This window comes from Antechinus flavipes, chromosome 1, assembly GCF_016432865.1.
Source record: "Antechinus flavipes isolate AdamAnt ecotype Samford, QLD, Australia chromosome 1, AdamAnt_v2, whole genome shotgun sequence".
Lineage (NCBI taxonomy): Eukaryota > Metazoa > Chordata > Mammalia > Dasyuromorphia > Dasyuridae > Antechinus > Antechinus flavipes.
The window spans coordinates 380,681,738-380,825,916 of NC_067398.1; the positions used below are offsets into that span (position 1 = coordinate 380,681,738).

The following is a 144,179-nucleotide window of genomic DNA, read 5'->3' on the forward strand; positions in this document are numbered from 1 at the left end:
AAGTTCAGAGAAAAAAAAAGTGTTCATTTTTTATATACTTTTTAGAAAAGCAAGCTACATGTAGAATTGTTAACATTTATCAAAGTCAAAATAAAATAGAAAATCTTAAAAAGAGTCTCTGAAAGATTAAGAATGAGAATATAAAGAAAAAATTTGACATGGTAAAGAACTTTGGCATATCACCAATAATTAATTAATTGCCTTGAAGGCCACTTAGGGCATCACTATTCCCACAGATTCACTATTGCTGATCAAATTCATTGCTATAAATTCCTTTGACATCAGGTCAGCAAGCATTGGCTCTATGTTTGCTATCTTCCTATCCCGTTACTGGTACCAGAAAAGTATAAAGAATGCAGAGTATATCTTGCCTTTATCATCAATCCGGGCAATTAGTTGATTGCTATCTCTATTTGGGCCTCCTCAAGCTAATTCTTAAGGTTTCTCCATTTTGTTATGGCCTGCATCCTGATGAGTTTTGCCTACTATGACACATGCTATTATCAATAAATCTTATGATTGTATGAAACCAAATTTGAAAAAAAAAACTTTCTTTATTTCAATATTTGACTGGATTCATAACCTCATTAATTCAATTTAACAAGTATTTATTAAAGACTTAAAATGTTCAGGAATTGGGGACAAAAATGAAGATAGTCCCTATACACAAGGAGCTTATTATCATCCTGGAATTACCAATGTGTTTACTTCATTGATACAAATCTCATACTATGCACACTTTTCCAGCCATGTAATTCTTGCATTTTAAAATTCTCAACTGGTATTTCCTTTTTTTTATAACAGCTTTTTATTTTTCAAAATATATGCAAAGATATTTTTCAGCATTCATTCTTGTAAAACTTGTGTTCCAAGTTTTTTCTTCCTCCCTTCCCCCTTCCTCCCTCTATTAGATAGTAAGTAATACAATATAGATTAAAAAATGTACAATTTCTCTATACATATTTCCACATTTATCATGCTGCACAAGAAAAATCAGATCAAACAGGAAAAAAAATGAGAAAGAAAAAAACAAGCAAGCAAATAACAACAACAAAGGTGAAAATACTATGTTGTGATCCACTCAGTCCCTACAGTCCTCTCTCTGGATGCAGACGACTGTTTCCATCACAAGTTCCTTGGAACTGTCCTGAATCACCTCATTGTTAAAAAAACCAAGTCCATCACAGTTGATCATCACATTTTGTTGTTTCTATATACAATGTACTCTTAGTTCTGCTCTCTTCACTTAGCATTAGTTCATGTAAGTCTCTCGAGACCTCTCTGATCATCTTCCTGATCATTTCTTAGAGAACAATAATATCCCATAATGTTCATCTATTATAACTTATCCACCTATTCCACAACTGATGGGAGCATTCACTCAGTTTCTAGTTCCTTGCCATCATGGAAAGGGCTGCCAAAAGCATTTTGGTACATGTGGGTCGCTTTCCCTCCTTTATGATCTCTTTGGGATACAGACCTAGTAGAGACACTGCTGGGGCAAAGGGTATGCACAGTTTGATAGCCCTTTGGGCATATCAACTCTTATTTTCTACCTTCTGCCACCATGCTCACATCTGACTTTAAGTCATCAAGTATCAAAGTGTGTATTCACTTTGTAGAATGATAGATAGCTAGAAAGGTAAAGTGATAGAGATACATAGATAGATGTAAAATGCTCATACACACACATACACACACTGAAAAAGAGGGGGGAGTGGCAGAGGGAGAGAGAAAGAAGAAAGAGAGATATGGATAAAGCTTACTATGTAATAGGCACTATGCTACAAGCATCTGAGATATAAGAAAGCACGATAACCTTTGCCCTCAAGAAACTTACATTCTAATGGGAAAAGACAATACATAAAGGAAAAAGAAGGAAAAAATGAGAGCTACATGGTTTGGATATGTCTGAGAAAAGGGTTGGGAGATCTGGTTCTAAAGAGTAAGGTAAAATTTTACCCATCAAAGTACAGTGTGATTCCAGGGGAGGTGATACAGATGATTAGAGAAGAGGGACAGCCAAGAAGAGTCAAATTTTTGTTGTTTGTAGAATTCCTCTACTTTTTCATTTTCTTCAGTAGACTTTGGCATATGCTTTCGTTTTCATTTTAGACTTTTTGCCTATCTTTTTTTTTTGTCATCATTAGAAATGTAAGATGAAATTAGCCAGTATCCAATAAAATTATATTTCTGGTTGCCCTTTGATATAATATGAATCCAACACCACCAACTCTTTTATTTACCTCAAGGAGAATAGGTGGACTTAATTGTAGTTTCTTTATATCTTCTGATTTAATTTGTAACAAAAAATGAATACATGAAATGTGATTTTTATTGCTCCAAGAATTTCTATTGCATAATAATGGCACATTTAGGGTATCAACAGTGAAATTAATATTTGTTGGTAATCTAAAAACAGTGACCCTTTAGTACCTTTTGCCCCTTTTGGACATTCTGCCATTATCCATAAAAAGTGGAAGGGGGCTGTAAGTCTCAGGGCCATTTTGTATTTCTTATGGCTATTATGGACAAAGAATTTATTACCTATGGTACAACTTAGTGGAAGATTTCGCTTTGATGATAAGTGAAACCTTCAAAGTAAATAATAGTCCTGCCCCTTCCACTGAATCATTGTTTAAGTTTATATAAATCTCCTTAATGATTATAAAACTCTTTACTTATTTTGAAAATTTGTGGCTTGATCTCTACTTTGAGTCCACAGGGTCTAAGATGCAAGATTTATCTGATATCATCAGGGGATTTGGAGAAGGGTTTATCTCTAGAACACAGACAAGGAACTATGGGTCTAATTCAGCCTTCCTTGTTTTTTCAGTTCCGAATCTCAATTACCCTTATACTCTTATAATTAGGATCAACAAATATGAGGTGAAAGAGGTAAACGGTCCAGAGCTTTTCAGGGATGGCCTTGCTACATTCTGAGCTAAGGCTCAGAAGTGGTTTCCTTTTTTCTTTTTACCCTGAGGCAATTGGGGTCAAGTGACTTGTCCAGGGTCACACAGCTAGGCAGTATTAAGTGTCTGAGGACAAATTTGAACTCAGGTCCTCCTCATTTCAGGGCTGTTTTATCCACTGTGCCACCTAGCTGCCCCAATGATGCTTCTTTTAAAGATATATAAGGCCATTTCCTTTTCCAGCTTATTTTACAGATAAGGAAATTAAGGCAAACAGGGTTAGGTGACTTCTTCAGGATCACACAACTATTAAACATCTGAGGTCCAATTTGAACTCAGGAAGATGAGTATTCCTGTCTCTAGGCCCAATGTAACACCTAATTGGCTTATATTTGGACTGGAGATTGACAGTGACCACAGGAGACTTTTCATCCCCAGCACTGGAGGAAGGGAGGACAGAAATCTGTTTGTTTGGTTGGGAGAAGCTTTACCTTTATTGCCCTCTGTAACAGATTTGGGCTTAACACATAGCATCAGAAAATATGTATAGAGTCAAGGTATGAGGAAGGAGGAAGTATAGGGCATGACTTATTTATATAAAATTTTAGAGCTGATTGGCCCAAAGTTCCTCTTTATCTCTGCAGAGGACTTTCATTATGCAAAGGAAAACTTCCACAGTGGAGCCAGCTCTGAAAGTTGTTATCCAATTAGTAGCAGCCTTGAAGCATCAGAATGAGATTGAACATGGTTCTCTTTCTCTCTCCATCCAAGAGAACAGATTTATGAAAAATAACAGTTTTATAGATGTATTTTGTTTGTGATAGGGATGATGAGACTGAGTATGTATGTGTCTCCTTGAATGAATGAATAAAGCATTTCTTAAGCACTTAATATATGCAAGGTTGCATATTAAGCACTAAGGATACCAACAGAAGTAAGACAGTTTGCCCTGCAGGATCTTACACAACATACAGATAAGGCCTATCTTGTGGGCCACATGCTAGCTTCAGCACCTTGTTGAAGAATATTCAGAGTCAGTGGCATCTTGTTAGGCCCACTGGGTCCCAGGAATGGAGGGATGTATCACCCATGCTATGCACTATGTGGGACCAAGACAGATAGGTTTTGGTCTCTTTCAAGGGTTACAGACAATACCCGGTTATTCCCTGAGCTTCTCTCTCTTACCCAGCCATATTTTACTGCATATACAAGTGTTTGTCCACATGAGCCTGAGACTCAGACTTTAGTCCCTTTGCCTTCCTCTTCATAGCCTATGCAAGTACAGCAATTCTTTGAAACTGATATATTTCTAGGCCTGTTGATAACCTTGTGAGTCTGAGAAGTCCTTCTTCAGACTATTTCCACAAGGAGTTCTTGAAGAGAAGATAACCATGTCCAGGAAAATATTGCAGACAAAGAGGCAGCTGGGGGACTTGAGGCATAGAGTCAAGTTCAACTAGGAAAACAGGAGTTTAACCTCTGTTGTCATAGTGTGTACACTTGTCCTTTCTGGGGCAGGAAGGAGAAAAGAAGAGAAATATCTGTGCCCCTTTTGCTGGAAAATTCTGTGAAGAGCTAGTATCAGCTCTGTCTCTTAACAGAAGATAGAAGTTATATCTCTCTTACTCCTTACAACCTCCTTGATAGTCCTTTACATTGATAAAATCCTAGTCCTGGGTCCTTTGCTCCAAAATTGGTGAGCATTTGGTGATGAAATAAATTATAATATTTATCTCAAATTTAAATCAACCCAATTATCTTCCTTTTCTGACTGTAAATAAAGTAATGGAGGCCAAAACTCTTGGAAAGATTTTTTTTTTTAAGAAATTGTTTCTGAATATTTGCTCATATTTTTACTTTTACACTTCATGTTCTTATTCCTTTGTTGAATGTGTGGTGTATGTAGGATTGGAATTGAGAAATAAAATGAAGGGAGTTCAGAATATAAAAAAGCCTTGGAATAGAGCCCCACTTTTAAAAGAGAATACAAGGATTAAATAAGTGTTCTTTTGGAAGAAAAAAAAAAAGTCTTGCAGTCAGTAAATCCTAATGACCTGTTTATGTCAACAGTCAAATGAGGATATATTATCCCAAGGGCTATTGTGGTGCAAAGGATAGAGTGTCAAGAAGGCTCATTTTTCTGAGTTCAAATCTGGCATCAGGACTTACTAACTATGTGAACCTGGGCAAGTCACTTAATTCTGATTCCCTTAGTTTCCTCATCTATAAAATGAGCTGGAGAAGAAAATGGCAAGCCACTCCAGCATCTTTGCTAAGAAAACCCCAAACAGGGTCAAGAAGAGTTGTACACAACTGGAAAAACCACTAAACAACCACACAAAACATAGAGGTAATCCATGTTTTCTACACACAGGAAAAACTCTGCTTGTGTGGATTTTTAAAATGCACTTAATTCAATTCTTCTTTTTGCAGGCTGGAAAAAGGAAAAAAACCTCTTCATTATAACTATATTATTTCTTGGCTCTAAGGTCACTCTGAGAGACTCCATATATACTATACTTAGTGCCTCCAAAAAAAAAAAAAATCTCTTCTTTAGACTCATATGAGTTTGATATTTCTTGCTTATAGGAAAAAAAAAAATGAAGCTTGAAGGGACTTTAGAGATCATCCAGCCTAATTTACTTTAACAAATGAGGAAACCGAAGTCCAGAGAAAGCCCAAAGTAGTAAAAATTTGTGATGGAGGAAAAAAAAAAATGAAGCTTGAAGGGACTTTAGAGATCATCCAGCCTAATTTATTTTAACAAATGCGGAAACCGAAGTCCAGAGAAAGCCCAAAGTCATAAAAATTTGTGATGGAGGAAAAAAAAAGAAAAAAAGAAGGAAGATAGAGAAAAAAGAAGAAAGATTGAAAAAAGAAGGAAGAAAAAAGAGAGAGAGAGAAACAGAACATCACATAGTTTACTGTTCCACAAGTAAAGTTTAGTATTTCCTTTTTTGTGATTAGAAAAGGAAAATGCATTTAGTGCTAGGGAAATTAAAGAAAAGGAAAGAGAACTTAAAGAAACACACACACACACACACACACACACACACACACACACGGGAAAGAGAGAAACTTACAAATTTTAAAGCAGGGAACACTCAAAGAATTTTGGGCTGTCCATGAGAAATGATTGGTCTGCCATCTATTGGACAGTCTTGATCCCAACATTTTTCTAGTGGCCAAAGTCTAAAGGATTATTTTAGGTTCATACAATCCTTGTAAATCAGAGGAGGAACGGTCCTTAAAGACCATCTAGCCTAATCTCCTTATTTTAGAAAGATAAGGAAATTGAGGTCCAAGGAAAAAGCATAATTGCAGAAGTCAGGATTTGAGCCCAGGTTTCTTCAAATTTCATCTAAAGTCTTCACCTTCTGCAAGAATCCTTTCTAAATGTTCCTTAGCCTTAAATTACTTTCTCTCTGAGATTATCTCTACCTTATTCAGTATATGTCTTGTTTGCATGTTGTCTTCCCTAGGAAAAAAGAGCTCCTTTAGATTAGAGGATTAATTGATTGATTTATCTTTGGATTATCCATACTTAGCCCAGTGCCTGGCACACAGTAGTAGATACTTAGTGTTTGCTGATTAACTGATTTTGATTTTATTGTAAAGTGCTATTCTATGACAATATAATAAAGATCTACTTGCTTCAACAGCTAGTACCTAGCTTTGAATTTGTTAAGCAACATGTGAAATGGTTGTTTAAACATTGTTTAAATAGGATTCAATAATATTTTGGGAGAAAATGTAAATCTTGAGGCGATGTTTCTCTCCCAAACCATTTATCTTCAGCAAATCTACTAGGACATCACAGAATTGGATGCTTCTATTCTTCAACCTAGAAAATGAATGAAAAATGTGCCACCAATAAAATTTGGGCTCTTAATGGAAACTGCAATCCATGTGTTTGTTGCCTGCATGCAAATGGGAAAAAAGCATATGTTTGCAAGTCAGAGTAGGAAAAAAAAAAAAAAAAAAGAATGTAAAGAATTTGGTTTGTGGAGCTTAACATTTTTTGTCCTTTTTAAAAATTAGACTATGCATTTTTTTATGAAAAGGAGGTCCATATATTTGTCTTTTACTCTTATTTTGTGCCTCTCAATAATAGATCATCTTCTGAGAATGACTCAGCAAGTAGGAACTTTTTCAAATGACTTCAGTGAGAAAAAAATGTTTTTGGATGTATGTGAGGAAGAATGTTTTATAGATAGTGTGTAGAATATGGGAGTTTAGGAAAAGCAAAAAATTGAGAATAAGTATATTTGGCTCAGGGGTTGAAGAGCAAGGAAATAGTTATTGAATTAGCTCATACCTAACATTTAATATTTTTTATACTAAATAAAAGTGGGTGGGAGATAGTTGAAATAAAGGAGGAAATGGGAGGAGAAAGTACTATATAGCTTTTTCTCTCTACTGCCCCCAGTCAGAGACAAAGTCACTGAATATTATTGTTGCTTCTTTCATTTGGTCAGCCCCGAGAGTAAAAAGTATATTGAATTTTGTTTGGAGATAAAACGTTTGTATTTTGGACATCTTATCTCTTTCAGAATGTAGCTTCTATTGAGCAAAAACTGTCTTGCCTATAGTCACCATGATTAATACCAATTAAGCATATGATTTAGAGATAAGGACATGAAGGTAATAATGATAGCTCTGATCCTTGAGTAAATCTGAAACAAGTTTGTAATAAAGTACAAACACTGTCCTGCCTAGCTTGGATTCAGTTTCTTCTAGCACCAACACTGACCACAGCCACTACCTTGTTTTTGATTGCCCCATTTGTAGAAACATTTACTTGAAGTGGACAGGCCCAAAGAAACCCTATAATAGAGACAGGTAGAAGTATATGAGACTCTCATAATACAAAACACAATGAAAACTTTGGTTATTTATTCTGGAAGAGAGGTGAAATAAGATGATGATGGTGAATGCCTTCCTTTGAACTTTTCTATAGACCAGTACTAAATAAATACCCCAAGCATTAAAATCTTTGTAAGGAAGAGAACAGAAACAGATGCCTCTTTGCTTCTTATCATAACACAACAAAAGGAGTGATAGGATGAATATGTAAAAGCCTGGCACCCTTGTGCCAGCTCCAGGAATTTTCCTTCTCAGAAGTCCTTCCAGTCCTTCGTGCCCATGGGATCTCTCCGAGTCCAATCACAACATGGGCAGTGGTGCGTGTTAAGATCAGTCTGTGAATTTCAATCCTTGGGCTATACTAGGCTTGTTCTTGCTAGATAATGAGGTTGGGAGTGTTCTGTACCACACAGCTGCAAGCCTAAAAGGTTACAGTGGCATGTTTTGGAAACTTGGAGGCACCCCACCCCGTGACTCCATGAGATGGTCATGCAATGATTTTTCCTTTGCATCAGCCTCACCATGGTGCCCCGGGTACTGGGGAATAATTGCAAATTAGAAGTTATAAAGATAGGTGAAAAGGAGAATAACCAAGTTGCTCAGAAGGAAATAATTAATGGTCCTTTTGGCAAGGAAGTTTGTTTTTCCCAGTGAGGGAGGGCTCTCAGCCTACTCAAAGTTCACTGGTCGTGGAGCCAGGAGAGGCAGGGCATTGTGATGGCCCTGGCATTAGCTCGTTAGGGTCAGTTTGACTAAGGTTTGGCATCTCAATCTTTTACTTTGGGATTAGACTTTCATGGTTTTGTAACCTAAGAACAAGTCAGTTATTGTGGAGTCCTGATTGGTAAAAGCCATACTGCTGGGATGAAAGTCATTCCAAGGTGGGGATGAAAGCTATTATCCTATGTGCCTAGCAAATAATTTTCTGTGTATCTGGGAACTTATTCAAACTGAGCAGCACACGGCCTTGTGGGGTCCCTAGATGTAGTCATCAGCTAAGCAAGACATTAGAAGGCCATAATGACCAGAACATAGCCTTTACTGTGTCTACCACATAACTTTAGGTGTCTAGGCACTCACCCAAGGGTGATACCATGTTGTCTGAACCTGCAATCATGGGACTCGGGACCCTTGCTAAACATAATGGAAATCAACAATGACATAAATAATAATGCTTTGCAACTCCTTTATTTGTTTGATTTCTATAATTACCATGGGAATTTGGGGTGTTTTTCTTCTTTCTTTCTTTTCTTTTTTTCTTTTTTTTTTGCAAGGATCCATTGAATTGCCTGGTAGCCACCTCCAGATAGCGCCTATATATAAGTAACCCATTTTATTAAACAACTTATATGACCATAATGGAGCTCCCTACCTTTTTCTTTGGTACAATTAGCTTGTCCCTTGATTGGGGATAGGGAAGAGATTGGGGAATTCTGTACCCCACAGTTATATACCCTAACACTGGTACTTTTGGATTGTAGTTCCTGTCAGACTTTTGCTCCTGAAAGGCTAATGTAAAATAAGCTTTGAAAAATAAGTGTATGTCTTAGAAAAGAAGATTTCTTTCATTTTTAAAAATCCTCTTCTTACCAGCACTATAATTCTAATCAAACTGAGCTTGTTAAAGACTTTATGTTAAAAAGGCCAAGGTGTCCCCATAGCATCCTGGGTCATTATCAGTTGTCTTGATCTATATATTGCCACAAGATCCATAGCTTTGGAGGAGAAAGTGAGACGAGTAACCCTACACAGCTCTCCCTCACTTAAATACAAATTCACTTGCATGTCATGGTCTCAGCAAACAACAATAACAATCACTAGCAATTGGTGCGTGCGTGTGTGTGTGTGTGTGTGTGTGTGTGTGTGTATAAGCAGAGGTTATAGAATATGGTCCACAACCTCTCTAAAGTCATTTGAGTTCCTCAAGAGATGATTATTATATTCTGAATAGCATTCAGTGCATCATCAATGTAATATGTAGAAGAATGAGATAATAGAAATTATATCTAGAAAAGATCTTAAAAGTCTTGTGGTGAGTATGCTTTGATCTCATTTTCTAAGAACAAGTTTTACAAAATCACTCCCTCAGGATTCTGGGGGTAACTGAGAGGTTTGGGTATCTTCTCAGATATAACTGAATTGAACACTGTAGCTGTACTTATCCAGTGTTATATACTGATAGCATTCTAATCCCTTCTCTCCATGTAATATTAATTAGCTTTTATTTAGAAAATATACCAATTAACAAAAGCATGAATATTTCCTCTCCCACTTGGGGCATACTCTCCCCTACTCTGCCGTGCCTCTGGGATGGTGGGCTTCCTCTGAGCACACTTCTGTATAACACTGATCCAATCAAGTTCTGGTCCAGAAGTGGCTCAACTGCCAGAACAGTCCTTATTCCAGCTCTGTTGGAATAGGTTCTAAAGATTACTTCTATTCCTTATTCCTCAGGGGGTCAATGTTTGATAGGCCACAAAATTCAGATGACTCTGTATCTTGTCATTCACTGGATGACATCAGTGAAAGAATCAAACCAAGACAAAGTAGAGAATGAGGCAAAGCATGAATAAGGCCTTTTGGAAGTTGTTTCTAGTTCTGGTTCCACAACTTTGTTGTGGCTGTTATTCAGTCTTTTAAGTCATGTCTAACTTTTCATGACCCCATTTAGGATTTTCTTGGCAGAGATATTGGAATGGTTTGCCATTTTCTTCCCCAGCTCATTTTTATAGATGTGGAAACTGAGGCAGGTAGGGTCACTTGACCTGCCCAGGTTCAAATAGCCAGTAAGTGTCTGAGGCCATATTTGAACCTAGGAAAATAAGTCTTCCAGACTCCCAGGTCTGGCAATCTATGCCACCTAGTGCCCAGTTCTGCAACTGCAGTCAAAGAGGTGATTGCCTATTTTATAGTTAGCAGCCTGAACGAGTAACTGAATGTTATGCACCTTCCAAGATCTCTCCCAGAAACAGCCTCTCTTCCATATGGGGGATTTGCATCAGTTAACCATGCTGCTGCATTTTCAATATGGGTCAGTCCCTGTTAGAGAATGCAATCCCCTCATTTTAGAGATGGGAAACTGCAACCTAGAGGTGCTAATTAAAATGCTCAAAATAATATAGGTTTTAGCAGCAGAGCCAAATTTGAACCTCAGGCCTCCGATAGCAAAGCTAAATTTCTCTTTACTATCCTCACAGTTATGTAGACATGGTTGTATATTAGGGGCTCATTATTCAGAACAGGGCTCCTGTATACTCCTCATGTACACTCATGAGTACACTCATGTACACTTCTCCTCTTCTTCAATCAATAAATATTTATTAAACTTCTATTATGTGCCAGACAGCCTTCTTGAAATTTGATAAGTAATTACAGAAGATTCATTAATAATTACTGTGCCTTAATAATAATGGTTTAGGAATAACATTATACATTCCTAGTTACTTCTTTCTTTTTTTCTAGGATATGAGTGGAAACTCTCTGGTTAATATTGACAATAGCTTGTAATTGGATTTGCTAATAACTTACCTATACATAGGACTTAAATATTTATAAGCACTTTTCTAACTACAATCCCTTATGGTAGGAAATTGATTATTATTCCGTAGCTGTGTGGTATAGTGATCAGTGAGCTAGTCTTTGAATAAGGAAGACCAGGGCTCATTGTTCTCCTTTGACACAGGCTAGCTGTGTCTCTCACCAGTCACTTATAGACATTAGGAAACTCCCTAAGACTATAAATTGCAAAGCAAGTGTTGATCTGTATTTGTAGAAATTTCCTTACCTTATACCAATATAACTACAATTTTAGCTTCAGTGTGCCTGTTATTAGCCCCTACTTTGACTCTACATTTTAGGAAACTGAAGCTGAGATTTTTACATGACTTGCATACACAGCTGGTAAAAGTCAGCTTTTCTGATTTGTTAACCTGGACTTTTTCCCTGGCATATCATGTTTCTCTTTTGAATACTTAGGAAGAGATCTAAAAAGTGATTTTTCTATTTTTGTACAGATGACACCTATTGGGCTTAATGATCAAAAAGGTACTAAATTGGGTGAATTAGAACTGGATTCACGATGTTGTCAACAGAGATATACTATTGCAGTAAAACTGATTATTAAATTTTGGGGTTGTGAGCAATTACATATCTGAAAATGAATTCTACATATTAAATCTTGATTTGTTATTTTGTCACTTGTATCAACTTAAAATGATGGAAGAAATTTTGATAATACAGAATTTATTTTAAATGATTTCATGCATATATTTTTCTTTTTTAGAGAATTGGTTATTAAACATTTACCAGAACACTAATGACTAATAACTAAGTTATTTCCCTTTATTGATAAAGATATCACTACTTCCTACTTAAACATTATGTGCAAAAAACCCCCAAAACCACAACAACAAAAAACCCAAAACCTTCCACAAGGAACCTTTGTACATGATTTTTATTTTTAAAAACCATGTCATGGCTGCCATTGCATCACACCAACATTTTTTTTACATATTGTGTCTCATTATCACTCTGTGGTTTGCCCCCCTCCTTTCTCTTTATAAGAATTCTCAGTTTCTATCTTTTACACCACTTTTCATGTTCAAGCCACTGGTAACAGTATGCAACCATATATCTTTCCAGTGTCGTTTGATGTATTTGTTGTAGTAATCCTTCCGAGATTGTGGCAGTCTATGATTCATGGCCATATATAGCATAGTGTTTAGGAGATGATTTTGCCATCTGCAATGAATTGTAAAGGATCACTGAAAGTAATATCAAAGATCTTATCAGTCAAATATGGGATCTTCTTCCTAGGTCAAACCAAATGCAAATCTACTTCTGAGGCTTCAATTTTGTTTTTATCTGCAGTGGTCTAAATTATACCAAGACACTTGAGGCCACTTTTCAGAAACATTGGGAAGCCGACCAGGTTTGTCTTTAGGACACAGATTATCTATTTAGCAATCTTTCCTTTGTTTAGAAAGTCCAATCCCCACTATAGTCAGTGTCCTCACACACTCTCCCTTCACCCCTATCTGTTACTCATACCAAGATACCAGGTTTGCATATTATATCTCTCAGTGTTATTTTGCATTTTAATAGGGACAAAGCCTATCAATATTAGTTAACCAATTAATATTACTAATGTAATATAATGAAACTCCAACATAGTGGCACTAGCCTCAAGGGAATGTGTTTTGAGAGTAGTAGGCCTAACTAGCATTCTTCAATTCATAGGACACAAATCATTTATTCTTCATTTATAAAGGCAGAATGGATAATGACATAGTGAAGAAAAGACTGGCCTTGGATTTAGAAAAACCTGGGTTTAATATCTGCCTCTGACACATACTGACTACTTAACTTCTTAGTGTCCCAGACAACTCTGTAAGACTATAAACTGCAGAACAAGTGCTCATCTGCTGCCATAGAAGGAATTTCCTCACAAGGAGTTTCCTAGATCAATGAAATCACAGGTCCAATGGGAAAATATATATATAATATACACACACACACACAATTAGGGATAGTGACATAGCTCTGGGAAAAAAAACAAAAACAAAAACAAAACAAAAACATTCCTGGCTTCAGTAACAGAATACAACCAGATAGAATAATGCATGTTTCAATGTATAACTTCCCAGATGTGGATTGTTGTTCCAATGGTATAGATTATAATACAATCATACCTTCTTATCCTGTGTGATTCTTGTACATATATCTTCCCAAAATTCCCCCTCATTTCCCCCCTCAGATCTATCCAACATGCTGAAAATCTTTTGTATTTTGACATTTCATGGTTATCACTGTAGCTATCCCAGTTGTCTACCCTTTCCTTATCTGAAGCAGTGTTCTCCACATTGGATCTAGACCTCTAGGCCTAGAAAATACCCTGTGTTCTTCCGCTTGTTCAATTTTATGGGCCCTGTTAGTTGTTGAATGTTATTGCTTTGTCAGGGTACACATACTGATGCTCTTGGTTGTGGAAGACATTGTATTTAGTTTATGAAGCCTTCAGAATCTTTTCAATAAAATATGCAGCCACACAAAAGAAAACTGTCTAATAATTCACAGAAAAAAAACTAAATGGATGAAAAATGCCTAATGACCAGGCTAAGTAACAGTTAGATGGACAGAACTAAATATAAATATTCATTTAATCTGTTTTTCCTTTTTTTTAATGAGATCATTAGTTTTTGGTTTTGTCTGTGTGCATTTCCTCAGGGGGAATGGATAGGGTCTGAGATGATTATTGAGGGAGGGAAAGAAATCAATTGGAAATCACTTTAGGTCAAGGGAGTGGAGGTGGTAACAAACCTTGGGAAAGAGAAATAAAGTGTCTAATAGGATTGAGAAAAAGAAAGCCATCGAATACTCATATTGAGGAATCTTTTCTTTTATGTAAAGAAAACATCACTAAAGAACTTTAAAAAAATGCTGAACTTAAACCCAATTAAATGGACATTCCATATTCATAGTAGAACATCAAGAAAGCATTGTATGTGAAACAGCGTATCTTTAGTATGCATAGCTTATTTTTCTTTGTAAGCATAAAAAGAATAATAAAACCAACATGTAACTTTAAAAATCAGAACATATGTTTAATATAATTAATAATCAGCAGGAAAGGACCTGCCACCCCCATGGCTTGTAGTGTTCTGGTAAATTAATTATTATTTTATCAAAAATTAACTAATGATTGAGAAAAGAGGGGAGTGGCAAAATAGACCTGCTTCCTTTCTTATCACTCTATTTTAAATCAATTGAACACTAAGTATGGTATAGTAGACAAAGTGCTGCCTCTGGAGTCAGAGAAGTTAGGCTCAAATTTGACCCATGACCTTGGGGAGGTAGCTTATCTCCTTAGACCTCAAATTACTTATCTGTAAACCGAGGGGGCTGGAATAGAAGGTCTCTGGAGTCTGTATGTTCCTAATGGTCTTAAAACAGGAATTCTTATTGTGAGGGCCAGAGAGTTCCCTATGGGTGGATCCCTGGATAGATTTCAAAGGATCTGTAAACTTGCCTGGGGAAAAAATGACATTTTCATTTTCATAAACCTTTAATTGAAATTTGGTATTTCTTTTAATTATAAATTTAAAAACAAATATTATTTTGAGAATAGGTTCATAGGCTTTACTGGAGAGCCAAAGGGGTCCATGACACAAGACAAGGTTAAGAACCCACTGTCTTAGAGTTGGAAAATTGGTTAAGGATCACTTAGTGAAAACTCCACATTTGCAGTGAAGAAGGTGAGAGGCCCAGAGAGGACCCAACTGAGCTAGTGTCAGTGACTTATAGCAGAACTGGGACTAGATCCCAAATCTTTTTACTCCATGATCACAATTCTTCCTCCTGTATCACACCAACAGCCTGACAAGACATATAAGCAGTGTATATCCTCTGGGGATGTCCTAGGACACTCTATTTTTGGAGGTTCTTGGTGGTTGACATTTGGTTTTGTGTGTATTGTAACATAATTATTTAGAAAGGTAATAGAATTCAACATTTCATAGAGATTAATTGTCTGAAATCTTGATTGAACCATTAGATTCTTGAAACAAGTACAACTCTGTAAAAATTTCTTTTGCGTTTACCTAATGTTCAAGATGGTATAACTCTTCACAGCAGGAGGGCTTAATCTTTCATTGTGTTATGGCCCTCTTTGGGACTTTGGGGAGGCCTCTGCTTCCCTTCTCAAAAGAATGTTTTTAAATGCATGAAATAAGATATATAGAGTTATAAAAGAAACCACCTCTATTGAAATAAAAATGTAATTTTTTTTCCATCTAAATTCATGGACCCCCTTATCCTAAATATATGCACAGATTCAAAAACACAAGATTAACATTACAGAGAAGAGTTGCATCAATTAATATGAAATATTATTATAAAGTTACTTTTAAACAAAATGTTCATTCTATCTCTGCTTTCTTTGCCCTAGGTATAAAAAAGAAATGTATTATATGTGTTCTTTGAGATGTTCTGAAATTCTGGTCTTTTTTAAAGACCATTTGCCTTTGAGATTATTGTAGCAATGATTGACCATATCTGTACAATAGATATGATTAAGAAATAAACATTACCAAAGTCCACGAGGCATTTCAGCATCAGGCATAGCATTTTACCCAGAGTTTCTTAGTTATTTGTTCACCTCATTGGATTCAACAATGTAGCACCAATGTTCCTGCTGTATTCCCAGAGCTCTTTGATAAGCACCAGATTGGAAGAGAGAGGAAAGGTGATTCAAAGATAAAGGAAATCTGCCTCCTGCTTTTATTTTAAGGACCTCCTGGAAGATCTTTAACTACTTTGAGGAAGATAGTGCCAAAACTTTTGGTAGGATGTTTTCTTTTTGTCTTGAGCAAGATGGTGGTCATGTATCAAATTTTAAAAATTTAATCTGAAATCAGGAATTTACAAGCCAGTTATTTATACTTGCATTGGAATGTTGTTACACCATAGGCTCTTGGTGAAGCTTATGAGCTGCTTCTCAGAATAATGTTTTGAAGTGCATAAAACATATAAGATAATAGAGAAAAATAACCATAACTTGAATTCATGGATCTCAAGTTAAGGAAGTAAATTGATTCAGGAAGACCTATGTACCAGGATTACCTTTGGGACATACCATTGCCTTTGGATCATGCCTGCTCTGGGACTTAACCTCTTAATCAGGCAACTTTCTAACATTATGCTACCAAAAAGTTATCTGCACGAGGTAGGAATATATATCTGCCATCCCCATGTCCATAAAATTATATAGCTGTACCCTCCCCCAAATCTAGGAATAACTAGATTAATATATATTCAGCACAAATTGCATTAGAGACCCTCTATTAAGGGATATACTTTGTTTGCTGTGTAAAAATAATCAAAATGAACTCACTTATGCAGCTTATTTAAATTCTATTCAAATATAATGTTTAGGATTAGTTAAATTAATTATTCCTCCTGTACCACACCAACAGCCTGACAAGACAAATAAACAGTGTATATCCTCTGGGGATGTCCTAGGACAGTCTATTTTTGGAGGTTCTTGAAGCCAGGATGTAAATATTGGAGGAAAGAAATAAATAGGTAGTTATAGTAAGGTATACCTGAAGGAAAATGGAAAGTCCAGAATCAAATAAGAATCAAACAAACTTAGAGACTGGTTCAGTATAATCAATTAAGGGTCTAGAGTTTTTTAAACTCTAAATTTTAAGAGATGTGACACTTTCAGGAAGTGAAGCTTTTCTCAGCCTTGCTGTTCTCTGAGTGGTTAGTACTATAGGAGTAGAAGCAAAGGTATGTTGAAACCAACCCAGAAAGTGGATCGTTAAATATTCAGTGTGAGCATTAGTACCTAGGAAATCAGTAAATACTATATAAATCCGGGTTTGATATGTTGTTTTGTTGACTGTCCTGACCTGAAAATTGTTAATAATGTTAAAAATATTAAATGTTAATATTAATAATGTTAAAAATGTTAACAATGCAGATTAAACTTAAAAATGTATTTCTCATCACACACAGCTGATTGTTAAACATTTACTATCCAACTCTTGAGAAGTCAGAAAACTAAAATCCTTTTTTAGCTTGAAAATAGCCTCAGATGGAAATTGAGTGAATGACCATCATTTGAGGAATGACTAAATAAGTTATGGTATATGAATGTAATAGAATATTATTGTTCCATAAGAAAGGATGAACAGGTTGAATTCAGAAAAGCCTGGAATATATGAACTGATGCTAAGTGAGGTGAGTAGAACCAAGAGAACATTTTACACAGCAACAACAAGGTTATATGATGATTTATATTGTATTTAGGATACATTGTGACATATTTAATATGTATAGGACTGCTTGTCATCTGGGGGAGGGGGTGAAGGGAGAGAGGGGAAAAGTTGGAACAGAAGTGAGTGCAAGGGATAATGTAAAAAATTACCTAGGCATGGGCTCTGTCAATAAAAAGTTATAATAAAAATTTTTAAAAAAGATTATATGATGATTAATTGTGATGGCTCTTTTCAACAAGAGGTTATTTAAGACAAATCCAATAGTCTTGTGATGGAAAGAGCTATCTGTAACCAAAGAGAAGACTATAGAGATTGTGAATCCCAGCATTGTATTTTCACTTTTTTTGTTGTTGTTTGTATTTTTCTCATTTTTTCCTCTTTTAATCTCATTTCTTTCTCATTTTTTCCTCTTTTAATCTCATTTTTTTCTTGTGCAGCATGATAAACGTGGAAAGAACTTTAGAAGAACTGCACATATTATACTAGATTACTTGCTGTCCAGGAGAAGGAGAATTAGGGAAAGGGGGAATGAGGAAGGGAGGGAGAAAAATTTGGAACACAAAAAAGAGTGAATGACAAAAATTATCTTTGCATGTATAAAAAAATAAAGACTCAGAGACAACCTGTAGCCAGAGATGGAGAGAGAGGCCCCAAATCAGGTTCTGTGGACGTCCAAGTAGAAAAGGCATATGCTGAAAAAAAAATACTATAATTTTTTTTTTTTTTTTTTTTTTTGCGTTCTGATAGGAACTAACAATGGGCTAGTTTTTACAAACTCTGCTGTAGCTCTACAGCTAAATTCAAAAAAAAAAAAAAAAGGTATTACATCTGTAAACTGTTTCACCTACAAGTTCATAGAATTTCCATTGTTCCCCAGGGATCTTTTCACAAATTGGACATTATACTTTATTTTTCTTGACCAGATTCTGATTGCCCAGGAGCTGAATCCTGCTACTTGAGGAAAGAAGACCTCTTTCAATTGGAGAAGACAAAAAATGTGCATCACTAATGTAGAGAGGAAGAACTGAACTCAACAAGATCTAATAAATTCAACTTATATTAGGATTATTGCCAAATCATTTTCTGGTTATACTTTTCTAGGCCTTTGGTTCAGGCTAATTTGCATGAGCTGACAAAAAATGATGCACCTTAGAAACTGTTGGAAAATGTAGTCTTAATAAGCAATATAGTCACTTCCCATGGAATCCTATAGGTGTAATATCAAATATTGTAAATCTCTAGTTCTACAAACATTAATAAAAAAGGTAGTTTTGTTAATGATTTATCCATCGGGTTTTGCTGGTACTGGAGAGATACATAACCATTTTTGCTTCACTTTAGCTTGTCATTGATTGATTAATTCATTGCTACAGTTTTGATTACAATAGAACCCAAAGAACCAGCTTGATCCTAAGATTTCATAAAATCATTAATCTCTTTGAATCAGTTGCATTGTATAAACCCATGATTCTCAATATTTTTCAGTCACAAGGGTTCCATTTAAATGTTAAAAACAAAATCTCAAAGATGCCCAGCATGCATTAGAATTCATAAACCAAACATTTCTCTTAGAAATTTTTCATAGATTTTCTAGAGTTTTTCATAGATTATGTAGACACAAATTTTTAATTTAGTTCCAGTCTTATCAGGAAGAGGAGTTTTCTCTAGATCAGTGATTTTCAGTGTCCTGGGGAATTGGCAGTTTTTTACAAGAAGGTCCATAAATCCTTATGCAGATCCTGAACTAGACTAATTTCCTATAGATTACATCAATAATGTGTATTACATACCTATTATACTGAAAATATACACAATTTTCAAAATGCTTAGATGTACATGTATATATTAAACACAGTGAGATTAACTACAAAATCATTTAAAGGTACTACTTATCACCCAATAACTAATAGACTAATTATTGTTAAGTATCTTCTATTGATTCAGGCAGGTTTCCAAAAGAACCATAGAAAGAAACAAAAAGACCAATTAAATTTCTGAACTTGCACAGAATCAATAAGGCTACATTTTACTTAGAATATTCTCTGAGTTAGATTTGACACTAACTTCAATTCCAACTAGTGTTCTGCTATGACAGTTTAACATTTTGCAATTCCTCTTCCTAAAATCCTTCCTGAGCCTAAATTTGAACATAAAGTACTTAATAGAATCTTGCTGAAGAACTGGAAGTTGAAGGTAAGGAGTATGTTGAGTCATTTCTTTGGTAATCATATACATTATTAAAACATTATGTATGGGAAATTTACAAAATGAAGTAAGAAAGCCCTTGATAACAGCAAATCTAAAGACTGATCCTAGAAAGACAAGAATTTTTGCAATTTAACCACCACAAAGACAGAAATCTCTGGCTAATCTCATTTGCTTACCAATGAGTGCTGTGATGGCCACCAGGATCCAGAAGGTAATGAGAAAAGGAACATGCACCGAGAGCCACTGGAAAGTCAGCACCTGCAGCCTTTGGCTGCTGCTGCTATTGCTGCTGTTGTTATTCCAGGTAGAATTGGGTAGTTCTTGTCCCAAACTGCACCTGATGAATCCCTCCTGACTAATGCTGCCTATTAACCATATGAACAGTGCAAAGGAGCATGCATCAGTCAAGCTTCCCCACATTCTGCAGAGCTGAGGATGTGTGTTTGTTTTTAAAAATTCCTTTCCCCAAGATCTATTTGGCATGTGATTATAAGCATTCAGTTTCCAACTTTATTCCTAGCATGGTTCTATAAACCTAAATTTTGTGTCTTTCCGTGAACCCAGACATCTTACCCAAACTGGCTACAATCCATTTAATTTGACCCGTTGCTCTCCTGCTTCCCCCCTTTCTCTCTTTTTGATCCCTTTCTGATGTTTTAGTTCTTTAGCTTCCAAGGCCTCCTTTTTAAATGTAGAGGTTTGCTGGGACCAGCATATCTGAGTCTAGACAGTTCTCATGGCCAGTCTGATTCCCAGTGGTTAATATTATGTGATGTTTGCAAATCAGTCTCTCAGAGGGAGAGATCTGTTTGATGCTGTATACAATAGTGCCAAATTAGGTCTACAGATAAGCTTACAGGATGTAGAACTGGAATAAAGCTCAGAACTCATATTGTCCAATCCCTGGGAATTTACAGACAAGGAAATGGAAAAGGGGAGTGTCTTGCCTCACATGATGTGGCTACAATTGGGAAAGGAGGGACTCGGGGAAATCCATCCTTCTTCCATCATGTCACTATTTCAATATTTCAAGAGATCTATGCTTTCATCAATGTGGGCACCTCATCCAATAGTACAGATCACAACATATTCTTGTTTTCTCATCTTGAGTGACTATCATCAAAGTGTTCCTGCAATCCATCATCCAAAGAGACCTGCCCTGTTTGCCCGGGTTCTTCTTATGATCTCCTGATTTCATCTGGGTGGTCCTACTATTTCATTATTATTATGTAATGAACCTACTTCTTCTTTCAATTATATATGTCTTTGTTATCTTTTATGGCTTTGGTGAGCTATTCTTTTATGGTTGGCTACTCACTCATCCCTATCATCTGGATAATACAGAGATTTAAGTTTTTGGATACAAATAACACTCTTCTTGTTATTGGACTCCTTGCAAAAGAAAGACAGAATCTCAGAGAAACTGCAATTTGCCTTAATTTCATATTTAATGAGATATAAAACTAAATTTATTCTTTACAGAGGATTATCTATCCCAAAATGTGTTTTAAGAAAGCATCAATGTGAGGGGTCATAAAGCCTCAAACAAATCCTTCATACCTGGGTATATTTCTTTCCATAAGCCCCATACACTCTACTCTCTTATCAATTTCTAAAACTTTGATTCAATGCCATTTGGTATCATTGAGATAATATTGGTTTGAAATATATGGGATTTTGTTTCAAAAAGATTAGATTCACTAAAAGTCCTAGACAATTTCTCAAATACTATCTAATGTGATCTGTTTCTCCCATTCAAATCTGTATTCCAGTTCTTTGTCCATCTATGTGACCAGTTAATGGATGAACTTTGTAGGTTGTCCATCCAATTGCATCAATATTCATGGTATGCATTCTTTGTCCATTTGATTTTTTATAGATTCAAATGTTTGGACTGATTATGGACCTCATTTAGGAGGCTATGAAATGATCTGGATCTTGATGTAATGAGTATAATACTGTCTACAAATAGCAAGATCTAAGAGATTTCACCACCAGTAAGGAATCCTTCTTTCATTTGGACTCTATACTGGGCATCTGTTATAGCTGAGAAAACTATCATTTATGAACACATGATTTCCCTGTTTTTTGCCTCACATGATAATAATTAGAACATTACTCAATAACATTAGTTCTGTCTCATATTTCAAAGGATCTCGTATGATTTTTATATGTTTGGTGGACACTTTGCTGACAGGAATCTTTAAGGAAGCATTTTGCTAGGCCAAGGCAAATGCCTTTGGGGAATCTATACCATATATGCACAATAAGATCTTGTATCTTTGGATCTTTCTCCTAGCTGGGCAACTATGAATAAATATTTTACTGTGGAATATTGTTTGCAAAAGTTTACCTATTTCCTGCTCATTCTGTTATCTATGTGTATAGCTTATTCTCCTAAAGGTTTTGTAAACCTGGAAAAACTGGATTTAATGCATTTTTTTCAATAATAATAATAGCTAATGTTTCTGAGCATCTCCTTTTTTAATCATCTTTTTTTTTCTATTTTAATCATCTTGAGAACCAATCTTGAGAACTACCTTTAAAATGGGGCAAACTTTGACATAGATCTAAGATGTATATAACCAATTCCCTATTTTTGGTTTCTTTAGAGACATTTCTATTTATCATGTAGCAATAAATCTATGAACAAACATTTATTAAGTATTTACTATATGTGAGGTTCTGGAAATACAAATATAAACAATGAAACAATTTGTATCCAAAAGAAGCTTGTAATTCTAATGGAGAAAATGACAAGTACAGAACAAATGCAAATAAAGACAAAGTAATGAAATATAATTTATTTTGGAGATGCTGAGCCTGGCAGTTTAGGATTAGGATCATGTAGAAGGCTCATTTTCATTGACTTTCCTCCATTCTTGGAAAGTCTTTTTCCTCACTTTTATCTCCACTATATAGCTAGAGCCTTCTTTAACTCTCATTAACACTATATCTATCTTGTTTTGTCTTGTTTGTTTTTTTGTTATTTGCATGTTGTCTACTCCATTAAAATGCAGAAGCTGTTTTTACCTTTCTTTGTATCCGTAGTTCATAGTACAATTCCTGGCATATAATAATAAATAATTGTTGACTAACTTTTCAATGAGGCTGGAAAGAGATTTAGGACAGGCTGTGGAGGCCTTTAAAAGCTAAACAGAGGAGGGCAGAGCCAAGGTGGAGGAGAGTAGGCATGTCTTTATCTGAGTTCCTCCTAGTATTCCTCAGATAAACACCAGCTCAAGCCTCTGAACTGCTTTTGAAGTGACAGAACCCACAATTATTTGAGTATAACAAATTTCCAGGAGAAGATACTTTGGAAGAACTTCAGAAAAGATCTGGTTCAATCAGAAAGGGGGAGGTGGGAGGTGGTAGCTGAGCACAGACACAGAACAAGTAGCCAGGGTGCTGCAGTGTCCATACACTGGGAAATCTACTGGGAGGCTTGTCTTAGTTACAAGCCAATAGATCAGCAGATTAGTATGAGACAATTAAAGCAAAAACAAAAGGCAAATAGTAAGCCTCTGAATCCCAGAAAAATGCAGAACCTGGCCACACTTACCCAGCACCGGAAATCAGTCAGCAGCAGCAGACCCATGGCAAACTAAAGCATCTATCACCTCTTTGCCCAAAAAGCAGACCTCAACCTTTAAAAAAAATGAGCAAAAAAGCAAAAAGAATTCTGACTAAAGATAGCTTTTATGGAGAAAGAAAAGAACAGACCTCAAACTATGAGGATCCTAAAAGAAAATGAAGCCCCAAAGGATTATATGAAGTGGTCCCCATTTCACAAAGCTCTTTTGGAAGAATTCAAAAAGGATCTTAGAGTTAGAAGAAAAATGGGGAAAGGAAATGAGAACTTTGCAAGAGTTTAGAAGAGGAAAAACAGAAATTATCTGAAGAAAAATGCACATTTTCTTCTAATTTGATATAAATTTTAATCATTGTTCTAACAACTTGCTGTTCCAACTGTACTAACTTCTGAACAATGGTTAAGTTCTCTATACAGTCAAGATCATGATAGTAGTCAGAAATCTTATCTGTGTTTCTCATTATCTATCTGACCCTTGGAAGTCTCTATAAACTTTCTGACTCTCAAATTTTCCATCTGTAAAATAGATATAACTCAGGGCTCAAAATGAGACTGGAGATTTTAAATATCTATGTCTATAAATATATACATATTTTTGAATCACATACATAGTGATAATAATTAGAGGGCATGATATCAACAAGAAGCTCCATGCTTGCATGAGGGAAAAAGCTGATAAGAGCTTAAGAGAAGAGAGAGATTGTTTTTTTGACTCCCAATATAGAGCTTGGTTTCAGGCATTCTTTAGGAAGGAGAGAAAGACTCTGGGAAGAAGCCTAAATGTAGAGAATCCAGATTCAAGGATGTCCCTATGCCCAGTCTAACACATTAGTCTTCAGGATATTTCTCTCTTGAGTGAGATCCAAGACTTTCTTGGTTGAGAGATATTACTCCAAATGGGAGAGTTCCTTTACTCTGAGTATTGTCTGATATAGCCCAATCCAGTAGTGTCAAACTCAAATAGAAATAGATCCCTGCTAGTCACATTGTATCCTAAAAACACATTTTATTAAACATTTCTCATTTATATTTTAATCTAGTTCTCCCACTCACAGTAGTTTAGTTTCTTTGTTTTAATCTATATAACATCTTTTATTTTTGTTTGTAATCAGTTTGGATGAATGGATATATTTGTTATTCATTATGTATTATTTGTTATATAGTGCTATTCATTGTAGGTGATGATCTTTATTTAATTAGTATGTTATGGAAAATTGTCAAGTGCTCAGATGTCACTTGGGGCACTCATTCTCTATGAAGGTATAGCAACCTGGAGTACAATTTGAACTTAGAACATATTCACTATAGACTAACAACATTTGGGTAATGGGAAGATAGAGATGATTTTATCCCTGCATTCTCTCTTTGAGGAAAACAAAGCGGGGCAGCCTTATGAGCTTGATACCTCCTGGCAAGAATCAAAGTCTCCCTTAGAGAGATGAATAAGATTCTACTGATATCTATTCATGCTTTCCTAAGAGCTGCCTTTAGAGAGATATGGACATAAAAATAATTCACATGGAAAAAACACACACAAACACAAACCCTAAATAGGCCTAAATCATACTTCTATCACATAGTTCACAGAGATGTTATGACATTCAAATTACATAACATCCTAAGTTCTAAAAAGGATAAATTATTATTATCATCATCATTATGGATTTTTTGAACCAGAAGGAATTACTTCTTTTTAATATGGAGAAATTGAAGTCTAGAAATGTTTAGTGATTTGCTCAAAATCACATAGCATACTAGACTGAACTAGAATTGGAACTCAGATTGAATAACTCTCAAATAAATGAATTTCCTAGTTATATGGCTCTTAGAAGATGATAGTATCCAATGGTAAATTGAGTTCAGTATCTTATGTAAAATAAAAAACAGAAGAAGAAACACAGATTTAATTTATTCAGTATCAGAGTGGTTTATATCTTAACAAATGGGTGCTGCCTTTTAATGGAAAAACTATTGAATAGAATTAGGTCTAATGAAATTACCTAGAAACAAAAACCCAAGGCTATCATTTGCATGCTGTATATTATTATATATTGTGTACCTAGTTCAAAACAAAATATTGACTTTTAGATATCTTGTACATATTAGACAAGTAAAAACCTATGCCTGTGGGGTGGATATTTGATAAAGGACATAACCTTACCTCCTGTTACCTTTAAGTATACTATCATAAAGAAAAGACTGAAACCAATGCAAGTCAATATGCCAGAAGAGTCTATGCTAGAAAGTCTCATTACATATATATTCTCAATTATCTTCCTATATGACTAATCACTTTTCACTTGAAAAATTCATCAAAATTTAGTCAGACTATGGCTGCAGATACAAGTGAAAGGACAACTGAAGTTATGTAATTCGGACAATTTAAAGCACAGTGAAATTAATATTAATAAACAGTTAATTTGTAAATCAGTATGGTCTTGGTGGGTGAATTTCTCCCCAGCTCAGCTGCTGAAATCACAGGAAAGGGCAGGTAACAGAGATAACAAGGTTTTAGGATCTTAAAAAAAGGTTAAGATGAGGAAATAAATTACTTAAATAATCCCATTTTAGAAAAAGAAATTGAACAAGCCATTAATGAATTTCCTGAGGAAAAAATCTCTGGGAACAGATAGATTTACAAGTGAACACATATTACAAACATTTAAAGAACAATTAATTTCAATACTATATAAACTATTTGAAAAAACAGACAAAGAAGGAGTTCTGCCAAATTCCTTTTATGACCCAAATGTGGTACTGATACCAAAACCAGGAAAGCCAACACAGGGGGGAAAAAAATTATAGACCAATTTCTGTAATGAATATAGATGAAAAAAATCTTAAATAAAACATTAGGAAAGAGGTTATAGCAACTTATCACCAGGATAATACACCAAGAACAAGAGAGATTTATACTAGAAATGCAAGACTGATTCAATATCAGGAAAACTATGAGTTTAATTGACCTCATCAATAACCAAATTAACAGAAATCATATGATTATCTCAATAGATATAGAAAAAGCATTTGACAAATTCATTCCTATTAAAACCACTAGGGAACATAGGAATAAATGAAGTTTTCTTTAAAATGCTAAGTAGCATCTATCTAAAACCATCAGCAAGTACTGTATGTAATGGGGATAAGCTAAAAGCATTCCCAATAGGATCAAGGGTGAAACAAAGTTGCCTATTATCACCACTATTATTCAATAATGTACTAGAGATATAAGCTTTAGCAATAAGAGAAGAAAAAGAAATTGAAGGAATCAAGAGCAGATAATGAGAAAACAAAACTATCATTCTGTAGATGACATAATGATATAATTAGAGAATCTTAGAGGATCAACTTAAAAACTAGTAGAAACTATAGCAAAATTTCAAGATATAAAATAAACCAATACATCATTGGATTTTCTATATGTTACCAACAAAGTCTTGCAACAATAAATAGAAAGAGAAATCCCATTTAAAATAACTGTAGATAATATAAAATATTTGGGACAATATTTGCCAAGACAAAGCCAGGAACTATATGAACACAATTACAAAATGCTTTTCATACAAAGTTATATCTAAACAATTGGAAAAATATCAAGTGTTCATAGGTAGACTGAGCTGATAAAATAAAAATGATAATTCTACTTAAATTAATTTACTTATTCTATGCCATACCAATCAAACTGCCAAGAAATTATTTTATATAGTTAGAAAAAATAATAACAAAATTCATCTGGAAGAACAAAAAGTCAAGGATTTTAAGGGAACTAATGAAAGATACCAACAAAGGTGGTCTAGCTATACCAGACGTAAAACTATATTATAAAGCAGCAGTCATCAAAACCATTTGGAACTCGCTAAGAAATAGAGAAGTAGATGAGAGGAATAGATAAGTTCACAGCACACAATAGTCAATGACTATAATAATGTAATGTTTGATAAATCCAAAGACTCCAGCTTCTGGGAAAAAACTCAGTATCTGACAAAAATTGCCAGGAAAACTAGAAAATAGTTTGGCAAAAACTAGGTATTGACCAACGCCCGACACTCTATACCAAAATGAGGCTAAAAGAGGCTCATGATTTAGACATAAAGGGTAATATTATATGCAAATCAGGAGAACAATGAATAGTTTACCTCTCAGGTCTCTGGAGAAGGGAGGAATTTATGGCCAAAGAAGTAGAGAACCTTATAAAATGCCAAATGCTTAATTCTGATTACATTAAATTAAAAAAAAAAAGTTTTGCACAAACAAAACCAATGCAGCCAAGATTAAAAGGAAGGCAGAAAGCTGGGGAAAATATTTATCAGGAATACTGGCTGTAAAAAGTGCTCTTTTCTAAAATATATAGAGAATTGACTCAAATTTATAAAAATACAAGCCATTCCCCAACTGAAAAATGGTCAAAGGATAGGAACAGACAATTTTCAGATGAGGAAATTAAATCACTATTGATTAGAGATACAAATTAAGACACCTCTGGAGTACAACTTCACACCTTTCAGATCTACCAAGATGTCATGAAAAGATAATGATGAATATTGGAGAGGATATGGGAAACCTGGGACACTAATGCATTGTTGGTGGATTTGTGAATTTATCCAATCATTCTGGAGAGCAATTTGGAACTATACCTAAAGGACTATAAAACTGCATACCCTTTCACCCAGCAATATCTCTACTGGGCCTACATCCCAAAGAGATCATAAAAGAGGGAAAAGGACCCATATGTGCAAAAATGTTTGTAGTAGCCCTCTTTATAGTAGCAAGGAACTGGATATTGTGGATGCTAAGCTGAGGAATGGTTGAATAACTTATGACAGATAAATGTAATGGAATAGTATTGTTCTGTAAGAAATGATAAGCTGATTTCAGAAAGGCCTGGAAAGATTGACATGAACTGTTGCTAAGTGAAGTGAATAGAACCAAGAGATATTGTATACAGTAACAAGATTATGTGATGATCAACTGGCTCTTTTCAACAATGAAGTGATTCAAGGCAATTCCAATAGATTTTTGATGAAAAGTTCCAGACACATCCAGAGAAAGAATTATGAACACTGAATGTGGATCAAAGCATAATATTTTTTACCTTTGTTGTTGTTGTTCATTTGCTTGTGTTTTCTTCCCTTTCTTGTGTTTCTTCCCCTTCTGATCTGTTTTTCTTTTTTTGCACAGCATGACAAATATGGAATTATGTTTAGAAGAATTGCTCATGCTTAATCTATATTGGATTGCTTGCTGTTTTAAGGAGGGACAGGGGGAGGAGAGAAAGAAAAATTTGAAGTACAAAGTTTTACAAAGGTGAATGTTGAAACTATCTTTGTATGTATTTGAAAAACTAAAAAATATATATTTTAAAACAAAGGCTAAACAAATCAAGTCATTTAAGCTTGATTGAACTGGAATGTAGGAGCCATTGACATGGATCTGTCATGCTTCTGGTAGCCCTTTAAAAAAATAGGGACACTTCCTAAGAAGCAACCAGGACAACGTGGAAGAGCATGATCTATTGAAACAGAGAAACTATCAATGGAATCAAGAGAGAATTAGCCCTGGCAATTTGCAGGCTATGTAGGGAAAAACTTCAGGGAGACCAGCTAAGAAATGTTGGAGGGGAGGGCAGGGAGAGTATTAATTAAATGATTATTAAAGAGAAGCATATTAATGGAGGTCATAAGCTGTGTAGGCACAGAATCTCTTAAACTCTTTTGAACATATATATACATATATACACACACACACACACACACACACACAAACATATATATATAGTGTGTGTGTATTTATATGCATATATCTCTTCCTTGATCTTCTAATCCTCTCTTCTTCTGCTTCTACTTCTTTTTCTTCTTCCACATCATGACAACATTGCTGTTACTATATATAAAATAATGTTTTAGTTCTGCCACTTCAGTTGCATCAATTCATAGAGGTCTTCCCAGGTTGTTCTGAAACTTTCCTTTTGTCATTTCTCATGGCACAATAATACTCTGTTACAATTATATACCACAACTATTTCAGCCATTCCCCAATGGATGGGCAAATTCTCTCAACATCCAATTCTTTGATCTCATACAAAAAGTTGCTATAAATATTTTTGTACATATTGGTTCTTTTCCTTTTTCTTTGATACAGAAGTATTAGTATTAATTAGTTCAAGTGTATGTGGAGTTTTTTTTTTTTTTTTTAGTTCTTTGGGCAGAGTTCCAAATTGTTATCCAGAAAGGTTAGAACAGTTCACAACTCTACCAACATTAACTGGTGCATTAGAATACCTATTTTTTCACATCTTCTCCTGCATTAGTCATTCATCTTCTCTATCATGTTAGCCAATCTAATGGTCATGAGGGGGTACTGAAAAGTTATTTAATTTGCATTTCTCTAATCAATAGTGATTTAGAAAATTTTTTTAAATGACTATTGCTAGTTTTGACTTTTTCTGAAAATTACCTGTTCTTCTTTAATCATATATCAATTGGGAAATGACTATTTAAATTTGACTTAATTCCCTATATCTTTGATAAATGGGACCTTTATTAGATGAAGTTTCTTTCAATTTCTCTCCCTCAGTTTTCTTATTTTTTTTTAAATTTTAGCAGCTAAGCTCTCTCAACATACTCCTCCATACAATTTTAAGATATTGTTTCAAATCAAATTTAGGATCAGCAGAACCAAAAGGTCAGGATGAGATATTTTTCTAGCCTGAGAAAACTTAGGAGGCTGGCAGGGACTTCTTTGATATAGGACAGAGATCTTTTTGAAGCACTTGCCAGAACAACCAGAGTGGTCACAGCAGTAGCTTCGGAAGTCCTTAGCCTAGACATGGTTTATGTGGATTTATTTTGTATCCTGCAACTTTGCTAAAGTTGTGGATTATTTCTAATAGTTTTTTAGTAGAATCTCTGGCATTCTCTAAATATACCATCATATCATCTGCAGAGAGTGATAATTTGGTTTCTTTATTACCTTCTTTAATTCCTTTAATCTCTTTTTCATCTCTTATTGCTGAAGCTAGCATTTCTAATACAATATTGAATAATAATGGTGATAATGGACAATCTTGTTTCACTCCTGATTTTATTGGGAATGGTTCCAGTTTATAACCATTACATATGATGCTTACTGATGGTTTTAAACAGATGCTACTGACTATTTTAAGGAAAAGTCCATTTATTCCTTTATTCTCTAATTTTTTTTTTTAATAGGCATGGGTGTTGGATTTTGTCAAATGCTTTTTCTGCATCTATTGAGATGATCATATGTTTTTTGTTAATTTGGTTATTGATACAATCAATTATGTTAATAGTTTTCCTAATAGTGAACTAGCCCTGCATTCCTTAGCCTAGATATGGTAAAAGGATCAGACAACTAGTCAGAAAGTGATTATGGGAGACCCTCTGCTGGCACAAAGACCCTCTGCTGGTACTGACTAGCAACTCTATTACACATACACAGTTCTGAGTTGTAGTCCCAGAATGGAAATGAGTGCTGGTTGTTGATCACCAGGAAGTAGGGGCCTTGGTCTAATTTTCAAAGCAAATAGGAGAGCTAATATTTGTAGCTACAGGGAACCAGGGCTTTTTCCTGGCAAAGGTCAGAGCATAGAAAAGGAGAGCATTGACCATACCTCTCTGAGCATCACACCATCTTGGGAAGCACTAAAAACTTGCAGACCCTCAGAACTAGATCAGAAAGTAGCAGCACAAAAACAAAACAAACAAACAAACAAACAAAAAGAAAAAATCCAAAAACCTCCTCATCCTTAGGTGAAGAGAGCTTAGCTTTACTTTAATATAATTTCAAAGTCAAGAAGTAGGCTTAGAACTTGAACAAACAACAACAAAGAACTTGATCATAAAAAGCTACTAGAGTGGCAGAGAAGAGCAGAACATACATTCAGAAGATAATAATGGGAAAATAGCCACAAACAAAGCCTAAAAAAAATGCTAGTTGAATCCAAGACCAAACAGAATACCTGGAAATGTTAAAGAAAGAAATGAGCAGTAGAGGAAAAATTGAGGGAAAATAAGAAAATTATAGAAAGACAATTAACATCTTGCTAAAAAGGGCACAAAAAATGCTGAAGAAAATACCTTAAAAACAAAATTAACCTAATGTAAAAGAGGGGAAAAATTGATTGAAGAAAAGAAATCCATAAAAAAGCAGAATTGGCCAAATAGAAAAGGAGGTATAAAAGGTCATTGAAGAAAATCCTTAAAACTTATAATTGGGAAAATGGTAGCTAATAACTCTATGAAATATCAAGAAACAATAAAAGAAAGCCAAAAGAATGAAAAAAAGAGAAGAAAACATGAAATATCACATCAGAAAAAAACAATTATCCTGGAAAACAGATTAAAGAGCGATATGCTAAGAATTATTGGACTTCCTGAAAACCATGATCAAAGAAAAAGCATAGACATTATATGTGTATGTATATATATATATATATACATATTTAAAAATTCATAAAGAAAAACTGCCCCAATATCTTAGATGTAGCAGATAAAATATAAATGGAAAGAATGCACCTTCTGAAAGTGATTCCAAAATGAAAACTCCCAGAAATATTACAGACAAATTCAAACAATCAGAAAGAAACAATTCAGGTATTGTGATTCCATGGTCAGGATCACACAAGATTTAGCAGCTTCCACATTAAAGAAGCAGAAGGCTTGACATATGATATTCTGGAAGGCAAAGGAATTAGAATTACAACCAAAAATAACCTACCCAACAAAATTGATATAATCCTTCAGAGGTAAAAAATATTTAATGAAACTCCTTTAAGCATTCCTAATGAAAAGAGCAGAGTTAAATAGAAAATTTGACATTTAAACATATGAAAGAGAAATCATAAGGGATTTAATATAATTAAACTGTTTGCATTCCTGTATGAGATGAGTCATTTAATTCCAAAGAACTTTATCATTATTAGGTTAGTTAAAAGGAATTTACATAGAAAGAGAGCATAAGTATGTATTATGTTGATATGATCTCCAAAAATAAAAAAAAAATGAAGGGATGAGAAAGAGGGAGAAGAAAGGGAAAGGGTGAGGTAGAATGGGGAAAATTTTTCTCACATTAAAGAGATACAAAGAAAATTTTTACAGTGAAGTAGAAAATAGGGGGTCGGGCAATGCTGTAATCTCAACTCTCAGAATTGATTCTAAGAAGAAAGAATGCATTTATGTGTGTGTGCATGTACTCATGCATGCATACAAACATACAGACTCAGTAGTGTAGAGAAATCTAACACCTAATAGGAAAATACTAGAGAAAGGGGACAAGAGAGAAAAAAGGCAGTATGGTAAAAGCAAGGGAAGATTAAGGGAAGAAATGATTAGAAGCACAATAGACTTTTGAGGAAGTACAGGACAAAAAGAGAAAAAAGAAAAAGAAGAAATTGGGATGGAAGAAAATATACACTTTAATCATAACTGTGAATGTGAGTGCACCCATAAAACAAGAAGTACATAGCAGAATGGATTAGAAACCAGAATTCAAAACTGTCTTGTGTACAGGAGATACACTTGAAACAGAAAGACACACATGGAGGTAAAATAAAGGGCTCAATTGGATACTACTGTGCTTCAGACGAAGTTAAAAAGGTAGGGGTAGTGATCATGACCTCAGATAAAGCAAAAACAAAAATAGATCTAATTAAGAGATTAACTACATTGTGCTAAAAGATACCAGAGTCAATGAAATATCAAAAATTATTATAGTAACTTTATCTGATAAAGGCACTTGTCTCTCTGTATAAAACTGAGTCAAATTTATAAAAATAAAAACTATTCTCCAATTGATAAGTGGTCAAAGGATGTATTGTACAGGCAGTTTTCAGAAGAAGAAATCAAAACTAGCAATAGTCATATGAAAAAGTTCTAAATCACTACTGATTAGAGAAATACAAATTAAAACAATTCTGAGGTACCACCTCCCACATACCAGAAATGACAAACATTGAAGGGAAAATAGTATACAAATGAATATTGAAGTAGTGAACTGGTCTTCTTATTCTGGAGGACAATTTGAATCTATGGGCAAATGGGCATAAAACTGTGCATGTCCTTTAACTCAGCAATATTACTACTAGGTCTGTATCCCAAAGAGATAAAAGGAAAAGGAAAAGCTCCTATATCTACAAAAATATTTATAGCAGCTCTTTTTGTGATGGCAAAGAATTGAAAATCAAGGGTTAACTCATCAACTGGGGAATGATAGAACAAGTCGTTGCATACGATTGTGATAAAGTACTGTTTTGCTATAAGAAATAATAAGTGATTTCAGAAAAAATAGCAAGACTTCTATGAACTGATGTAAAGTAAGAAGAATCCAGAAGGTCATTGTGCAAAGTAGCAGCAAGTAATCAATTGAAAGACTTGGTTATGCTGATCAATATAATGATCCAAATAATTGCAAAAGTCTCATGATAAAAAAAAATGCTATCCACCTCCTGAGAGAACTAATGAACTCTGAGTGCAAATTTATATTTAATTTTATCATTTTCTTTATTCTTCTTGCTTTAAAAATATGACAGTGCTATAAAAAGAGAGACCCCAAATCCTTAAAGATACCTCTAGCACCCTAAGAGGACAAAGTAGCTGGCCTTGCTTTGGGAAAATGAAACTAGGCTTGCTTTTTTTTTTTTTTTTTCTTCTGAGGCACTTGGGGTTAAGAGACTTGTCCAAGGTCACAAAGCTAGGAAATGTTAAGTGTCTGAGGTCAAATTTGAACTCAGGTCCTCCTGACTTCAGGACTGGTGCTCTAGACACTGTACCACCTAGCTGGCCTTTAGACTTTCTTTTAATGTTCTTCAAACTTTTACTCCACTTTTGACTCCCATGAATTCTAGATTTAAAATTATTCTAGTGTTACTGAAGATTCAAATCCTGTTACAATATAAAGAATTGTTTTATAATGTAATGTACTAAGATCTCTCTGTCTCTGCCAGTCCCTCTATCTCTGTTGGTCTATCTTACCAACATTTTTCTCTAAGATAACTAAATGATAATAATTAGCTGAACATTCCAAATTCATTGTTGGGACAAGGCTCCATTTTCTAGAACAATAACTAAATATTATAGGTAACATTTGCTGCAATTAAATTATTTGGGATTTTGCAAAGGCATAGTCCCTGGTGACTGGCTACTTCCTCTCCAGCATTTTGTATGCAATACTAATACCAATCAGTGTAGCACAGACTTCTGCAGTTTCCCTCTTGTCAGGCATGAGAAATAACATAAAATCATATGAGCCAAGATAATTGTTATTTTTCTATTAAAATATTTTCATATTTAAATCAGTATGAATCATATAATTCAAAGTTGATGAGGAGGGAAATTAGCAGTAGCATCATATATTCTGAGTTCAAATCTTGACTGTTAGTTGTACGACCCTGAATGAGCCTTTTAACCTTTGATAGTGCCACTTTCCTTATCTATAAAATAAACAGGCTGGACTAAATAACTGCTAAAGTTTCTCTCAACTCTAAATTATGATCTTATGATAAGTCTAGCATCTATATCCTCACATACAATCTGAAATTAAATAAAAATTCATCAACAATTATTAACTTCCTACTATATTCTCAGAACTCCATATTAAGTGATGTGGAGAGGACTTAGATGCAAATAAAAGGTAACGTCTTTTCTGCTCTTTTGCTTTTCCACCTTGGTGGAGAATATCCAAACTAAAGCATAGATTGAAAGTGAGCCAGAGGAGTAAAACTAAAACATTTCTTGGACAGGCAGAGGAAGAAGGAATTCAAGAATATAAGCAAGATGGTGAACTAGTAAAAAGAGTTCTCTTTATGTGTGGCCTGCCCTTTTCTATGTTCCACAACTCCACACAAAATAAACAAACTGGAGGAATGATCAGTTGGCTAAGCTGATGAACAGCAAGACAGGAAACAAACAGAAAGAGGCAAAGACAGACTAGAAGCTGCTGACTGCAACAAATTTGTAAGGGGAAAAAATTAGCACTTAGCTGGTTCTGGTTCCCAAATTTCCTATTGTGATGTTCTCTTCTTTAAAATATAATGGTTCTCTCTGGGAGCAGGTTTCTTGGGGAGGTTTTCTGGAGGCAGCCTTAGTTTCAGTTAAAAGTAATAATCACCTCAAAACGTAACCAGGTGATAAAAGTTCAGATCTTTTATTGCTTCCTTCAAAATAGCCCGGTTAGTTTTCTTGGTGACCTATCTCTCTGCTTGGTTCCAAGAGCTCTCTCCAAATGTCTCCAAATCCAAAGGTTTGTCCTTCAGCCTCCAGTCAGCACAAAGGTGGAAGATGGAATAGATCTGACTCCTCTAGCTCAACTCCGAATGTCTCCAGACAGCACCAAGGTGAAAGTTGAAATGAATCTGTCTTGCCTCTGAGAGAGGGCTTCTGGCTCTCCCAGAGTAATCCGTGTCTGTCCCAGAATGCCTCTGTATCTGTCCCAGAGTGCACTGGCCCTAAGAGCTTCTTGCTTATATAAGCTCTCTAAAGGTGTGAACACAAGCATTGTTTCTATCAGTTTCACTTAGTACCTTGTTTCTTCTAGCCCATAACATCTCCTTGTAAGATCAGATCAGTGATACTGAACCATGCTAAATTAGATAATTATTGTCTCTATCAACTCTAATGACTTAACACTTTGTAAGGATTCCAACACTTATCTCTAGTGATATAGATTCATATTCAAGGATCAAGTGGGACTTTTGGTAGGTTCAACATTGGAAAAACCTGCACTAGTTTTATTCCTTTCCTTGACATCAGTGTGTCTACTCAGAAATATGTATAACCTATATCAGCTTGTTTATCATCTTGGCAAGAGAGGATGGGAGGGAGATAAAAGAATCTGGAACTCAAAATTAATAAAAATGAACATTGAAAACTATTTTTACATGTGATTGGAAAAAAATACTATTTACAAAAAAAAGGACAGTATATTTTGTTTGAATAATGAACATATTTTATTTTAATATTATTGCTTTTTTTCTAAATTGGCCACTTCTACTCATCTATATTCCTAATTAATTGTTTTCTCATTTGTTTACTTGACAAAACATGTCATTGCGGATTACAGATTTTTTTTGTAATTTGTTCTGACTATTATTTTTGGTTTGCAGCCCATAAACTCAATTCTTATAATTCTCATTTCTCTTTTTTAAAAACATTTATATATTCTACTCAAATTCCAAAGAGTATTGTGGCCAAATATTAGATCATTTTCCTTATTTAAAGTATTTATTCATTGATGCCTAAACTCATTTACTAGATCTGGAGGCTATCTTTGTTAATGTTTTCATCTATCCTGAGAGCCAGTGTGGTTTTGGATAGGATCAAGGAATGGTTGAAATGGTGTTGTTTGACAATTCCAGGAGAAATGCCAGGAGCCACATAGAGGTCTGAATGCAATATTTGCTGCCTTTGATAGGCCTTTGATACTGTCAGTTGTGAAAGCTAGCGGAAAATTATGGCAAAACTTGGTTGCCTGGAGAATCTATTCCGTATTATTCATCAGTTTCATGACAGCATTCTTGCCTGGATTTTGGGTGATGGACAACACTCTTGCACTTTCCTAGCCACCAAATGGAGTGAAGCAGGATTGTGTGCTTGCTTCCAAACTTTTTAGCATGATGTTTTCTATGAAAAAATGGCATTAAGGTCAGCTACCATAATGACCTTGATGCTTAACTTGAAAAGTTACAAGTCAAGACTAAAGTGAAAGGAGACTTGGAGCATGACTTTTTGTTTATAAATTGTGCAAACAATGCAGTCTCTGAGGCTGTGGTGCAACAAAATATGGATGGAATCTCTGTTACAAGGAAACAGGTTCTCCACTAGTCAGCACCACATCATCCATATGTAGAATCACTGGTTACAACAAATGGAGAAGTTTAGAATACCGTGGGCAAATTCACTTACCTTGGCAGTATACTTTCCAGGTGTGATGCATACATTGCCATATCTAACTTAGTTTTGGGGAGATTCTGAAGGAAAGTGTGGAGAGAAGTATTAGATTGCCTATCAAACTGAAGGTCTTAAAGAATCACTGTGCAGACCTCATTATTGTATACCTGTGAAATCTGGACAGTACATTAGTGCCATGCAAGGAAACTGAATCGCTTTCATTTGAATTGTCTTAGGAAGATTCTGATGGATTAACCTGGCAAGGTAAAGTACCAAACATTGAGATCCTTTATTGAACTTAACTCTCAAGCATTAAAAATCCACTGCAAAGAGCACAACTCTGATGAGCTAGTCCCATTGTTCAAATGTCAAAAGTATGCTTCCCTAAAAGACTGCTTTACAGAGAACTCACACAAGGCCAGTGCTTACAGAGAGGTCAGAAGAAGTGATACAAGGACATTTTCAGGGTCTCTCTGAAGAAGTTTAGAATCAGTTGTGAGACATAAGAGACACCGGCACAAGATTGTCCAGCAAGGTGTGCCCATATCAAAGAAGCTGCTGTGCTCTGTGAGCAAAGCAGTATTACAGTAGCTCAAAAGAAACATGAGATACACAAATTTAGAAATATCTCCACTCTAAATGGTCAAAACAATGTCCAGATTTGTGCATGACCTCTAGAAGGGCCTTCTGAACTCATACTGGTCTGATTGATTCTGACCATGATGTCATTTTGGTCCTTTTTGAGGACCAAACCCACAAATCAACTTATGGTTTTTTTTCCTATTGATTTATCTGCTTATGTTCAAGGTCTTTGAATTCTTTTCCTCAGTTCTTTGGCAATTTAAGTCTCTCCCTTCCCTTTTATTTTCCCCTGTTGTTCACTTTCTGACTCTTTCTCCTCTGGGGACAGTTTCCTTGGAGGCTAGCTTTCTTTCAATGTGTCTCAGCCTCCTTCCACACTGGGCAATTCATGATTCACCAGCCCAGGTCTCCGCTATAACGCACTTTGGGAACACAGGACTGGCCCCAGCTGGATGCTTGGCTTTACCTCATACTTAGCTGAGTGCTTCAAAGACCCCTTTTCCCTAATCCCTACATCTACAGGTCCTGTCCTGTACCCTTTGTTCCTCAGTTCTTTGGTTTGCCTCCATGATTAATTTCTGTCATCTGAAGTTTGAGCCTCTGAAAGGAGAGGTGATGTGGAATGCGGAGTTGAGTTCTACTTCAAGCCCAAACATACATCTCTCCCCTTTCCCTCTGTTTTTCTTCTCTCCTGCAGAAATCTTTAGCCTCACATAATGCTATGCCGTGCTGACTACTGAAGTCTCAGCAAACTTCTTTAGTCTAGAGCCCTATCTCCATAGCATTGGAAAGAGGAAGGGGGTACTGAAGTGTGGGGTTGAGTTTCAATGCATATGTAAGGATCAGGTCCTTGTAGCATGGTGAGTGGCAGGGAAGGAGATATGTGAACTTATGTTAGGCATTAATTTATGTCTTTTCCCACCTTTTCTGCATATTCTAGACCATAAAGACAGTTACATTTGCTTTACCTTTTGTATATAATTTCTTTTTTTTTTTTGGAGAGATTTGAAAGGTCATAGGGATTAGAAAAAATATACAGTTCTCTATTATCACCCAGGTGTCCTCTTTCCTGATGATTTAAATATATCCATGTTTCTTCCATTCTTTAAAAAAAACTCAAGTGACTGTTTCATTGCTCTGCTTCCTTTTATTACCAAACTTTCAGAAAAAAAAAAAAAAACAAAATAACTATTAAAACTCCTCGTTTGTTCTTCCTCCCTTCTCATTCTCTTTTCAACACTTGTAATATGGTTTCTGGTATCAGCTGACTGAAATTGCTCTTTCCAAATTACCACTGAGCTCTTGTTGAATCTGAAAATCTTTTCCTGATCCTTATCTTACTTTACTTCTCCATAACATTTGACATTATTAAATTCTCTCTCTTCTTTGGGTTCATGACACAGCCACTAGAGTCTATCTGTTCCTTTTTCACACTTGTTTGCTGGTTTGTCACCCCATGGTACATCTCCTGTGGATTGGGAGATGTGATCAGTACTTCAAAGTTCTGTCCCGGGATCTTTTCTATTTTTGTGCTTTTTCTGTGACTTCATCTTATAGACTTAATTATTCATCTATCTATCTATCTATCTATCCATCCATCCATCTATATATCTCGCTATCTATCTATCATCTATACCCAGATCTAGATATTCAGCTCCTCTAGTTTTGCTCCTGTGCTTTAGCAGCTTATTGGATGTTTCATATTAGATATTTTCTAGCCACCTTATACTCAATATGTCTGAAATGGAAGTCATCATCTTTACTCCAAAACCCTACCTGCCTACAGACTTCTCAATTTCTTTTGAGAGCCTTAGTATCTTTTTTCAGTCTCCCAGATTTAAAACTTTAGCATTATCCTTTATTTTTCACATATACTTCATATATCTGATTAATTATAAGAACAAAAATAACAAATATTTTTAAGTAACATCAATATTTTTAAAGAATGTAAGCTCCTTGCAAGGAACATCTATTTCATTTTTATTTATATCCATAGCATTTAGCACAGTGTCTGGTATTTAGCAAGTACTTTATAAATGCTTATTGATTAATTGATCTTGGCTTCTAGCATTATATCTTTTGCAGATGCTTTAGCTATATTACAGAGAGTTGCCCTGCTACACTCTCCCCAATGTCATGTAAACATGCATAAATATACATATATAATATATATACTCATATGCAGATTGCCCCAAAAGGCTTAGTTTAATTTTAAGCTTTAATAATTTCAAAGGTATAAATGCTATAAAATTCTGAAAAAATCATTTTGATTCTTTAAAATTTTTTAAACACTGATAACTCTTCTTTTTTATAGATTTTTATTTTCAAAACACATGCATAGATAGTTTTCCAACATTCACCCTCACAAAACCTTGTGTTCCAAATTTTTTTCTTCCTCCCTTTGCCCCTTGGAAAGTTTCTTCATAAGATGCAATATGAAGACTGAATCCTAGGCCTTTACTCTTTTGATCCATTTAAATAGTCACCACTGTTAAACAAGATGATAGTAAATTACATTTATTGAAAACTTTGACATTTACTAAATAATTTACATATATAATTTCCTTTCATACCTAGATAAACCTAGATCAGTATGGTTACTGGGGATTACTGTCCTCATTTTGTAGAGTCAGAAACTGAGGTTTGGTAATTTTTGCATGATCAAATAGTGAATATGAAAGGCTAAGTTCAAGTCTAGCTTTCTCCTGCCTAAATCTAATATGTTTCCCTATATATCACACTGCCTCAAAATTACTTAATATTTAATAAATATCACTCAATTTTAGAACTTTAATTTAAAATAAAAGACATTTAAACCTTCCTATGTTGGTTAAGAACTGTTCCTAAGCTCTCTACTCCTTAAATATAGTAGTAGGGGAACTGTGTTCCTATGGGACCTCCCCAAATCTGGTACCAAACCAAGGTATTGCAATAGCAATACCTTTTTATCTGGTCTCTCTGCTTTAAGTCTCCCCACTTCTATCAGTTCAGATATGACAATAATGAACAACAATAAAATCCTTCCTACTCAAAGAATTTAGAGGTGGTCCATTTAGCTCCTTATTTAACAGCTGAGAAAACTAAGGGCCAGAGAGGTTAAATTTGTTTCAGATGACATACAGCATATCAGAGATGTGAATCCAGGTCCCCTCCTTCTGGAACTTATATTATCTACAAGTGCCATGATGGAAGGAATGTGATATATGATTATTCTTTCATTAGTTAAGGAATTCATGTTTCCTTTGCAATGTTTCCATCCTAAAAAATCCAACTAGGGAAATTAGATTAATTTTGATTAAATTCTCTATTTCAGCAGTCCAGAGTAGAAGCACTGGGAATTTTGCAATAAATAAAATGCTGTTCTAATGTTATTTACAAAGTTATAAAAGTGATCCACTTATATCAGAGTTGGTATATATATATTTTTCACTAAAGTCTCAATTTTAGGATTAGCCAGCTTTATTGAAACATGTCTTTATCTGATTCAGGACAAGAGACTTATAATTCATAGCATTTTAACTAAACCAATGAGACAGAAATATTTCAAAATGTACTTTTAATGACTGTGAACTTCAAAAGCATCAGTATGACATGTATTGATTTGTTCATTGACTCTAAAATAGACGTGAAGGAAAATTTGTTTAACTCTTGCATTTTTTGGAAGCACTAGCTCTAAATCAAGATACCTTATCCTGAGGATCATAAACTTAAAAAAAACTGATAACTGTATTTGAATATAACTGATTTCCTTTATCTGTTTTGTGCTATAGATTTTAAAATATTATTCTGACGTGTCCATTGGCTTTCCTAGACTGCCAAAGGGGCCCATGATACAAACAAGGTTAGGAATTACTTCTTTTTAAAAAGTGTCTACTACAATTTCTCTCCTCTCTTTTTAGTACTCCTATGCCAGAAATTCAAGAGGGTCAATAAAACAGATTAGAATTTTGCTATTAAAATAATAATAGTAACTTACAATTGTTCATTATTCATTATATAAGTATAATATGTTTTTCTCAAAACAACTCCAGAGATAGGTAGTGCAATGATTATTATCCTCATTTTACAGATGAAGAAAAAGGCTCAAAGATACATCATCCCTCAACTAATAATAGTGACAACTACAGAATGCAGTGCATTATGCTATTATCAGGGGAGCTACGTGCATGTATGTATGTGCATATGTGTATATGTGTGTTTTATCACTAGTAGACTGCTACCTATTTTACTGCCTCCTTCTCCCCTTCCTTCTCCCCTTGATTTTAATGTTCCCACCATCCTACTGAAGGAAAGAGAAAGAGAGAGAGAAAAAAAGAGAGAGAGAGAGAGAGAGAGAATGAGAATGAATATATAAATTTCCATACTGGGAGTCTCCAGTTTGGATAAATGCAAAAATATGTACATATCATTCCATATAAGAGGTTTCATTATTCAAATCCATGAATGTGTATATATATAATATATATATTATATATATATACATTCACATTTATGGCTGTCTTTCTAAGGTATTTTCAGAGAAGGGCATGAAGAAAGGATAGTTTTTAATTTATTAGCTCTTTCTAGTTCTTCCCTTTCTGAGGGAATTATCTTGGTTTTCATTCTTACTATGGTTACTAAATTGCTATGCCAATAAGGGAGAGTAATTTTTCTATCTACAAAATAGGGATAATCATAGTTGCTGCCATCATTATGGGGTTTATTTTGAGAGCATGATAAGAGATTTCACTTTTGAGTTAACTAAGCAGAACTTACAACAGCCAGAATTTAAAGCAGGGATTCTTAATCCAGGGTCTTAACCTAACTATATTTTAATATAATTTATTTCATCTGTAATCCTGAGTATTTTATTTTATGTGTTTCAAAATATTCTGAGAAGACCATATGCTTCAACCAGAAGTCAATGAAAAAGGGTAACACACACACACACACACACACACACATAATGTTAGAAATCTCTGCTTTAAAGAGTCCTAGTACTCAGAGAAGTTCATATTTGACAGTCATTTGGAGTAGGTATGTTCAGGTTATAGGGCTGCATTACTACAGTGGATACTGAAACATTTTCCCAGTACTGGGAGGAAACCAGCATTTTCAGCCCTTTGGGGTGGAGAAGAAGTGGGAGTATGTGTGGGGAAGAGCAAAGTTGATGGAAGATGAACAGAAATCATTATGGCATTATTGGAATTTCCTTAACTTGCTTTATGAATGAAGTCCAGTCCTGATTTATTTAAGACTACTTCTTTACTATGAAAGAATGTAATTTGTATTGTTAGTTTCCACTGATAACAAGGATAATTTCCAAGCAGAGATGTGCTTCTAAATGTTTAACAATCAGCTATGAGAAAAAAATGGGTGAAGTGGGATGGAAATGCTTGGACATACTTTTAATGTGAATATGAATTTTTTTATTATAGCTTTCTATTGACAAAACACATGCATTGCTAATTTTTCAACATTGATCCTTCAAAAACTTCTGTTCCAACTTTTCCCCTCCTTCCTTCCACCCCCTCCCCTAGATAAATATGTTAAAATATATGTTAAATACTATATATATATATATATATACATATATATGTATATACATATTTATTCAGTTGTCTTGCTACACAAGAAAAATCAGATTTAGAAAGAAGGTAAAAATAACCTGGGAAGAAAAACAAAAATGCAAGCAAACAATAACAGAAAGAATGTAAATGCTATATTGTGGTTCACACTCATTTCCCGGTATTCTTTCGCTGGGTGTAGCTGGTTCTGTTCATTACTGACAATTGGAACTGATCTGGATTCTTTCATTGGTAAAGATAGCCACTTCCATCAGAATTGATCCTCATATAGTATTGTTGTTGAAGTGTATAATGATCTCCTGGTTCTGCTCATTTTACTTAGTATCAGTTCATGTAAGTCTCTCCAAGCCTCTCTATGTTCATCCTGCTGGTCATTTCTTACAGAATAATAATATTCCATAACATTCATATACCACAATTTGCTCAGCCATTCTCCACTTGATGGGCATCCATTCAAATTTCCAGATTCTAGCCACTACAAAAAGGGCTGCCACAAACATTTTTGCACATATAGGTCCCTTTTCCCTCTTTAATATCTCTTTTGGATATAAGCCCAGTAGTAACACTGGTGGATCAAAGGGTATCCACAGTTTGACAACTTTTTAAGTATAGTTCCAAATTGTGCTCCAAGATGTTGGATCTGTTCACAACTCCACCAACAACGCATTAGTGTTCCAGTTTCCCCACATCCCCTCCAACATTTGTCATTATCTTTTCCTGTCATCTTAGTCAATCTGAGAGGTGTGTAATAGTTTCTCAGAGCTATCTTAATTTGCATTTCTCTGCTCAATAATAATTTGGAACCCCTTTTCACATGGGTAGAAATAGTTTTAATTTCATCATCTCAAAATTGTCTGTTCATATCCTTTGATCATTTATCAATTGCAGAATGGCTTGATTTCTTAAAAATTTGAGTCAATTCTCTATATATTTTGGAAATGAGGCCTTTATAAGAACCTTTAACTGTAGAGATGTTTTCCCAGTTTATTGAATATGCATTTTAACTTTTTTTAAACCATTGCTATGTTCTTCAATTCAGCCAATTAATAAAACAATTTATTTCTGAGGTGTAAATGTTCACACTGAAAAATTAACAATCAGTTCTTGCAAACTGAGTCAAGCAGAAAATACAGCTTCACACAGGTAGATAAAGTACCTACCTATTATAGATAGAGTGGTTCACCCTAACTGAAGCTTTAGGAATCAAAAATATCTAAGTTCAATTCTTTAAGTAGAAGAGTTCAGAGCAAGCTTCAGAGAAAGTCTGCTTCTAAGGATCAGGGAACATTTTCATTTAATAGCAATTAAAATATGTATACCACTTTGAAGCTTACAAAGCACTTTGCATATGTAACCTCATTTATTCTTCACAATAACACTCTGGGGACTGAAGGTATTAATTCCATTTTACTAATGAGAAAAACAAACTCAGAGACTGAGTGACTTGCCTATGAATATAAATTTAGTCTGAATGTGATTCTTTCTCACTGTAAATCAGCATTTTATCCACTGTATTATATTTTCTCTGTCCAATTAGATAATTACCCTTCTTAAAGACAATATTTACTTTTTATACACACACATATTGTGCCCCCATTGCTTAATTTATACTGCATATGACAGGCATTCAATACTATTGGACTTGGGTAACAAATCTGTGCTTATATAGTTGGTAAGATCAGGAAGAGCCTCAAATCTTAAGATCATAGTAATAATTGTATAAGGATAATAAGTATCACCTAGGACCTAATCAATAAGGATATATTTTCTAGAATTTTGACTCATTATGCTAAGTCCAACTGCACCTCATTTTCCTTCATCACTCAATGCTAGAAACCCATCTGAAAACAACTTCATCTTCAGTACCACTCTATAATTAAGGAAAATTCATTTCACTGAAAGGATATAGAATAAGGATAAACATGTCTGCTTTTCATGGTTTTAGAGTTTTTGGGATTTTGTAGTTTGTGGTTACTGTTACTTCTAATCATGTATGAGACAGGAAGTATAGAGATCTTATAACTGGGAGCCAAGAAACCTGTTACTAATTTGCTTACTTCCTGGTAGCTTGGCTGCTAACTTATCTTAAAGCTTTGAGATCCCATGCTCACCTCCTCCTCAATTTACAACTCCTTGATTATATCCTCAGCCTTCTCCTTTATTCCAGTCTCTGATGAAGAAGTGGATTTTGTCCTTTTGAAGGCCAACCTCTACATGTACTTATTCTTGATCTCATCTCCTCCATTCTTCTTTAGCAGATTGCCTCATTTATTCTCTATCTCTAGTATTGAATCTCTCCCTATCTATTAGTCCCTTCAAATATCTCATATGTCTCTCATCCTTAAAATCTTGGTGGCATCCTTGATTCTTCTCATTTCTTATGCCGATGTATCCAATTTGTTGCCAAGTTTCATTGTATTTTTTATCTTAATAACATTTTCTATGTCCTCTTCTTTACTCTGACACTCATGCCTAGACCAATTGCTGGATCCTTGGTTCTTGTATATCAAATCCTTGCCTGCTTTCATACATCTATTCACTTAGCCACCAAAGGCATCTTTTTTTAAAAAATTATATCTTTTTATTTACAAAACATATGCATGGGTAATTTTTTCAACATTGACCCTTGTATAAACTTTTGTTCCAAATTTTCCCCTCCTTCCCCCTCTCCCCAGATGACAGGTAGTCCAATACATGTTATTATATGTTAAATCCAATATATATATATACATATTTATACAGTTATTTTGCTGCACAAGAAAAATTAGATCTAGAAAGAAAAAAAAAAACCTGAGAAGGAAAACAAAAATGCAAGCAAACCATAACAGAAAGAGTGAAAATGCTATGTTGTGGTCCATATTAAGTTCTCATAGTCCTCTCACTGGGTGTAGATGGTCTCTTCATTACTGGACAATTGGAACTGGTTTGAATCAATTCATTGTTGAAGAGAGCCATGTCCCTCAGAATTGATCATTGTATAATATTGATGTTGCCGTGTACAATATTCTCCTGGTTCTGCTCATTTCACTTAACATCAGTTCATGTCTCTCCAAGACTCTCTGAAATCATTCTGCTGGTCATTTCTTACAGAACAATAATATTCCATAACATTGTTATACCATAACTTATTCAACCATTCTCCAATTGATGGACATCCAGTCATTTTCCAGTTTCTAGACACTACAAAGAGGGCTGCCAGAAACGTTTTTGTACATGTGGTCCCTTTTCCTCCTTTAAGATTTCTTTGGGATATAATACCAGTAGAAACACTACTGGGTCAAAGGACATGCACAGTTTGGTAACTTTTTGAGCATAGTTCCAAACTGCTCTCCAGAATGGTTGAATCTGTTCAAAGAATGTATCAGTTTTCCCACATCCCTTATAACATTCGTCATTATCAAAAGCATCTTTTTAAAGAGCCTACTGGACCCATTTCATGCCTCTTTTTCATAAACTTTGATGTGTTATTATTTTTAGGGCCAAATTATAATATCTTCTCTTTGACTTTTAAAGCCCTTCCCAACCTGCCCCTTCTGACAGTTTAATTTTCTTCATATCCTATACAATATAGTAACACAGGCCTTCTTGCTGTTCCTTGCAATTTTATCTCCTGATCCCAGACCTTTTCATTTTTTCCTCCCTCCTGGTTCCCTTTAAGACCCAGTTCAAATACCATTTTAAGTAAGAGAGCTTTTATAGCGAGCGCTCCCTTCCTCTTCAGCTGCTAGCAATTTCCCTCTAAGATTACCTCCCATTTACACTATATGGAGAACTTTAAGGTACAGAGTTGTTATCTATTTTTTGTCTTCTTATGAAAGGTTGAAATCCTTCTACTTCACTGAATAACCATTTCCCACCTCCCATCCTCATGAAGTATTATACTTGATTCTTGGTTGTAGTCCTTTGCCTTCCAGAATATCATGTTCCACAATTTCTAATCCTCTCATTGTGCATCTGCTAAATGATTGTAGCTCCCAGATATTTGAATTTCTTTCTGGTCACTTGCAGTATTTTTTCCTTAAAATGATAATTCTGAATTTTGTCTATAATGTTCCTTGGAGTTTTTATTTTGAAATCTCTTTCTGGTGTGATAGGTGGATTCTTCCCTTTCCCCATAATAACTTTCTATGGCCAGATATTTTTTGTTCATCTTTTTTGGCCATTTCCCTTTCTTTTAAATTTGAGCTTTACTTCTGGGGTGGAGGGGCACTGTCTCCAGAATTTTGTGCCAGGAACTGCAGGCTATTTATTCGATGCTGCTGTGCTGTTGCCCTGGGGGCCATGGGGAACCCTTGTGTCTGGTGCTGCACTGAGGTGGTGAGGTGGGGAAGTGCCTGGTGCTAATGGGGCCTATAAAAGGGTCTGGCAGCTTGCTGGTATTGAATCAGGGTTCAAGTCTGGTGTCTGGTGTATTTCTGTATTTCCCTAGGCCTACATGAAGCATATGACCGTCTGGCCACTGGTAGCTATCTGTTTGCCCAGGGGTACGCTGAAGCAAGTGTGTGTGTGTGGGGGGGGATCTGACTTCTAGAAACTGCCCGTTGATTTGAGGTAAAGCAGAAGCATTTGGCAGTTTTCAGAGCTGGAGTCTGTCCATTCCCCCGGCGATGATTAAGTATTTGTTGGGGTCCTGATGTTGGCCTTGCCCTGCTCCACTGCTCAGGCGCTCAGACTCTCCCACTGGTTTGTTAAGGTGGGACTACTGCTGACTTGCTGGGCTTCTCCTGTCCTGGACTGTGTTTACCTATTACTAGAGTGAGACAGACTTTGCCTGTCAATCTTCCAGGGTTCTTGGGCTAAAAGATTGTTTCACCCTGTCTTTTTGCTGGGTTCTGCTGTTCCAGGATTGTTTTAAGGCTATATTTTATGGTTGTTTAGAGGTAAATATGAGAGAGTTGGAATAATTTACAGCTTATTCTGCCTTGTTGGCTCCTGGAAATCCCAAATTAGAGATTTTACTTTTTTTTTTTTTTTTTTTCCTTTTTAAGTCTGAACCTGTGACTTCACTAGTATGGAGAATCTCAAATTTTAGTTACCAAAGAGAGTGATCGAAAGAACATTAGCAATATCTCTTTTCCTATCTGTATGGATTTTTTATGAGAATCATCCATGTATCTATTGAAAGAATCACTGATAAGGATCCTGGAAGCTTTAACAAGCTGCATTCCACAGTGAATTAAATTTTTGCTAATAATTGGAGCCATCTTAACATGAAAAGGACCTGCTAGTCTCTCCCCAAAGCATTCCCTTTAAGAAGTCGGCATCACTTCCATATCTCAATGAGGTACAAGAGGAGAATTTTTGCTGACTCTTTGGTTCTGTTGCTAGTCCTCTTATCTTCTTTTCCATAACCTGTAACAGCATGTTCTTAAGTGAATACTATTTTTAGGTTTTCTTATTCTGAATATTTTCTCTTCCCAGTCTGATAACTATGTTTCCCAGAACATGAAATTAAACCTTTCCAGTTACAGAATATTATTTTCCTTATGCCAGAAATATAAGCCCTTTTAGTTATTTTTTCATCATTTATCTCTGTGGGGGTCATTTATACTTCCCTTTTATTTAATTTTTCTAAATAGTTTCCAATTCCTGTGTCATCAGATTTCTTCTAGCCAATCATAACAAATTCAATGCCTTTTTGTTTAGCTTGTTTTCATTAAATGTTAGAACTCTCTTCTTAAATCCACATATGGTACCTTATGAAATTATCTGCTTTCTTCTTACATTCATTAGACATTGTATCCTATTCACCCACCCTATTTAAAGCGAGAAGCTTTTTGAAAATTTTAAGTGAGATTTGAACATTAGATTTTGAATTTGTAGAAATTGAAAAACAAAAGCAAAATCTATATAAATACCTGGAGTTTCATGTACAAACCTCTTCTTTCATATATAGAAATATTGATTTTATCTAATGAATCAGTTTGGTATTTTATAAAATAATTTTTTTCAAAAAGAAAAATGTTAGTTATATATGATATTTCTTAACATTGCTTGAAAGCCAATATTAAAACATGTGGAAAACTTTTCATAGAAATTTTAGTCAACAACTATACCTGAACAAAAAAAAAAATACTCGAAGACAATGTTCTTCTAGTCTTTTTCTCATATTTTCATTTTCAGACAAAAGTTCATAGAATTATTCAATTAACAGAAATACTCAGGTACCATATATTTGTATAGTAATTGTGATGATGATTTAATATTTATCTAGGATGCCAAATATGAAAAAGTAAGCCATGTTTAAATGATTAAAGACAATAGGTAATAACACTGAATGATAACCACAAGGAATAATAAGGTTTTCATGATTGATATTCTGTAGCAGACTACATATGCAATTATATAGTTGATGAAAAAGTAGAGAATTCAAGGTTTCATTATGTTTATTGTTTGCTAATTGTAAAATAATAATATACAATAGACATAAATTCTGCAAAGCTATTATGCAACAAGAACCTAAAATTTTATGATATAAGGAAGACTTGCTTTACATAAAGCATGAAACTAAAGGAACTTTGGGGAACATGGCAGATTGATCATTTTCAAGAGTCTAGCTTTCTAGTACCTTCCACAAGAACAGACATAGAAATGTCTCCCGAAAGGTGGAAGAAGAAACCAAATCCCTTTAAAGCATTGTCACTATTCAGTAAAGGAAAATGTCAAAGAAATGAACAAGCAGGAAAAAGCATAAACACACTGAATGAATAACATGAACTTTTTTTTTTTTTAACAGAGAAAGGGGACATAAGGAAAAAATGATGAAATAACTCAAACAATTGCCTCAGAAACAAACTAAATCTCTGACAATACCTACAAATTTAATAATAAATATACTATAGGAAAGAAAAAAAGCTGACAACATCAGTAAAAAAGGGTTTGACATAAGTAAAATGGAATCTGACCTCAATAAAGAAGTAATAGGACAAAATGATAAGAAAACTCCATCATAGGGAGATGTCTGTGGAAAATATAAACAAAAATATGAACTCATTGAAAAATAGAATTATTTTAAAGGAAGATAAGAAGTGACAGAACCATTCAAAAGACATTTATATTCAGACTCTGGCTCTGCCACTTTCTATCTTGGCCAAGTCACAGCCTCTTGGAATCTTAGTTTCCTCATCTCTAAAATGAATGGGTTGCATTATATAACTTATAATGTATATTTCAGGTCTAAAAGAGTGCTTCTTGTGTCTAATAAATACTTAATAAATGCTTGTTTACTGATCAACCTTATGACATTCTAACCTGGGGAATACTTAATAAATTTACAAACATTGTATCGTGTTACAAATGTGATAAAATGAGGGTACAGAGTTCAGAAAAACCATATTGAGAGTCACAGGAATCTTTCCCCAAAATGTGAAGAAAGTCTGACAACTTGATATAAGTTTATCAAGAAAGTTTAGGACATTATGAGAAAATGTTTCTGTGATTTAAACAAAGGAAAAACTGCAGAATAATAGAACCATATGATGCTAATAGATATAAATGCCAGATTTGAATCATGTGTTATCATCAGGTTCCAAAAGTACAATAGCCAAAACAAATTTTTAAAAATCCAAAAATATCAAAATCTGAGATTAACATAAAGAGAGAGGGAGGAAAAGGAGAAGGAAAGAAACTGAGAGATGAAAAAGAGAAAGGAAAAAGGAAAAAAAGGAAAAGGAGAGTAGACTTATAAAAAAAAGTAAATATTTAATTTGCTTTTCTTTGAAGTTTCTAATTTAAAGTTTATGTACTATTGATTTAGAAGAAAGTGGCCCCATAATAGCCCAGTGATGGTAATGGTGTGTGTGTGTGTGTGTGTGTGTGTGTGTGTATGTGTGTGTGTGTGTGTGTGTGTGTGTATGTGTGAGAAAGAGAGAGAGAGAGAGAGAGAGAGAGAGAGAGAGAGAGAGAGAGAGAGCGCACTTTGAACCTCTATTCCAGAGCAAACAGGATAGATAAAGTAGAGGGAAGGGCAGGCAACTGAGCTGGGGTACAAGAGTCTGTGCTGACTAGTTATCTCCTCCCTTTGTCACCTGACGCAGTGGCAAACAGCCAGCTATTTTCTCAAGTTAACCTTCTGTCTGACTTGGCACGGAGGAAATCTTTCTACTTACAAATGCCTCTGATGACAGGTGACTTGCTATATCAGAACAAAATATAAAAGGGATATGATGTTCAAGTAGGGGTAGGGACTATTTCTTCTTTAAATAGTTTGGCAGAAATATGTTGGGAAAAAGCATAAGCAAAAAATATTGGGAACAGGATTAAATCTCCTTTCTAGGAGTGCCAAAGGCATGTCTTTTGAGTGGAGGAAATTAGAATGAAATCAGAATTACACAAGTTTAAAAAAGAAATCTGTTTTTTCACTACTCACAATAGCAAGAACTAAGATTAGACACTTTGTATTCATGGTTGAATTCACTTATAATTTATTTGAATTGAAAATATTTCCTTGGACCCTTAATGATTAGATACACATTTCTTCTAGTGTAATTCACCTGAAATTGGTGATGTAGAAAAAGTATTGTATTCGGAGTCAGAAAACTGAGTTCAAATTTTGACTTGCTTAATATCTCTGTGACTTTGGACAAATTATTATATTTTATGGGTTTAATTTTCTTATCTTTAAAATGAGGGGCTTAGATTAGGTGACCTCCAAGGTCCCTGCTAGCTCTAAATCTTTGACCTTATAGGGGTTTTTTTTGGGGGGGGAAGATTTCTTGGGAAAGTAGAGAAAGAAGGAAAGAGAAGGATGTGAAGTGCTAGTCTGTGCTTCTTCAAAAGATACAAATTATAATTAACAGTCCCGTGGGGCTAGAGGAGGCAGTTATGTGGAACAGGAAACTACTAGAAGGTTGTGTGACTGGCCCATGTCACATAGCTATTAGGTAGGATTTGAACCCAGCTCTCATTGACTCCAGAGCAAGCCTTACCATCAGTAAAAATTTTTAAAAAATTTTGAAGAATTTGAAAATTAACAAATGTTAGAACCTGGAGTCATAGAAAACTGGAAGATAGAGATCATTTCATACAAGTTTGCCATTTTACTAATGAAGAAATTGAGGCTCTTTGAAGCCCATAGCATCCTGTGTCAGTTGTAAAGTGGAAACATGAGCTCAGCTTTCCAGACTCGAACTATGAGCTTCTATATCTAGACCTGGCCACTGGATCCAGCCCACACTGGAGGACAGAATGAGGCTGGTGACTTTGCACATTAATTAGAATAAGCTAGAATCAAATGAGAGGAATATCCTGGGGGGTTCAATAAATTCAAAATTCAAGTACTAGAGAAAGCTATACCTTAATCACCACAAACTGTTGATGAAACTGAATAACAATCTGGTGATAAATGGGAGCAGATAACTATCTCACATTATATATTACACATTTCATACATAGGGATCAATGTTATAAATATCTTTAAATTATTTAAAAATAACTAAGTAATAATGTAACATTTTTCACAAAAAAGTTCTTAAATTAGCAAAATTAAAAGAAAATTTTAAGAAACAAAAATGATAAATGTGATTATACATATTTAAGGGGAAAAATTCTGCCCAACAAAAAGTCTTGTGTTCACAACAAAAAAGAAACACACACTGGGAGGAAAATCTTTAAATGTATCATTAAATATTATAATGGAAGGCTAAGTTCCAAAATCTATGAGGAACTAACAACTGTATTCTAAGTAAGAATTATTTTCTTATATGTAAGTGGACACAAGATTTTTATTGCGCAGAATGTTTTGGCATTTCACAGAGAAAAAACACAACCACATGAGAAAGCATTCAAAATCTTTAAAAATAAAAAAGTAAATTAATAACAATTGACCCACTATATTCTACGCTCATTAAATTCTCAAAGAAAATAAAGCATGATAAAATTAAATGCTGGGGTGCCTATGGAAAGATAGGCATACTAATGTTACTGGTTGATACTAATAATAATCATTATTATTTTTTAATAGCTTTTTATTTACAAGTTATATGCATGGGTAATTTTACAGCATTGACAATTGCCAAACCTTTTGTTCTACTTTTTCCCTTCCTTCTCCCCATTCCCTCTCCCAGATGGCAGGTTGACCAATACATGTTAAATATGTTAAAGTATAAATTAAATACAATATAAGTATACATGTCTTAACAGTTATTTTGCGGTACAGAAAGAATCAGACTTTGAAATAGTGTACTATTAGCCTGTGAAGGAAATAAAAAATGCAGGCAGACAAAAATATAGGGATTGGGAATTCTTTAATAATTATTTTCTAAAGCAACATAATATATTATATTAGCAATTTAATTAGCAATAAAGCAAATAAAGCAATAAAAAATAAGAATGACAAAGACATTTATGCTCTTTGAATGTCAAACTTAAAAAGAAACAATTTCCAGGAAAAAAAAATTGCCTGCATAAAAATATTTCTTGGAGCACTATTTATTGTATAGAAACTGAGAATTATTTTTAGCTGAGGAATAGCTGAACAAATTTTGATATGTAAATATAATGTATATTGTTTACCCATAAGAAAGTATATTAATCATTTTATTAATTTTTAAATTAATCATTGATCAAAGATATTTGGAGAGATATATCAAGTGACATGGAACCAAAAGACTAATATACACATACACATTGGCTATAGATCCATTAAGACAACAGTAACAGCAATATATCCACATTAAATACACAGAAAAGAAGTTCAGAAGGAGGTCATAGAAATAAAAGAGGATAATTTTGTGATTACCACATTAAGTTATTATGCATATCTTTTGTTTGTTTTAACAACCAGAAAACCAGAATTTTCTAGTTAAAAATACACTTTTTGTATGTTTTGCTTGTTTATTTTTAAAATTTCCATTTTTTCCTTCTGCTTTATACTTTAATTTTTGAAATCGAAATAATTTCCTTAATTTTTAAAAAAAGCATCACTTTAAAACAATGTCATTTTGTGGCAATAGCATGTAAACCTCACTATCCTCACACTAAGTTGAAGATAATGTGGTTATAATATTCAGACATCTCTGAATGTATGAATGAAAAAAGCATGTGCTTGGACAAGTCACTTAATCCTGTTTGCCTCAGTTTCCTCATCGGTAAAATCAGCTTGAGAAGGAAATCACAAGATCGCTCCAGTGTCTTTGCCAAAATGTCAAGTGGAAAAAAAGAGTTGGACATAATGAAACAGCTAAACCTATCACATGTAAAATAAATCAGGCAAAATAAAGTGCTTTGCAAACTTTGTAGTACTATGCAAATGTTCAATATTAATAACTACACATAAAAGTTTGAGAAGGTACATTTTACAACAAAAGCTTAGATTTCAACAAGTATAAAAAAAATGTGGCAAAGTTTATAGAGGATCATTCTAACTTGTCACTGTGTACCCCAGGACGACGTTATAAACAAAATACTTATCTGCATTGGTAGAAACAACTTCTGCACTTTCAATAACAAAAAAGTTCAACTTTTCTTCAGGCCCTCTGCCTGATTTCTTTTAGGTAGAACATAAGAGAGTCACTATACTTTAATTCTTAATGCCTTATTTAGAAAAGACTTCTTTTTTTTTTTTTTAAATACTAGTCTTTTATTTTCAAAATATATACAAAGATAGTTTTTAACATTCATTCTTGCAAAACCTTGTATTCCAAATTTTTCTTCCTCCCATTCCCCCAGCACCTTCCTCTAGATAGCAAGTCATACAATATAAATTAAACATGTACAATTCTTCTAAACGTATTTATTTTTTAATTTATATTTCTATACCTTAGTTTTATTTTTGAAAAGTTTTTTTTTATTTTCAAAACATATGCATTGATAGTTTTTAACATTTATCTTTGCAAAACCTTATTCCAAATTTTTTTCTCCCTTCTTTTCCCTTATCCCTTCCCCTAGATGGCAAGTAATCCAATATATATTAAAGATATGCAATTCTTCTATACTTATTTCCACAATTATTATGCTGCAAAAGAAAAATCAGATCACAAAGGAGAGAAAATGAGAAACAAAACAAAATGCAAGCAAACAATAAAGAAAAAGGGAAAATACTATGTTATGATCCACACTTGATCCCCACAGTCCTCTCTCTGGGTATAGATGGCTCACTTCATCACTGGCCTGAATCACTTCTCCATTGAAAAGAGCCACATCTATCTGAGTTAATCATCTTATTGTTGATCATTACATAATTTTATTGTTGCTGTGTACAATGTTCTTCTGGTTTTACTTACTTGTCAGCATCAATTTATGTAAATCTTCCCAGGCTTCTCTGAAATCATCCTGCTGATCATTGTATGTAGTTTGCCACTTGGTATCTCTCTGCTTCAATCACAACACAGGTTGTCACCACCCCCTGACTTCTCAGGAAGGCCTGGAGCCCTTCGGGGAGATGGGGAGCTGAACTAGACATAGTCAGCAGTTCCCTCTGGGCTGGAGAGTCTTATACCTTACCCAGAGTTCCCCCCACTGTCTGTGACCCTCTACATAAGCACACTCATTCTAAAAAACAATTTGAAACTATGCTCAGAGGGTTATAAAACTGCATATCCTTTGAACCAGCAGTGTCTATTCTGGGCCTATATCCCAAAAAGATAATAAAAAAAGGAAAAAGACACATATGTGTAAAAATCTTTGTAGCAGCTTTTAGTAGTGGCAAAAAAGTGGAAATTAAGTGGATGCCCATCAGTTGGGGAATGACTGAATAAGTTATGATACATGAAGGTAACTTTTTTTTTATTAAAGCTTTTTATTTTCAAAACCTATTCATGGACAATTTTTCAACATTGACCCTTGCAAAACCATTGTGTTCCAAATTCCCCTCTTCCCCCTACCTCCTTTCCTAGATGGCAAGTAGTCCAATACTTAAACATGGTAGAAATATATGATAAATCAAAAATATGTATGCATGCCCAATTATTTTGCTGCATAAGAAAAATCAGATCAAAAAGGGAAAAAATGAGAAAGAAAACAAAAATGCAAACAAGCAACAACAAAAAATGAAAATACTATGTTGTAATTCAAATTCAGTTCCCACAGTGCTCTCTCTGGATGCAGATTGATCACAAGGTCATTGGAACTGGCCTCAATCATCTCACTGTTGAAAAGAGCCATGTCCATCAGAATTGATCACTATATAATCTTCTTCTTGCCATGTACAATGATCTCCTGGCTCTGCTCATTTCACTCAGCATCAGATGTTCATTTAAGTCTCTCTAGGCCTCTCTGAAATCATCCTGCTGATCATTTCTTATAGAACAATAATATTTCATAAAATTCATATATCATAACTTATTTAGCCATTCTTCAACTGATGGGCAGTTTCTTGTCATTATAGAAAGGGTACCACAAACATTTTAGCACATATAGATTCCTTTCCCTTCTTTAAAATCTCTTTGGAATATAATCCCAGTAGAAACACTGCTGGATCAAAGGATATGTACAGTTTGATGGCTCTTTGGGCACAGTTCCAAATTACTTGCCAGAATGATTGGATCACTTCACAATTCCACCAACAATGTATTAGTATCACAGTTTTCCCACATCCCCTCCAACATTAGTCCTTATCTTTTCCTGTCATCTTAGCCAATCTGAGAAGTGTGTAGTGGTACCTCAGAGTTGTCTTAATTTGCATTTCTTTGATCAATAGTGATTTAGAGCACCTTTTCATATGACTAGAAACAGTTTCAGTTTCTTCATCTCAAAATTGTTCATATCCTTTGACCATTTATCAATTGGAGAATGGCTTGAATTCTTATAAATCTGAGTCAGTTCTCTATATATTTTAGAAATAAGGCCTTTATCAAAACCCTTGAATGTAAAAAAAAAGTTTCCCAGTTTATTGCTTCCCTTCTAATCTTGTCTGCATTGGTTTTGTTTGTACAAAACCTTTTAAATTTAATATAATCAAAATGATCTATTTTGTGTTCATTAATGAACTCCAGTTCTTCTTTGGCCACAAATTCCTTTCTTCTCCACAGATTTGAGAGGTAAATTATCTTTTGTTCTTCTAATTTGCTTATAAATATCACTCTTTATGTTTAAATCATGAATCCATTTTGATCTTATCTCGGTATATGGTGTTAGGTGTGGGTAAATGATTAGTTTCTGCCATACTAACTTCCAGTTTTCCCACTATTTTTGTCAAAGAGTGAGTTCTTATCCCAAAATCTGGGTCTTTGGGTTTGTCAAAAACTAGATTACTATGGTCATTGACTATTTTGTCCTGTGAACCTAACCTATATCACTGATCAACTACTGTATTTCTTATAATACAAAACCTAATGGTTTTTTATAATACTGCTACTTTATAATATGGTTTTAGATCTGGTACAGCTAGGCCAGAAGGTAATTGTTTTCTAAGAAATGATGAGCAGACTGAATTCAGAAAAATCTGGAAAGACCTACATGAACTGATACTGAGCAAAGTGAGTAGAAACAGCAGAACATTGTACACAATAAGAACAAAATTATATAATGATCAACTGTGATGGACTTGCCTCTTCTCAACAATGCAGTGATTAAAGGCAATTCCAATAGATTTCAAATGGAAAGTGCTAATCACATCCAGAGAGAGAACTATGGAGACTGAATGGAGATCAAAGCATAGTATTTTCACCTTAATTTTTTTTCCTTTTTCATAGCTTTTTCCCCTTTGTTCTGATTTTTCTTGCACAACATGACAAATATAGAAATACGTTTAAAAGTACTGCACATATTTAAGCTATATCAGATTGCTTGCTGTCTTATGGAGGGGGGAAGAAAAGTAGGGAGAAAAATTTAGGAAACAAAGTCTTACAAAAATGAATGTTGAAAACTATCTTTACATGTTTTTGGAAAAATAAAATACTACTGGGGAAGAAAGGTGATGTCCTAGATGAATCACCATATCATTTTTGACATAAGGCTTATGGAATGATTTCACTCTGTTACTCCCCTATAAAGAACATTAACCATGGTCTCTAGGATAGAGTAAAAACTATTCAGCCTTAAATTTGAAAATCTCTATAAGTGCCCCTATATATACATATTCAAATGAATCATTTCACAGATTCTCCACTCTAGTCAGACAACTCATTATTGTCTTCTAAACATTCACTGCTCATCATTCTCACATTTCTGCTTTTGTTCATGCTGTTCCTCTTCCTCCATGTTCTCTCACTTCTCTTTTTGCCTATCCAACTATTATCCACACTTCAAATTCCCAGTTTAAGTCCCATCTCCTCTGGACAGCTCTCCTGGGTCCTGACATCCCTCCTCTGGCTTCCCTTCCCAACCTACACAACCTCCATCCTGCCCATTTCCTCTTAGGATTTTCTAACTCTTATCTATCCTCAAAAGATACAATCTCACATAATATTTTGTGGCATTTCTTATTAACATCTTATATCATTATTTAAGTTTTTATGTGTCTTACTGAGCATAATTCTCTATCGACTTAGAAATACAAGGCATATCTCCCCACAGCACCATGTACTGTGCATAATAAGTTTTCAGGAAATTTCCACCCTGATCATGTCCTTCCTCCAATCAATGGATCTTAGGAGATGTCTCTTAAGAGAAAGAAGCACTTGGATGCCTTCATGATCAGTAACAATTATACAGTTCCATCATGTCATTCTTTCTTTTACTCTTAGTTACTATTTGGTACTCCATTCAAAATCATGCATTTGATTTTTCTGAATGTTCCTGTCAATTGCCAGTTTTAAAGAAATAACAATCTTTGAATATAAAACTATATATTAAGAATGACAAAGATAGTCATACCTTGATCAAGCTGTCCAATTTACTTGATTATACCTAAAAAGAGTTTATTTACAGGGGGAAAACTGCTCATACAAAAATATTTCTTGAACCATTATGGATACACCACCCATAATGTTGAAGAACATGAATTCTTTGTCAAAATTCAAACAAAGACTTCAGGATAACGAGACCAGCCATAGGATACTCTTGAGCTAATGCCATAAATCCCATGAGCTTATGAACAAATATTGCATCCTTTTCATGTAATCCTTAGATTAGTGAGCAGAATTTCCTTCTTTGATAACCTCTGCATTGTCTTGTGGTTAATCCATTGTCGTTATGTGGACTTTAAAGGTCTCTTTACATTTATTCTGCTTTGTAAATTGCATTCACATGATACTATTAGTAAGGTGTGCCTTTCCTCACTCCTAATTCTTAAATTTCTTATGACAATTATTTCAATTCACTCCTAAAACTAAAATTGTTATTGAATCAAAATACCTTCACACGGATATCTCACTACCCTAGATCAAATTCAATTGTGTTTCTCTTAGCTATAGAAAAGAGTTAAAAAGAAAGAATAGGAAATGAATACAAGTAATTTATTTAATATGAAAAGCCATGATTCAATGAAGTCCTGTTCTGATGTCTCATTGTTGCATGGAAATGATTCTGACTCCTCAGAAACTATTGCTGCTGAGCAAAATTCTGGGATGTCTTCCACAGAAGAAAAGATTTTGAACAAAGTATCATAGATTTAGAGCCAGAAGTGATTTCTGAAGCCATTTAGTCCAACCTACCATTTTACAGATGTGCAAATGAGAACCAAAGGTTAAGGAGGTTGTGAACCTGGTGATTTAAAACAGGGCTTCTTAAACTTTGTCCAATCATGTCCCCTTTTCACCATTTTTTTTTTTTTTACAGGACCACAGGTATATAGGTATTTAAAATAGGTAGGTACACAAATCAAACATTTACTGATAATAAATCATAATTTTGTGACCTCTATTTTCGGTTGTGCCATAATGGGATTGCAGCCCACAATTTAAGCTTTAATTTAAAGAATGTGATGTTCTCAACAAAAATTGGTAAGTTTGAAAGAAGGACAAGTCTAGGGAGAAAAAGAAAAAGGATTTTAATTTAATGAAATCCTTGCTGACTGGAGCATTTGAAACTCAGTGGAGCAGAGTGAAATGAGGAGATGGAAATAGTGTTTAGCAGGATACTGCAAGAGAGCCATGGGAAATGCATTAAAGTATGAAGAATATAAGACAATGGCTGGGAGGTTTTTGTCCCATAGTAAACTCCAGCCCCAGATCTCAGTAATCTGAGAGGTTGGGGAGAAGAGGGAATGTTGAAAATTAAACTGACCCATTTCCAGACCTTTGATTACAGTGAGATATTCAACTTCCCTCAAAGCACATGTAGAATGCTTGGTATTCAGATACTTAAATGACAAATGTTTTGTGAGGATGCATGAAGGTTACTCACTCTGAAAGGTGGCATTCTCTGTGAGGATTTTCCAACTTGTTCACATGTACAGCTTAATAATCATCAATTAAGGCTGAACTCTGACTTTGAAATTGGGCACATTTTGTTGATCTGAGATCATAACTTTACAGGTCTCAGTGGGCAGAATTCACTTAGAGGCTCCAGTGATAAGAGGCTTAGAGAAAAGTTTCCCTCCCATGTCTGACACCTACAACTAGATTCCAAGACAGAAGGCCTATGGCAAATAAGCAAATGGATCAGGAACAACCAGTGCAGAAAGGAACCTACATTATGGTGAGAGTCCCCAACTTTGAAATTATGGGAGAATGTTGCTTCCTACAGAAATTAGAAGCTGATGCTGTTGGCATGAGCATAGCGCCAGAGGCAATCGTCGCCAAGCATTGTGGCCTTCAAGGCTTTGGATTCTCATTCATTACCAACAAATTGATATTGGACTACCAAATCCAAGAGATATCAAATCATTGTTGTTTGTCTTTCCTTCTCAAAGAGGACCATGACATCAGGAAAGGGATGCTGTGCCATGCTAGTGAATTGGATTTAAATGAGGGAGGGCTGTGCAAGGTCCCTGCCTCACTTTCCCCTCTAGAGCCTTCTGGTTCAGTGGCCAGATATAGATCAGGATGAGTGGAGATGGACCTGGATGCAGTGGGAGACTTTGGCCTTTTTAAGTTAATTTCAATAGGTCTCAATTTGATTGAGGCTAGGTAGCAATTGAGATTAAAAAATCTCTTTCACCTAGTCCAAAAAAATCTAAATAAACAAATAAATGAATCTGGAAGGGGAAAATACTCAGGATTTCTGGCCAAAGCAGAAATGATAGATATTTATATTCAATCTGAGTCAATCAGGACCCAAACAATGACCAAATGGGGCTTGACCTAGGACCTATTGGTGCCAAATAGAATCAGATTGATTTTGGTTTAAGGCCCTGTTTTTAATTAAAGAAATCTAGCCAGAAAACCCCAAGATAGCTCAGGAAGCTTTAGTGAAATCTTCCACTGAGCCTGAAACAAGCAGAACATTTTGTTCATTCTCTGAGAATGGAGCTCTCCTAACTAGATCCCCATTACACAAGTGTTTATTGAGGATCTACTATGTATCCAGAATTGTTTTAGTGCCGGCACTAATAAAAATGTACCATAGAACTGGAAAATATCATAGAGATCATGCAGTCTAATTCTTTAAATATCTGATAGGTGAAATAATTAAAACTTGTAGAAATTGTGACTTTCCCACTATTAAAAAACTCCAGATTATTTCCACAGGAATTGATGTCTAGTCAGTTTTCTTTTGTCCTGTTTCTATATAATTGACTCTTTGAACTCATGCTTGTTCTCATGAACTCAGAGTTTCATGCTTGGGTTAAAAAAATCAGCCTCTTATCTGAGGAGTGTCAATGAGTAAGAAAGTAACAAAGTTAGGTGAGTGAGAAAGAAAATGTAGGAAGCTTTAGTGGAAAAATTATGAAGTAAGGGAGAATGACTTAGAAGTTTTGTAGTTGGGATGACTGAAACAAGGAGAAAATAGAGGGACTGAAGGTTTTATAGTATTCATTGAAATACAATTAATTGCCTTTTTAATAAGTCCTTTTCTTTGAAATAGAAACAGCTTCACTATAAAGATTACTTTCTAGTCTTCAGATGAATTTGTTTTACTTCTTATTAGAAATTATGTACTACTAACTACTGATTGTCTGAAACCTTACATTACAATCCTCTCCTATGGTTCTTCAGTACACGTAAGGGAAATTGGGAGTATCTAGGCTATATGACAGTGGCTCTATCTAGTTTAGCAAGCTAAGAAAAAGTATATAATAAAAATTCTACATATTGGCTTTTTCTCGGTCTTTCTCCCTTCATAACCTTGAAGAGAAGTTGGAATGGTCCATCTTGCTCTTGAAGATGGAAGCCTGAAAAATCTAAAAAGATAATCTCTCTTCTCTTCAAATTTCTCTAATTTCATCCCTCTATGAGATACTGATCTCAATCAATGAGGAAAGCACCATAGCAATAGGCTTAAGGTTTGGATTACATTTATATTTTTTGAACTGCCTCGAATCACATTAAAAAATATATTATTAGAAGGGGCAGATAGGTGGTGCAGTGTTAGAGCACCAGTCCTGAAGTCAGGAGGACCTGAGTTCAAATCTGGCCTTAACTTAACACTTCCTGGCTGTGTGACCCTGGGCAAGTTACTTAACCCCAATTGCCTCAGCAAAGAAAAAAAAAAAAGTAAATATTATTAGAAGCAGCAGTGTGAAGAACTAACTTTACACTAAAGAAGATCTGGCCCATGACACATATTGGCTATGTTTCTTTGGGCAAATTAACCTTGTTTGCCTTAATCCACTGGAGAAGGAAATGGCAAATCAGTCTAATATCTTTATCAAGAAAATCCCATGGACAGGATTGGTGTGATATAGTTATGGGTCACAAAGTCAGGTATAACTCAACAATTGAACAACTATACAAAGTCCTTAAAGTCTTCAAAAACTGTGATGTGAGTAGATGAGAGTGACAAATATATCTTGCTGGACTTCAATTAATCAGTATTTGACCTAAGGACTATTAGTTAAACCATATTCTAAATGATATGATTAGCTAAGAGATTTTACTTATATAAAAGAAATAAAGAGTAAAAGACTGAGTTCTTACCAATCACCATTTCACCATGTTTTATGGGTCTTGTCACTTACCTAAGAATGTTTTGAGAAAGTCAAGTGAAAGGGAGAAGGCAGAAAATTTCCAGATAGTAGAGATAGATGATCCTTGAATAGTAAATCTGGAAGAGATAGCAAATTATCATGGCAGGATATTGACTAAAGGTGAATGTCACTAAAAAGATCAGGAGCACAATAGCTGGTAAAGCTATTTTTTTTAGAACTTTTAGAATTCCACAAAATAAATGAAAAATTAAGATTTGAAGGTTATTAGCTAGACCATACTGAAACAGAGGGGCTTAGGAATAGCAATAGATAGCTAGGTGGAAGAGTAGATAGAGTGCCAGGCCTGAAGTTAGGAAGACTCATCTTCTTGAGTTCAAATCTGGCCTCAGATACTTACTAGCTGTGTGACCCTGGATAAGTCACTTAATCCTATTTATCTTCATTTTTTTTAATCTATAAAATGAGCTGGAGAAGGAAATAGCAAACCACCCCAGTATAATTGTCAAAAAACCCACACATAAATGGGGTCACATTGACTGACTGAAAAATGACTGAATAACAACAAGAAGGGATAGCAAACTCTGGCAAACATGCTTATAGACAGGTGATATCTCCCCAAGGCTTCTCTGCTATGTAAGTGCAGAAGACTCTCAGAATAGTTCTAAGAATCATTTTTCTCTCTTGCTGTTACCAGCTTAGGTGACGTACAAACAGTTCTGGTTCATGAAAGCACTCTGAGCCTGGGGATGGGAGATGGGGGTGATTCCTTTATCTCTGCTATTTTCCTCAGTGGTAAGATTGTTCTGGTTCTTGTTGTATTGTGCAAGTGTAGCAGCCCAGAGCAGACTCAAGCAGTGGACTTCTTAGATGCTTCCCATGTAAACCATAAAACACACTCTGGACATCCAATTAATCTGACCGAAACAGCAAAGAGCAATAAAAGTTGATGTAGGGGGTTAGGATTCAGAGTACTTTCTCAAAAACACCCTAAGTCATTCCTTCTCACTCTGACTTTTATGCTACCTGGTTTGTTCAGAACTTTCTTTAGAAGAATTGTTATTGCTGGGCCATTTTCAACTATTTATGACTATTCGTGACCCTATTGGGGGTTTTCTTGGCAGAGATACTGAAGTGGTTTGCCATTTCCTTTTCCAACTCATTTACAAATGAGAAAACTGAGGCAAACAGGATTAAAGTAACTTGCTTAAGATCACATAGCCAGCAAGTGTCTGAGGCTGGATTTCAATTCAAGAAGATGAATTGATGAAATAATTAATGGATCTTTAAATCACCATTCATCTCCTATTGTTGGAAGCTGCCCTAAAAATGCAGAATATAATTATTATCTTCTGCTGCAGCATTTCTCACAGATGCTCATTGCCTAATGTCAACATCTTTATGCCTGGATGCAGTTCCTTCTAGTTTCTGCATTACCATGGAATGTGATGATCATACATTCCTGCATGCTGCTGACACAGACATTAGATGGGTGGGGAAGTTTGGGAAAAGAGAACTTTAGCATTATGGTTGAGGCCAGTGAGCTTCGAGCTGGATATGAATTCCTGTGAACATGTCTGCCAGCCGTTTGGCAAGAGAAAGAAAGTATTTACTAGCATGATGCAAACCACTTCTTCCAACCACTAGTTCAACTACTTACAGATACACGTGTGTACAAAGCTGACCTGGGCTTTTCCTTCCTGGGTAATCCTTTGGACCACTTTGTTATAGTTCAGTTCACAGAGTTATGTAGTGACAAGAAGTTGGGGTATTAAGAGAATTATCTTGACGAAGGCAAAAATCACGAAGTAGTTGAATTCAAATAAGCCTTTATCAGGCACCAATTATGTATAAGAAACTTTCTTCCAACCCAGAAAAAATACATTTGTCTATTCCAGTCAGAGAAGTGGCTAAAAATATAGTAAAAAAATACACTCAGTTTATATTTGTAGTTGAAACAAAATACTAATTTCATGTTTCTATTTCATGTCTCTGAAACAGAGGAACAGCAATATAATTAAATAAAATAGAACATTTTAAATTAGAGTAAATAAACAAATATGTGACATATCACTTCTGAGAAATTGTTGAATCTAGCTTATGATATGTTGTTCTCACTCATACTCATTGCTCCTTAAAAGTTTCCAATATCAATATGTTTCCCCAAAATTAGTTTGAATGATAAAGGTTCAGAAAAGGGGTGCTATTGTTTTCAATATCTATTGATGGAACTCTTGCTAATTAACCCTTTCATCTCCTCATTCATCAGAGAAAACATGCTTCCAACTGATACACACAGAACGAGAATTAAATACTTCTTTTTCTGAGGAGGATAGGCTTACGTTCATTATTTCCAAGAAAGTCCTGGGTCTGGATAAACATCAAGTAACTCTCCTTCACCTCAAATTTTACCAGAACTACTGCAAACAATAAAGTGGAGTTCATGACTTGTAAACCTGAAGGAAACATCATCATATGACTGCTGACATTTCTATAACACTTTAAAATTTCAAAGGTTCTCACACACCACAGCTCTGAGAATACCACAGGAATTATTATATCCATTTTATAGATAAGGAAGCTGAGTTCCAGGGAGGTTTCAAAAACTTACACATGGCCATGCAGCTAGTTTCAGTGAAGGTGGAATCTAAATCAAGTCTTCCTGATCTAAGTCTGACATTCTATCCAATATAGTTTGTTGCTTCACTAACTTGGGCAGATGAACAGTGTGCCTGCTGAGCTAATTGCTGGCTAAAATCCAAGTAACTACAGCAAAATGTTATCACTTGATTAATCAACAAGCATTTATTAAGTGGCTACTAGGTGCTTTGCGCTATGCTGGGCCCTCGAGATACAAATATAATAAATGAAAAAATCCCTGTTCTCAACCAGATCACTTTCTAATGGGAGAGACAAGTTCATATAAGTACATATAGTATGGATACAATTTCCCCAAAGTCTTAGTACACTTTTGGGACAGTTTTTTTCAAACTTTTCAGACATCCTGGGTAAAGATAAAAAAAAAAAAAGTTAAATACAATTTAGTCAGGAAAGAAAGGCTTTAGCTAATAGGGAAGCCAAGAAAGACTTCATGCTATAAATAAATAAAAGGTGATAGTTGAATCACATTTTTTTCTTGAAAGAAGAAAGATATACTATGAGGAGGAGAGCAGGATGGATTGGATTTCAGGCATGAGGGATGGCCAGTGCAAAAGTATATAGTACATTGAGTGCTGTGTGAGGAACAAAAAGACCAGGATGACTAGATGTCAGAATGAAGGAGATAGATCATTTTATGATGACACTGAAAAGTTAGGTTGGAGTCTAGTTGTGAAAGACTTTAAAAAGGCAAAGAGGTCTTTATATTGTATCCCAGAGGCAACAGGGAGCACTAGAGATTTTTTAGAGTAGGGGAGTCATATAGTTATATTGACTGCTAAATAAAATTTTATTAGTAGCTATATAGAGGATAGATTGAGTTGGAGAGAGACTTAAGACTGGGAGGACAATTAGGAGGCTATTACAATCATCTAAGCAAGGGGTGATAAGGGCCTAGACTTGAATGGTGGCTTTAAGTGGAGAGATACTGTGAGGGATGAGAGAATTAAAAGTCATTGATAATGTCAGGGCCATGAACCTAGTAGTCTGCAAGAACAGTGGGGACTTCAATAGAAACAGGGAAGTTTGGAAAAGAGATGGGTTTGGATAAGTCGGTTCTAGGTCATCCAGTTTGATTTGACTCTCACTCATCCAGTCATTCGACAGTTGCTGATGTAGCATAAAAGTCATTTTTAGAGAGATGGTAATTATTCCCATGGAGCTAATGAGGCTATTGAGAGAGATAATACAGAAGAGGACCAACCAACACTAAGAAATACAGAGCCCTCTCTTACCTGCTAAATAAAGAAGCCCCGGGGAAACTCAAAGTCCCAAGTCATCCTTTTACAATAAGACCTGCAGCGAGGACCCTGAATATCTGCTCTTTGCCAATTCCTCAGGAGTTTTCTCTCTTATTTTTAAGTTGAATCAGCATTATTCTCTAGGTCCAGGCTCCTTACTCCTTTCCCCTATTGCTCAATCCTACTAAACTCAGATAAGAAGCCTATAAAAAAACCCCAGATTGTAATGGGGTGGGAGAGGGTACCCCATTCTGTCTGGGTCCTAGTGGATGATATCCAACTCCACCAAAGTGTCTATGTTCCTTGACTGCCTTTCATACTCTAACTACACTATTACATACATAACTACACTACACTACAAAGCTGGTTTGCTTTATTGATGTGTGTATTACATTTCTTTGTATTCTGAACCTCCTGAAATAAGACAAACACCTACAATTAGAGAATATGATATGGATGAATGAGTAAAGGAGTGGTCAGACAGGTATGAGGAGAACTCAGAACAGTGTCACAAAAAACCTGGATACACTTGTGTAATCAGGACAGGTCGGCTAACAATGACTAAAGTGAAGACTAAAGTGGCCTAATGGTCAGGCATTGCACTAAATGTTTTTTACAAGTATTATCTCATTTGAAGTAGGTTAAGATCTGAGAAAAGACTATCAGATTTGGAAATTAAGAGATCATTGGTAACTCTGGAGAAAGAAATTTTAGTTGAGTGATAGAGTCAGTATGGAATGGTAGTTACAGTGCCAACAGGAAGTGAGTTCAAATCCCAGACACTTATTACTGTATGAGCATGAACAAATCTCAATTTTTCAACTGTAAAATGAATTGGTTGGACTCAATAGCCTTTAAGTTCTCTTCTTGACCTAAATCTATGAACTCATACTTCTGTAGTTGAAGATTAAAGGAGAAGTAAGTATAGACAACAAGTGTGAACAATTTTTTCCCCTAGGAATTTAGCTGGGAAAGAAAAGAGGGACATAGAATGGAAGCTTAAGAAGGTTGGTAGAGTCTAGTGAAAGCTTTTATTTTAAAGGATGAGGAAGACTTGGTAACGTTTAAGGGCAAGAGAGAAGGAACTAGTAGATAGGAAGGAAGGATAGTAGAAGGAAGATATCACCAGGCATGATTTGTGGGGAGAAGATGTAAATCTACTTTATCCAAGAAGACAGGAAAGGGTAGAATTACATATTAAAGGGCTGGCCTTGGAAAGAAGGGGCACCTTATTATCACAGATTTAAGAAAGGAGGAAAGAATGGGAAATGAAGTTAAGGGGTTTTGAGATAAAGAGAAAGGGGAGAAAGAAGAAGTTACAGAACCTCTTTGAGTGGTTCTACAGTATAGGACAATAAGTATACATTTCTAGTTAAAACCTTATCCTCAAGGAAGGGAGATCTAAGTTTTCTTTCCACAACATGATTTTTATGGAAATGTTTTACATAACTTCACTTGTATTTTCCTAATAGGGAATAGAATGAGGAGAAGAAAGGAGAGAAGGGAAGGAAGGGAGAGAATCTGGAATTTAAAGTTTTAAAAAACAAATATAAAAAATTGCTTTAAGTGTAATTGGGGAAAAAGAAAAATATTTTTTTTTTTTAAAAACCGACCTTATCCCCAATAATGCTACGCAAACTTGCTTCTGTGAGTCTAGCGCTGATCTCTTCCTGCCCATACTATTATAGCATAGTTTATGTCACTTAGATGAAACATAGCATTTTACTTTATATTACATTTAGGGATGTGTATGTCACATTCATGAGCATAAAGGCATGTGGGTGTTCAAATTTTTAAAAAGGACTATTCTCCAACTGATAAACAGTAAAGGCATATAAACAGGCAGTTTTCAAAAAAAGAAATCAAAGCTATCTATTGTCATATAAAAATGATTTAAATCCCAATTGATTATAGAAATGCAAATTAAAACAATTCTGAGGCATTACTTCATAGTTATCAAAGATGACAAATGCTAGAGGGAATGAGGGAAAATAGATAATGGATTGCTGGTGGAGTAGAGAACTAATTGGTCTAACTTTAACGGAGAAAAATCTGGAACTATGTCCAAAGGGCTACAAAACTATGCATTGCTTTTGATCCAACAATTCCACTACTAGGTCTGTAGTGGTCAATGAAAAAGATGAATGAAAAGAGATCAATGAAAAAGGCAAAGGACTTATATGAACAAAAATATTTATAGCAAAAGATTTATATTTTGTGGTGGCAAAGTATTGAAAATTGAAAGGATATTCATCAGTCTAAAAATAGATGAACTTGCGGCATATGAATGTGATGGAATATTGTTGTGCTATAAGAAAAGATGAGGGGGAATGGCCCCTCAAGTCCTATATGAACTGATGTAAAGTGAAGTGAGAAGAATCAGGAGACAATTAGTCACAGTAACAGCAATGTTGTAATAATGGTTAATGTGAAATAATTGGCTACTCTGATCAAAGCAATTATTCATGACAATTCCAAAGGACTTTTAATGAAAAAAATTCTATCTCCTGAGGAAAAAACTGATGAACTCTGACTATGAATTGAAGTATAATTTTCTTGATTTCTTGATTTTTTTTTGTTTTATTCCATTATGGCTAATATGGAAATATGTTTTGCATGATTTCATATATGTAATTGATATTATATTGTTTGCCTTCTCAGTGGGTGGAGAAAGGGTGGTAGAGAAGGAGAGAATCTAAAACTCAAAATTTAAAAAGAAAAGAATGTTACAAATAAATATATATTAAGTTTTTAAAGGAAAAAAATCATCAAAATATACAATCATTTTAATATACAAAGAACACAGAATGATGATTACATTTGAACTAAATTTTTACTATGTATAGTAGAGTACACTATATTTCTACTATGTATAGTATAGTATACTGTGTATAGTTTTTAATGTATTTAAATTAAATTTAGTAAGGTAGTAAGAAAAAATTTATATACATGCAAACAGAGAGAATAATAGCAAGACCAGGTAATGAAATGAATATAAGAGTATAGCATGGTCCTCTAAAAAGTGTCAAGACAGCTAAATTCAGAATGAGTTTTATTTTTACTGTCAATGAAGAATGCTCTCTTTATCATAGAAGTCATTTATTCTCCTATGAAAATACAGTTGCTGCTAACACATAAAACACCAATATGTAGGTGTTGTCCTTATTTGCTTCAAAAATAAATAAAACAATAAATTAGACTTGAGGCCTGGGAATATGACATATTTTAAAAGTTTCTGATGATGTCATAAAGAATTGCTTATTTCCTTACTTGCTATTGAGTCCTGGTATAATTTTCCCTGATACACTATGCGAGCAATGTTTTCTTTCTTTTTTTTTTTTTTAATAACTTTTTATTGATAGAACGCATGCCAGGGTAATTTTTTACAGCATTATCCCTTGCATTCACTTCTGTTCCAATTTTTCCCCTCCCTTCCTCCATCCCTTCCCCCAGATGGCAAGCAGTCCTTTACATGTTGAATGGGTTGCAGTATATACTAGATACAATATATGTGTGCAGAACCGAACAGTTTTCTTGTTGCACAGGGAGAATTGAATTCAGAAGGTATAAATAACCCGGGAAGAAAAACAAAAATGCAAGCAGTTTATATTCATTTCCCAGTGTTCTTTCTTTGGGTGTAGCTGCTTCTGTCCATCTTTGATCAATTAAGGCTCTCTTTATCGAAGAGATCCACTTCCATCAGAATACATCCTCAAACAGTATCGTTGTTGAGGTATATAATGATCTCCTGGTTCTGCTCATTTCACTCAGCATCAGTTCATGTAAGTCTCGCCAGTCCTCTCTGTATTCATCCTGCTGGTCATTCCTTACAGAACAATAATATTCCATAATATTCATATACCACAATTTACCCAACCATTCTCCAATTGATGGACATCCTTTCATTTTCCAGCTTCTAGCCACTACAAACAGGGCTGCCACAAACATTTTGGCACATACAGGTCCCTTTCCTTTCTTTGGGGTATAAGCCCAGTAGAAACACTGCTGGATCAAAGGGTAGAGCAATGTTTTCTTAAAGAAAATCAAAATTCTCATTTATTTTAGAAAGTTTTTGCTTTAATTCTAGGAATAAAGCAAAGTGATAGATACTATAGATAGCTAGTAAACTTTAGACCAGAGGTAGAATTGTAGTAGCAGAGACTCTTGATCTCCCTTTACATTTCTCCTTTTCCCCACATTATCCTTTATTACTATTGTATAGGAGAAAGATTTCTCCATTACTAGATATAAGAATAATTTCTGCAAGTGCCAATATCACCTGTTTAGGGGAGGATAATATGAGCTGAAGAAGTAAACTGGAGAAGTGAACTGACAAGTAGAGCATGAAAATTAATTTTTAATTGTTATTAGTAACTTCAAGTCAAAGTTTTGGAAATGACTCTACAAAGGCAAATGATAAAAGCAAAGGTGAAGCCTAACTAAAGTGGTCTCACAATTTTAAAATGAACTAGTAATTGACATTCACAACAACTCATATGATTCTCCCTATTGTTTCTTTCATTTCCTTAACTTTATTTTTTAATAATTTTCCATCCCTACTCTCTCCCATTCATAGTGATTTGGAAAATCTGATTTGATAGCACATTTCATGCCTCTTGCTTAATGTGCAAAAATGTCTCTTTTTGACTCTGCTTGGGAAGTAAGATAGATAGAAGACAAATGTTTAGGGCTGAGGTTTGATACCAATGGAGGGAATTGAGTTGATGAGTATCTTAACAGAAAACAGAATAAAGGATATTATCAAAGACACTTAAGATTAAAAAAAAGAAGGGACAATAGTATAATTAGAGCTAAGTATAACTGAGAAATACTTTCCTTGATATACATGCAATTAATTTGATACCTGAGTGGAAAATGGACTGCAGACTTATCTTGAAAGATGTGTTAAGGATCTGCACTAAAGTGCTAACAATGTCAGAGGAGAGAAGAGTACACATATGACAGATATGACAAAATCACCAAGAATTGGCAACGGATTGGATATGGAGGATCACAGAGAGAAGGTAAAAAGTTAAGGATCATGGCAAGTCTGAATGATTGAGAGGATGATTGTATCTTGATAGTAACAAGGAAGTTTGGAAGTGTGGAGTGTTTGAGGGAAAAGATAATGAATTCAGTTTTGGATTTGTTGCCTTTAATACATCTATGGGACATTCAGTTTGAGATGTCTAATAAGCAGTTGAATATAGAAGACTGGAGGTCAAGAGAGAGTTAAGGGCTAGATAAGTAGGTCTAAGAATCATCAGAACAGGGATAATAATTGAAACCATGGGAGCTGATGAGGTCACCAAGTGAAATAAGAGAGACAGAAAACAGAGGAAGGAAAACAGGGCAGAACCTTAGAAGGAACTCATCTTTGGAGAGTGGGATCTGGATGAAGATCCAACAAAGGAGACTGAGAAAGAGCAGTCAGACTGGTAGGAAGAGAATCTCTATTCTATTCAAACTACTGTACAATGGATAGTTCTCCTTGAGGATGTCACATGCATTGGTCTCATTATTATATACCTTGTTTGATATTAGTGATCAGAGAGATAGTTTTAAAAAGTGATTTCTATTTTTCCATCCAGAAATTTTTATATGATCATGCTGATATGAATTGGACATACTTTGTTGCACTAAGGTCTTTAAGAAGACATATTGCTCCACCAAATCAAATGGTTTTTTAAAATTGTCAAACGATACATACAATGGGATCTTGTATGCTCTGAAGCTTTCAGTCAATTGTATTACTAAAAAGATATGATCTGCCATAGAATATCACTTTAGAAAGTCTATTTGTTCCATTTTTGTCTTTTCATTAAGGACGTCTTCTATGCATGCATAGATTATTCTTATAAAATTTTTGTAAGGATGGGAAATAAACCTATGAATTTGTATTTATCTAAATTCTTAGTTACCTTTTAAAAATTAAATGTAAGATCTGAGTTCTTTTTCCCACACGCCTTTAGTGTCTTCTCTTCTTTCATATATCTTGAGAAATTATCACTTATAATTTCAAAAATATGTTGCTTTCAGCATGAGGCTCTTCTTTGTATATTTAGTCTAGTCCATTTATTTCTCCACTTTTCCCTCCTGTATACTGCTCTCAAGTTGGGCATATCTAGAATGATGAAGAATCAAATGCAGTGACTCTATGTCCTTGATGGTACTAAGTTTTTTTTTTTTTTAATAAAAATCTTTAAATTTTTATCTGTTGTATTTCAATTACATTTCAAGAAATATCTTGGAATAAAAATTAAGATCTTCCATCAAACTTTAAACTTGATTTCCTTCTACTACTTCCCATTGCTTTATTATATTCCTCATAATATTTTACTCCCCTTCTTTAAAAGTTTTCAAAATGTGTTTGTATTCTAAAATGGTATTGTTTTTGACAAGATGATCAAATATTTGCTGAGTGAGGTACTTTATAGATACATTTATCTCTTTATTATGGCAATATAGTATATATGTATATGTACAGATATATAAATATATATTTCTATTTCTATGTGTGTATTAAATTTCTCTAGAAAATTGTTTTAGTTAATCCTTGTTCTTCCATTTTTCATTTTTGACATCAATATCTTTTTTAAAAAAATTATACTATGGTTATTTAAGTTTTCTGCTTTATTTTTTCATTATCATTCTAGTTTTTTATTAATTTTGATCTGTGCACTAACAAATAGGTGGCATGACTATACACAGAGCTAATATGAGAATGACTCCCATATTAAGAAGAAGTTATTTCTTATAGTTGTCAACTGTTTAAAAAGGAGATACAGTAAATTAAATATTTTTCATGAAGTGATGTTTACTTTGTAACATCAATATCTTTTTTTCCTCATTTTGAAAACTATGCTTTTAATAGATTTAGATCTATTTAATAGATAAAGAATTTTTCTTAGAAGTCAAGCTCACTGGTATATAGTTCACAGGCTCTATTCTTTTTCTTCTTTTTTGAAACTGGAGTATTTCCCTTTCTCCAATCCTGTAATTCCTCTAATATCTTCAGTCTTTCAATATATCGCAGTATCATAGATTTAGAGCTAGAAGGGACCTTACAGGATATGTCCAGTAGCTTTATTTCAGTGGTTTTTGGTTTTTTTATTTTTTATTTGGCATTTTATTTTCTCCAGTTATATGTAAAAACAATGTTAACATTCTTAAAGAAAAAAAAAAAAACTTTTAGAGTTCTATATCCTCTCCTTCCTTTTCCACACTACCTTTTCTTTGAGAATGGAAGCAATTCAATATAGAGTATGCATCTGTAGTCATGCAAAACATTTCCATAACAATCATGTTATGAAAGAAAGCCTAGGTCCCACTAAAAAACCCTCAAAAAAATGAAGTTAAAAAATATGCTTCAATCTGTATCCAGACGATATAAGTTCGGGTATGAACAACATTTTTCATCACAAATCCTTCAGAATGGTCTTAGGTCATTGTGTTCCTGAGAATAGTTATATCACCCCCAGTGGATCATCTTACAAAATTGCTGTTAGTTTGTATATAAAGCATTTCACCTTGCATTAGTTCATAAGTCTTTCCATGTTTTTCTGAAAGTATCCTGCTCATATTTTATAGCACAATAATCACATACAACAATTTATCCAGCCATTCCCCAACTGATGGGCATTTCCCTCAATTTCCAATTCTCTGTCCCCAGAAAAGAAAATACTTTTGGGGCATATGTACTTTTAGTTTTTTTTTTTTTTTTTAATCTCTTTTGAAATATAAATCTAGTATGGTATTACTAGGTCAAAGATCATGCATGATTTTAGAACCCTTTGGGTATAGCTCCAAATTGTTCAGAATGGTTTAATCAGTTTACAACTCCACCAACAGTGAAGTAGTGTCCCAATTCTCTCACATGCTTTTCAACATTCATAACTTTCATTTTTTTTTGTTATATTAGCCAATCTGATAAGGTGAAAAGTGGTACCTCAAAATGATTTAGAGCACTTCTCACATGCCTATGGAGAACCTTCCATTTGGCTAATTCTGCTTGTTAAGGCATTTTTTTTCCTTACTGGCTTTTTGTACTTCCTTTATCATTTGGCCTAGTCTGGTTTTTTTTTTTTTTTTTCCACGTGTTTTCTTCAGTTGTGTGTGTGTCTTCTTTACCAACTTCTTGATATGTTTTTCATTATTTTATTGCATTATTCTAATTTCTCTTCCCAATTTTTCTTCTACCTCTTGATTTTGAAAATCCTTTTGAACTCTTCCATGGGCTGAAACCAATTCATATTTTTCTAGGAGCCTTTGGATATAGGAGCTTTGACTTCTTTATCTGCTGAGCATGTATTTTAATCTTCCTTGTCACCAAAGTAACATTCTTTGGTCAGGATGTTTTTCTTTTTTGCTTTTATGCATTTCCCCAGTTTATTATTTAATTTTAAACTATTTGTTAAAGTAGAGTTCTGCTTCCAGAGTGGAGGGTGCACTGTCCCCAAGGTTTTTTTTTTTTTTTTTTTTTTTTTTAAGCTTTTTTCAGAGATATTTCTAGGGACTTATAAGTTTTCAGTTCTTACAAAGTGGAATGATCTAAGGAATAGTGTGGTTACTACTCTCTTGGCCTGTGCTCTGGTCTGTTAGAGACTACAAGCATTTTTTTTTTTTTTTCTGTTCTGGCACTGTAAGGAGGGTCCCTGCTCCATTATGGCTGCAAGCAATGGTATGGTAGAGCGCCTCCTAACCCTGGGACTGCCCCCCAGGACTGTGATCTGGATCAGAGTATGGACAAAACAACAGAATTCTGTCTCAGTGCTAGCAAAGAGGCCCCTGTAATCTCTTTCTGACCAGTTGTTCAATCCCTTTCCTGTCTACAGGTTGAGAGCTCCAGGTGCTGCTGCTGCCACTGCAGATTCAGTGGTTCTCAAGGTGGTCTTCTGGTTTTCTGGGGATGGGGCTGTGTTGGCATAGCCTGTGCTGTATTGCAATCCATTCTCACTCTGATACTAAAGACCTTTCTTGCTGGTCTCCTAAGCTACTTGGCCTGGAAAATTGTTTCACTCTGCTTTTATGGTGGGTTCTGCCACTCTAGAATTTGTTTAGTGTCATTATTTAAAAATATTTGGAAGAGTTTGAGGGAGAGCTCAGATTAGTCCCTAACTTTACTAGGCCATCTTGGATCCATGTACCCTCCATTTTAAAAATGAAGAAATTGAGGTTCAGAGAAGAATTTTCCCAAGGTTATGTAGGTAGTAAGCATCATGGGGAAGAGCCAAAAGGTCCCCTGGCTCCATGTCCAAAACATTTTCTAATAGACTAAAGTAGTTCAGCAATCATTCACAACTACTAATTCTTTTGGTACCCTTGAATGTAGTTCATCTGTTCTGGGTGACGAGTTCATTTAATTTTTTTAAAGTAACACTTCATTCTTCCTGTTAACTTAAAGTGCCATAAGTATTTGCTGAGATACTGGGAAAGTCACTTTATCTCTATTTGCCTTAGTTTCTTCAAATTATGGGGATAATAATAGCACTTACTTCCCAATGTTGCTTATAAGGATCAAGATAAAACTTGTTGCTAAATGCTTAATAAATGCTTTTCTCCCTATCTTCCTCTGGGTTAACCCCTCTTCCACATTACAGACCTTTCTGAGTCTCATTTCCTTCATCTGTAAACTGAAAATAATACTTGAATAATTAATTTGTAATTGTTACAGGGTCAAATGAATAGACATATTGTACATATATATATATATATATATATATACATATATATATCCTAGAGAGTGCTATACATACATAAGCTACATTATTTTGGAGTGCCCATGTTAAAAGACAAATACTAATTAATTCAGCCAAACATATCAATTTCATCTTTGCAGTAAATTTGCTAGTTGGCTAGTGCACAGTGAAATGATTTGGACATGTGAAGATTTATTGGGAAATTAATGTAATATGTGGAAAGTTATACTTACTATGGAAAATATTAAGTGAATGAAAATAAGAGTCAAGAAGTCTTCTTCCTTGGCAAATTAGCATCAGAAGTGGTAACATCATAGGCATATGATAATATAACATGTATATACCTTACCTCAGAACTTCCTGATTCCTAGAAAATAGCAGGTAGCCACAGGGTAGTTACCAATCTATCATAGTCATTTGTAAATAAAGGGAATATTCACAATCTATCCTCTATCAATGTCTTTCTCCTAAATGGAAAAGGAAAGGGGTATACTTAGCTATAAAATTCATCAGGGGTTGTAATGAGTTCAACAGGTAGATAAACAAATATCTATAATATAGAAAATTATAAGCTTTAGTGTGGGTAAATTAAGGGATAGTGAGAGATTAAAAGAGGTCTAGGACAAAGTTTTAAAAGGTCCTCTTAAAGCATTTGCAGATCTGAAGAGTAATCCAATAAGATCTGAGAATTCAATGATCCTGTGGAGTTGAGGAGGAATTAATTCATTATATAATACAAGAGTAACCAAGGACACAGCATTAAGCCAGCTTTAAAAGCTGTCACATGTACCTCAAAGGTTACATAAGAAAAAGCCCACAGAATTGCAAATAAGTGAGTCAGTCTTATTGTTCCACATATCTAAAAAATAAATTTGATCCAAAGTAAAAATTTTTTTAGACAAGCATAAATGTATGGTTAATTGGTTTTTCAAGAGCATAGTGTTTCCTGTCTTCTGATATGATACTGAAAAATAATGTATTCAGAGGGAGGAGGGGACAAATCCTTATGGGGTTTACTTTATAGTAGTTACTTGTCTTCTGAAAATGATTACTGGAAAATATGAAGAAAAATGAAATAGGACATTCATACAAAACAATATTTTCCAAGAGGCATGATTTAATAACATGATTTCTTAATTGTAAAATCTAATTGCCTTTTATCAATTATCATAGATATTAATCATTCTGCATCATTTGGCATTGTTAACTGAGATCTCTCTTTTTGGTAATTCTTTTATTTCTTGATTTTCATAGCTTTGCTTACGTGGTTCTCTTCCTAGCTGTCTACTTGTTCCTTCTAAGTATCCTTTAAATGTTAATCATATACTTCATTCCCATTAACTATGGTGTAATTCAATGCTCTGTTCTAAGCTTCCATCTCTTTTCTCTCTATACTTTCTCACCTGCTGATTACTTTAGCTTCTGTTGATTTAATTATCATCTTTATGCGGATGATACACAGATCTATGTAGCTAATCTTAGTCTCTCTCCTGATTTCCAGTTCTACATCACACACTCCCTCTTAGACATTTTGAACTAGTCCTATAGCTATTTCAAACTTAATGAATTTTTCAAATGCAAAGTAGAAGTTACTATTGTTCTGTCTTTAATCCATTCTTTTGCTTAACTTACCTATTGCAAGGAAACAATCAGTCACCTAAGTTCACAACCTTGGTGTCATGACTCACTTCATATATCTAGTCAACTGCCAAAATTTATAATTTCTATACCACTTGTCTACTTCTGCTCTTCACAGTTTATATATCTACCACTCTAGATTACATTTTTACTTAATGAGGACTGAATGTGGCATGAAATACGCACTAATACTGGATAGTGGATACTGGAAAACTGATGCACATAGGATTAAATAACTTGTCCATGATCACACATCTAGTAAGTGTGTGAAGCCATATTTAAAGTCAGGAAGATGAGTCTTCCTATCTTTAGGTCAATCAGGAGATCTCAGCAAGAGAGAAGCCAATTTCCATATTTTCAGTGTTGTCTCCCTGGAGCAGACACATAATATTTGCTCATTTTCAAATGAATGATATCCAATCATGCTAAGGGAAAGGGTTCTTTATACAAGGATCCCCATATAGAGATGGTCTAAAATCTACATGATTCTTAATATCTTCTTCCTTTTTTCCCACCACTCTGTCACCAATGGGAGGAACAAGATGAAGGGGCATTTTATATTTTTCTTTTCTTCATAGGGGTCCATGAACAAAGAATTTGTCACCTAGTGGCCAGCCTGCAGTTGATGAAGTTCTCCCTAATTAGATTAGTCTGTCACTGGGACAGCAAATGGAACCCTTCCAGCATAGTATAATCTGCCTCAGTTGATGCTTTGCTAGCAGTGCCTTCAAGCATCTATACTCACCTCCACTGCCCCAGAAGGCATCAGATAATGAGTTTTGTAGAACCATTAGATTAAGCAATTATGAATGTAAGTTATTCTAAGCAAGGAGTATTATTTGCCTTTACAGGATTTGCTTCCTAAACTGGATACACAGAAACAGATACACACAACTATAATTTGACTTGAGGATTAAAAAAAAAAAACACATTGAATTTTGAATCTGGAAGAATTTGGAGTTAGAACATCTGGTTCAATTTCCTGCTTAGTAAATAATCCTTTCTGGTTTACTGGAAAATGGTCTTCTAAAATTTAAATGCCATCAGTGAGGGAAGGGAAATGACTATCTTACTTCATTTTATTTATTTGTATGAGGCAACCTGGATTAAGTGACTTGCCCAGGGTCACCCAGCTACTTGTGTCAAGTGGCTGAGACTGGATTTGAACCCATATTCTCAGTCTATTCACTGTGGCACCTAGCTGCCCTAAAATTACTAACCTAAAAGGTGGGCTATTCCATATATTAAATGATGTGATATAAACTAGAAAATGGGTATTTCAGAAGATGACTATGGCAGGAGAGTTCTGTATCAAGGTAGATATGTAGCTTGTACAATATTTTTCTCTTGAAGAACAGGTATCAGATGATGGTGCATGGAGAGAATAAATGAAGGCTTCATTGAGCCTTTTGTCTCCTTTTCACATCCAGTTGTGCCCATAGCTAGTTTCTCATTAAGTCTAAAGCACATGATTCCAACTCTTCTAATCATGTAGATTTTAGGTATTGTCTCACTAAAAGAAATACTGCATATATTACTATGTGTAAAAACAGGAAGATAGAAAATTAATAAGGAGATAGCTATTTGAATTGCAGATATATTTTAGCAATAAAAAAATCTTTAAAATATTTAAAATAAAATCTCAATTTCAATTTATTTTAATATTTAATACAAATTTAATAAAATTAATTTAATACCTAATAATAAACTTAATTTAAAATAAATTATTTGAAATAAAATTTCCAGATTATATCTTTACCTAATATAGTGTTCATTCATAGAACCCTAGGTTCAATAGAAAATTGAGCTCCATGTTCTAGTCTTGATTCTGCTGATAAATTTGTGAGATTGTGGCCAAATCACTTAACTCCTTGGAGTGTCCATTTTTTTACATAGAATATAAAGAGGTTGGACTGGCTCTCTAGAGTGTACCCTATAACCTAGACATTCAGTGAATTCAAAATTGTTTGGCAAATACTTTTAAAGATTTGATCTTAAGATCAAGGGACTAGATTGTAAGATAACTTAAGAGATCATTTAGTCTAATCCTTTTATTTTTATGGGTGAAGAAACAAAGATCAAGAGAGTTAATGTGACTTGCCCAATATCACACAGATAGTAGCAGAGCTGAGAGTTGAATTCAGGACATAGAATCATAGATTTATACTTAGATGGGACCAATATAGCTAAATCCTTTAGTCTAAAATCTTCATCACACAAATGAAGAAACAAGACCTAATAAAATTTAGTTACTAGTCTCCAAAATAGTATCACAGATAATATTTCCAACTGACCTCAAGTAGTGAGGAGGCCAATAATTACAAGGCTATACATATTTGTTAAGAGTTTTGTTTTTTCTTTGTGGGAGGGGAGAAAATAGGTTTTTTGAAAATTAAAAAAAAATCTTATTAAAGTTATTGTAAGAGACTAAGAGGTGCACCTGATCATGTATTTCTCTTCATCACTCATTTCTCTGAAAGATTAGCTAGTAAAATGATGTTTGGCAGCTCATCAATATTTATTCAGATAAAGAACAGATGTTGATTTTTAATTTAAGAAATATTTTAAGGAGAAAAGGGGTTCTTTGTTTAAAATTTAGGCACAAGTTAGTACAAATCAAAAGAAAATTTAGATCTTTCAAGACAGATGATTTTGTGTTTTATGCTAAAGAAACCTGGAATCACTGAGAATTTTTTAGCATGCTAAAAAAACATAGATTTCAAGAATGATGATAAAAAGTAATGTTTAAAGACTTATGATGATAAAAACCCTGGGAATAAAAGCCTGCATTAACTTATTAAAAGTGACAATTGCAGGATCAGTCAATAAAAATTTATTAAATACCTACTTCTGTGCCAGATACTATAATAAACACTAGAGTTACAAAGAAAAGGTAAGTCCCTGTCCTCGAGGAGCTTATAAACTAATATGGGAAGGTAAGATATAAAGAGAAGATGAAAAGGAAAGATGAAGTGATAAAAGGCAGGAGAAGTTCATTATCCAATAACAGGTAGAATATCTTTTTTAAAATAAAAAACAAAATTTATATGCAAACATTTTGGCCATGTACAACCATCCTAGCACAAACCTGTACTATTTGTGCGAAAATCTTGAGCTGAGGGTTATTTCTTTAGAACCTCTCTTCTCAGTTTCTTGATTCTCGATTCCTAGCTACTTATTGTCACTATCTGAACTGTCTTGAGTTTGTATTGAGGATATCCTTACTTCTCCCCCAAATACCAAGTTCAAAGTTTTAAGGCAAATGTATCTTCTTTTCCCATCATCAGCAAAGATGACAAAGTCTGCTGACGTCCAATGTTGGCTTGTCCAACTAATCTTTCAGTTTATAATCCCATGGCTAAGATGTATCAACAACTTTTCTGCTCTCTAACCTCTCCCCCTATCCCCCAAAAGAGCTTCAATGTAGCCGAGTTATTGAAGAGCAAGATGACTAAAGAAATTAACAGTTATTTCCCAGGATGCATGGTGTTTCTGACATGAAAAATTTTCCAGCTGGAAAAATTAAGAGCCATTGTCTGTGCTTAAATGTAAACTTACTGCAATAATTTCTTTTGTAGATTCTAATTGGCTGGCATTCCAAAAAACCACTACTGATGTCATCAATGACATCATAAGGATGTCTGCTATTTATTGTTGTAGCCCAACAGAATGTATTCCAAGTATCACTTTAATAGTTCCAGAGAGGTGTCTTGCTGGGGATTGGTGATTCATTTGTAGAGCAGTATTGATGATCACATTGAGATTGATGTTTTTCATGTATTTAATATTTTTCTCCTTCTTTCTATCCCAAGGAAGTTCCTTTTGGAAGTTATGATTATCAAGGCTGAGGCAGAAGATATAACCTCAATCTGGGCCTGTCTGTTCTGAATGGTAAGCATTACTGTGATCCTTAGTTCTTTCTAGTCACTAGTTGTCTTGGCAACATCAACACCAACCTTTCAGGGAGACGAACTTAAGGGACCAATTTTGGGGGCTAGGACAGATGTGGCACTGATATTTACCACCAGCACACTTTAAAAACATGATTTTAGTTTCACTAGGGCCAAACTTGAGCAGCAAGATGATGATGAAGGTAGAGAATCAATTTGAATGTTGTGGGACTGCTGATGGCTTCAGATGAGCCCAGATTCAGGAGAACTGAAAGAAACTGTACCTTCTCCATCCATGAACTGGGAATCAGCCAAATGTAAGGTGAAATATTTCAATGTGGAGTTTCTATATGGATTCGGATATCAATAGAATTAAATTCCCTCTGATGATTAATCCAGTTATCATATAGGTTTATCAAGAAGAGTCTTTGAAGCCATTCTTTTTTTTAATTATTATTTTTTTGAGAATAGCTATTTCTCCCTATTTCTTCTGCGTCTCCTTTTCTGGTCTATAACATCCCTCAAAGGTAGATGTTCCTCAGTCCTTGATCATCTCTTTTCTCTTTTTTTTCCATCTCTCTTGACAGTCTAATTTATTCCCCAGATGTCAACTATTATCTCTTGGTAGATGATTCCAAAATGTTTATTTCCATTGGTGACCTGTTTCTTGAGCTTTGGACTATCTAGCCATATGACTTTGGATAAAGGTCATATCTCTGTAAAATGAGAAACAACCTATATGATCTTTCTCTTTTAGCCTTAATCTCACCATTTCCCAAGGTCTGATGGACATTTGCAATTGATTACTACTAGCACCTTAGATTTCACATATCCAAAACCAAGTTTCTATCTTATTTCCAAACCTGTTCTTTCTACTGACTTCACTATTTAACCTGTGACCACACCATTTACCCATGTTCCCAATTTTAAAATGACTTTTTCCTCTTTCATCTTTTATTTCCAGTCACTCAATTGATTCTACTTCTTAAGATTGCTTAAATCTATGCCCTCATCAATATCTACTATTTATACACATGCAAAATTCACTCTCTGAATGAAGCCAAACAGTACCTTTCGGGGATAACTGAATTGAAGATAAGAAGATTAATTACCTGAGCTCCTAAAGTCCTTGTTAATCCTTAAATTCTTTAATTCAGTTAAATGGAGGTAGCTTCTATAACTTCCAGTGCCTGGCACAATGCCTTACACAATACCTTGCACTACTGTGGCTTAATACATGTCAGTTAAGTTTCTGTTGAATAACAATCACCATTAGAAAGGATGAAGTAGGCAGTTGATCTTAATACAATTTGATTGGAGGGGGAAGTGAAAGAAGTTAGTTGGTGATAAAAATGGAATCTCTGCAGAGGTTTTTGGCCTGCTCTTCCCTTCCTTTCCAATGCCTAGAAAATAAACATCAATTGGTGATGTCATTATGGTATCCATGAGTATCGGGTGGCAGAAACATCAAAGTACTTCTCTATCTCTCCTTGTCAGCACTCTCCCAGATGCAGAATGGATGTGGTATCCATAGCAGTAGAATTACAGGATTTAGATTGTAACTCCATTTGGCTTCTATAGATAATGGAGTTGGCTTGTACTGTGGTTGCCTTTGCAAATCATGGCTTGGCTGGACTTTGCAGGAGGAAAGAACTTTGATGTTCTTTGGTAGGAGTGAGCGAGACAAACCACTTTGATACTTTGAGTTTGGATGACAGCCATGGAAAGCCTTTGCCTTCCTTTGTTAGACTTCGAAAAGGGTAGGGCATTAATTAATTGTTTTTAAGTTAATGAAACCACAGTGAAGTATTGTTTGTACCTAATTCAGACAAACTTGCACCTGATGTCTGATTAGATACAACCAGACTGTCCTGACAATGGTGTTAGCAATGAGAAGTTAATGATTCTTAAGAGAATGAAATCTCCTAATACAGAATAAAATGGAAATGGGCCACACAATGTAAGCTTAGAATTTTTTAAGTAATCAGTCACGCAGCATAAAAGACAATTATTGCATCAATATTGCTGAAATCTGTTAAAATTAACTAAGGTATTATGGATAGCAAGTAATAATAACTTATATTTGTACAGCATTTCCTCACAACAAGACTGTAAGGTAGGTAGTACAAGTATTATTGTGTCTACTTTACAAGTAAACAAACTGAGGCTTCTAGAGGTTACAGAGTTTGCTGAAGATCACTTGATCAAGTGTAAGAGTAAGGACTATAACCAAGTTCTACTGATTCTAGGTCTCTATTATACACTGTCAGGTCACATCTTCCACCTTTTAATTTTTGGGGAAAGACTTGATCATAATAATTACACATCATAAAGTTTAATTTTTAAAAATTTATGTATTATGGTAGTCATTATCTACAGTTTTCCTGGTTTTGCCTCACTTCACTTTGTGAATTTTATCTATCTATCTTTATCTATTTCTTTCTTTCTCTGAATACTTCATATTCATTTTCTTATGACATAATGATGTGATACTAATTGTTGGACATTATTTTAATTCCAGTTCTTTGTTACTATATTAGTATTTATTGCTCTTTTCTTATTATACTATCTCAATAATAGCTTTTCTTTGAATTATAATAGTTTCATTTGACTAATTAATAAATGTAATTACATCAAAGGAGGCCTTTAATTTATAACTGAGTGGATGAAGACCTATAGAGTACTATGAGTCTGGAGAAGACTTTTCTAAGGGATTTATATGCAAGTTGTATTTTCCATATGATACAATGTCATGAGTTATCTGACTAGTATAAAAGATTCTTGTTTTTTTTCCCCTTCTACATCTAGTATTATGTTGTCTAAATTTAAAAAAATTTAAAAAATTATCACCTACATCCATCTTTCATTGAAGTCAATTAATAACGAGGTAAATATTGGCTTAGTTTGGTGAGGAACCTTCCTCCTCTAATATCTATTGACAACTCACCTATAACTTAAGATTTTTAGAGAAATGGTTAAGACACTAAGAGGTTGACTGATTTGTCCACTGTTACACAGTTAAAATATATCAGAAACAAGACCTGACTGAACTCAGGTCATCTTGACTCGAAGATAAGCTTTCCTTTTAATATGCAAAAGCTACAGCTATTACCATATTTATAATTTTTTTTAAAAGTTAGATAGGTGATTAGACCTTGTCTAGGGTCACATGAACAATTAGTGGAGAATGTTTAATATAATTATTCAAGAAACATTTGTTAACTTATATTCTATACAAGAAGGACTGTGTTAGCTCCTTGGAGAAATATAAAGTTTAAAAAAATAGGAGCCTTGTCCTGAAGGAATTTATAGGATAGAGTGGGGAGATGAGATACACAATTAACTATCATACAAAATATCAAGTACAAGCAGGGGGTCAACAAAGTACTAGTCTAATAGGGGAATTTGAAATATGTAAGTAACCCATATTTAACAAATGAAAATAATGCAAAGTACTAACATCTGAATATGAAAAGGAGGGAAAAGATGTTTTAGGATGTCACCTTTGAAGATAACAAGGAATTAAAATACTGTTGGGGGACAAGTGAGAGGAGAACATTTTAGGCATAATTGTGAACAAAGGAAGAGTGCCAGTGTATTAATTGATCACCTGGTCAACTGAGTTGGGGAATACAGTACTTGAGGGCAAATAGCAAATCTCTTCATTGTGAAGAAAAGGAAACTAAGATCTAAGAAGGTCACACAGTAACACGATTTTACTGGTAATCCAGGCATTATGATTTCCTATCTAGTCATTTCCAGTATATTATGTTGTCTTGATTTGGTAGGATTGGGAGCCTATCAAATTGAAGGTTTGGAAGATCTAATTAAAATCTAACTTCAGATATCTACTAACTGTGTGACCCTGGAAAAGTCACTATTTGCTTCAGTTTCCTCATCTGTAAAATGGTTTGGAGAAGGAAAGAGCAAATGATCCTAGTATTTTTGCCAAGAAAATGCCAAATGGAGTCAGAAAAACAACAGGAAAACACAAAAGAGATCTATACAACCACTGCATTTTGTTCAAGCATTTTATCTCATAAAGCTAAAGCGTCTAGAGCCAAAAGGAAATCTTATAAGTTATGAAGAGTCCTTTACAACCTGGCTCCAAAAAACTTCAAACCATTACTCCAAGTGCTATGCCTCAGTTTCCCTAAATTGTTCTGCCTCAGTCTCCCTGGGGGCAACCCCCCTTCCTGGGCATTAGGACTGATATAATTAGAGCTGGGAGCCCTGATCACTAGCATTCCAAAGAGTCCAGTTTGCTTATCTCAATATTTGGGTATCTTCTGTATCAGACATCCCGGCTCCTAGAATTTATGATTCTTCTTCTCCCCTAATCTGTCAGAACTAAATGTATGGTCCTTTCCTGGAAGTTCCTGCTCACCAGTGCTCTACCCCTTTCTGCCTTTGTATCCCTGATCGCTGGAGCCCTATAAGAGTCTCTGGAATCCCTTACTCCTTGCTGGATACTTTGAGACAAGAGTCCGATCCAGCTGGCTGAGGTCAACATGGATCCTGTTTTGTTCCCAGGCCAAACTCTCCCCCTAATAAAATACTAAAAACCTCTAATCTCTATCTTGCCTCAGTTTCTCCAGCATTACAAAAGGTTATTAGAAATGACTTTCTTGTTATGATTCTTATGGTATAGGCACATTATACAAGTACCAACTGTCCCTTATAGCATATTTTCCTCTAATTCCTCTTCCGCCTTTTCCTTCTCCTTCCCCCCCTTTTCCCCTTATTACCTCTCTTTTCTCCATCTTCTTTTCTTCCCTCTCCTGTACATCCTCTTGCTCCCTTTTCCTCACTCTTACCCCTTCCTTATCCTCCTCTTCTTCTTTCCTCTTCTCCTTTTCCTCCCCTTCCCTTCTTTCCCTCTTCTTTCCCCTTTTCCTCCTCTCCTCTTCCCCCTCCCTTTTCCTTTTCTTCTTCCTTCCTCTTCTCATTCCCCTCCCCTCATCGCCCTTCCTTCTCTTCTTTTCCTCCCCTTTCTCTTCCTCTTCTGCCTCTTTTTCCTCTCCCAGCTTCCCTCTCTTCCTCTTCCCCCTCCCCAGAATCCCTTGTTTCCTTCACGTTTCTGTTGATGCTGCTCTACTGCCGTCTACCAGATTTCTCTTTTGCGCGCCCCTTCACGCGCCGCCAGTATCTCTCCCACACCCTTTCTCCTTTCATCACCCTCACCTGGAAAAAAAAAAAGGCAACTGCGTTATTTCGTATACACCTCTAAGTCTTCAAGTGAGCGCACCTAATAACACTTAAACACCTGGAGGAATGGGCCTGTTTCATTTTTAAAAGGCGCTTCTCAGAACTCGCTGATCTGGTCCAACACCTCATTTTACAGGTGAGGACGTTGAACCCCAGAAAGGTTAAGTAATGTATAAAGCGAATCACTTAGAAATTTAACAGTGGGGATTCGAACCCATGGCCCTAGGCGCTTTTCTCACCTCCCCCGCCCCCCGCGAAGCTCCTAGACCCGCCTCTCCCAGGAGACCCAGCGCGTCGCTTCGCCCATCCCGACGCTTCTTCCCAGGCACCAGGCGAAACCTCACTGCGCAGGCGAAAACGCAGACGCGCTAGGTTTGAAAAAAAAAGAAATGGCGTCACCGTTTAAGTTAGTGCTGTCGGAGGAGAAGATCCGGGAGAAGAGCGGCCTCGGCCATCGCGATATGGGTAACCTGGGTAACCACTAACTCCTAACGGCCGAAGAGCCCGGGAAACTACCTTCTCGTTTCCATCCCGCTAGCGGCTCCGGGCACTGGGAGACCTTGCTCCGTCAGCCCTGGGTGGGCTTGAGCCCCTTGGGTTAAAACGGCCGCGGGAGAGCCCTGGGGGGCGGGGCTGGGGCTGCTGCCAGAACACACACACTTTCACACCCCCCCTCCCTTACCAATCCCCTCACCCCGCTACTAACTACAGCCCACGGTTAGTTGCTCCCTCCCCTCACGTGGACACATCCCTGCCCCGCGATGCCTGATGGTCACATCAATATGCACAACATAGCAATACAACCCAGGCGGTTGTAACGGAGGGGGCTTGCAGAAGCCAGCTGTGGCTGAATTGAGAATAGTTGTGATCTTATTTACTACAGGGTGGAAAAGGGGTGGTAAGTACGTGTGTGTCAATTATAGTTTCTCCCAGCTTCCTCTTAAGCCTAAACCCAGACCTAATTTAGTAAACTTAGGTTAAGAACTGGTTAAAAAGTCGTCTTCCTGTAATTTTAAGTCACTTTGAACAAAAAGCATTGATTTTTAAAATAAAATAATCTTAAATAATTTTTTAATTTTTAAAATTTAAATTTTAAGACATTTTTCAAACCAATTTAGATTTCTAAGTGTAAAATTTTAAATTTTTCTTCTGGGCAAAATACTTTTTGTTGAAGGGAATGAGCCATAATCACCCACTCAGACTCATGTGCTACAGCTGAGCTCTGCTGAGAAAGCCAGCCCCTTTTAAGGGAAAGTATAAGAGGACCCAGCTTTGTTTCTAAGCGTGTAGCTAGTCTGAAAATTGAAACTAGGCAACCCTTTGATGTTTATTAGAATCTTATTGACTGGCAAAGCACTGATGTCCATTTAGTGCAGTGATTTTCATTAATCTAGAATCTTAAGAGAATAGATTTAAAGCTAGAAGAGATCTTGGAGTTCATTATATGGTTTCTCAATGAATTGCACTTACTAGGAAGAAAGAAAATAATTTCTGGAAGTTTATTATGTCCACTGAGTCAAACTCTCATTTTAAAGATGAAGCACATGTTAGGAGATATAAAAAGGTAAGGCCATGCAATCAACAAGCATTTACAAAACACCTACTATGAGTTCGATGCAGGAGATAAGTTTCTGAAGTGAAATTTGAATCCAGATATTTCTGATTCCCAAATGTAGTGTCTGATCCCCAAGCTTAGGGTCCAATCTACTTACCATTTGCTGCCTTTCAGTCTTCAGAAATGAATGAGTAACCAGACTGAAAGAATGGTCAATAATAAATTGATGACATCTCTGAAGGAGGTTTTCAATGGAATTTTCTTGTATTTAATATCTAGTTGGTGTAGTGTACAGAACACTTGAGTTCAAATTTGGCCATTTAACCCTTTTTACCTCAGTTTCCTCATTTGTAAAATGAGCTAGAGAAGGAAGTGGCAAACCACGCCATTATCTTTGCCAGGAAAACCCCTAATTGGGTCCCAAAGAGGCAGATACAAGTGACAACTGAATAACAATAAAGACATTGGTGGAATGTTTATCTGATTTGAAGATAACTAGAAATTGGAAGGGATAATTAACTCATTTAGATGGAATTCAAAAAGAGGTTGATGGATTGCAACATTTGGCTGAGTATGATAAACTTTAATAAGGATAAAGGTAAAGCCTTACATTTAGATTACAAAAATTACTATCTCAGTACAAAAAAAGGGGAGGTGGTGGCTAGACATCAGTTCATCTGGAAAAGATCTAGTGATTTGGGTGAACTACAAGGTTTACTATGTGAATGTCCTGAGGTGGCCCTCATGCCATTGTAGGCTGAAGCCAGCTAGTGAATTCATTCCCTTTTTAGCCCATTGGAACCCAAAGTACTTATGAAGACAGGAATTTACTAGGTTTTAATGAAGTCAGAAGCACGGGGAGGGGGGGAGTTCAGGGACACAATTGGTGCTCATCCTGGGCTACATAGTCCTGGAAACTGAATATTGGTTGGGAGAAAGATTTAAAACATAATTAAGCAATTCAGCTGCACAGCTTAGACAAAACTCATGATGTGTACATGAGAGCGTATAAAGAAAGATTCATCTGAAAGTTCGAGCAGTTAATAGATAGTAATGGTCTTTAAGAGTTTAAAAGTTATATACCAACTTTGCAAATTTGCAGTCTCATTTCTTTTAAAGAAACTAGCATCTTTTTGCATTAAGTTAAATTGTAGAGAGCATTTAGAATGTAAATGCATTAATTGGAAAAGTAGGTTAAAACAGATTTTAGGTATAGGTAAATAATAATTATTCCATTACAGCTAGATTAAGAAGCTGTATAGTGTTCAGGATTAGTAAAGTAATACTTTGGTAATATTCTGCCCAGTCTAGAATATTTTGTTTTGTTTTGGACACTACATTTTTAGGAAGGATGTTGATAAACTGGATCCAGGTAGGGACATCCAGACTAGTGAAAAACCTCCAGTTTGTGTATTATAAAGATTATTTGAAATTACTGGGAATGATTAGTTTAGAAAAGAAGAGAGAGAGGCATATATTAGGTTACCTTAAGTACTCTAATGTGGGAAAGAGATTAGAATTTTTCTAAGTGATACCACAGGGCAGAACTAAGATTTAGGTAGAAGTTAAAATGAGACAGATTTGGGCTTGATGTAGAGTAGAATAGATCTTTACCTTATCAATGACCGAAAGATATAGGAAATGTAAAATCTTTCTGTATTTGTTGTCAGTTACAGAAAAGCTTTACATATCCAGTAGAAGTAAAAATACCATCTTTAAAGATCTCTTCTAAGATGGTATTTTCCCTTCCATTGATCAAAGTTAGTCAAGATTCCTTAAAAAGATTTAAACAACAGAAAGAACATGTTCAACAACCCATTGATCAGAAATAGCAGGCAAGGCATACAACACCTCTATGGAGGTCTATAAATTAACTGAAACAAAATAAAATAAAACTTTTATTAATTTATGTAATAAAACTTAAAACTTTTTACATGTTTAAAAATGTTTTATATGTAATATGTCCTTTTATTTCATTTCCCTTGTTTTATATGATTTTGCATGGAGTTATAACATCATGACATTTTAAAATTCAGCATGAAACCTCAGCTTGATCACATTAGATATTTTTAATAGTCTATTTTTCCAGATCTACCCTTGGTTATAGTTAGTAGATTTTCACTGGGGTGGTAAGTCTGACAAGTTCCCAGACCAACAAAAAATCTTTATCTCCATATTTTAAATATTTATTAACTATTTATGATGTGTAGTGAAGTTGTTTAGTTGTATTTTATGATTAGGAGACAATTTTTTTCAGTATATCAGGATTCATTATTCCTCAGTGAGGATGTCTTCCAGAACCACTAGAAGTAAAAAATTTCTAAAATACTTTATTTTGGGGAGAGTGGGGTGTGTGTGTAGATGTTTTGCAGTTTGATGTAAATGCCCAGATCTTACAGGCAAATGAGTATTGCTTCTGATGAAGATTTAATATATCTGGGAATGAAAAAAGTTAATTTCATCAATAAAAATTACCTATTTTTCTTTCAATTTTTAGTACTACAGTCTTGGTATTTTCTTGCCCATTTCAATTTTTTTTTTTTTAAATATATGAAGGTATATGGTTAACAACTGTTAAATGTTTCTATTCTCCCTGTTTTTTCATCTTAAAAGTTGATCAGATACTGCATATTAATCACTAACAATCTCATAAAGTTCTTAGTCCCTCTGAAAGGCTTTACTTTGGGATTGAATCAGTCAGTTCAACAAAAATTTGCTATTATGGAGCATTGGTTTTTGTTCTCATTTGCTTTTTGCTTTTGCACTTCAGTGCTGATTGATCCTTTTTCATTATAAGCTTAAGCAGTCTTTGAAAAGAAACTTGAATTTCACCTACAGCAGTCTTTGAAAATATACTCTTTTGAAGCTTTTTGGTATATTTCCTTATAGTAATAGCCATTCTCAAAAACCACAAAATTAAAAGCAGCAAAAGAGAGCAATGATAAATGTGTGCTCGGCATGGATTCCATCACTTAAATTGACAAGGAACTAACTAAAGTTAGGGAAATCTGCTAAATCTAGACTGCTCAGGGACACTTCTGACATAGCCTTGTGTCAGAAGTACACAGGCATGTCTATGTGTATCACAAAAGGAAGCTATCAAAACCATTGTTTGATTCAGAAATTTATGTATCACCATGTGTTTGTTCATGGTGGTCGCCACTGTCATGAAGAAGATGCCCCACAGATTCCAAATTAAAACCATACTCTTTGGATGGTGAAGTCCTCTAGATAACATTTGTGGATGGCATTTTGTGTTGCTTGCCCTGGAACACTACAGAATTTTGGAAATATCTGTAATACTTCAATATCTGCAATAATTAAAAATTTGGCTTCACCATCCATCGTTAATGATTTTTAAAAAGTGGATGAATTACTGTTTTCCAAAATTTTGACATAGTTATATATATAATATACATATATGTGTGTGTGTTATACACACACACACAGAGCGCCTATGGAGCCTCATCTTGCTATTTTTATATTTTGGACAGACAGTACAAAATGAACCCATTGGGATATGGAATTATATGTAATTTTATGTAAATGGGAAGAGAGTGGGTTTGGATTGCCTTTGGGAAATTCCATACCTCTTTTAATGATTTCAAACTTAGTACCAGAAATATTGTCACACAAAAAAGAGGATTGGAATTCAGGTCCTCCAGCTCCTAATGTAGTTATATTTCCAATATATTACCAAGTGATTTTTTTTTTTTTAAACACCTCCTTTAGGGTTTATGCCCTTCTACCATCTGTTATCAACCTGCTTTTCCCAGTTTAGCATAATCTCCATTAATAAAATGGTGGAGGTTTCTGATATAATGAAAGTTGAGGTAGGAATTAAATGGATTTGAATGGTTGAGTGGAGAGCATTCTTAACTTTGGGAAGACCTGATCATATTTATAAGTAAATAAAAAAAGAGCCAGAGGATGAAGAGCGTGCATGAAAGAGTTCAGGCCTTAATATATCAAGATCTTACAAGAAAGAGAGAATGGGATCATAAGCACTGATGACTGGGGAATTGTGTGGCTTTCCTGACCTAGTGATTAAGAATGCATTTTCCTATAGAAACGTTACAGAAGCCAAGATAATGTTTTTAGTATCAGACCTTGGGGTTACATTCTTGTTTAAGGGGAGGCAAATGTATGATGATTCAGCAAAGGATTTTGAAAAGGAGGGTTAGGTAGGAAAACCAAGAGAAAATGTTGTCATAGGACCCAACAAACAGAAATAAGACTGCTTAGAAATGAGGTAAGTTCAATAGTATATGAAGTTTCTGAGAAAGCAGCAAGAATGAGAATGGAAGTTACTTCATAAAGAATTTTCCTGTGTATAAATCTGAAAATTGATGCTGCTATCTATTTTTAATTCTAGGTTTCCCTTTTGGTACTTAGACTCAATGGACCATTATTTTTGTTGTTGTTGTCAATGAAAAACAAACCTATTTTATACTAAATACCTTTTAGAACGGTATCACTAAAAAGATGTATGATATATTCTAAAGTCAAATAAAAATATTTACTTCTTTTTTGTAGTGTACATTATTTCTTATTCTTTTGCATTATCTTTGACATCAATGTGCTGTGTTATATTGTGACTTCTCAGTTGTAATATCCACAGATAATCAGAAACTCTTTGAGCTGAAAAACCTTAAAAATTCTTTTAAAATAGTTAAATGATACATACAGTATGGTAAGGTATAGTTTGTTATCTGCACCATTGGGGGAGTGTCCATGTCATTGATATGGATCTTTCAATGGAATACTTCAGGGTAGTCAGCATTTTGCTTTAAAGTTAAGACAGAGTAAGTAATCAAATTTTCTATTCTTAGGTATACTTCAGTCACTGTCTATTCCTGGAACTTACCAAGAAAAGATTACTCATCTAGGAAATTCTTTGAAGAATTTAACTTGTTTAAAGTCTCTAGATCTCTCACGCAATTCATTGGTTTGTCTGGAGGTAAATTTTTGGTTTGTTTTTGTTTGAAAGAATGCCATTCAAATGGAAGCACCAGAAAACAAAATTAGCTAAAAACATAATCTCCTTTACCAATAAGTAAAATGTAATCTCTATATTATTTATTTTGTACTATATTTTTGGTTTAAATTTTGAAATGATATTCTTTAGTATGGCATAACAAAATTAGTTCTCATTGAGATAATATATCTTAAAGAAGAGATCTTAGATGAAAAAATGAATAATTTTCCTTTGTATAAACTTATAATATTAATAAACTTAAACCTTAATTTTATGTTCCCATAACAAGATTCTTAAAAATATTTAAACATACATTGAAAAGCAAGATGATTGCTTTTTAAAATGAGGACTGATACACTGAATTTTCCAGTAGTGTCAAAACCCTTTCTTGGATATCCACCTTAATGACAATGATAGTATTTTGTCTTTATTCCCATTCGGGCAATGACTTTCTGTTCAACAGGTGTGGCTTTTATTTTTATGTGGAAATTTTTGTTAGTGATCTATTTTATTTCTTTACAACTTGAAAATATACTAGAGTACTTTTAAAGAGTTGAAACAATTTTGCTTTTTTTCTTTCTATTAACAGGGTATTGAGTATTTAGCATTATTAGAAAATCTCAATCTGTACTACAATAATATTTCCTCGCTAAGAGAAGTATTTCGACTTCATCAATTAACTGAACTGAAAGATGTGGATTTGCGACTGAATCCTGTAGCTAAGAATGAACCTGATTATCGTCTTTTTCTTGTGTATATAATTCCAAGACTCAGACAGTTAGGTAAGAGAGACAAAAATTATTAAAGATGGTTATACTGTACAAAAATGAAATGAAAATGTTTTATATATGGAGTTGGTACTGATTAATTCAGACCTGCATTTTTTTTTTTCTTTTGTAATGAATTTACTTTTATCTACCTATTTGGACCTTTGTATTTGTCCGTGTTTCTTGATGGCATGGGTATATGAGTAGACATCAGATTGAACTGCCTGATTTAATAGTAGTGAGTAAAGCTCTCTCTTTTAATTTAATATTTATTTTTATTAATTAATTTTTAATTAATCTACTTTAATTAAAGTAATTTAAATATTTAATTAATTCATGACCATAGTACCTAGTATAAAATTTGAAATCATAAAAGTTTAAAAAAATGTTCTTAACATCGATGTAGTATTATTCTTAAATATAGTGATAGTACACTAGATATCTGTAGAGTTTATTTCTCAAAATCTCTGTTTTATTCCAACTACTTCCAATGTTTCATAAATTAGATTTGAATAAAGTTATTACTAATTGTCTAGATCTTCAAAGAAACTTTTGAACTCCTAAACTGTTGAATGTAGTATATCATTCTAGCTGGGATATGGTGGTTGGAATGAGGATAAATTCCCAATTTCCTTTTCATTAGTCATCTTTTAAAATCTACCTAGCCAGATTTCAATTTATCTTTCCAGCCTCATTAGACCATACTTTCCTTTCTCTAATCCAGTCAAATTGACTTTATCTTATTTTTTATATATGCCATTCCATTCTATCTCATTGCCTTTGCATTGGCTGCCCATGTGCCTGAATGCAATCCTTACTTCCATTTTAATAGTATAGGCCTCTCTTTCCCCCCAAAATGTAGTTCAGGCATCTTCATTGAAACCTTTCTTGTTCCCTCAACCTTCTCTACCAAACTACCTTTTATATAACTATTTTGTACTTAATAACTTTATATTTGGATGTGTGGGTTTTTCTCCCCTAGATAATCGTTTAGTGAGAGAGAGTGAACGAAAAGCATCTCTTTCACATTTTTCTATGGAAGAAACATATGAATTGAAACAGATTTCTCCAAATTCATTGAAAAACAAAGCAGAGAGGTATGAACAGAAATGATATTTGAATATTTAGAAAATTAAGTTTGAAGTGTCAGAAAAATTTAGAACCAAGTTAAAACAAATGTGAATATATATATATATTTAAATTACATTTATTTTTAAACATTCATTTTTTAATTTTCTTATCCAAATTCTCTCTCCATCGCCTCTCTCATTGAGGAGACAAACTGTGTGATACACATTATATCTATATGTTTCTGTACACATTAGGCTTTATTAACTGTGTAGCAAATTGTCTTTAAGGTGCTTTAAAAATTTTATTCAAAGCCTAGTAACTAGTTTCTAAACCAAATTTTCAAATAAAAAGTTAAAAGAATCCACAAACTGCACTAATTATAGAAGATAATTTTCTTCTCTGTGCCATCCTGAATTTCTGTATTTTGAAAAATGTTGCTGTTTCATATAATTAAAATAATGTATATATACTTTTATTCTTCATGCATCAATAATAAATTTTTCCATAGTTCTTTTTTTAGATTCATCATTTTTTTTCTTAATAGTAGCTGTTTTCTTTTTTCATAAGCTCTCTTTATTTAGTCATTTTCAATTGTTGAATTTGTGAGTTATTTCCAATCTTTTATAATTACGACTATTTTATTTGATGGATATGTTGTATCATAAGTCTTTGTTTCCTTTCAGAAACACTCTATCCTCTATGTGATCATTAGGTTAAAGGATATGAACAGTTTTATAACTGTATCCCTTCTATCATGTTCCAGGCACTGTGCTAGGAGCTGTAATTGCAAATTCCAGAAATGAAACAAAAGGAAATTTTTATTTTATAATTTTATATTGCCATTTTTAAAAAATATAGTACCATATCACAAATACAATATTCATCTTTTTTTTTTTTTTTTTTAAAGCTAGCTTCCAATTTAAAGGATATATGGTAGCATCTCAGAATTGTATTTTAATTCTAAAGTGACGATTCTTTTGTACCTTGTATTGGTCATATCACACACCTAGATTGTGTTAAATTCTAGTTATCACATTTTAAAAGGGACACTGACAAATATGTATACAGAGGATAATGCAAAGGGGTACCATTTTGTATAAAGACTTATTAAAAGAAAGAAAGATGCTTATTCTGGGGAAGAGAGTACTAAAAGGAAAAATATAACTGCTTTCAGATATTTGAAAGGCTGTAATATTCAGTAAGCCTCTTATTATGTGCCTGCTATATACAAGGTATTGAGGATAAAAAGCAAAAATGACAAAAGTATATATGACAAATAAAATTAAGACTAATAGAGAATGACAGAAGCTCTTAATTTTAGTTCAGTATAAGGAAGAAATCTGTTACAATAAAACTGGCCATAATGAAATGTTTGTGAAGAAGTGCCCAATTACTACCAGCATTAAACAGAATTCATCACTAAGGGATTTCATGGAACTATTCTTTAATTGGCTAGAAACTAAAATAAGCCTGTAAGATAAATTTGACTATAACTTTGTGATTCTGGCTTAAGAGGGGAATCTGCTGAATGTTTTTTCTACCCAGGGAAAATTCCAGTATATAGAGGAATCTAAATAAGGGTTTGGGGATTGCTTTTATTATGGTAGTATCCCTTAGCAGGAAATATAATAATCCCTATTTATCAAGATGATTAAAGAATTGTCAGATTTTAATTCTTGGTAATATTTACTTTATATTATGTGCATAGATTTCTAATTTCCAGAAAAAAAGAATGCAATAAAAAACTGCTAAATGTACTGAGCACATTTACTTTTTAATGAATCAGAAAGAACTTTATGGTCATTCTTATAAACATTTATTAACTTTATACTTATTATCCTTATAGCCAAATTGATTGAAGATTTTCAGTTGATAAGGTTAAAACCTAATTATTATTAGCTAGCTTAATCTTTTATTTTACTTGGGAATCACAGAATTAATTATATAGTTTAATCATAAAATTTTAAATTTAGTAATCATCTTCTCCAGTTGAAGACAGTTTGGTCCAGAGAATCAGTGACTTTGCTAAACTGGGACTAGAAACAAGCAATATTTTAAACACTAATGCTGATAATGATGATAATATTAAACTTCTGGGAAGTCTGGGAGACTTTTTTGTGAAACTGCTACTCTTTACCTCTTCACAAGAAGAAATATACTTATAGTCAATTAAATTAAAATAAAATAATAAGTAGTAAGAAAAGATATGAAATATCACCCTCTAAGGTAAATACTATTGTATTTCACAATGAAATAATAGAGGGGGGCCAACAAGCATAGTCTATTCCTCCAGCTACAGCCAGTGTGACCAAATGATGAAGTTTTGGCAGAAGTAGCTTTTCCTCTCCTCTTTGGACAGGTATTTTTTATCATTCTATCCACATTAACATAGAAGAGCTTTGAATTTGTTCAGCTTTGTGATAGAGAAATCAAGCAGCTAGCAATTAAGGTGGGGTGAAGTAGGGAACACACATCATTAACAAGTCAGCCATAATGGAAGAGGTTCTTCACAGAGTTTACACTTGGTAGGATATAATCTGATTCTATCTGTTACAAAAAGGTCTCCCGTTTCAAGGGAATTTTTTGTAGTTAGATAAAAATAAAACTAGTGACAATTTGTGGGAAGGAACCAAACTGAGTAATCTTGTTATCTGGAACTGCAGAGGAATGGCAAAGAAAGAAAGGTTGACTGAGCCTAAACTCCAGGGAAAAAAATTAGCAGTGAGAATTATGGAGAGAAAAGTAGCAATGAGCAAACAAATCCAGAAAGTTAGAACACAATAAATATATTGCTGTAAAAGAAAGTGAACTAAAAATCACCACAGGATCCCTAGAAATAAAAATAGAACAGTAGCAACAGAATGCCTTAAAAGAGGGGAAAAAAAGAGGAAATCAAATTCAAAAAAGAGGTCAGTAAGAAAAACTAGGGTAGCCAATTGGAACACATAATGAAGAACTTCAAAGTAAAGATTCCAGAAAAAAAAGAATGGCAAATATAGAAGTCAGAAATACAGGGTAAAATAAAATTTGTAACTGGATTAAATTATATAACAATATAGTAAGAATACTATTATCTTTAACAATTTTTTTAATTTTAATTTTTAAATTTTAATAGTATTTTATTTTTCTAAATACATGCAAAAATAATTTTCAGCATCCACCCCTACAAAATCTTGTGTCCCAAATTTTTTTCCCTCTTCCCCCATCCCTAAGATAGCAAACAAATCTGATGTAGGTTAAGCAAGTGCAGTTCTTTTAAACATATGTCCATATTCGTTATGCTGTGCAAAAATAATCAGATCAGAAAGGGGAAAAAAACCACAAGCAAACAATAATAAAAATGGTGAAGATACTAGCTTTGATCCATATACAGTCTCCATAGTTTTCTCTCTGGATGTTGATGGCTCTTTCCATCACAAGTCTATTGGAAATTGCTTTCAATCACTTCATTGTTGAAAAGAGCCAAGTCCATCACAGTTGATCACATAATCTTGTGTACAATAGGATACCATTTCATTAAAATAAAATGACCTAAAAAATGAATAAAAATAGTTTTAAAATCTTAGATCTCAGAAATTCATGATGAATTAAATGACTGGAATTCAAGGAAATCACCTAGTGACATCGAAAACAAACCATAAGTTGTAGTGTTTGAATTCACAGATTATGATGGAGAGAAACCCCTGAATTAAAAAGAAATGTAATGGGTAAGGATAAGAATTTTAATATCAAGTTACAAATGTCACATAGTAAGCAAAAGCAAAGACATTCAATTATCACATACAAATTTGTTAAACAAGTTGTATATTGTTACATACAAACTTGTATGTAAGAAATCAAATAAAAAAGAAATATTGCTCCTCAAAACAACGTATCCTACACAATCAAACCTTAATCATTAATGACAATGCACTTTAAACAAAAAGGAGTCTGAGTCATTTCTTTAAAAGAAATAATAGGTGAAGAGACAAGTAAATATCTCAGTGGGTAGAGCATCAGCCCTGAAGTGAGGAGTACCTGAGTTCAGATGTGACCTCAAGATACTTGCATGGAAAAAAAAACAAAAAAACAAAACTAAGATGAAGTACTAAGAGGTGAGAACTAAGAGGTATTCAACATGCAGTCACTTAAAATGAGGGACTAGCTATGGCTAACAGAAAGATTTAAGTAGTGAAATTAATGCTTATATGCATCTTGGTCAAGATGGGACTATTAAAAAAATTGCTTTGAGTGGAAGTTAAAGGGAAAATATCTAGGGACAAAAATTCCTAAGGAATTGGGGACAAGGGAGAAAATTTAATGGTATGTGGAATAAAACCCCACATTTCCTCTTAAAATCAATGTTGTAGAGAGCATTGGGGCACACAGAGGAGCTTCCATCTTGCCTTGGTTAGATAGGATAGGTGATCCCTTAAAATGTCTCTGGGGGAGGTAGGAGAATAGGAGAACCCAGTGTATGTGGAAAAGAATATGTATGGAAAGAAGCTGGGTTCTTCATTAGGGAGAATTATAGAGGTCATTCAGATATCCTTGTAAGAAGGTCAGGGAGGGCAAGTAATAATTTGTCTATATTGAGTTTCAAAAGGAATGCTTAAATATTGTTTCTTAGAATCATATTTCACCCTTGAAGGGAGGGAAAGAAATAAATGGAATAGGCAATCATATTAATAAACTATACAGAAAGTGAACAAAGTTTGTGTCTTTCAGAAGCCCTACTTTGTGTGAGGAACATAGAGGGAACAAACAAAGCATAAGCATATAGCCTACATATAAATAGTACATTAAATTTCAAAATAGGAAGAAAAGGAAATAAGAATAAGGAGAGAGTAACTGTTTCTTGGATAAAAGTGTCCTAAATGAATGTTACTCAAGTTAAATTGGAGTGGATGGGGATGGGATAGGGAATATTCTGAACCAAACTTATTTGGGCTGGAGAAGGGAAGAGGAAAATGATTAAAAAAAAAAAAAAAGAATTATTAAATTCATAAAACTTAGACTAGAGCATGATAATAGGAGTTGAGAGAAACAGAAGATAGCTTAATGAAGGTAGATGTGAAAAATCTAAATAAAAATAAGCAACAAATATAATTTTAAATGGGAATTAACCTCTTGTAAAACAAGAAAATGGCAAAAAAAATTTTCCCTAAAGAATCTCATATGTGAAGCATGAAACTAAAGATATATAGTGACATTGAGGGATTAAAACAAAATTGATTTTACATGAGGTTTTACCCTCTAATTCAGTTTCTTTGTAAAATGGGGATGATAGTGAAGAAAGGATCCCGAAACTCTAAAACTGCTTAGGAGAAAATCTCCTTCAACTCTGCATCAATGAGCGACCCCGCCTGAGGGAAAAAGACAAATAGTTTCATTCTGTTATCTAGGTGGGGTTGGGTCAGTCCTTAGCAAAAGAATTCCAACCCTATTCAATTAAAGATCTTCTATTCAAATTCCAGCTCAACTGAAACCCAGCTTGTAGATGAGCCAATTTGGGCTGTCCCAGCCTCCCCCAGATCTGATCTGCTAGGGCTACCCCAGCCCCCCACTAAGACACAATATAACAGCCTCCTTCAACAAAGATCTTTTGCAGATGGACCTTGGTAGCTCCCTTTGCTGCCAAGACCTTCTGTCCACTGAGAACTGCATTCTCGGTGCAAAATTCCATTTTCCATAGATCTGTCACTATAGAATTCAGTCTCTTGGTAAACTGATTTCTATCTAACAATAAACTTTCATTTTGCAACTAAGAATTTGGGAATGAGTGAATTCTTTGACGCCTAAAACCTGCAGCCGATTTAAAGGGGATACTTAACTCTCTTATAGCCACCAGGAATTTAGACTACTCAAACAGCATCAATAGCACCTACCTTACAGACTTGTAGTGAAGATGAAATCAAATGTGTAAAGTGTTTTGCAAATCTTAAAGAGATTTATAAAATGGTAGATTTGTATTATAAAAAACAGGCATTGTAGTCATGATTTCAGTAAGATAAGTTCTGAGGGAAAAAAACTGAAACTGCATAATGCTCAAAGTCACCTAGACAGTGAAAACAGTACATATAAACATACGCATAAATGTACAAAATGATTGCAGTGTCTAAATTTTTAAAGGAAAAACCAAATTACAAAGAGATAGCATGGCAATTATGAAAGCATTTAATGTTCCTCTTTCAGAACTAGGTAAATCTAGAAGTATACATACATACACATAAAAACACAAAATATTTGCAGCATCTAAATTTTTAAAGGAAAAACCAAATTACAGAAAGATTATATGGCACAGCAATTATAAAAACACGTTCCTCTTTCAGAACTATAAATTTAAGAGACATGAACAAGAAAGGAAAACAAATAGATTTGGAAAATTAGATTGAAAATATTTGTGGTATCACTTGGGTGGGAATAGCAAAGAATATATATGTTTCTCAGAATTACAAGGTAGATATCTTTATGTAACTTAGTCATGTACAAAGAAATACATAAATTTAAAAAGACAGATTTTACAAATCACACTAAAATTAAGATAGTATTTAACACATAAGAACAGAGCATTAGTAATCTGTGCAATTTTGAAACAGAAAGATTAACTTAAAAATAAGCAAAGAGATCAAATCTAGAAGATAAAATGAAAGTTAAAAGATTTGAAATGAAAAAATTAAGCCACCTTTTAAAGATCTACATTGATAGATCTTTAGTGAATTCAATTTAAAAAAGGGAGAGTAGAAAAGCAAAGTACGTGTGTGAGAGAGACACATAATATATAGTAAATACCAAACAGAAAAAATTAAAAAGAATTACCAGAAGCATTTTACTAAACTCCTTTTTAGAAGATAAATATGATGCTGATAGACTAGATTGGTATCCACAAAAATATAAAATAATTCAAAGTAACATAATGAGAAATGTCATCTTAACTCAGTTTTGGATAAAGAACAAAAAACCCCAAAAAACCTCAACCTAATCCATACTTATTATCCCAAGTTCAATCAAATCTATAAAGAGCAGCTAATATCTATGCTACAGATTCACTCTCAAATTGGAAGAAAAATCACAAATATGATGCTGATACAGAAATTGGAGAGCCATAAAGCAGAGAAACAATTACTAAGGGATGTCAGTGTAAAAATATTTTAAATGAAATCTTTGCAATTCTTTACCATTACCAAGTTACATTTTTAACTGAGATACAAGGATATTGAAGCAGCCTTAGTAAAGCAATTAATGTAATTATATATTCAAATTTCTCAAGTACTTTTGATCACATTAAAAAAGATTCCTTCCATGTGTTTATATTTTGAAGTTTTATACATAAACTGTGCCATATTTTCTCAAAGGTTTTTTTCTGTATCTATGGAGACACATCCCTTCTCTCTCAGTATACTCCGTGTGTATATGTTTACATATACCCTATATATATATACTTATTTGTATATACATACATATATACAAATATCTACATATAATTTTTATTGCTTTTTTCTCTTTTTATGATTATTTAGGTTGCATATCTTCCCCTAAAAGGGAGTTGATAGTCTCATTATACTCAGCCCTTGTCAGACCGCTTTCATTTGGAGTATTGTGTTCAATTATATTCAGTTGTGGGTGCTACTGTTTAAGTGCAAGTGTGAAGTTCTTTTAGTAACATTCAGATTAGTAGAATAAACTAGGAAGGTTTCACTGGAGAAGAGAAGTCTCATAGGGATGTATTAACTGACTTCATAGGGAGAAGGCATCAGACTTGTTTTATTTAGCTCTATAGGGCTGAGACAGGAACTATGAGTAGAAGGTAAGGAAGCCAATTTTTACTTAACATTAGAAATTAGGGTTGCCCAGAAGTAAAATGGGTTTGCGTCAGAGGCAGGAGGTTATCTTTCAGGTTTTCAGAAGAAAATGGTTAATTATTTGTAAGGTATATTCAAGCAGAGATTCCTTTTGATGATGGGTCAGATTAGATGACTGTTGAAATAACTTCTCAAATTTGGAATTCTATAAAAATCAACAAAGTTAACATTTTTAAACAGGAAACCAGCAAAAGGAAAATTCCATTGAAAATACTATGTAAAATGCATGAAATGTTTGAGTATCATATATTTCAAAATACTTTCATGAGGAATATCAAATAGATAAAACACTGTAATATAGTAATACTTGTATTACCTCAAAACAGTCTTTTGAGGAAAGGATTTTATAAGCTGTAGCTTTGTATTTAAGCTATTTTTGTGTGAATGTAGTAGAAATCAAATTTGTAATGTTTTCAGGTTTTCCTATGCTTAAGAATGATCAAATAACTATAGGATTTAAAAAATAACTTGGAGATCCTTTATCAATGAAACTTGAGTCAGCTATGCAAAGAAAGCTTTTCAAATTAATACTAGATGATAACAAAAGTAATAAAAATTCTAATTTCTAACATTATTAAAATTTTGAGTTCTGAATTCCTCTTGAATCCCTCTTCCACCTGTTGAGAAGGTAAGCTTATTGTTATTTTTTTATTTTTTAAATAATTATACCTAGACAATATCTTTATGCTATAGAAGAGTGGTATCAAACTCAATTAGAAAATAGGGCCAGTAAGCCCTACATATAGATCCCTGCAGCTATATATTGACTTAGAAAACCTCATAATAACATCCACACGTTTTATTTATTTTAATTATTTCCCACTTACATTTAATCTGATTTGGACTTTACTTTGGTTGTTGCAGCAGATATTTTATACTGCTGCTGTAGAGAACAGTGCTGATTGTTGTTGTTCGGTTGTTTCAATTGTGTCCAACTCTTCATGATTCTATTGGGGATTTTTGTGGCAGAGATACTGGAATAGTTTGCCATTTCCTTCTCCAGCTCATTTTACAGATGAAGAAATTGAGACAAACTGGGTTAAGTGACTTGCCTAGGGTCATATAACTAGCCAGTGTCTGAAGTCAGATTTCAATTAGAAAGATGGATTTTCCTAACAATAAGTGCAGTGCTCTATTTACTTCCTAGCTGCTCTAATAGTGCTGTTATAAAATTGTAATAAATAATTTTGCTTTCTTTGGTAGAGATCGACATTCTAGAGCAAAATATATTGACTCCCTAACAAAGAAGTGTTCAATCATGGATGCAGAAGATGAAGCTGTCCTAAATCTAATTGCTGAATGTGAAATGGATTTAAGTAAGCCTCCTGGGATTACAAGTGCTAATAAAAAAAACTGTGCTGTACCTGAATTTCATAATTTGCAAGGTATTTTACAGTGACTATTGCTTATTGAATGTTGGCTATGGTTTGTGTCACACATACTGTATAATTGGTGATTTTTTTTTAAACAACATGATTTTATAGGAAGAGCCTGCATTTGGGGAGAACCCAGGTCTACACCCTGACTGCCAGGCTGGGCTGCAGGTTTCTTCATTTGTAAAACCAGGGAGGTAGGACTAGGTGATCATTAAGGGCTCTAAGTTCTGTGATCTCTATTTGGAATTTTTAAGGAAACTGGCTTATTTATACAGGGTCTTCCTAAGTTTTTATGAAGTTTTGAATTTTATTAATTTAGGTTTTAGATTTATGACAAAAAGAAACAGCAAATAGCATTTAAAAGAAAATTTATTACAAGATGATGCTATATAGGACAAGGTTTATATTATTTTTCATCTGTGTTTCTTTAATGCCTAGCACAGTGGTTAATAAATGTTTCTTGAATTTGATTGAGAAGGTAAACCATATTCTATAACTAGCAGCTTGAAATCCTTGTCAGCTTGAGAAGAAAATATGTCTTTAAATGGAGTTTATATGTCATTTCCATATTTAGAGTTGACTATGCCTTGAAATTTCATAAGGTCTTTTTTCACCATTTATTAAAGAAAAACAGAAAAGGAAAACAAAAAAGAACAGAACATTGTCAAGTATCTAGCAGATATTAGGGAGGAATCAAAATATATAATAATAAATTGTCAGTTCAAGAAAAGATATGTAATAGTAGAAGAAATTATATTCATTTCTTTGCTTCCTTGTAGGTTGTTCTTTTATTCTTCGCTGTGCTTTTTTTTTTTTTTTAACTTTATTCTTTTTTTCCCTTTCATCCCCTTACCTCTCCCAGGCAGGCTATAGTTTAAACACAAATAGATGTCATATACATATATAGATACATGCATACACACAAGTATATTCCTCCATACTCACCCATCCATCCACATACTCATATATGTGTTTGTTTATATATATGTGTGTGTGTGTGTGTGTGTGTGTGTGTATATATATATATATATAAAATATATATATTCATACCCACCCACAGACCTATTCAAGCATATAGCTCTCTGTACACACAATACTCAGACACATATACACACATACACATATCCACCCAATGTGCAAACATGCATCCAAAACAACATCAGTATGGCTGACATATTATGTAGCTTTCTCTCTTGATTAGTTTGACTTATCTATTCTTTTGTATCCCTACTAACTCTTCTGCTATAAATATGCTTCTTAACTTGCCTTGCTATTACTTAATCTCCTCTGGCCCATGGATTCCTCCCTTATCTTCTTCCCCTATCCTTTGTTGGCCCTACTGTCCATCCTTCCCCCCCTTATTTTTTTATTGATTTTGGAAGGTACTATACATACACTTATCTGTAGTGTTGCCTATTTAATTCATTCCTGATGTGAATAGGTTTTCAGAACAATGAGCCCTCATAGATAATGCCTCTGTGCCTCTTCTTCCTTTGCATCTCATTTGTATAATATAATTATTACTTTTACTCTTTTTTAGGCAGTTTTGCTTTTTTAAGGGTATATTCAACTCTTCCTCAGGTTTTCTTTTGAGCTACCCAATTGCTGCTCTTAAACATATGGTATATATTTCCATGTAAAAAACAAACAATTTGTCCATGTTAAGTTCCTTGAAATTGATCTTTGATAATTAGTTCTTATAAGTTATATTTTCTATTGAGTTTGGGTTTGGTTAAAAGAAAGTCCTGAAAATCTGCAAGTTTGTTGAGTGTCCCTTTTTTGGAATTATTTAATTAATCAATATTATGGATAATTTTGTTTGAGTATGATATTTTTTAGCCTCAGATCTAGTTCTTTTGATTGCCGGTATATATGATTCTAGTACCTGTTGTGGCTGTTTGTAAGTCCTATATAATTCTTTTATAAGGTCTTTATTAAGATTTTGTATATTTGTCTAGACCTGGGTTTTCCATGTCATAGGGAACTTTCATTAAAGAAATTCTGCTAAAGCATCAGACTCTTCTGAATGTCTTTGGAACCAGATTAAAATGTAATTGAGATATATTAACTAGACAAAACGGATTTGTGTGTGTGTGTGTGTGTGTGTGTGTGTGATTTCTTAAAAGTCAGTATTCCCCTGCAGGGATCCTTATTTAAGTTTTAGTAGCCCCTGTTTCACTCAGTTTGACACTTCAGCCTTGTTAGAGAACTGTTTGGAACACTTGAGAGGTTGGGTGACTTGCCTAGGTTTATTACATAACCAATAGGTGTTGGGAAGAACTTGAACTCTTCCTCTCCAGCCTTGTGTCAAGGTTCTTTCTTTCCTTTTTTTTTTTTTTTTTGTTGAAACTTTCAGGTAGTCCAATTATTCTTATTTTTTTCTTTTTTTGAATTGTTCTCCAGATCTGTTTTTTTTTCTTATGTTTCCTATTTTGTTATATTTTTTCATTCTTTATATCCTGTTTTGTTATTTCTTGGTCTCTTCATTTATTTCCCCTTGTCCAATTCTAATTTTCAAAAAAATATTTTCTTCTTTAAGACTCTGTATCTCTTTTTCTGGTTTGGTTAGCTTTTTTTTTTCCCCCATAATCTGATTAGTTGAAGTTCCCTCAGACTTCTTGGACTCAGAATTTTTCCCCCATCTCCCTAAATTCCACTGCTTTCTAGGAGGTGAAAATCCTTGTGATTCAGACTGAGGCTCTGGCCAAAGCCAACTAGCTCAGGACTCCCCACTTAGTGTTTCTGTGGCATTAGTCTAGAAGTGTTTGCATTTCACACGGGTTAATCTCTGGCCCAGGGTCTTTTTTGGGGTTAGGTCTGGAGGACCCTTGTTCTGCCCCAAGTCATCTTTGTTTTTCTTTGTCTGTGTTGGCTTTGAGGTATAAATTTGATTTATTTGTGGGGGAAATCTGGAGAGCTTAAAATTTTCTGATCTACTATACCATCTTTCCAGAATCTTCCCTCCACATTTGTTATATGTAATTTTTGCAGCATTCAATTCTTTGTGTCTGTGTGTATATGGTTCTTTCCATTTCCCTTATACCCAGTGGGTATATATTTTCTTCGCTCTGCTTATTTCACACTAAATCAGTTCTTGCAGATTTTTCCATGTTTTTCTCTTCATCACATTCATCATTTCTTAATGCATAGTAAAGTTTACTTGTCTTAGATACCAAAGTTTTGATACACTAATTTCTCCCATGTGATTTATTCCCTTCTCATCCCAGGTATATTGATTTTATTTGTGCAGATGTTTTTAAGTTTAATATAATCAAATATGCATATCTATATATTCATATCTACTCACAAACATATCTACATACACATACATACACCCATATAAATACACACACATGTGCACAGACAGAGATACACATATGTATGCATTTACATATATGTAGACATGTATCTAAAAAAGTATTAATATAGCTGACATATAGTGTAGATTTCTCTCTTGATTAAAGCTTTGTTTGACCTTGTCTGAGATCAAAAATTAGTAGGCCTACTTTTATTTTTTCTAATAAATTCTACTCTTAATCCTTGTTCTAGTGTTTATGTATATCTTTTATTTTCTATCCCTGCTAACTCTTCTACTTTATCTTTTTTATTTTTTTAAGAAACAATTTGCATTGCTTTAAAGGGACACTTTAGAATTGAATCTGTACATGTTATTTTGTGTGCTTTAGTAGATTAATATCTAGATCTTTGTTTATTATGTGGTTTTTATTTGGAAAGGAATTTCCTATTTTTATTATCATAGCTTGGATTTTGTTACTATTTTCCAGAAATGAAGCTAATTTTTAGAAGTTTATTTTGTAGCCTTTGCTGACTTTCCTGAACTACTATCAGAATTAGCATCTGTGCAGATAAATTGAATACTGATATTGGCTTGTTATATATTGTTCCCTTCAGCATAATATAGTTTTCTTATTTATCCCTTTTTATGTTTTGAACGTTTGTTTTTACTTTGTCAGATAGCATAATTGCAGCTCCTGCTTTTAAAATTTACTTTGTGTATAGTAAAATTTTTTTATTTTAGTTTTATTTTGTTTTTGTATGACTAAAATGTGGGTTTCAGGCTTTTTCTCCATCATCACTTCTGTTTGCTTGCTTTTTCACACTTGTCTTCTTGTGTATTTTTAGAAAGAAATCTCCCAATAATCCCTGTTGTTGTAATTTTTTCTCCTTGGTCCTTGGAAGCTGGATTGATTTACATTTCTTGAATTTCTGTTATCTGAGGTATTTAAAAAGCAAAGAATTTGTTCATGTCTAGTTTTCTAGTTAAGGACTCCTCATTTTAATATTGAAAGCTGTGGTCTAATTTTTTTTTTTTTAAAACAGCTTCATTTATAAATTTGTTTATAAATTGTTAAGGACTGTAATTTAATTAAAATATTTAATTTAATATATAACTAAAATTTACATATTTTAAAGCAGAACTTCAGCATATTTTTGTTAATTAATCAATTAATAATTTTATAATTTTGTTTTAGATGTTTGAACTATAATATCTAATGAATATATATATATATATATATAGTTAAAGAATTCTTAACCTTCTAGTTATCTTAATTATTTACCTATCAAAATATTAATTGGGCAGTAGACACATGAGATCCATGGGTTAAAGGGGGGGAAGCATGCCGAAAAGAAATAGATCTATATTGAAGCATTTCATCCTCCCTATATTGTCACGAGAAGAAATTTGATGACTATCAAGGGACAATTTCTTGGAGTGTTTGCCAGGTTAATTAGGAAATTTTTTACAACTTAGCATATCTGAGAATGTTTGTCTTCATGTAGATATATATCACAGTAAATTATAATGGAAGAATTTCTTTAGTTACTTTTAGTTATAATAGATTTATATTTTAAAATAATTCCAAACCTTCAATTTGGTTTCAGACTTGGGGCAAAAATCTGATAGGTCAGATTTTGCTGTGACTGTGTTTGGATATGTTCCTTCTTGAATACTGTTTTTGTTGCTAATAGGGTGGAGAAAGGGGAATGTAATGGAAGGAATATTCATTGCCATCATCCTCAATAATTCTCTTCCTTGATTCCATGTAACTGTTTGATACTGGATGATTGGCATGGAAATAGCTTGTTTTTATAATCTCTATTTATGTAAGTAATGGGGGGAAAGGTTGACATAATGGTAAAAAAGAATTTAGTTAATTTTACTATATTATTACTGACTTTGTATGAACTCTAGAAAAGTATAGCTTAGGAAATTTTCAAAATTAATTTCAAAACAAAAACACTGGTGTACATTTTGACTTAACCTATCATTATTATAAAAATATCAGTTCATTTTATAGGCCAAGCATTCTTTATTTTGCATGAACTCATTTTAGCCGAATTTCAGACTTAAGAGAATTATGTTGTCCTAGTTTTGCCAGTTACTAAATATATGATTTTTATCAAATCCTTTAATTTTGGGGCCTCAGTTTACTTATTTGTAAAATAAACATATTAGAAGCAAAGTATCTCTAACATCGCTTCCAGATATATTCTATGACACAATGAGAAAAAATAGAATATCAATTTATAGAACTTAAATCTTTGAATTTAATTAATTTTAAGTTATTGAGACTATAGACTTGATCATTTTTATTATGAAAATGAAATTGTTGCATTTTAAGATTATATTTGAAATAAAACATTTTCCTATGTTTGAAAAATAATTTGCTGTTCAATCGATCCATTTTGTGGTAATAGTATGATAATATGGTAATAGAAATTTGTTAAAATATTAGGATTATTAAACTAAACTGACTTTCCTAAGAGAATTTTATTAGATATTTGATACATTTTAGGAAAATAAAATTTTTGTCAGAAAATGTATGAAATATTTATAGCAGCTTTTCTTGTGATGACAAAGAATTGGAAATTGAGGGGATATCCACCCCTTAGTTGTAGAATGGCTGAACATATTGTAATATATGAATGTAATGGAATACTATTGTTTTTTATGATGAAATGATGAGCTCATAGATTTCAGAAAAACCTGGAAAGATTTACAAGAACTGATTCTGAGTGAAATGAGCAGAACCAGGAGAATATCGTATATAGTAGCAGCAAGATTGTGTAATGATCAACGCTAATAGACTTAGCTCTTCTCAGTAATATAATGATTTAAGACATTACCAAAAGATTCATGATGGAAAGTGCTGCCATTATCCAGAGAAAGAGCTATGAAGTCTGAATGCAGATCAAAGCATACTATTTTCACTTTTTGGTTGTCATTTGGCTTTTTTTCTTTCTCTTGGTTTTTCCCCTTTTTTTCTGCTTTTTTCTTTACAACATGATTACATGGAAATATGTTTAATATGATTGTACATGTACAGCTTTTATCAGATTTCTTCGTGGAGGGAAGAGAAGCTCAAAATCTTATAAAGATGAATGTTGAAAACCAACTTTACATGTAATTGGAATAATACAATTAAGTAAAAAAAAAGAAAATTAATTTTATTTGTTATTTTGTATGATAAAACTTTTTTATAACATTATTGTTATTTTAAAAAAAAACAGGTTCTAGACATCTTTTAAGTCCAAAATCAATGCCAAATATCTCTGAAGATAACTTAAGAGGCTATGATAGGAAAAAAAGCAGCAGCAAAGTGAGTTTTCTGGATGATAAACATCATGAACATCCCAATTTGAAATGTCAAGATGAAATAGAAGGTCAGCATAAATATATATGTCCTAGCCATTTTGACCTTCAAACCTCAGGTAATCAAATTAAAAATGAGAAATTTTTATTTGAACAAATTTTGTTTTGTTTTGTTTTTTTTAGGAATGTATGTGATACAGCTGTACTAATCCTTATGTTTTTCACTGTGTTGAAAATATATATAAAATATATAATAATATATAAAATATATCTCAGTTTGCTATGATATTGCAAATTGTTTTCTTTATTGCCTTTTGAATTTATAGTGCAATTAAAATTTGATTATCTTTTTCTTTTCTTGAAATCTTTTTTCATGGCATTATTTTGCATAATTTCATGTAGCTTTTCATAGATAAGTAGCATTATGGCATAGTGGATAGAAAGCTGACCTTGAAGTTAGGAAAATGTGGGATCAAGTCCTACCTCTGGACTGTCTGACCTTGGGTAGGACACTTAACCCATTCAGTTCTCTAAGCAGCTAAGAGTATGTAAGTTGCAGAGAAGGTAGGATTTGCACTGGTAAGATATTCCTCATCAGATGTTCCCTAGAATAATGAAATTCTAGTTCTAGTCCCTTGTCTCTATATCTTTTGTTTTAACTATGTATGTGCTAAAATTCTCAATATTTTGAAGAAATTAGTTTATAGTAAAAATATTTTCATATGATTAATATTGAAATAGTATGCTTTTATAATAAGCTAGTTTCAAATTAGTAATTGATTTATTTATGTCTAGAATTATCATACTATCAAGTTCATAGTTTCAATAAACCTCATAATTTGAATAATTATTTTTCCATAGATTAGTTAGTTTTATGTTGTTTTTTCTCCCTTTATCCATGGTATCACCTACCGGCATGAAATATTTTGGTCATTTAAAAGTTCATTGAATCCCAAGATTTTTGAACTTAAAATGCTCGATTATTTTTTGGATTGCAACAGCAGATTATCTTTGCTCAGTGTTACAAAATTTCTAGTTTTAAAGTTAAAATACATTTAAGCTTAATTTGAGTTCTAAATTTTGTTGAAGATTTCACTAATACACTTAATGACAACTGGAATCCCAAATGTTTAAAAATAATTTTACTATAATTTCTAAGCATTTTAATAATACTATTTTCATTTATACCTTACATATTTTTATAGTAAATTGTATTTTTCCATATGATAGATGCATTTATAATTATTTTGGCACTGCCAAATCAACTAAACAACAAAATTTCTACAAGTACTGCATAAAACAGAATTATAACATTAAAGGCCTATTGTTACTATTTATTCCAATTTTGATTTTGTTTTAAACTCATGCTCACATTTTCTTTTTTATCATTTCACTTCTTTAAGTTTTTTTAATACTTTGTTATATTATTTTCTTGGCTTTTAGATATTCTTAATAGAATTGGTTTGTTGTTGTTGTTGTTTTTTATATAGAAATGATTAACTCTTTGGTCTTTTTTTCCCTTTCAGTTAGACCTATTATTAATAACTCTTAATAATCTAACTCAGAAAGAGAATAGTCAAGTGATCATTGACTAATTAACCTCTCTGTGTTCCTAGTCAAATCTCTAAGAGTTTGTTGTAGAACAGTTACTGAACAGAATTTGAAGAGATCATTTTCTCACCAAGAATTTAATTCCCAGCGCTGGGAATACAAAAACAAAAGTAAAAGTGGTCCTCAACTTCAAGGAATTTATATAGCAATATGAGACAATACATAAAAGGATAGAAGTGTTAGGAAAATTAATGTTGTAGTGATGACAGTAGTGTTGGGAGGGATATTTTGATTTGAAAATTTTATAGTGATGTTAAAAGGAGACATTGGAGAAGAGATCATTACTTCTTTTTTAGTAGCAATAGCAGTTTTAATTTGATTCTTTCTCCAGAACAAGGAAGCAGGGGTTAGAAGAAAAATATGGCTTACTGGGCACATGCATAGTGGGAAAGAGCTTGATGAGGAGTTGAATGACTGGGTAGGAGAGAGAGGCATAATTGAAATCATCTGATCAGGATAGAATGGTCCCCAGGATGTGCTCAGTCAGTCCAGTTTGGTGTTCCATAGTACATGGTCTCTGATCTCAGTGACAGTGCAAATGAGGAAATGGATAAAGTTTTCTAGAGGTAGCCTTGTATAGTAGGTCATAGGAAGCCCTCACCAAGATGTTGTGGAAAGAGAAGATGAGGAAAGACAGGATGAAAATTAAGCTTTTCAGGGCTTGCATAATGTTTAGATTGGATGATAGGAAAACTGGTTAGGAGCAATCTTTTATCACCAAAAATTTTAAAAATAGGGAGAAAAGACAGTTGTGCAAAATTTTCAACAAAAGGTAGAAATCTGCCAATATGTACAATGCACCAGTCAGTAAGCAAGTATTTTTAAAGTGCTTACTATTTGCCAGGCATTGTGGTAAAAGATAGGGATACAAAGAAAAACAAAAATAAATAAGTGAAACTCAAGAGTTCTTGTTTTCAAGGAACAATTGTACATTCTAATAAGGGAGACAGCATATAAACTCTTAAGTGTATATGTAAACTATAGAGCATACATGAAAGTGGTTCTGAAAAGGGAAGTCATTAATCTGTAAAATCATGGAAAGCCTTCAAAAGGTGGAATTTGAGCTGAGTCTTGAAGGAAGCTGGAGAATTTAAGAGGTGGAGGTGAGGTGGCTGAGCCTTCTAGGCATAGAGGAACTATCCTCTAAGTGAAAAGGCACAGAGATGAATGATGAATATTGTTTTCTTTAAAAAATTTTGTTCAAATATATTTTTTCCAAATACATATAAAGACATATTTCAACATTTGTTTTTGTGAGACTTTGTTTTCCAAATTTTTCTTCCTCCCTTACCTGCCCCTCTCCCCAAGACAGTAAGTAATCTGATATAGGTTAAATATGTACAATTCTTTTTTTTTTTCACAGTTTAGAACCATATAAAACGTCTATTCTGTTTCTTTCTTTTCTTTCTTTTTTTTTTTTAATAACTTTTTATTGACAGAACCCATGCCAGGGTAATTTTTTACAGCATTATCCCTTGCATTCACTTCTGTTCCGATTTTTCCCCTCCCTCCCTCCACCCTCTCCCCCAGATGGCAAGCAGTCCTTTACATGTTGAATAGGTTACAGTATATCCTAGATACAATATGTGTGTGCAGAACTGAACAGTTTTCTTGTTGCACAGGAAGAATTGGATTCAGAAGGTATAAATAACCCGGGAAGAAAATATGTGCAATTCTTTTAAACATATTTACACATTTGTCATTTTGTGCAAGAATAATTAGACCAAAAAGCAAGAAACCATGAGAGAGAAACAAACAAAAGTTAGTGAAAATACTGTATTTCAATACTTATTCAGTCTCCATAGTTCTCTCTCTAGATGTGGATAACATTTTCTATTCCAAGGTTATTGGAATTGCCTTGAATCATCTCATTGTTTAAAAGAACTGACTGAGAACATCACAGTTGATCCATTATGTAATCTTGTTACTGTGTACAGTGTTTCTCAGTTCTGTTCATTTCATCCAGTATTAGTTCATGTAATCTTTCCAGGCTTTTCTGAAATCTCAGTCTGCTCATCATTTCTTGTAGGACAAGAATTGTAGGACAATGTATTCCATTACATTCACTTATCATAATTTATTCAGTTATTTCATAACTTATGGGTGAATTTCCTTGCCACCACAAAAAGAGCTGCTACAATTTTTCTACATGTGGGTCTTTTCCCTCTTTTATGATCTTTTTGGGATACAGATTCAGTAGTGAGACTGCCGAATCAAAGGATATACACACTTTGATAGTTCCAAATTGCTCTCTAAAAAAGCTGTATCATTTCACAACTGCCAACAATGCATTAGTGTCCCAGTTTTCTCACATCCCCTCCAACATTTATCATTATCTTTTGCTGTCATCTTAGCCAATCAGAGAAGCATGAAGTGGTACCTCAGAACTGTCTTAATTTGCATTTCTCTTCAGCAATAATGATTTAGAACATTTTTTCACATGAATAGAAATGGCCTAAATTTCTTCATTTGAAAATTGTTGGTTCCTATCCTTTGACACTTCATCAATTGGGAAATGACTTATGTTCTTTAAAAATTTGTTAGTTCTATGTTTTAGAAATGTTTTAGAAATGAGGCTTTTATCAGAAACACTGACTATAAAAATATTTTCTCCGTTTTCTGTTTCCTTTCTAATCTTGGCTGCATTAGTTTTGTTTGTGTAAAAATATTTTAATTTAATATAATCAAAATTATCCATTTTGTATTTCATAATATTCCCTAGTTGTTCTTTTGCCATAAATTCCTCCCTTCTCCACAGATCTGACAGGTGGGCCATACCTTTTTCTCCTAATTTGCTTATATAAATATCAGCCTTTATGTCTAAATCATGAAACCATTTTAACCTTATCTTGGTAAAGGGTATTAGATATTGGTTAGTGCCTAGTTTCTGTCAAACTATTTTCTACTTTTCCCAGCAATTTTGTTAAATACTGAGTTCTCATCCCACAAGCTTGAATCTTTGGGTTTATCAAACACTGTTATTATACTCATTAACTATTGCATCTTGTGTGCCTAATCTATTCCGCTGATCCACTCCTCCATTTCTTAGCCAGTACCAAATTATTTTGATCACTGCTACTTTATAATATGGTTTTAAGTCTGATTTCTATGCTATCTGCTTTTGCTTTTTTTTTTTTTTTACATTTTCATTGATATTCTTGACCTTTTGTTCTTCCACATGTTTTATTATAAAATTTTTAGCTCTATAAAGTATTTTTTGACTGTTTGATTAATATAGCACAGAATAAGTTGATTAAGTAGAAGTATCATTCTTATTATATTAGCTCAGTATGTCCATGAGCAATTGAGGAAGAATATTGTTTTGAAGAACCACAAGTAAATGGATCATAGACTTTATAGAAAGTAGTAAGGTGTGAGAGGCCTCAAAAGCTAGGAAGACTTCAGCTAACAAAGAAATTTAAATGCTGTACAGAGAACTTTATATTTGATCTTAGAAGTAATTGGGTAGTCACTGGAGTCCCTTGATTTGAGCAGGGTTATATGGCCAGATCTATGCTGTAGGAAAACCCCTTGCCTGCTGAGTAATCATTAGATTAAAGTGAGGGCAAACTTTGAGTCAGAAAAGCCATTTAGGAGGCTATTGCAATAATGTAGACAAAAAATTCTGGGAATCTGAACTAGACTTGTAACTTGTGTGAGTAAAGACAAAGAGAACTATTAAAGCAAAGCTATGAAAGTCAAAATAACAAGGCTTAACAATGAATTGGATCTCTAGAATAAGTGAGAATTGAGGAGTTGAGACTCAAGACATCAAGATTACACTTAAAGCATTTACTTTATTGACAGTATTTTCATAGTGAAGCTAATTATAAATTTTTGTATCATTCAGATTTCTCAGTTTTTATATATACTAAAGATTTGTGAACATAAAACTTAAGAAAACAGAACATTCTATTAGCATAAATGTGAAAGTCTTAATTTCTTCTTATTATTTTTGAATGATGATGTTAATTTGAACTAGAACCAGAACTAATGGTCTTAAGGGATATGATCATTTACTCTTTACTTTATAAAATCTACAGGTATAGAGGGACCATTCAATAATCCTGAACAGAAGAAAGTTACATCAGCTCAAAAGATGCTAAAAACTTTAGCTACTTCTGGAGTAATATATAAAAGAAGAATGCTTAATAGAAGATTGCAGTCAATTCAGGAAGAGAATTGTCAGGATCTTTTGGAAAGAAATAATAGATTGCCCAGTGCTGATGAAAGTATTTTCAATCAAGAAGTAGAAAGAAAAATGGAATTGGAAAGAAAAAATGACAAAAGCTTTTCTAACTTTGATAGATCTGAGCCTGATAGATCTGAACAGCCAAGGACTAAAAACATAAATGCATCTCTCAAAGAGGTAATCCAAAAGATGTGATAATTGTTATAGAAATGTTTTTATTCAATAGGACTCTTATATTTCTTATTTTATAATCATTGGATGTTAAATGTTCATTTTTTTTCCTATTTATTGACCATAGAATATTGTTTCCTTTTAAGTGTAATTAAACATTTAATATTAACTTAAATATATTTAGCTCCATTACATAGCTTGCTAAACATTTTAAAAATTAGTTTTTGTTATGATGCTTTTATATGTTCTTTAGAAACTACTTCCTCTGCTTCAAAAGATCTCCTACAGTGTGAAATTGTTAAGAGAAGTATAATAATAGAGATTATATAGAGATTTTAATATTTGCTTTTATGAGTCCATTGTGGTCAAAATTGTGATGCAGTCATTCCTCCCACATGGTGGCAGAGTCATCTCTGTCATTGTCAGAATCCTGCAAAGACTGGTTCAGTTACAAAAGGAATGCCTTAGCCCCCAGTGTTCAATAGTACTCCTTGGGGTTTGGTTGTTTTTTGTTGTTGTTTTTCCCTTGACTTATTTGTATCCTTGAACATAGTTGTTTTAGTCTGAGGCAGTGTTTTTGCAATCTTACTCTGAAATAACTTTGGATTTGAAGTCAAAGATTGTTAAATCTTACTGTGCTCTTTACTTCTATGTAAACTTGGGCCTTAGTTTCTTTCTTATTTTTTTTTATAGTTTTTTTATTATTATTATAGCTTGTTATTTACGAGATATATGCATGAATAATTTTTCAGCATTGACAACTGCAAAAAACCTTTTGTTCCAACTTTTTTCCCTCCTTCTCCCCACCCCTTCCCCCAGATGGCAAGCAGTCCTTTACATGTTGAATAGGTTACAGTATATCCTAGATACAATATGTGTGTGCAGAACTGAACAGTTTTCTTGTTGCACAGGGAGAATTGGATTCAGAAGGTATAAATAACCCGGGAAGAAAATATGTGCAATTCTTTTAAACATATTTACACATTTGTCATTTTGTGCAAGAATAATTAGACCAAAAAGCAAGAAACCATGAGAGAGAAACAAACAAAAGTTAGTGAAAATACTGTATTTCAATACTTATTCAGTCTCCATAGTTCTCTCTCTAGATGTGGATAACATTTTCTATTCCAAGGTTATTGGAATTGCCTTGAATCATCTCATTGTTTAAAAGAACTGACTGAGAACATCACAGTTGATCCATTATGTAATCTTGTTACTGTGTACAGTGTTTCTCAGTTCTGTTCATTTCATCCAGTATTAGTTCATGTAATCTTTCCAGGCTTTTCTGAAATCTCAGTCTGCTCATCATTTCTTGTAGGACAAGAATTGTAGGACAATGTATTCCATTACATTCACTTATCATAATTTATTCAGTTATTTCATAACTTATGGGTGAATTTCCTTGCCACCACAAAAAGACTGCTACAATTTTTCTACATGTGGGTCTTTTCCCTCTTTTATGATCTTTTTGGGATACAGATTCAGTAGTGAGACTGCCGAATCAAAGGATATGCACACTTTGATAGTTCCAAATTGCTCTCTAAAAAAGCTGTATCATTTCACAACTGCCAACAATGCATTAGTGTCCCAGTTTTCTCACATCCCCTCCAACATTTATCATTATCTTTTGCTGTCGTCTTAGCCAATCAGAGAAGCATGAAGTGGTACCTCAGAACTGTCTTAATTTGCATTTCTCTTCAGCAATAATGATTTAGAACATTTTTTCACATGAATAGAAATGGCCTAAATTTCTTCATTTGAAAATTGTTGGTTCCTATCCTTTGACACTTCATCAATTGGGAAATGACTTATGTTCTTTAAAAATTTGTTAGTTCTATGTTTTAGAAATGTTTTAGAAATGAGGCTTTTATCAGAAACACTGACTATAAAAATATTTTCTCCGTTTTCTGTTTCCTTTCTAATCTTGGCTGCATTAGTTTTGTTTGTGTAAAAATATTTTAATTTAATATAATCAAAATTATCCATTTTGTATTTCATAATATTCCCTAGTTGTTCTTTTGCCATAAATTCCTCCCTTCTCCACAGATCTGACAGGTGGGCCATACCTTTTTCTCCTAATTTGCTTATATAAATATCAGCCTTTATGTCTAAATCATGAAACCATTTTAACCTTATCTTGGTAAAGGGTATTAGATATTGGTTAGTGCCTAGTTTCTGTCAAACTATTTTCTACTTTTCCCAGCAATTTTGTTAAATACTGAGTTCTCATCCCACAAGCTTGAATCTTTGGGTTTATCAAACACTGTTATTATACTCATTAACTATTGCATCTTGTGTACCTAATCTATTCCGCTGATCCACTCCTCCATTTCTTAGCCAGTACCAAATTATTTTGATCACTGCTACTTTATAATATGGTTTTAAGTCTGATTTCTATGCTATCTGCTTTTGCTTTTTTTTTTTTTTTTTTTTTTGCATTTTCATTGATATTCTTGACCTTTTGTTCTTCCACATGTTTTATTATAAAATTTTTAGCTTTATAAAGTATTTTTTGACTGTTTGATTAATATAGCACAGAATAAGTTGATTAAGTAGAAGTATCATTTTTATTATATTAGCTCAGTATGTCCATGAGCAATTGAGGAAGAATATTGTTTTGAAGAACCACAAGTAAATGGATCATAGACTTTATAGAAAGTAGTAAGGTGTGAGAGGCCTCAAAAGCTAGGAAGACTTCAGCTAACAAAGAAATTTAAATGCTGTACAGAGAACTTTATATTTGATCCTAGAAGTAATTGTGTAGTCACTGGAGTCCCTTGATTTGAGCAGGGTTATATGGCCAGATCTATGCTGTAGGAAAACCCCTTGCCTGCTGAGTGATCATTAGATTAAAGTGAGGGCAAACTTTGAGTCAGAAAAGCCATTTAGAAGGCTATTGCAATAATGTAGACAAAAAATTCTGGGAATCTGAACTAGACTTGTAACTGTGTGAGTAAAGACAAAGAGAACTATTAAAGCAAAGCTATGAAAGTCAAAATAACAAGGCTTAACAATGAATTGGATCTCTAGAATAAGTGAGAACTGAGGAGTTGAGACTCAAGACATCAAGATTACACTTAAAGCATTTACTTTATTGACAGTATTTTCATAGTGAAGCTAATTATAAATTTTTGTATCATTCAGATTTCTCAGTTTTTATATATACTAAAGATTTGTGAACATAAAACTTAAGAAAACAGAACATTCTATTAGCATAAATGTGAAAGTCTTAATTTCTTCTTATTATTTTTGAATGATGATGTTAATTTGAACTAGAACCAGAACTAATGGTCTTAAGGGATATGATCATTTACTCTTTACTTTATAAAATCTACAGGTATAGAGGGACCATTCAATAATCCTGAACAGAAGAAAGTTACATCAGCTCAAAAGATGCTAAAAACTTTAGCTACTTCTGGAGTAATATATAAAAGAAGAATGCTTAATAGAAGATTGCAGTCAATTCAGGAAGAGAATTGTCAGGATCTTTTGGAAAGAAATAATAGATTGCCCAGTGCTGATGAAAGTATTTTCAATCAAGAAGTAGAAAGAAAAATGGAATTGGAAAGAAAAAATGACAAAAGCTTTTCTAACTTTGATAGATCTGAGCCTGATAGATCTGAACAGCCAAGGACTAAAAACATAAATGCATCTCTCAAAGAGGTAATCCAAAAGATGTGATAATTGTTATAGAAATGTTTTTATTCAATAGGACTCTTATATTTCTTATTTTATAATCATTGGATGTTAAATGTTCATTTTTTTTCCTATTTATTGACCATAAAATATTGTTTCCCTTTAAGTGTCATTAAACATTTAATATTAACTTAAATATATTTAGCTCCATTACATAGCTTGCTAAACATTTTAAAAATTAGTTTTTGTTATGATGCTTTTATATGTTCTTTAGAAACTACTTCCTCTGCTTCAAAAGATCTCCTACAGTGTGAAATTGTTAAAAGAGAAGTATAATAATAGAGATTATATAGAGATTTTAATATTTGCTTTTATGAGTCCATTGTGGTCAAAATTGTGATGCAGTCATTCCTCCCACATGGTGGCAGAGTCATCTCTGTCATTGTCAGAATCCTGCAAAGACTGGTTCAGTTACAAAAGGAATGCCTTAGCCCCCAGTGTTCAATAGTACTCCTTGGGGTTTGGTTGTTTTTTGTTGTTGTTTTTCCCCTTGACTTATTTGTATCCTTGAACATAGTTGTTTTAGTCTGAGGCAGTGTTTTTGCAATCTTACTCTGAAATAACTTTGGATTTGAAGTCAAAGATTGTTAAATCTTACTGTGCTCTTTACTTCTATGTAAACTTGGGCCTTAGTTTCTTTCTTTTTTTTTTTTTTATAGTTTTTTTATTATTATTATAGCTTGTTATTTACGAGATATATGCATGAATAATTTTTCAGCATTGACAACTGCAAAAAACCTTTTGTTCCAACTTTTTTCCCTCCTTCTCCCCACCCCTTCCCCCAGATGGCAGGTTGACCAATACATGTTAAATATGTTGAAGTACAAGTTAAATACAATATATGTATACATGTCCATACAGTTATTTTGCTGTACAAAAAGATTTGGACTTTGAAATAGTGTACAATTAGCCTGTGAAGGAAATAAAAAATGCAGGAGGACAAAAATAGAAGGATTGGGAATTCTATGTAGTGGTTCATAGTCATCTCCCAGAGTTTTTTTGTTGGGTGTAGCTAGTTCAGTTCATTACTGCTGTATTGGAACTGATTTGGCTCATCTCATTGCTGAAGATGGCCAAGTCCATCAGAATTGATCATCATATAGTATTGTTGTTGAAGTATATAATGATCTCTTGCTCCTGCTCATTTCACTCAGCATCAGTTCATATAAGTCTTTCCAGGCCTTTCTGAAATTATCCTGCTAGTCATTTCTTACAGAACAATAATATTCCATAATATTCATATACCACAATTTATTCAGCCATTCTCCAATTGATGGACATCCACTCAGTTTCCAGTTTCTGGCCACTACAAACAGGGCTTCCACAAACATTTTGGCACATACAGGTCCCTTTCCCTTCTTTAGTATTTCTTTGGGATATAAGCCCAGTAGAAACACTGCTGGATCAAAGGGTATGCACAGTTTGATAACTTTTTGAGCATAGTTCCAAATTGCTCTCCAGAATGACTGGATGTGTTCACAATTCCACCAACAATGTATCTGTGTCCCCTGTTTTCCCACATCCCCTCCAACATTCCACATTATCTTTCCCTGTCATTCTAGCCGGTCTGACAGATGTGTAGTGGTATATCAGAGTTGTCTTAATTTGCATTTCTCTGATTAATAATGACTTGGAGCATCTTTTCACATGGCTAGAAATAGTTTCAATTTCATCATCTGAAAATTGTCTGTTCATATCCTTTGACCATTTGTCAATTGGAGAATGGTTTGATTTCTTATAAATTAGAGTCAATTCTCTATATATTTTGGAAATGAGCCCTTTATCAGAACCTTTAATTGTAAAAATGTTTTCCCAGTTTATTGCTTCCCTTCTAATCTTGTCTGCATTAGTTTTATTTGCACAAAAACTTTTCAATTTGATATAATCAAAATTTTCTATTTTGTGATCAATAATGATCTCTAATTCTTCTTTGGTTATAAATTCCTTCTTCTTCCACAGGTCTGAGAGGTAAACTATCCTGTGTTTGTCTAATTTATTTATAATCTCATTCTTTATGCTTAGGTCATGAACCCATTTTGACCTTATCTTGGTGTATGGTGTTAAGTGTGGGTCAATGTCTAGTTTCTGCCATATTAATTTCCAATTTTCCAAGCAATTTTTGTCAAACAGTGAGTTTTTATCCCAAAAGCTGGGGTCTTTGGGTTTGTCAAACACTAGGTTGCTATAATTATTGACTGTTTTGTCCTTTGAACCTAGCCTATTCCACTGATCAACTAGTTTATTCCTTAGCTAATACCAAATGGTTTTAGTAACTGCTGCTTTATAATATAATTTTAGATCTGGTACAGCTATGGGCCTTAGTTCCTATAAAATGAGAGGGGAAATGATCTATTAGCTTCAAAACTAATCCTATGATCAGGTGATTCCATCAACTAGATAAATTTTACTGTGGTGAGGATTTAGGCTATTTCTCATTGGCTTTAACTTAGGGCTTTGGTCACCTCTTCTAGTTGATTTCTAGTACTTGTTGCACCTAAGTTCACTAGAGCCTCTTGGCTGTTAGGTTCTCCTCAGAATTGAAAGAGAATTTCAGGTGTCTAGTCTAATCCCTCACCAAAAAATGAATCACCTATACTGCATTCTCAGTAAGTGATCAGCCAGCTTTTACTTAAAGACCTTTAGTAACAGAAATAGTCAGCTAGCTGGTACAGTCAGTATAGCACCAGGCCTGGAGTCAAGAAGACACATCTTCCTGAGTTCAAATCTGTCTTCAAGACATTTACTAGTATGAGCTTGGAGAACTCATTTAAAGTCTACTTGCCTCAATTCTTCATCATAAAATGAACTAGAAAAGGAAATGTCAAACTACTCTATTATCTTTGTTAAGAAACTCTGCCTTCAATCTGTATGTGTTGGAATCTTTACAAACTGCTAAGAACAACAAGAACCCAACATTTGAACTCACAACATGTATGTGCATGAATGTTTGTGGCAGCCCTGTTTGTAGTGGCCAGAAACTGGAAACTGAGTGGATGCTCATCAGTTGGAGAATGGCTGAATAAATTGTGGCATATGAATATTATGGAATATTATTGTTCTGTAAGAAATGACCAGCAGGATGATTTCAGAAAGGCCTGGAGAGACTTATACGAACTGATGCTGAATGAAACGAGCAGGGCCAGGAGATCATTATATACTTCAACAACAATACTATATGATGATCAGTTCTGATGGACCTGGCCATCCTCAGCAATGAGATGAACCAAATCAGTTCCAATGGAGCAGTAATGAACTGAACCAGTTACACCCAGCGAAAGAACTGTAGGAGATTACTATGAACCACTACATAGAATTCCCAATCCCCCTATTTTTATCCTCCTGCATTTTGGATTTCCTTCACAGACTAATTGTACAATATTTCAGAGTCCAATTCTTTTTGTACTGCAAAATAACGGTTTGGCCATGTATACTTATTGTGTATCTAATTTATACTTTAATATATTTAACATCTACTAATCAATCACCCTGCCATCTGGGGGAGAGGGAGGGGGGGAAGGAAGGGAAAAATTGGAACAAGAGGTTTGGCAATTGTCAATGTTATAAAGTTACCCATACATAATAACCTGTAAATAAAAGACTATTAAAAAAAAATCTCCCTTCCCCCAAAGAAATGGGGTCATGAAGAATTGGACCCAACTGAAAAGTGACTGAACAACTGACCAACAACAATTACAGTGATGGGAAACTCTCTGTTCGTTTAGCAGTTTCCACAAGCAGCAGCATTGTATTGCATGATTTTTGGAGTCAGTATATTGAATCCTTGAAGTTTTGCCACTCACTATTTTTAGTAAGTTAGACATTAACTTGGGGATAATAATACTTTTACTGTATTTCTCATATGACTGGACTGAGGAAAATACTTTTTAAAACTTCAAATGCTATGTAAACGTGAATTATTACTATTATTGTCATCACTCTGTTTGAAGAGTTCTGATTTTTAGGACATATTTCCTTTTGTTGAGCTAAATTCTCTTTTTCCATAATTTATATATTCTGGTTGGGTAGATCAGAACTAGCTGCCATAAGTCTGATCCCTCTTCCACATAATAGTCATGTGATTATTAGCTGCCCTTCAGATTTCATACTTTATTCTTTTTTTCAAAGCAAAAAATCCCTGGTTGTTTCTTTTCACATGGTTTCAAGTCATTTTCACTATATTAGTTACTCTTCTTAGATTTGGAATCAAAAGATCTGACTTTGAATCTTAGCTCTGCTCTTGATTTATCTTTCTGACCTTGAGTAAATGACTTAGTTTCTTGGGTTTCATTCTTCATTTACAAAATAAGGAGATTGAAATAGATGAATTGAATTCTCAGGTTCCTTCCACTCTAATTCATTAATCCTATGATTTTATGACATTTTAAGGTATATTTTTCAATATGTTACAGTAGACTTTGGGACAGTTATCATGAAAAGTGACTAAAGAAACAGACTTCCTCCTCCCAGCCCTAAAATACAAATGTCTCAAAGTTTTGGATTTCCCTAACTCGGTTTCTTAAGCCTTTCTTTTCTTTTATTCCTGTCTTTCAGGCACCAAAAACTTGATTTTCTGTTGAGAATTTAAATTAGGTACTGTAGGCCTATGACTACTATTCTTGCCTTGACTCCCTCCCCATATGACTCCAACTCAGAGCCATTAATAGTACCAATAGATAGGGGATGCTTGTGTAGAAAAACAGCAGATATTTACAGGTACTTAAAAGAAGTACCTTTCTTAGAAGATAAATCATTTTTAACAACTGGTAAAGGTTATTTTCCTTTTCCTTGCCTAAGGCCTAACATTTTTGCTTCTTCAAATGATCTTTATAAGAGAAGTGGAGAATTTCCAGTGACTGTGTAAAATAGGATGAGGGCATAAATTCTTCTCTGGCTATATCATGGTGGCCTTATGGAAGTCATCTTAAGCCAAAAAACTTCCCCAGAACTAGAATGATATAGTAATAATGACTTTGGTGGCACCAGCTATTAGAGAGAACACTTTTTTTTGAGAAATAAGTTTAATAATAAATGCTAGAATTTAAATATTACTATATTATAGTACATTTGGTATTTCATGAAATAAAAACTTCATAATCTTACTTTCCAATTCAGGTATCGAAATCTCATTCAGCAACACAGACAATGAATAAGGATGTGTTTGAAATAGCACTCTTGGATACTCTTTTGGACTTAGTAGATAAATATTGGAATGGTCGTAAATCTCTACAATCCAATGAGAATTTTATTTGTAAGTAAAAACAAAAGAAGCAAACATAATGCTTAATAATTGTGGGAATAAACAAGCCCAGCATTAGGCCAGACCGTATAATCATTTGATTGTTGAATTGGATTCTTAAAAGCACGTTAGTTCTACTTGTTCCTTGGGATACCATTTGAAAGATTTATTGTTCAAATTCACAAAATTGTACTCTGTAAGTGAAGATATTATGTTCATTTTTATTTTATGAGACATTTGAATAGGAGACTGACAGGGCCAAATGGTGGTTGAAAAGCCATATGACTTTGCTAAGGTTTACTTAATACAAATCTATGCTGCTTCATGTACTTCCTTTCTCACTCTATTTATTTATTTATTTATTTGAAATCATGACTACCACTCTTGCATCCCTGAAATTTATACTCCATGACTCATTCTGGTATAGAATTGCTCTGTAATTTCCAAGACTTTATCCATAGAGGTTCTGCCAAGTTGCAGATTGTTCAGATATGGACTAAGTAATGTAATATGTTTGTGGACTAAGTTTAGCTAAGTTAAGAAGGGCCTATCACTAGTAGGTTAACTATGGAATGATGAATACTTTTGTGATGTCAACTAGTGAAACAAGAGTACAAAGTAACTCGGTACTGTGCAGTGCTTAGCTCTTCATTCTGAGGTCATGGTAGAGAGGTAAAAAAGGGCACAAAAGGTACTGAGAATCACATACTTTTTGTTGCCATATATAATTAATAACTTTTGGTACTCTAAAAATAAGATTGTTGTCCAGAAACTCTATGTTAATATTCCTGGAATTGGAACCTATCAATTTCTACAGTCCTGTAGATGAACCAGAAGGTAAAAAGAATTTGCCAACAAATAAAAGGATCAGTCAGTGAACAAGTATTTGTTAAATGCTCACTATCTGTTAGGGACTATGCTAGAAACTAAGGGTACAAATACAGTGAATGATATGTTTCCTTCTTGTAAGGAGGTCTTCTATATGCAGAATTTAAACATATACACTATATATATAAATAATTATGTCATATGTTTATATATCTATGAAAAAAATAAATACAAGTCAACTCAAAGCAGGGCTAATAATCTTCATTACAAAAGAGCGATAGTATCAACAGACATGATAAAAGATAAGCTAGAATACTACATTATACTTAAAGGCACCATAAATAATAAATAAATACAAATATTAAATATTTGTGCACCAAAATATTCCCTTTATACCAAGAAAGTCTAACTATTGCTAACAACAATCAAAAGAAAAAAGGAAGTTAATGACCCTAGTAGAACTTTAGAAAAGTTGGAGGTAATGGATCCCCTGGTGATTACTGAATAGGAGCAGAAATAATTTTACATATATCTGAACCCTTTACAAAAATTGACCATATAAAAGAAGTAGTATGAACTGAAAGAAACCCAAATATAAACCCAGATGAGAATAATAGTATAACTAGTCCAAGAAAAGCCTTGCAGAAGATAATCTTTGCCATGAGGATTACAAAATTGATTTTTTTTTAAGTCTGAAAAGGATACATTGAGGTACTTCACTAATATAATTTTATTTTCTGTTTCCAAACAATTCAGTTAACTTGTCTTTCAAGTACTTATAGTCCATGTTAACAATAAAGTGATATAATCACTTAATTAAATTGATACTGAAAAAGCTTTTGACAAAACAATATCTATTTTAGTGTGTTAACAAAAACACTAGAAATGTTTATAACCTTTGAACCAAAGACTCCATTCCTAAGCTTATATACCCCAAGGAAGCCTTGGAAAAGAATAAAGTTCCTGTGTATGCCAAAATATTGATAGCAGAACTTTTTGTGATAGTAAAGAATTGAAACAAAGCAGGTGCCCATTGATTGGGGAATTGTTAAACAAATTGTGGTATATGAAAGTAATAAAATATTACTGTGTTTCAAGAAATGATCAGAGAAGCTTGGAAAGATCTACAAAAACTTATACAAAGTGAAGTAACTTAAGCCAAGAAAACAGCATACACACAACTACAACAATGTAAATTGAACAACATATCCAAAAAAATAAAAAATGAATATAACAGAATTAAAAAGATCAAAAGAAAACCTTATGAGAAGATACTCCAGTCCATACTTTTGTGAGTGTGAGAAGTACACAAATGTTACACATTGTATGTTTTCATACTTTTTCAATATACCAATCAGTTGTGTTGATTTTTTTTTTTAATCCTGTTTGATATGAGATAGTTCTGTGGGAAGGGAGGGATACTGGGGATTACCTTGTTGATGGAAGAACCAGAAGATATTAATAAAAAGTTATTTTTAAAAAAAACACTAGAAAATATAGAAATGCTAAGTTAAAAAAACACTAGAAAGTATGGGAATAAGGATAAGTAATATTTATCAAAACTCCATATAATGATTAGAAATCTTATAAAATAAAAATATCTATTATCGGCACTATTATTTTATGTAGTTCTAGAAATACTACCTGTAACAGTAATACTAGAAAAATATCAGAGGTAGTAAGAGTATTTGAACCCAAATTATATTTGAGCTTATGAATATCTTAATAAACTCCACTTTATATAAGAAGGGGTATAACAGGGTCAAACCGCTACAATTCACTGGTGGCTGTGTGGAGTATGGATTAAAATGTGTGAGCAGCTCTAGATGCTAAGTGTAAAGGACATTATGCTGATTATATCAAGTCCCAGTTTATCCTGAGCCCCACCTCACTGAAGTCTTTACTTACTAAATAGATATGATTTAATACATAAAGGAGAAGTATAGTGAATAAGCACTTTATATACACTGCCCAGATATGGCATAAATTTCTTATCCAAGGCTTCCTTGGGGTATAAGCTCAGTAATGGAGTCTCCGGTTCAAACACTACAAACATTTCTAGTGTTTTTGTTAACACAACAACTCACAATCTTCAACAAGATAGTTTTGCAGAACATGTATCTTGAAGTGACTCAGCAATTATATAGTGAGCCAAGCCCACAGTTAAATAGGAAGAAGAGAACAGATTGGAAATTGTGCAGGAAACATCTTCCTAACCTAAAACCTCTTCTTTTCAATGCTAATGATGCAGGATCAGCTAGGTGGTGGTGTGAATAGAATACTGGCCTTGGAATCAGGAGGACCTGAGTTCAAATTCAGCCTCAAAAACTACTAGCTGTTTGACACTGGTCAATTCACAACTGATTGCTGCCGGGCCCCTCCCTTCATTCCCCCTACCCTCAGAAAAAAAAAAAGTACTAGTGATACAATATATCTGTCAATCATGAAAGGCCACAACATTCAAATGAGTGCAGATTTTTATTGACACACAGGATAATAGAGAGTCATAGTAGTTGTTAGTAGGTTGAAATATATTACAAAGTATGCTTTTGAGAGAAATATCATGAAAGACATCATTAAAGACATAACTAGAATAAGGGATGAGCTTGTCATGAAATAAGAGTAAGGATAACAGATGGATATACAAAATGTTGGTAACCATAAAATTTTTTTTTTTAATTGCCTAATGTTCTGGGTAGATCTCTGGAAAATTTGAGAGGAACATAAATAAGAAATGTAAGGATAAGTAGATGTAGATAGATTGCTTTCTGCATTGATATAATAACCATATCAGTGTTATCACACACTGTTATAGCTGATGCTATGCAAAATTTAGTATTTTTTATGCCATATTTCATTTATAGTAAAAATTGTTTTTAAAAAGTACTCTGAAATACTTAAAATACATTTGTGATATTAATCTTTCATCCTTAAATAACATTCACACTTGCTTTTTAATCTCAGGTCAGGCAAGACATGTTTTGTCTTCTGTGCAAACATCTGTATCCAATGAAGACAATTCATCAATCATGAATGAAAAAATTAATCACTTGATTTTAGAAAGTGAAGCCTTACAAAATCTTGCTGAACAAGAACAGCAATACAATAGAAGGATTAGTGGGCTGATGTTGGAATTAAACAATACACTTCAGGAGATGGTGAGCTATGCATGTTAATTCTTAGATGTGTGGGATGAATGACTGGATGCATTAGTAGAAGAATAATTAATAGAAGAATAATATCATAGGAAGTTATAATTCTATTGCATTTTTTTTCAAATCTGACTACATTGAAGTTCAAATAACATTTATTATGAAAGGATTCTATTTGAAAAGCTTGTTTAAATTGGTTTGTGTAACTTGGAACATATTTCTCCAAAGATATAAATAAATATAAATCATAATAAGTTTCCCAGGTCAGTACACAAAAGCTTGTTTAGCTCATATTCTACCTGATATATTTATATAATGGTACTATTTCAATCATAACTATTATGCACCATTATTTCTGTGGGAAAATGTATCCCATTTTCCAGAGGATTCCAGATAATGGTTTTCTTCCCTCTCAATGGCTTCCTGGCATAGATATGGAAAAAAGGAGCTTCTTTGTGGAAGTTAGAGAAATATAGTAGATACTGATAGGCACTAACAGCTTACCTGTTTTCATCTCTGCAAAAGATGACCATTTTTCTGAATTTGTGCAACTGCATAGAAAATAATACTTCTTCATAACTTTAACATTAAAGAAGTTAATTATCTAGGTCAGTCATTCTTTAGATGCTCTGGATTAGAGACCTGACTCTATACAGACTCCTTGCCATCCATTTTCAAGTCAAATGTTCATAAATCAAGGGTTATCTCTATAGCACTTTCTAGGCCTTATACTTTTCTCTTCTTTTGTTTAAAAGGTTTTTTTTAAAATGCCTTTTGTTTTTATGACAATCATTTCTGGATATATTCCACTCACCCATCAAGGGATAGACTTTATGTTTAAAAAAGACATTGATAAATAAGAATGAATCTCAAGAACGGTGATTAAAAGGTCTCAACCTCTAGCAATGTCACAAGTTGTTCATGAAAGATAACCAATAATACTACTAATAATACCAATAATACTACTAATAATACCAGTAATAATATCCTATAGCAACTACTATGTCCAAGCTTTTGCTAAACACTTAACAAATCTTTTTTCATTTTATCCTCACAGCAATCTTGATAAGTAGGTGCCGTTATTATTCCCTTTTTGCAGTTCTGGAAACTGAAACAAAGGTTAAATGACTTGCCCAATGTCACACAGCTATCAAGTTTCTGAGATAGAATTTGAATTCAGGTTTCCTGAATCTAGGTCCAGTGCTTTATTATACCATCTCACTGTACTAATATCTAAAAAGCATTGCATCAAGAATGATTTTTGATGTAACATTTCTGTTTCACAGTGGAAATCTTTTGTGTTCTACCCATCTTATTAAAGGGACTTTTAAACTCAAGATGGCTAGTTCTGGATAAAGGATAATCATGTGTCCCAGTGTGATTTTTTTCAGTAGCAGTCAGTCTGATAGCATGAAAGCAATTGTTTCTTGAACATAATGTAATGACTAGCTACTTTTGAAAGTTTATAGCTTCAAAAGTCTAGTGATTTTAATCAGTCCTTGGTACCTTCAGATACAAGAAATCTTCATGAACTCTTAAGATCATATGCATCTAAAGATAGGTATTACTGGAAAATACACTTTAAATATTGCAATTCTACAACCTGTTTTAATTTCCCCTCAAAAAAGTCAGACTTAAGAATAGTTTAATAAATTAGAGCCATTAAAATAGCCAGCTGTGGACTTAGATTCTGTATAACACAGAGTCTGATAAACCTTTGAATTTCCTTCTTAGTCTATAGGAAAGCAAGTATCAGTAACTTGTGAATTATATCTGGAATCATCTGGGTTTTCTCCATCTAGTTATCACTAAAGACTTAATTGAAAGGGAAGGACTCTGAATTTTGTTTGGTTTGATCTTTACTCCTTGTCAGTCAGTCATATGAACCATCATCCATTCCACCTCATCCATCACTGTTAGCTACTGTATTTTCAATATAAAAGTATATGTTGAATGTGCTCCTGAATTGGGATCTCTCCCCATTAAACTGTGACAGTGTTAAGTAAAAGTTCAGCTATGGGAGGAAATACCTCCTTTCCAGCTAAAAGCAAATTGATCGCAGTTACAGGATGAGGAAAAATGCCTTTGTCTTCATACCCAACCTTGAGCTTCTAGATACTGACCTTTAGACTGTACTTCTTGATAAAGCCTATGTTTTGTGGCCAACACCAAACACTTAAAATGCATGGATTTAGAATTTTGGTTGTGTTCTGAAATCCTCTAATCTGATCTTTCCTTGACTTTATCTTAGGGCATATGTATTTACAAATCAACTATTTTGTTAAAATTATTTCTCTGTTGATGATCTATATCTTGGGCAACATCATTTCTGCCATCTCAATTCAACTTCTGATTTGTCTGTTCCTAAGCCCTCATATTGTCCCATTCAACAATAGCAATATAGTAGATGGTACTCTGGAGGGAACTTTGTTCTTGGTGTTTTTATCACTGACTTGAATGAAGACATGAGTAGCCTGCCTCTCAAATTTGAATCTTGTTTACAAAATACCTTAAATGAATTTTTGACACATAAATGTTTATTATATTTGAATACATGTCTTATTACTAAATAAAAAGTTATATGAAGGCAGTAACTATTATTTGATTTTGGTAATTCCTTAATATGGAGAGCTATATGCATAGTAAAAATACATTAGGTTCAGAAATTATAATGCTTATATTGTTAATGCCTAGGCAATTTAGTCAGCTTGGTTATCTGTGTCTTTTTTATACTATTAGGATACCTTGAAACAACAATTAGGCAAGTCATTGGAAGAAAATAACAGTTTAAAATCACGTTTGGTAAATATGGAACAAGATGCCAGACAAGGAGAGTCTTCAGCTCTTTTAACTATGCAAATTAATGGTGAGTTTAAAGTTCATTCAGCTATACTTCTTAGCTATAAAAAGCCATTCTGACATTACCGTGTTTATTTAAATTATTTTTAGTATTTAGTTGGATTTAAATATTTAATCACAGGTAAGATTACATACCATAAGTAATAAAAACTACATATTATACTGACACAAACATCTGGGAAGAACCATGCCTTGAAATTATATGGCAAGAGAAGTTAAAAAACAGCATGTAGAAACACACTTCTTAATGTCATTTTTAATTATGTCTGTAAGTATATTAATAGTATATGAATACTACTGTTTTTCAGGATAATACCAACACAGTTAGCTCTATTGAAGGAAAGAGTGAAATGGTATAGTTAAGCATAAGTGTTCAAAAGCAGGCAGAAGATTAAAATTTTTTAAAAAGGAAAAAGGAGAGGTCAAAGTGAGAAAATGAGAGATTATTTTTTCTTCTTTCAAAATTATTTTTCCCAATTACATGTAAAAACAATTTTTAATATTTGTTTTTGAAAATTTTAAATCTCATATTTTCTCTTATCATCCTCCACTTTTCTCTCATTGAGAAGGCAATTTGATAAAGGTTATATATATGAGTGCACTCAAAGAAAACACAGACCAAAAATCCCAAGAAAAAAAAAGAAAATTTTTTTCTCAAAAACATTTTTACAAATACAGTAGTATTTTCCCAAATACACATAAAGATAGTTTTCAGCATTCATTTTTGTAAGATTTTATGTTCCAAATTTTTTCCTCCTTTCTACCTTACCTATCCCCCCTCCCTAAGCAATCTGATTTAGGTTGTACATATACAGTCCTTTTAAATATATTTGTCATGTTATGCAAGAAAAATCAGATCAAAAGGGAAAAATTAAAATAAAAATACTATGTTTTGGTTCACATTTAGTCTCCATAGTTCTCTCTCTGGATGCAGTTGGCATTTTTCATCCTAAATCTTTTGGAATTATCTTGGGTAATCATATTGTGGAGAAGTGCTAAATCTGTCACATAATCTTATTATGATTCTGTACAATGTTCTGCTTCTGCTCACTTCACTCAGCATCAGTTCATTTAAGTCTTTCCAGGCTTTTCTGAAATCAGCCTGCTCATCAAAAATAAAGAAATCAAAAACCAGATGCTTCAATCTGCATTCAAATTCCATTAGTTTTTCTGTGGAGATGGATAGCATTTTTCATCATATGCTCTTCAGATTTGTTTTAGATCTTTGTATTGATGAGAATTGCTAAATCATTCATAGTTGATCATTGGACAGTATTCCTGTTACTGTATACAGTACTTTCCTGGTTCTGCTCACTTTACTTTGTATCAATCTATGTAAGGCTTTATAAATTTCTTTTTGAAAGCATCGTGATCATCATCTAACATGATAGTGTACTGTTATAATCATATACCACATTTTGTTCAGATATTCCTGAGTTGATGGGCTTTCATTCAATTTCCAATTCTTTCCCATTATAAAAAGAGCTGATATAGTTTTATGCATATCAATTTTTTTCCCTTTCCTTTAAAAAAAAATCTCTGAATATAAATCTAGGATATGCAGTTGTATAGTCATTTTGGCATAATTCCAAATTGCTCTTCAAAATGTTTGGATCAGCCTATAATTTCAGCAGTGCACTGGTCTCCTGATTTTCCCATATCCTCTCCAACATTTATCATTTGCCTTTTCTGTCATATTAATCTTAAAGGTATGAGATAGAATTTCACAGTTGTTTTAATTTGCATTTCTCTAATCAATAGTGTTTTAGTGCATTTTTTCATATGATATAGAAAACTTTGATTTCTTCTCCAAAAATTACCTGTTCATATCCTTTGATCAATTGGGGAATGACTTGTATTTCTATAAATTTGACTCAGTTCTCTATGCATTTGAGAGAAATATCAGAGAGCAATAAACATTTCCCCCAATTTTCTGCTTTCCTTTTAATCTTGGCTGAATTGATTTTGTTTGTGCAAAAACTTTTTTATTTTGATATAATTAAAGTTAGTCATTTTATAATTATTTTTTCCCCTAAGGCAATTGGGATTAAGTGACTTGCCCCAGGATCACACAACTAGAAAGTGTTAAGTGTCTGAGGGCAGATTTGAACTCAGGTCTTCCTGACTTCAGGACTGGTGCTCTATCCATTGCGCCACCCAGCTGCCCCAAGTTAGCTATATCTTGAAATTCTCTGTATCTCTTGTTTGGTTATAAATTCTTCCTTTATCCATAGATCTATAGGTAGACAATTCTTTGCTCTCCTGATTTGCATACGTTTTCACCCACTATGTCTACATCTTGTATCCATTTTGAAAATATCTTGATAAACAGTGTGAGATGTTGATCTATATTTTCTGACAAACTGCTTTTCTTTTCTTTTCTTTTTTTGACTGAGGCAATTGGAGTTAAAGTGATCTGTTCAGGGTCATACAACTAAGAAAGTGTTACGTGTCTGAGGCCAGATTTGAACTCAGGTCCTCCTGACTTCAGGGCTGATGCTCTATCCATTGCACCACCTAGCTGTCCCTGATAAACTGCTTTCCAAGTTTTCCAGATTTGTCAAATATTGGGTTTGAGTTTCTGTCCCCAAAGTTTGGATCTTTACATTTTATCAAACAAAGATTACTGTGGTCATTTCATGCTATACCTAATTTGTGTATCTAATTTATCCCACTGATTTACCATTCTATTTCTTAGCAGTACCAGATTATTTTGATGATTACTACTTTGTAATACATTTTAAGATCTGGTTTGGCTAGACTACATTTTTAAAAATTTTCCTCTTGAATTCCCTTGATATTCTTTACCTTTTATTTTTCCAGATTTTCCTTCCCCCTCCCCCACCATGTATTTTCCCAAAGTTTACTGAAAAGTATTTTCTAAATATCTACACTGTCTATTCACCCCCATAATAATGGGAATTTTACAGGGAAAATTGGGTAAAACTGACCATCTCTAGATATCTTATGCCAAAATTTGGTTAAAATGTAGTTAACTGTAGTTAATTTTGTTGGTTAGGTCAGCATTAGCTCTGATATATTTGTATATTGAAATTAGTAAAAAAAAAAAAACCAGGACCAAAATTAATATCATTTAGTTCTCATTGACTTTGAGATTAATCCTTTTAAAAATTGAAATACAGAAGAACTAAATCAATTGGATCTATCATTCATTAATATATTTTAATTTCCCTTTCAACCTACTTATATTTGGGAGCAATTATTCTCTTGAAATAATGATAAATTTATGACTACCAACTTATATTTTTTCCTTGTCCCAAAATCCTGTAACTTTTTTGGCAGCCTATATATAATGTTAGAGAGTTTCCTAAAGCACTTGGGAGTTAAGAAAGTTGCTCAAAATCAATAGTCATTTTGTACTAAAGACAAGAATTTAACTCTTCCTGATTCTAAAGCTCTGTCTATTCAGCAAATCATGCTTCTTCCTCTCTCTTTAAAGATATTAACTTTTATAATAAGCTTCATCCTGCTGAGTATGAAAAACTCACTGGCTTTTAATTTTTCAAATTTCTTCTTGAAAATTTCTCTTATTAACGAAAAACTATTTTTCCATCCTTATCAGACTGTACTGCCCACTGCATTCCAGACAAACAGAATTTAACATTCCGTCTTTCTCTTCTGTGCATTTACACTGGTCATCTCCTACATGTACGATTACTTGTTCATCATTTTCACCCTATAGAACTCAAATAAATACTACTTCCTCCATGGAGAATTCTTTTTAAGTTCCAATCATCAACAAAAACCTAATTTTTTTTTTTTTTAAGATTTAAAGGTTTAAAGTGAAAGAATTCACTTATCTCAAATTATTAATGGCAGAAATGAAAGTTTATTGTTGGATAGAAACCAATTTGTTTAAGAGACTGATTTCTATAGTGGCAGAGCCCTATTAGGAAAATGGAATCTTATGCTGAGAAGAGAATGCCTTCTCAGTGGGCAGAGGGTCCTAGCAAATTGGCTCTCTGCAAAGAGTGAACTCAGAAACTGACTTTTTTAAGGAGTCTTGGGGCTTCAGGAGCCAAGGTTCCCAGGCTTAGATGCTTATCAGTTTCCAGCCCAGATCTATTGGAATTAACAACACTTCAGAGGGGCTTTTTGACCAGGATTTCTAATTCAATCAAAGGCTGTGACATCCCTGAAAGATAACTTATCTGAAGGGATATGCCTTTTCCAGGAGGGGCTGAGACTCCAAAAGGGATCACAGTTCAAAAGGAAATACAGCTTCAGTAAAGGGAACAGTATCCCTCCCCCTTCAGTACTTTTTGGGTATCATTTCTTTTTCTCTAGCATTTAATGCTTTGCACATAGAAGAAACACAGCTCATAGGTTGAATTCCAGGAAGAGAAGAAGGTTGGGAGAATATGATTGAATAAACATTGATTTTGATAGGAAGGACCCCCTATCTGAGATGAAGCAGAAAAGTTAGAGACTTTGAGAATATTAAGAGATTTCAAAATGTGGAGAAGGGAACTCACCATGAGCTTAATACAGCAAAATAGGAATCAAGGTCATTTGCTGAGAACAAGGGGGTGGATATGGAAGGAGAGTTTGAGAAAATTTGGAACAGCTGCTGTGGGGCTCAGGTTAGGAAGTCTGTTAGGGAAAAAAATAAAAGAACTGCCATACAGAAATGTATGCTGAGAATCATTTAGGTCATATGAAATTGTTGAGTAGCAAAGTAAAGTACAAATAGTACTTAACTTCCAGAAGTTTATTTTTATAATACCGGTTTAGCACTGTGTCTGGTCCATAATAGATGCTTATTGAATTGAATAAAAAGAAGAGAGTGAGAAATTTGAGAGTACTAGTAGTATATACTGATAATAGTGTGTGTATCCCATGAATCCTCTGGTTTATGTTCAGATTTTCTTATAATATCTTTTCATATATTGGTCATGTTTTTTTCTGCCCCTCCCCACCAGGCAGTAGGGTGAAGTGATTTGCCCAAGATCACACAACTAATAAGTGCCAAATGTCTGATACCAAATTTGACTGTCTCAAGGGTCTGTGCCAAATCCTACTGAATATGCTACCTAGGTGACTCAAGGTTTTTTTTAAATTAACACAGATAGATGTTATTAAAATTGATCTAATGAGCAAGTTTATATTGTTCTAACTTTTCCTCTCTTTCCCCCCACCCCTTCCCCCAGATAGCAGGATGACCAGTAGATGTTAAATATATTAAAATATAAATTAGATACATAATAAATATACATGTCCAAACCATTATTTTGCTGTACAAAAAGATTCGGACTTTGAAATAGTGTACAATTAGCCTGTGAAGGAAATCCAAAATGCAGGCAGGCAAAAATATAGGGATTGGGAAGTCAATGTAATGGTTCTTAGTCATCTCCCAGAGTTCTTTTGCTGGGTGTAGCTGGTTCAGTTCATTACTGCTCCATTGGAACTGATTTGGTTCATCTCGTTGCTGAGGATGGCCAGGTCCATCAGAAGTGATCATCATGTAGTATTGTTGTTGAAGTGTATAATGATCTCCTGGCCCTGCTCGTTTCACTCAGAATCAGTTCGTATAAGTCTCTCCAGGCCTTTCTGAACTCATCCTGTTGGTCATTTCTTACTGAACAATAATATTCCATAATATTCATATACCACATATTCAGCCATTCTCCAATTGATGGGCAGCCATTCAGTTTCCAGACAAATGATAAAACTTAATACTAAAAAGATTTCATTTCTCTTTTAGAACTTCAAAACAATAATCAGGAGTTATCCAGTGAAATTGATAACTTAAAGGAACATCTTGAACACTATGCCAAGATTCAGGAACTGACAGAGATGCTTCAGGAAAGTCACAGGTACATTATTGCTACGAATGTATGATTTTAAAATGTTACTAACAAAATCTTAGGCGAGAGAGCATTAGGTTTTTTGATATTGTGAAAAAGGTTTTGTCTGGGAGATCTATATTCTCCTCCTGATCCTGGCTAGTTAATATTTAAAATCTCTGAGCTTCCGACTCTCACCTGTGAAGTAAATCTGATCGCTTAAAATCCTTTTAGTTCTAAAATTCTGATCTCTTAAGAACCTTTCAGTTTTAACATTATATAATATGAAGTGTGGTAGTTGGTGATGATTTAGGGGAGGAAAAGGTAAATTGATAATATAGGGTAGAGAAGTGCAGTCATGGAAGGTTAAAGGGATGTCAGAAAGTCAAAGGGGAAGAAGAAGTTGAATAGTTATTTTCCTACTACGTTTTCTACTTCCTCATATACACACTCATAATCATCCATTTACCTATACACAGCACACTTACTAGAGATTCATAAAGAGAACTAAGGTTCTTAGGGAAGGAAATTAAAACTGGAAGTTCACTTTCATGAATAAAAAATTATGTGTATAAGGAATCTTCTAGATTATTCACATTGAAATTAAATAACTCCATTCCTCTTACTGATACTTGAAATATTTTTTTTATTTCTTCAGCCCGAAAAATGCTTGTTTATTCTTTTTGTTTCCTGCTCTTAAGATTATTCCATATATAAAATATTTTTGACAATTCCATGATGACTCAATTTTTAAAAATAGTTTTTAGTGTGGAAATAATGAAAAGACCTTGGGTTGTAAATTAGAACAGCGTGCCAAAGAAAAACTTAAAGGTCTGAAGAGGAATTTGACAAGAAGTCTATTTTGAGGGTTAGATTAAGCAAAGTTTGGAATAGAAATGAATAATAGGGAGACTGCTAAAAGATCATATTAGTGATCAGGATGAAGAAATACTAGAAAAATTTCTGAGTTGGAAATAGTGCAGGTATATGCTTATCCTTGGAGAGTATGTGTGCCTTTTTTGCATGGTAGCTATTAAAAGTCTAGGATATAATTTTTCTCCTTCCTACTGCCCGTCTTCCTTCCCTCCTCAGACCAAAGGTGGGAATGCTGATGTAGGAAGCCTCAAAAGAATTTGAGAGCAAAGTCTAGCATTCCTCTCATTCCTGGCCTACAGTTGTAGTCTAGCATGCATCTGGAAGCCAATCCAGCAGTATGTAGTATTTGAAGGTTAAAAGATTTGTTTGTTTGTAACGAGAGAAGTGAGTTTTTTTTTTTTTTTTTTTTTTTTTTTTTTTTTTCCGGTGAGAAATGACTGAGATGGATGGAAAATGAAGTAAGCTTGGTGTGAAAGTTGTATGTAAAATCACATAGCTAGGATTGCTTAGCCATAAAGAACTTTTCCAAGAGCCATCTGATTCACCAGTTCATAATAGAGGTTATGAATAGGCAGTTTTCAAAAGAAGAAATCAGCTGTCAATAATAACATGAAAAAGTACTCTTAATCACTAAAAATTAGAGAAATGTAAATTAAAACAACTCTGAGCTGCTACCTCACAACCACCATATTAGCTAAGATGACTAAAAAGGAAAATGTTAGGTGGCTCTGGGAAAATAGGTATACTGATGAACTGTGCATGGAGTTGTGAACTCATCTAATCATTTTGGAAAGCTGTTTGGAATTGTAACCTAAAAGCTGTTAAGTTGAGAGCATTTTCACTACTAGATCTAGACAGAAATTAAGGAGAAAAATGACCAATAAGTATAAAAATATTCATTGTAGCTCTTTTTGTGGTGGCAAAGAATTAGAAATTGAAGGGATGCCCCATCAATTGGAGAATGGCTGACTTACCTGTGGTTCTAATTTCTCTCCCAAATTCTGGTCTTGCATTGCCCACTCATGCTAGACTTCTTGTCCTGGCTGAAATTAAAATTAATTTAAAACTCTGTATCTTTGAAACAGAATTGATTCTCTCTCCTTGGCCTTCTTAAACTTGGCTCTTCCAAACTATCCTATTTCTGTTGCCTAGACTAATTAATCATACATATCAACCGTATTGAGTCCATCTTCCATTTAGCTGCCCAAACCATAGCTCAAAGATTTAGAGCCAGAAGTGACCGTAGAATCCTTATAGTCCAGTCTCCTCATTCTTTCTTGCCTTATGTGATGTTATTTTCTTTAATGTATGCTACATTGTAGCCAATCTGGAAAATTAGTTGTTTCATGAAGCTTGGAATTCACTTAATCCTCATCTCTGTTTCTCAAAATCCTTGCCCTGCCTTCATCTGAAGTGCCTTTTTCTTCATGATGCCTTTTCTCATCTACACCACCTCCTACTGATATGATCTCTCCCTGCTGAAATGAAGGATTCTTAATATATTAATTTATCCATGTACAAGTTGTACATGTGCTAGCATGGTATCACTTTTCCATGGATTTGTGTGAGAAGGCACTCAGCCCTAGAGAATCAACTAAAAAACTATTAGAAACAAACCACAACTTTAGCAAAGTTGCAGGATATAAAATAAATTCACATAAATCATCAGCATTTTTATACATCACCAACAAAGTCCAACAGCAAGAGATAAAATAACTGTAGATAATCTAAAATATTTGGAAGTCTGCCTGCCAAGGCAAAGTCAGTAACTATAAGAACACAATTACAAAACACTTTCCACACCAATAGTCAGATCTAATCAACTGGAAAAATATCAAATGCTCATGGGTAGGCCAAGCAAATATAATAAAAATAACAATACTGCCTAAATTAATCCATTTATTTAGTGCTAGGCCAATCAGATTCCCAAGAAATTATTTTTCAGAACTAAAAAAAATATAACAAAATTCATCTGGAAGAACAAAAAGTCAGGAATTTCAAGTGAATTGATGGAAAAAAATGCAAATGAAGGTGTCCTAGCTGTGCCAGACCTAAAACTATATTATAAAGCAACAGTCATCAAAACCATTTGGTACTGGCTGAGAAAAAAAGTAGTCAATCAGTGGAATAAGTTAGGTTTGCAGGACGAAATAGCCAGTGACTATAGCAATTTAGTGTTTGACAAACCCAAACACCTCAGCTTTTGGGATAAGAATTCACTATTTGACAAAAACTGCAGAAAAATCAGAAACTAGTATGGCAGAAACTGGGCATTGACCCACATCTAATATCATATACCAAGATAAGGTTAAAATGGGCTTGTGATCTGGATATAAAGAATGATAAATTAGAAGAACATAGAATAGTTTACCTCTCAGATCTGTGGAGGAGGAAGGAGTTTGTGAGCAAAGTAAAACTAGAGATCATTATTGATCACAAAATAGATAATTTTGATTCTATTTTCTATTAAGTTAAAAAGCTTTTGTACAAACAATACTAATAGAGACAGGATTAGAAGGGAAGCTATAAACTGGGGGGTTCTGATAAAGACCTCATATAATATATAGAGAATTGACCCAAATTTATAAGCATTCAAGCCATCTTCCAGTTGATAGATGGTCAAATGATATGATCAGATAATTTTCAGATGAAGAAATTGAAACCATCTCTAGTCATAAGAAGAGGTGCTCTAAATCATTATTGATCAGAGAAATTCAAATTAAGACAACCCTGAGATACTACTACACATTTCTCAGATTGGCTAAGATGGCAGAAGAAGATAATGATGAATGTTGGAGGGGATGTGGGAAGACTGGGACACTAATATATTGTTGGTGGAATTGTGAATGGATCCAATCATTCTGGAGAGCACCTTGGAGCTGTGCCCAAATTGATATCAAATTGTGCATACCCTTTGATCTAGCAGTGTTTCTATTGGGCTTATATCCCAAAGAGATCATAAAGGAGAAAAAAGGACCCACATATGCAGAGATGTTTGTGGCAGCCCTTTTTGTACTGGCAAGAAACTGGAAATTGAATGGATGCCCATCATTTGGAGAATGGCTGAGTAAATTGTGGTATATGAATGTTAAGGAATATTATTGTTCTGTAAGAAATGACTAGCAGGATGATTTCAGAAAGGCTTGGAGAGACTTAAGTGAACTGATGCTAATTGAAATGAGTAGAACCAGGAGATCATTATACATGACAACAAGAAGACTATATGACCATCAATTCTGATGAACATGGCTCTCTTCAACAATGAGATGATACAGACCAATGGTCATGTAATCAAAAGAGCTATCTACACCTAGAGAGAGGACTGTGGAACTGAGTGTGGTTCACAATATAGCATTCTCACTCTTTTTGTTGTTGTTTGCTTGCATTTTATTTTCTTCATCATTTTCATTTCTAGTTTGATTTGATTTTTCTTGTACAGCACTATAATTGTATAAATATGTATGCATATATTGGATTTAACATATATTTCTACCATGTTTAACACATATCAGACTACTTACCATCTATGGGAAAGGGGTGAGAGAAGGTGGGGAATACTGGAACACAAAGTTTTGCAAGGGCTAATGTTGCAGAATTATCTATGCATATGTTTTGAAAAATAAAAAGATTTAATAAAATAAAAAGAGAAGGCACTCAAGAGCTTGTTAAAGAGATTTTAATAAGATGTTATCAAGAGTCCTATTGGTCTGAGGCTAAATTATTTTTGCAGAGGTGATAATGTTGGATAGTAGTGTTGATCTGAGAGAAATGATTTTGTTTCTTTTGTTCCATTTTCAAAACTCTATTAATGCATTATTTCTGGAAAGCAAAATAATTAACTAAAACTTAAATTTTTGAGACATACTAAGTGAAAAATTTGGGAAAAGATGGTAAT

The 144,179-nt window shown here is 33.9% G+C and overlaps 1 protein-coding gene and 1 pseudogene across 2 annotated transcripts in view; one reads left to right on the top strand and one right to left on the bottom strand.

Moving 5' to 3' along the window:
- Nucleotides 1-18,331: 18,331 nt before the first annotated feature.
- On the bottom strand, nucleotides 18,332-82,652 carry LOC127545891 (60S ribosomal protein L12-like; annotated as a pseudogene).
- Nucleotides 82,653-87,950: 5,298 nt separating this feature from the next.
- Nucleotides 87,951-144,179, top strand: part of CEP72 (centrosomal protein 72) — a 56,583-nt gene continuing 354 nt past the window's right edge. Inside the window, exons 1-11 of one of the 2 annotated variants that reach the window (XM_051969776.1) lie at nucleotides 87,951-88,117; nucleotides 94,040-94,167; nucleotides 94,775-94,967; nucleotides 95,935-96,049; nucleotides 105,068-105,249; nucleotides 111,775-111,975; nucleotides 117,511-117,836; nucleotides 126,639-126,774; nucleotides 130,555-130,748; nucleotides 133,482-133,608; nucleotides 139,327-139,438. In XM_051969776.1, the coding sequence (XP_051825736.1) occupies nucleotides 88,042-88,117; nucleotides 94,040-94,167; nucleotides 94,775-94,967; nucleotides 95,935-96,049; nucleotides 105,068-105,249; nucleotides 111,775-111,975; nucleotides 117,511-117,836; nucleotides 126,639-126,774; nucleotides 130,555-130,748; nucleotides 133,482-133,608; nucleotides 139,327-139,438 (1,790 nt within the window). In that variant the 5' untranslated portion in view covers nucleotides 87,951-88,041. Of the gene's footprint in view, nucleotides 88,118-94,039; nucleotides 94,168-94,774; nucleotides 94,968-95,934; nucleotides 96,050-105,067; nucleotides 105,250-111,774; nucleotides 111,976-117,510; nucleotides 117,837-121,167; nucleotides 121,494-126,638; nucleotides 126,775-130,554; nucleotides 130,749-133,481; nucleotides 133,609-139,326; nucleotides 139,439-144,179 lie in introns of both variants that reach the window. The other variant, XM_051969777.1, reaches the window with a different exon arrangement.